This window comes from Alligator mississippiensis, chromosome 2, assembly GCF_030867095.1.
Source record: "Alligator mississippiensis isolate rAllMis1 chromosome 2, rAllMis1, whole genome shotgun sequence".
Taxonomy (NCBI): Eukaryota; Metazoa; Chordata; order Crocodylia; family Alligatoridae; genus Alligator; species Alligator mississippiensis.
The window spans coordinates 142,087,257-142,219,524 of NC_081825.1; the positions used below are offsets into that span (position 1 = coordinate 142,087,257).

At 45.9% G+C, this 132,268-nt stretch overlaps 2 protein-coding genes across 5 annotated transcripts; one reads left to right on the plus strand and one right to left on the minus strand.

Annotated features, from left to right (window-relative positions):
* Nucleotides 1-20,672: 20,672 nt before the first annotated feature.
* MFHAS1 (multifunctional ROCO family signaling regulator 1) lies at nt 20,673-95,637 on the minus strand. Of its 4 annotated transcripts, XM_059722216.1 has the most exons (5): nt 92,234-95,626; nt 34,818-34,944; nt 33,134-33,574; nt 24,687-24,739; nt 20,673-23,678 (listed from the first exon to the last, which is right to left on the minus strand). In XM_059722216.1, the coding sequence occupies exons 1-3, from the start codon at nt 95,412-95,414 to the stop codon at nt 33,571-33,573; spliced, it is 3,312 nt and encodes a 1,103-aa protein (XP_059578199.1). In that variant the 5' UTR covers nt 95,415-95,626; the 3' UTR covers nt 20,673-23,678; nt 24,687-24,739; nt 33,134-33,570. The 4 variants fall into 4 exon arrangements, with proteins under 4 accessions (XP_059578199.1, XP_019353728.2, XP_019353729.2 ...); XM_019498183.2 differs by lacking the exon at nt 24,687-24,739; XM_019498184.2 differs by lacking the exons at nt 24,687-24,739; nt 33,134-33,574; nt 34,818-34,944 and having other exon boundaries at nt 92,234-95,633.
* Nucleotides 95,638-126,963: 31,326 nt separating this feature from the next.
* On the plus strand, nt 126,964-127,703 carry LOC132248365 (interferon epsilon-like). Its single transcript, XM_059721368.1, has one exon. It carries the CDS (start codon nt 127,047-127,049, stop codon nt 127,614-127,616), a length of 570 nt encoding a protein of 189 aa, XP_059577351.1. The 5' UTR covers nt 126,964-127,046; the 3' UTR covers nt 127,617-127,703.
* Nucleotides 127,704-132,268: the final 4,565 nt, after the last annotated feature.

Consider the following 132,268-nt stretch of genomic DNA (forward strand, 5'->3'; position numbering starts at 1 on the left):
TCAGCAGCTGTCAAAAAGGCTATCATGCTAGGAATTATTAAGAAGGGAATTGAAAATGAAACAGAAAATGCTGTTATGCCACTGTATAAATCCATGGTATGCTCACACCTTGAATACTAGCCCTCACACTTCCAGAAGGCTATAATAGAACTAGAAAAGGTACAGAGAAGGGCAGCAAGGATGATCGAGGCATGAAGGGGCTTCAGTATGAGAGGTCACTAAACAGGTTAGGATTTTTCAGCTGAGAGGAAAGACTGCAAGGAAATATAATTAAGTTCTATCAAATAATGAATAGCATGGAGAAAGTAAATAAGGATTTACTATTTACCATCTCTCATGATACCAGAACTAATGGACATAGAAAGAAATTATTATGAAGCAGATTTAAAACATAGTGCTTTTTCATGCACTGCATATTTAACTTGTGAAACTCATTACCACAAAATGATGCAGAGGCCAACAATGTGACCAGATTCAAAAGAGGAGTAAGCAAACTCATGCAGGTTAGGTCCATCTGTGGGTATTAAACATTATAGTTATGGGTGCAAGAGCAACCAGGAACAGATCAGTCTGATCAGGCCCTGCCTAAATACTCTTCCCCTTAGCAAGCACTCTTTGCCACTGTAAGCTAAATGGCTCTGTGGTCTGCCTCAGTACAGCATCTCTTACATTTGTAATCAACTCTCAATCCACTTCAGCATTGAGCAGAGTAGCAGGGTGCCTCCCATATAACTATGTGAGGACCAGTCCAGCATAGTACACAACCAGTCCCAGACCTAGGCCACACATTCATGTTCCTTACCTTAATGACAGTGGCCCTGCAGGAGACCCAAAGGAAGTCCCAGTGACCCTCCAGTACTTGAAGTACTTGACAGCAAATTTACAATAGGTACGACAGAAATGGGCCACCTGTGCTGTTCCATGGTCCCATCCAGGGACTGGCACAGTCCACACACACGGGATTCCCAGTTCAGTGAGCGTGGTTATTGCCTCAGCCCCGAGTCATCTGGATTCTCTGCTCCACTGAATAACATTGCTGGAGATTTATCTAGTACCAATGGAACCCAGTCAGGGGGTAAGCCAGTAATAAGCTTCAGATCCAATCAGCATCCTCAGATTTGGGAACCTACAGCTAGATTTCTAGATCCCTACTGCACAGTAAATAAGGCTAATGCATGGTTTCCTACTAGCTATAAATGCAGGTAGTAGATTAACTGCACATTAGCTACTGCACAGTACTGCTCATGTAGATATCTGACCAGGAGCCAATTGCTCCTGGTCAGCCCAAGCAGCAAGAGGAGGGGGAACTGTCCCCTCCTCAACAACTCTTTCCCAGTCCCATGCCTCAATCTGATGATCCATTACACAAGGCTGAGAAAAAGCTTTGGGGAGGGGACACTTTCCCAGCCCCATGCCCTGATCTGCTGATTAGGGCATAGGGCTGGGAAACAGCTGCCCTGGAGGTGAAACAACTCTCCCTGCCCAGGCCTCAGTGCCCCCTGTCAGCTCAGGGCTGGCACACAAGGGAGCCTGGAGCTGAATTGCTCCCATCGGAAGCAAATTTTCTCCTGACGGGCAAATGTATAGATGCACTCCCAGGGAAAGCTTACTGTGCAGTATTTTACTGCACAGTAAGCTTACAGTGGATTAATAGCATGTGTAGATGCAACCACTGTGAGGGTCTTTTGCAGTCCTACTTTCCTATGATCCTATTTGCAACATCACTCCCACTGGTACCTGCCACTCTACCCATTGAAAGCAATTGAAAACAACCTGCCTTTGTCTGAACACACACAAATAACACCTCAGAACTAAAATCTTCTAAACTAATGGCTTTTAGGACCATTCTGATGATAGGGCTGCCCTGTGCAATGTCAACTCCATTGCAAAGCTCCAATGTAAGGAATAAGCGGAGCGGAGGAAAAGTGCACCACTATTAGGAATTCAAACTGCCTATATTCCATGCAGGAAGGTGCTCATTCTAGTGGCAGAGCTGAGATTAATGTGGGAAGATGTTTATCCATGGCAAGTTTGGCAAATTCCCCCTCATGTTACTGGTCTGACCAGGACAAAATGACAAGGATCAGCTACCTAATAGATACTTCTTTCTTTTTTTTTGTAACTACATGCGGCTGAAGTTAATGGGATTGGTCTGCCCTGCACTGAAGCCATTCCAGTACAGTTCATTCTGTATAGCCATTCTGGTGAATGAGGGGTGTGTTTATTTACATTTAAGCAGACAAGGTGAAACACTGATAGTAAAGCTGAGCTCCCGCTAAATGGATCACATATATGCAGTTGTGCTTGTTCACTGCAAGAACAAGGGCTGTTGTATTAGCAACTCAGGAATAGCTGAGCTCACAAACACTTTGGAGAACAGCAATACATGCTTGCTGGAACTATGCCAAGAGAAAAAGATAATTCACACGTGAGCATGCACGCATGCGCACACGCACACACACACACACACTTCCCTAGACCAGGAGACAGAATCACTATTCCAACCCAAAAGGGGAATTGTGCTTCCTATTTCACTCAGACAGATCTCATCCCTGTGACAGGCAGACTCCAAACTATTTGGTTCAGTGTTGCCAACTCTCAAGACTTTATGCTCAATCATTTTCCTTAGAGCCCGAGCTCCTGGAGCCAGAGGATCATGTGAGAGTTTGGGGCTTCTTTTTTAAAGCCAGTAAGTAGCTAGTCCATGTGATTGTGGAGAAAAGCTGGAAGATGAGACCCCCTAAAAGCTCCCACACTCTAAAACACATCAGCAGACCCAAAATTTGGTATTTTCAAAAGCTTCATGATAGGAAACTGCATGAAGGCTTGGGGTTGGAGAGCCACAGCAATGACCAGGAAGGCTGGGCACAGCCTGAGGCACATAAATCAACATGACTGGTAGTCATGTGGAGGGTTGGTGAGAAACACAGCACAGAGCAAGCAGCTGTCAGCAGAACACATGGGCCTTCATACTCAGAGCACTACATTGATTGGGTTTTTATCACTGGGTAAATAAATGGAAAGGAGGGGAGGCTTTCTCAACAGGCTTCTCTTCCCCTTCCAAGTTTGTGGTGCATAAAAGCCTTTGATCTTCCTCCCCCTACCTCCTCATGAAAGATGTGCTCTAATTCTAAGGGAAGTCACATCAGGGATGTCTTGCAGCATGCGCCGTCCAGGAATTAAGATGAAAGGATCACCCTGGTCCCTCTGGGGCCTTGAATTCTGCATCTCTAAGTGGGGCCAAGACCTGGCTGGGAGTTTTACAATCCTCCCAGCAGCCAAGGAGTGGCAGTGGTGCCTGATGGGAGGAAAATGATTCCCTCAGGAGTTTCTCCTTCCTCTGTCCTTCTACAAGGAGATCTACCTTTCTGCTGATCCCTCTTCACCCAGAAAGCAGAGACGGAAAGGAGGGGCTGTTGTTACTTCCAGAATCCAGGTGGACAGTGTGGCCTTATCTTGTGGTGTCCTTAAAGGAAGGTGGGTGGGAGCGTGAGAGCTGTGCCTTTACACAGCCGCACAACCACACACACACATACACAGCCTCCACGGTCCCCTAAAACACTCATTTATTTTCTTCTCCATGTTCCCTGTCCCATGCCATGTTCCATCACCCAAGGTGACACAATGTCACCTCACAATATAACAATATATTCATTCATGGTGACATTCAACCACTGGAAAGCAGATCATGGTCCTCAGTCAATCATGTTCAGGTCCTTCATTATTTAATGTTTCTGGGCTAAGTGCTCAGCCTAGCATGAGTAACCAACACACCCGCAGAGCCATTTAATATTGTTTACCAGTACATTCAGAACGGGCTGGCTTGTCATCCCCACAGGCCTGGGGACCTTCTGCAGAGCTGGACTCACCCTTCCTATGCACAGGGGTCTAGGCCACTTGGAGGTGTGATGTGCTCAATGGGCAGGGAACATTTTGCTCTGTGTACACTTCTGAGCTGGCTGGGGATGCTTATGGGGACACACAGGCTTGGGTCTGTCCAGCTCAGGAGCAAGTGATGCTGGCAGAGAAAATAGTGTCCTGAGAAGCTTGTGAGGGGGAGAAGCATACTCTCTATTTGGGTCTGGCCATCCTGCACCATGGGGGTAGAGTGATTGCTGGCAGCTGGTCACCCCCACTGACCAAACCTCTTCAGAGCTAGCTGTGCCCAGGTGGCTTCCAGTCTGGGTTACTGTGATGGGCTGGGTGGGAAATTCAGCTGGGATCATTTCCTCAACTATAAAAAAGAAGCAAGCAGTTTGCACATGGAGTTCTTCCAGCCTGGAATCCATTATTGAAAATAATTGCAGGCTAACCCTAGAGTAAGCTCTTTAAGGGTCTGTATGTGGTATTAGTGCAACACAGCCTTGGAATTGACTTCACTGACTCTTGGGGAGGGTTCAGAACATAAAGCCATTATGAACTGCCCTTCAAGTGTCTAAGCTGTGGAGACCAGCCATTTGCCAGTGGCTGTAAACTCAGTAGGTGTCACTGGAGGCATTCAGAATAAACAGCTTGCAAAGGGAAAAGCATGAGGGAGGCGTGGATTGGAAAGGCAGGCAGTTTAGAGGACACAGCAGTGCATACATGACTCCAAGGATGGAAAAGCACATAAGGGAGATGCAGCTACAAACTGAAGTCTGAACCAGGCATTGCACCTTCCATAAACACAACATGTGAAGGAGGATATTAGAATAGTAAGAAATATCATGTGCACCAACTTTAGCAATAATGTCCACACTGACAACTTGTTGATGGATCTACTGATCTACTCTGGCCTGATCTCCTTCTGTCCACAGTAAAATATTACTAACTCTGACATCTTGTTATATTAAGCCATCCACTTAAAGTTCAACTTGCCAATGAGAGCTCCCAAGCTTTCACCACAAATACTCCCTTTTTCCTCCTCTCTCAGCTACTGTAGACAGCACCACCTCCAACCCACTATATGGTTGTCACCTTTGACTTGGCTACCATTTCAGGTCTTTGCATCCAAGCTGTGTCAAAATCCCACTAATTCTTTCTGGAGAATATCTCCAAAATGCAACCCCTTGTATACTCCCACAAAATATCATAACATCCTCTTATCTGGCCTGAACAAATGAAGCTTTGCCCTGCTTACATCCATCTAAATGTTGCTGTGAAGATTGTTTTCTTAGCTTGTTGCTTCAGCCACCAGCTTTCTCTTTCCCCCTTTCCATTTCCTTCCTGTTTTACATTTCAAGCAACTTGCTTTCAATTTCAAGGCCCTTCCTGGCAGGTCCTCATATTACCCATCCTTTTCAATAGGCAATCATGACTTCAGTCTTGCCAGCAACACCGTCATCAACGTTTCTTTTTCAAACATGCACATCCATGTTTTCTTCCCCCCACACCTGCTAGACAATATCTGGAAGATGAATATCTGCAGAGTTACCTCACTGTCCTCAATATTCTCTGCTTTTGTGATGCCTACAAAGAAAACGTAACAATTGCAAGAGGTATCTGGAGTGCTATGATCACTGTATTTCATGCTGTTTGTAATCATCCCTGCTACCTTGCACTCCCTGTCTGCCTGTTGTACCCCCTTGTTATCCCTCAAAGTCTTTGAGTTAAGGACAATCCTCCCACTGCATGGGCAGCACACACTACAATGAGCTAGACATCCTCTCAGCTACCACAGTGCAAGCAAGAGTTTCATAGTTTCACAGATGTTAGGGTTGAAAGGGACCTATTAGATAATTGAGTCCAACCCCCTGCCCTGGGCAGGAATGAGTGCTGGGGTCAGATGACCTCAGCCAGGTGTCTGTCCAATCTCCTTTTAAATACCTCCAAGGAAGGGGATAGCATCACCTCCCTTGGAAGCGTATTCCATATTTTGGCAACCCTCACTGTAAATAATTTTTTCCTGATGTCCAATCTGAATTTTCTCTCTTCCAGTTTGTGGCCATTATTTCTAGTTACCCTGACAGGCGCCCTGGTAAACATCATATCCCCTATTTCTTGCTGTCCCCGCCCTCACCCCAATGAGTTTGTAGGCGGCCACGAGATCACCTCTCAGCCTCCTCTTGCAGAGGCTGAAGAGGTTCAGGTCTCCTTGTCAGTTCACATAGGGTTTTTTCTGTAGGCCTTTAACCAGATGTGTGATCCTCCTCTGAACCCTCTCCAGGCCATCCACATTCCTCCTGAAGTGCGGTGCCCAAAACTGGATGCAGTACTCCAGCTGCAGCCTGACCAATGCTGCATAGAGGGGAAGTATCACCTCCCTAGACCTGTTTGTGATACACCTACTTATGCAAGAAAGTGTGCAGTTAGCTTTACTTATTACCTCATCACATTGGTGACTCATGTTAATTCTGGAGTCGACTATGACTTCAAGATCCTTTTCCACAGTCGTGCCACTTAGAGTGGTATCTCCCAGGCTATAGGAGTGTTGATGATTCTTCCTCCCCAGGTGCAACACATGACACTTAACCTTGTTAAACTGCATCCTATTCTGTTCTGTCCACCTCCCCAGCCTGTCCAAATCAGCCTGGATTTGCTCCCTGCTGTCTAGTTTGTGTACCTCCCCCCATAGTTTGGTGTCATCAGCAAACTTGGACAGGGTGCTTCCTACTCCCTTGTCCAAGTCACTAACGAAGATATTGAATAGTACCAGTCCCAGGACCCAGGACAGAGCCTTGATGGACTCTGCTGCCTATATTTCTCCAGGTAGAAAACGACCTGTCCACTACCACTCTCTGGGTGCATCCCATAAGCCAATTTTCTACCCACCGGACTGTGTAATAATCTACATTGCAACTGTTTAGTTTATTTATAAGAATTGGGTGTGACACTGTGTCAAAGGCCTTTTTAAAATCTAAGTAAATAACACCTACCTCTGTTCTTTCATCCAAGCATTTTGTGACCCGGTCATAAAATGAAACCAGGTTAGTCAGGCAGGATCTGCCTGCTATGAACCCATGCTGATTTCCCCTTAGCATTATTTTACCTGCTGGTCCCCCATAAATGTGATCCTTAACAATTTTCTCAAAGGTCTTGCCAAGGATAGAGATGAGACTAACCAGCCTATAGTTACCTGGTTCCTCCTTCCTCCCCTCCTTGAAAATAGGGACCACATTGGCCCTTTTCCAATCTTCCAGGACCTGTCCTGAGCATCCCAAGCGCTCAAACAGTAGTGCCAGCAGCTCCACTGTGACTCCAGCTAATTCCCTAAGTACCCTAGGATGAAGATCATCAGGGTCTGTTGACTTAAATACAGTTTCATTAGGGTTATGAGCACGAGCACTGAAAAATGCCAGATTGAAGGTTAAGAGCCTAGGACTGGGCCATTGAATCTAGACCCCTATGTTTGCAGGTATTCATTAATTAACCAAAGGCATCCCCAAGAGTGTCATCACAAACTCTCTCTCACAACCATCAGCAATAAAATTTGAAATGCCAACATCACCCTATAACACCCTAGAGGTACAAGGAGGGGGCACTGCCAATGCCTTGTCACTATAGTGACAAGGGAGTGATTGATTAATAGAGATCCTAGGAGAAAAGGGCCATGCCCCACACTACAGAGGAAGACAACTCCTCCATGGTCTGTGCCAATCTGACCTAAGGGAAAAATTCCTTCCAGCCTTCAAATTTGGTGACTGGTACAACCCTGAGTAGAGGAACAAAAATCTCTTGCCAGGAACATGTGGGATTTCTAAGCAGCAGCAGGAGCATCAGTGCTCCTCAATAAAAGCAAAGCCAAAACAAAAACAGCCTTAGCACTGGTCAACATCCCAATGCCCTTGTGCCTCACAGGAAGGTGGAAAAAAACCAGCAACTAGTAGCATCCATTAGGGGAAAATAATTCCTTTTTGGCTCCAACAGGCAACCAGCAAAGCCCTGAGATATATGATTGCTGGTCACTTTCTATCCTACCTTTATATGCCAAACTGGGGACCTTAGCACATGACAGTACACCATACCCATTAACCAGTAAGCCAGAGCTCCCACATTCTCCGTGTTTGCAGGTATTGGATAACTTGGTAGCATGCAAAGAAACAGCATGTGTTTCAATATAGCCAAATGTCAAGTCATCCATCTAGGAATAAAGAATATAGGCTATACCTAGATGGGGGAAGTTTGCACTAAGAAGCAATGACTGAAAAACATTTAAGTGTCCTGGGGACAGTCAGATGAATATGAGCTCCTAGTGTGGTGCTGTGCCCAAAAGGGCTGACACATTCTTTGGCTGTTTAAACCAGTGGAGGTCGAGTGAGAACTGGGAGGTTCTCTTACCTCTGTGTTGGGGAGTGAGGGGACCACTGCTGAAATACCAGTCCAGTTCTGTTGCCCATATTTCAAGAAGAGTGTTGATAAATCAGAGAGTGTTTAAAGATAATTGTGAGAAAGACTGTAAGACTGAAGTATCTGCCTTAGATTGAAAGGCTCCAGAGGCTCAGTCTGTTCAGTTTATCAAGGAGAAGTTTGAGGGATGATTTGTTAGCACAGGCCATAAGTACTTCCATGTGGAACAAAAATTTGATAATAGAAGGCCTTCAAACTAAAGCAGTCAAAGGTATAACAAGATCCAGCAACTAGAAATTGAAGCCAGACAAACTGAAACTAAAAGGAGGGAGCACATTTTCATAGAGCAGGCAATTAGCTGTTGAAACAACTTGCCAAGAGCTGTGGTAGATTCTTCATCACTAAACATTTTTAAAGTTGGATGTTTTATCCTAAAAGCTGTGCTCTAGTGCAAGCAGAAATGAATTCAGGACAGTCTATTAGCCTGAGTCATCCAGGAGGCCAGACCAGATAATTACAGAAATCCCTTCTAATCTTGTAATCTGTGAATTCTGTCCCTTGTATGTCTGTGAGAATTCACAGATAGCAAAGAAATCTAATGGTTGCATGTTGGAAAAGACTGGTGTGACAAGAGACCTTAACACCATTCAGAGAAGGCAGTTACAATTCTTTGGGCATGTGGTTAGAGAAGTAGGGATTATCCTTAAAAGATAATAATTTAAGGATGTGCAAAAGGAAGGAGGAGGAGAGGATAACCAGGAGAGAGTGGATAAAAGTTATAGAGTGGATGGAACTGGGGATCACTCAGGCAAGACAGTTAGCAAGGAACAGACAACTGTGGAGAGATCTGGTTTATGTTGCCCACAGCCACCAAATCAAGGATGGTTGAATAATAATAATACTAATATGCATGTCCATTCTCATTCAGTTGATAAGAGGAGTCTTGGTTACTTTCCCATGGGCCCTTGCCCCAGTTAGTACACAGGATGGATCCATCTGGGGATGGATTTGTGTTGTGTGATGAACTAAGCTGTGGACCACCAAACTATGTGGCACCCACAAGGACAGCCCAGCCTAAAGAAGGAGAACATTGGGAACCTGCAAGCCATGGGGCGGCCAGCAGTACACCACAGGTAAGCAATAAGCAGGTAAGAAATAAGGGGCCCCTTGAGATTCAGAGCTGGGGGGCAGCAAAGGCACCAGTCACAGGGCTCAAGTGCCTATATACTAACGCTAGGAGCATGGGGAACAAGCAGGATGAACTAGCGCTCCTGCTTGCAGAAAACACCTATGACTTAGTAGGGCTAACAGAAACCTGGTGGGATTCGTCCCACGACTGGGCGGTACATATTGAGGGTTATAGGCTGTACAGAAAGGACAGGGTGGGGAAGAAAGGGGGAGGGGTGGCGCTCTATGTCAATGAGCAATATACATCAACCCTCATCAAGACGGAATCAAAGGACGAGGAAGTAGAAGGATTATGGGTTAGGTTACATGGGGGGCAAGGAGAAAGGGATTTGGTGGTAGAGGTCTGCTACAGACCCCCACACCAAGGGGAAGAACTAGATTCAGGGCTCCTGAGGCAGCTCTCGGAGATCATAAAAGCTAAGGACGCGGTAGTCATGGGGGACCTAAACTACCCAGACTTCTGCTGGGAGACGCAGACAGCAAAGTCCCGCCGTTCACGCAGGTTCTTATCCTGTGTACAGGACCTCCACCTGACGCAGGAGGTACATGGTCCCACTAGGGGGAATGCCTTACTGGATCTGGTATTGGCAACGGGGGATGATATGGTAGGGGACCTACAGATCGGTGGCCATCTGGGGGACAGTGATCACCTAATAGAATTCTTCATAAGACGTCGAGTGGGTAAGGTAACTAGTAGGGTGAAAGTGCTAGACTTTAGGAAAGCTGATTTCAATGAACTCAGGCAATTAGTCAAGGACACACTGCAGAGTAGGAGTTTTGAAGTGATGGGAGCCCAAGACGGGTGGCTGTGACTTAAGGAAATGATCCTTCGGGCACAAAGGGAGATGATCCCGATGCGAGGAAAAAGAGAGAAAGGGGCCAGGAGGCTTCCTTGGCTGACCAGAGAAATCCAGGGCAGCCTAAGGGCCAAAAGGGGAGCACATAAAAAGTGGAAACAAGGTGAGATCACTAAAGACGAATATACCTCCTCTGCTCGTGCTTGTAGGGAGGCAGTTAGACGGGCCAAAGCTACCATGGAGTTGAGGATGGCATGCCAAGTAAAGGACAACAAGAAATTGTTTTTTAGATATATAGGGAGTAAAAGGAAGGCCCAGGGAGGAATAGGACCTCTACTAAATGGGCATAAGCAATTGGTGATGGACAGGGGGGACAAGGCTGAACTCCTCAACGAGTTCTTTGCCTCAGTGTTCCTAAGTGAGGGGCAAGACAAGTCTCTCACTGGGATTGTAGAGAGGCAGCAGCAGGGTGCCAGACTACCATGTGTAGACCCTGAGATGGTGCAGAGTCACTTGAGGACTGGAAAAGGGCCAATGTGGTCCCCATTTTCAAGAAGGGGAGGAAGGAGGACCCGGGCAACTATAGGCCAGTCAGTCTCACCTCCATCCTTGGCAAAGTCTTTGAAAAAATTATCAAGGCTCACATTTGCGAGAGCCCGGCAGGACAAATCATGCTGAGGGGAAACCAGCACGGGTTCGTAGCAGGCAGATCATGCCTGACTAATCTAGTCTCTTTTTATGACCAGGTTACGAAATGCCTGGACATAGGAGGAGGGGTGGATATCATATACTTAGACTTCAGGAAGGCCTTCGATACAGTATCCCACCCCATACTGGTGAACAAGTTAAGAGGCTGTGATTTGGATGACTACACAGTCCGATGGGTGGCGAATTGGCTAGAGGGTCACACCCAGAGAATCGTGGTGGATGGGTCAGTTTTGACCTGGAAGGGTGTGGGCAGTGGGGTCCTGCAGGGCTTGGTCCTTGGACTGATACTCTTTAATGTCTTCATCAGCGACTTGGACGAGGGAGTGAAGTGTACTCTGTCCAAGTTTGCGGATGACACAAAACTGTGGGGAGAAGTGGACAAGCCGGAGGGCAGGGAACGGCTGCAAGCAGACCTGGATAGGTTGGACAAGTGGGCAGAAAACAACAGGATGCAGTTCAACAAAGAGAAATGCAAAGTGCTGCACCTAGGGAGGAAAAATGTCCAGCATACCTACTGCCTCGGAAATGACCAGCTGGGTGGCACGGAAGTGGAAAGGGATCTTGGAGTCCTAGTGGACTCCAAGATGAACATGAGTCGGCAGTGTGACGAAGCCATCAGAAAAGCTAATGGCACTTTATCATGCATCAGCAGATGCATGACAAATACATCCAAAGAGGTGATACTTCCCCTCTATAGGGCGCTGGTCAGACCGCAGTTGGAGTACTGCGTGCAATTCTGGGCACCGCACTTCAAGAGGGATGCGGATAACCTGAAGAGGGTCCAGAGAAGGGCCACTCATATGGTTAAGGGCTTGCAGGCCAAGTCCTTTGAGGAGAGACTAGAGAACCTGGACCTTTTCAGCCTCCGCAAGAGAAGGTTGAGAGGCAACCTTGTGGCTGCCTATAAGTTCATCACGGTGGCACAGAAGGGAATTGGTGAGGTTTTATTCACCAAGGCGCCCCCGGGGGTTACAAGAAATAATGGCCACAAGCTAGCAGAGAGCAGATTTAGATTGGACATTAGGAAGAACTTCTTCACAGTTAGAGTGGCCAAGGTCTGGAACAGACTCCCAAGGTGCTCTCCCCTACCCTGGAGGTCTTCAAGAGGAGGTTGGATATGCATCTAGCTGGGATCATCTAGACCCAGCACTCTTTCCTGCCTATGCAGGGGGTCGGACACGATGATCTATTGAGGTCCCTTCTGACCCTAACATCTATGAATAAGCTGTGGATCTTGTCCCCACAGAAATGCCCACCATGGACTCCCACTGTCTTAAGGGCTTTTAGGTCATATGTAGCCACCTTCAAAGAGCTCCATTAGGGAGCTCACCATGGTGCTAGAGCAGAAGGGCCAAACCTTTCCAGACTGGGTCTGGATATGGTCTTTCAAGAGGGTCAAGGGGCCACAAGCAGTGCTTTGGTGCTGACCCTCTGCTCTGTCCCATCTTGTTATAGCAGCTAAATAGTGTGAATGGAGGAAAAATCCCTGCTCCAGATCACCTGCAGGGAATTCCCTCATTGAGAGCAAGGGCATAGAAACAAAATATTCTGCTGCCTTCCCTTTCTCCATCCCCCACCCCTATGCTTTGTGCAATGGACACATTAAGGCTGGTAAGTTAAAGCAGATCCCAGGCTATACAGCTTGGATTGAGGTATGGAGTCAAGAAGCCATAACTAACTATTAATTCTCATATTCTTTCTCCAGTTTCCTAGGGGACTGCCTGGTGTATGTGAGACATCTTTCACTAGGCCTTCTCCAAAACTCAGAGAAAGTTGAGTTATGACCTCACTCTCCCTGAGGCTCCCATCACTGGGCCAGTCCAGCCATTAAGCCCCATCCTCTTGAAGCCCCTCCCTCTGCTACCCTGTCCACCACAGAAAGCTGCCTTTGCAGTCCTTGCCCTTGTACCAGAGCAACAGATACTGCAGGGGTAGCATGGTCATGGGATATTACTTGGAGTTTCTGTGCTCAAGACCTCTCCTAATTGCCACAAGTTTTCTGAGATAATGGCCAGCAGCTCTGCAATCATGTTGGCCAACTCCCTCAGCACTCTCCAGTCCATCACATCCAGCTCCATGGACTTGTACACGTTCAGCTTTTCTAAATAAACCCTAACCTGTTCTTTCACCACTGCTGGCTGCTCACCTTCTCCCCAAACTGTGCAGTAAACTGGGAGCTGCCTTGTCTGTAAAGAATGAGGTAAAAAAGGCACTGAGTACTTCAGCCTTTTCCACATCATCTCTCACTAGGTTGCCTCCCCCATTCAGTAAGAGACCTACACTTTCCCTGATCTTCCTCTTGTTCCTGACAAACTTGTAGAAATCCTTGTTACTGTTCATGCCCCTTGCTAGCTGCAACTCCAATTGCACTTTGGCCTTCCTGATTTCATCCCTGAATACCCAAGCAATGGTCTTATACTCCACCCTTGTTGTTTGTCCAAGTTTCCATTTCCTGTAAGCTTCCTTTTTGTATTTTAGCACACTGAATAGTTTTCTGCTAAGCCAAGCTGATCTTCTGTCATACCTGCTATTCTTCCTGAACACTGGGATGGTTCATTCCTGCCCAACAGTTCACTAAGCATGTTGAAGTCTGCTTTGCTGAAGTCCAGGGTCCTTACTCTCCTGCTTTCCTTCTTTCCTTTCCTCAGGGGACTTGAATCAACTCAATCATCTTATAGTTGCTGCTGCCCAAGTTGCCATCCAGTTCTATGCTCCCCACCAATTCTTCCTTTTTTGTGAGCATCAGGTCAAGAAGAGCACAGCCGCTTCTTGGTCTCTCCAACACTGGCACCAGGTATTTTCTCCAACACTCTCCAAAAACTTCCTGGATTGCCTGTGAACTGCTGTATTGCCCTCCAAGCAGATGTCAGGTTGATTGAAGTCGCCCATGAGAACCAGAACCTGTGATCAGGAAACTTTCACTAGCTGTTTGAAGAAAACCTCATCCACCTCATCCTCTTGGTCTAGTGATCTGTAGCACACCCACACCATGAAATCACCCTCATTACTCTCCCCTCTAACCCTAACCCAGAGACTTTTAACAGATGTCTTCAGTTTCATACTGGAGCTCTGAGCAATCACAGCTCTTTTACATAAAGTACGACTCCTCCTCCTGCCTGTCCTTCCTGAACAGTTTGTACCCATCCATGATAGTGCTCCAGTCATGTGAGCTATCCCACCAAGTCTGTTATTCCAGTCACATCATAGTTCCAGGACTGTGCAAGGACTTCCAATTCTTCCTGCTTGTTTCCCAGGCTCCGCACATTCATGTACAGGCACTTGTGGTAAATAGCCAATTGCCCTCCTTTCTCAGAAAGAATGAGAAGGCCTCCCCTGTTGCCCCATCCTGCTTATGCCTCCTCCAGGTCACCTACTTACCTTGAGGGCTTTGGTCTCCATCCCCCAGCAAACCTAGTTTAAAGTCCTCCTCACTAGGTTAGTGATCCTGTCTACAAAGACACTGTTCCCTCTCTTCATTAGGTGGATCCCATCTCTTCCTAGCAATCCTTCTTCTTGAAACAACATCCTACAGTTCAAGAAGCCAAAGCCCTGCTGGCAACACCATCTGTACAGCCATGCATCGATTTGCAAGATCCACTCGCTTCTATCTGAGCCCTTCTTGACCAGAAGGATTGAGAACACCACCTGAACCCCTATCTTGTTCACACTTGCACCCAGAGCCCTGTAGTCACTTTTGATCTGCTCAGGGTTGCCCCCGGCAATATCACTGGTGCCCACATAAACAGCATGGGTTAGTAGTCAGAGGGCTGGAGGAGTCTCTGTAATCCTTCTGTAACATCTTGGATCTGGTTTCCAGGCAAGCAGCAGACCTCCTGAGACAACAGGTCAGCCTGGCAGATGGATGCCTCTGTCCCCGACCGAAAGGAGTCTCCAACCACTACCACCCATCACTTCCTCTTGGTGGCAGTGGTCTTGAACCTCCCAACCTTAGGGAGGCCTGGCCTGGCCTCTTCTACCAATGGAACATGCTCCTCCTCTGTTCCTAGGGCACCATCTGTTCTCTAGGCAAAATGCTGCAGGTGGAGATGAAGACTTCTGCTTGATGCCAGAGGTCACAAGCTTCCAGCTCCCACCTTCCTGGGAGTTCATGTCCTCTTCCTTTTCTAGTGCTGCCTCTGGCAGTCCTTCTTCCATAGTCCTAGACATCTCCTCCATCACTGAATTGATGATGTCCTCATGGTGGAGGATACTTCAGAGCCTTGCCACCTCCCCATGTAGCTCTCTTGCTGCTCCCTGAGGGACACCACCAGGGAGCAGTCATTCACATTGCAGGCATTCCCCCACCTGGCTGTCATGAGAAGGAACCTGCAAGCTGCAGTCTCCACAACACCAAACCAGGACAAGCAGAGGACAAGCTGACAGTGGCAGTGGCTCTGGCATTGCAACATCCTCCAGCCATTTCTGTGGCTCTTTTAAATCCGCTGCCTCTCTCTTCCTGCCCCTCTCTCCAAACAGACTTTCCCTAGCAAACTCCCATGTAAGCTGGCCTGTTCACTGCTCCTTGGTCCCAAAAGGTTCCCTTCTCCCTGCTAACCTGCTTCCTCTCACCACACTTACAGCGAAGGAAGGTGAGAGAGTTTCTGGGCAAACTCCCTAAAGAACTCCCCACTCGCTCTGGACTCAAGTTAAACAAGGTGCTTAAGTATTGGTCTAACTGATGCCAATTTAAGGACAGAGATTGCCTTAAAAGCTCTCCTTCAAAAAGGGTAGCATCAAACTTACTGCAAACTGCCTGTTTGCTGCCCCTGGTTGCTTAAGGAGTCTCCTTTTATACCCTCCTGAGCCTGGACTTGTTCCACCCCCTGGTTAGGGCTTTTGTCAGACACAGGCATCACACAGCTAGCAGCACACCCAGCTGCTCAGAGCACACACCCAAACACAACCCACCAAACAAACACTCAGAAAGGCAAACACACAGCCCTGACTCACCTTCCCAGAGCAGGATCTGGTTCCTGGTGTCTGGCTCCTCTTCCTCTTCCTCCCAGTGAACTGCTTGTACAATATTTATTACTGCATAAAGGTCATGTTCTGCATGCATGACAACACTTCGCAGAAATGCTGTTGCAAAGAGTTCTCCACGCATTTTCTTTTTGTCCCTGTAAAAGAGGGGTGTGAGGTACCAGTGGGAACACCAGAGTCCTGACTCATTTCCTAAAGCCAAATCAGTGCCAGCCAACTGGATGGCACCTTAGTACTGATTAGCTGAGGTCTGGCAATTGCAGAAGAAAGATTCAACCTTCTGGCCACAAAATTTCTAGCCAACAGGGTCTTTTGTGGCATGCTCCTTCATAGGAGCATTTATTGGGTATCATTGATAAGCCAAGCTTTCCATTTGTCTTTACAGAGATGCTCAAAAGCTTCCTGATAGACTGAGTAAAGGGTTGCAATGGCACAAGGTTCAGGGACAGATCAAGTGTCTTTCAACATATGCCAGAAGTGACCAAAAGTTTTTATATCTGACTTCTGCTTTATGGCTGGTGCAATGACCTGGTGCCTCTTCCACTCCAGCTTGACTGGCATCCCCATAAAAAAGCCTCCCCAGAGAAAGCACCCATACAGGCAACTCAGCAAGGAAGTGTAGATATAAATAAGCTGGGGCACTGATGTGGTCATTGAGCCTTGACAAAGCAGCACTGGGCTGGAAGATGTCTGTTGCCCTTGTTATAATGATGAGGGTTTTAGGCTGGTGTGGGGAAGTAGCTGGTACCATGGGGATAACCCTCTGGGGGCTAGTCTGCTGCCACTCCTGGTTCCCAAAGCAGTACTTTCCCTTTTCATCAAGGCAGGTGGACAGCAAGATGATCAGCTATAACCACTAGTTCTGAGCTGTCAGGATGCTCCAGGAATAGGCTCCAGGAAGGGCCCCCTCCATCCTGTAGCTTACAGGGAAGTGGGTCAGACAAAGATGCAGGGGGCGTATGTGCCTGGGATCTCAAGGGGAATTTACTTTTTTCTGCAGAAACACCCAGAAATCATTACTAACTGCAACTAGAGATGTAGACTAAGCCCATAGTTGATTATGTAGTTTTAGGAATAGGTTTGACAAGGACTTGAATGGGGCAGTCTTGGTAGGGATGAGCAGGGGGCTGGACTAGCTGACCTCTGGAGGGCCCTTCCAGTCCTGCTTTCCTATGATTCTGTGAATAGCTGCAAGGGGGACTGGGGAAAGGAAGAGACCCTGGGCACATACACTTCACCATGCTTGAACAATCTTACCATGAGACAGAGGTCACCAGGCCTGGAACCTGAGGAAATCATTGATGGTCCCAGGGCTCAGCTTCAATGTGGGCAGAGGGGCAAATCTAAGAACCCCAGACAGGGTTCCCAGGACTTTGCCTGGGCCTGACTAACAGGGAGCTTAAGGGGCATTTATACACATACTTCTTTTCCAGCGATGTGCCAGAGATCTGCCACATGTGAGCTGAGGCAAACTGCACTGTGCCGCATGCAGTTGTATAAGCAGTGAAATGCACATCAGCGCATAGAAAATGTCAGCTATGCACTTTTAAACTAAAACGCCTCCAAGGTGTTTTAATTCAAAAGTGCGTCACCACCATTTTCTCAGCACTGACATGCATTTCATTGCTTATACAACTGCATGCATTGCAGCACCAGGCACTTTTCAAAGCACCCAACACTGCGATGCATGTATGTGTAAAAATGCCCAAGGTTCCTATATGGCCCACAAGCACATAAAATAAAGTAAGTTTACTTTGCCTCTGCTCAGGCTGGAGCTCACTAATCTAAGCAAGGCCATGGCCTATTTTCAAGCCTGACAGCTGGGCATTTAAAGGTCAGACCCAAAGCCCAGAGGAGAAGCAGGAAAAGCTTTCTTATGGACATGTTGTGGGTACTCTTTGAGAACTCTGCCTCTTCCTGTCTGGATTTTTTTCAGCTGATACAATTCCATTTCTGGCCAGCTAGCCACCAGGACTCACTTTGAAGTGCATAGGGGGAGCCAGAAAAAGGAAAAATTTGCATTGTTCTGGCAGTTCCAAGTACGGAAGAAGAGAGGAAGAGTTTAGCCTGGATCTCAGAGGGACCGAAGTCACCATTCCAGGGTGGGAATATGGTTAGATTAGTCATGCACATGCAGGGCAACAGAAGGGCATTGCTGTCCTATGGGACAGAAGCATAGGCTTTTAGGGCCTGAAGGACTTGTCTTATTCCCTGCTCATTGCTTCCCATGTCTGTAGACCGGGCACACATGCCTCCATCCCTGGTTCAGTGCCACAGGTAACCATTTATCCTACGTAATCTCTGTTTACATATTAATCCTCATGAAGTCTGGTAGTGAACTCATTTAGGAAAAGCAGGACCAACTGGGGTATGGTTTATGTGATGGGCCTGTCTATCTTGCTGCCTAGTAAAGAGCACTGCTTGCTCTTGGGTTGAATCCAAATAGGCGGTGTGCTTTCAGCTCTGGAAGGTGGGCTACCACTGTAAGGGTGAAACCCCAAGACCTAGAGTTCTGCATTTGACTTCAGGAAATCCCAGGTGATCCCAAGCTGTTCTCTCTCAATATCTATAGGATCAGAGATGTGGAGACACTTGAAAATTAGTTTATCTGAATTAATTTTTAAACTACAGTAACACCTCACCATGGAGAATGCTTATTCAGAAGTAAATTGGCCATACTTGGATTTACCTTGCTTTGTTTCCGTGGTGAAGTTAAGTTGAATGAAGGCCACTTGAGTTCTGAATGAAATTGTTTGCATGGGAGTTCAGTGCAGTTTTAAATGTTTCATTCTGAAGTCACACATTTAATTCATTCAGATTTATTTCCCCCAAATACCCCTATGTAAATAAGCTATAAGACAGTGTCTCCCTTCAGTTACTGAACATGAGATGCTCTAATATTTCAGTATCACAAAAAGAAAGAAGGTGCTGTTAATCCATTTAGAGAGAGCAACCAGAGATCATTAACTCACCCAAGGCTGCACTGGGCATGTAGAGCAGGGATGGGAATTAAACTCTGATCCCAGAAGTCCTTGGGTAGCACACTAGCTCCTTGGCAGCGTACCTCACTCAGACTGTCAGCTGCCTCGGGCCTTTGTGGAGCACCTGGATACATGATGCTCTTTCTCCTTATAGCTGTCTGCCATCCCTCATTTGAAGCAGCACATAGTATGCAGTTTAACACCTTGTAGCCCAGCAGGTGACCTGGACAGCTCCTAATGAGAGGGGAGGTACCCAAAGGCACCCAGAACCCTGAACGAAACACACACAGCCCATTCCTCATGGGTACAGCAACATTATCTGGAGCATTCTCCTAATATCTTGGCACACAAGATAACCTCCAGAGGGAGGCTGACTGTCAGGTAAATGCTCCCCCAAGTCCTGGTGAGAAGATGGCATTGCCACAGCCAGTGTTACAGGGCCCCTCAGCATCCCCTCTCCAAGCTGCAGATATTGCATGACCTCTACAGCAAACAAAGTTCATCAGTGAATCTGCAGCACTCTGCTTTCCAGAGTTTCCCACTGCTGCTGTGCACTCCAGCTGGCTGCAGCCTCCCACCTAGCATTTTGTAATCCAGATTAATCAGGAGCTTCCTTAGCTGGATTTATCCTTTAGAGTTGCATTACCTCAGGCTGATGACCGGGGGGGGGGGGGGGGGGGTGTTGGATGGGATGATCTCCTCCATGCCTCCTCTCCCATTATCCCCAAGGGAGGTCTTAGCACCTTCCCTTCAGCCCTACCTCTGATGTCTTGGCACAGAGGTCTTTCCTTCAGCCTTACTGCCTGCCCATGAGAGCGTGGGAATGGCCCAAGTTCTCAAATGGGTGGGAAATGCTCTGCTATAAGATCCAGCTGCAAACAGGCCTGCAGGCCATTGTTAGGCAAGCTGCACCAAAGCTGTGCTCAGAGCTCACAGTGAAGGATCACCCTGGCCTTGCCAAAGCTCCAGGGGAGGTCTGTGTATCCTACCTATGACAAGGGTGTCAGGACCTAGGGAGGAGGCCAAAGTCAATTCTCCCTTTCTTATTCTTCATAATAGTGCCTCCTGCTGCTGGGAGACAACTACAAGCTTTTCCATTGGCTTCCACAGCTGACTTGGAGGATGCATTTAGTGCCACCAACATCAACAGCTCCTTTGGCTTTGAATTACACCTGCATTAAGGAGCCAGGGGAAGGGGATGTATCAGTATAGAAGGGAGCACAAGGGAGCTGACTCACTGCATAGAGGCACTAACACTGAAGCCTTGGGTGTGGTGCTTGAGCAAACACCCATCTGGCTTCCCCTTTAGTGGGTCAGCTGCCTCCTTCTTTGGCACTGAAGTCTCAGACACTGTCTACTACATCTTCTCCTGCTTTTCTCCCTGTCCTTGCTATTTACTGCAAGTGCCATCTGGAAATAGAATTAAAAGATAGGGTCTATATGCTCTCCTGTATTTAGAGATGGGAAGAAGCACTATAACAACCCCAAAGTGTCACTTATGGTGCTGAAGAAAAGGTGTTTACAGCTAGTGGGTTAGTGATCTCTGATTTTTTTTTTAATTGGCCTAAAAGAGCAGCAAAATAGAAATAGAAGAGCATTTGGTAACAAATCTATAGCCCCCATCATCATACTCTTTCCATAGTCATAAATCAAGAATATAATATTCTCTGGCTCCTCAGAGTCAAAAATAGTTCTGGGGAAAAAAGAAAAAAGGCAGCTGCTGAAGTGACCTCAATGAATCAGCAGACACTGCTTGTTTCAAGTTTAAGATCACTTTTATTTTCAGTCTTTTTTTGGCAAGAGAATTTTTAGGTTTCTGCCCAGTAACATAGATTGAATAACTGTAGTTATAGTTCACATACTGCAGCATAAGAAGTGTGATCAGGAGTACAAAATCTGTGGAAAGGTCTATACTGGGCAAGGGAACCTTTTTAGGAGGGAATGTTTATTTTGGCAGGGGTTTTTTGTTTTGTTTTTTTTACACAGAACCTGGAAATGGATTTTATACCACAGGCAACATAAATGTACAATGTGAGAGCTTCCCAGGGCAGTATCTGGCCTTGTGCAGGGGAGGTGGGGATTACTTGCTTGGAGTATCCTTGTGCTTATTGAAGTAAGACATCTTCCTTTTCCTGAAGAGCCTAACCCAGTTCTTCCAACACTGCCCCAGCAGGATCAAGCCTGGTGTCTGAGCTGAACTGTGTGTGTCTGCCAGTCAAGCTCCCCGACATGATGAGACAAAAAGGAGCTTGCTACATGGAAGGGGGAGGACACTGCTGCACAAGCAAAGGACCGTTTTCAACAATGCCCACTTAGAACATGTTCAAACATTTCCTGCGACCCATTCAGCATAGCATCATCTATCTCAATGAGGTAAGAGGCTACTGCTCTGACAATTTTAAACAGCACAAAAGGGGGAAGGGGAGGGAAGGGAAGGGAAGGGAAGAAGAGGGACAAATTTATCCTAGTGGAAGTGCCTTTGGATCCCAAGGGTCACAGCAGGAGCCACCTCAGCTCAAGTTGTCACAAAAAAATGCATTTTAATGTTTACCATTGCCAAGAAACCTGATAATGAAAACAATCTGGGAAACTATCTCCTTCAATTCGGACCCCTGCTGCCTAAGCTCTGGGATGCCTTCAGATATGGCAATATAGACAGACTTGCTTAATCCCAATTCATTTTGAGCCTATACTTAGATTTAAAACCGAATTCCGAAACTTGATAGGGAGGGTGGGGCGCAAGGGACAGAAGAGAGAAGTCATGTTGAAAAATCAACCAGTAAACCCAACTCTAGCCTTATATTAAGCAGCCATCAGATGCATGGAGCTATAAAGCCAAATTCACCTCTGGTGAAACTCTACTGACATTAATGCAGTGACACCAGGGCTCTCCAAGATCAATACTGCCATAGTGCTTCAGGAATGCTCCATATCAGCTGCCAGAGTGGAATGTCTTCTAGGAACGAGTGCACACTAAAGCTTTCTGTGCACCAAAGCAGCCTTGGGATTCAGTGAGTTTGCTCACCATGCGAGACATTTAATGGAATATGTGCTGACACAGCTCTTACCTTTCCACCCTCTCACAGATGAGGTATGTGAAGCTCTGCACATTTTCCATCAATAGACACAAGCAAAGTAGGAAGTGGTAGGGCTACTGTCATTTGACTGGACTAGTTTCTCTTCAGTCATAGGCCCCTGCTTTTACATGCAATTCAAAGTGTAGCAACCTTTTGCCACTAAGGGCTACTGCTTGCAACCCAGTCCCTGCCATGAGCTGCACTGCTGCAGCCTCCTGGTGATCAACAGATGCCACAAAGGGAATAGATAGAAAAAGGCAGGAACTAATGCCCTGGGGACACCACCTCTGCTGCTTCGTCTGGAGTGTGCTGCTGATTCCCTGAGCTGCTGTGGGCCAGATCCAGTCTCTTCACAGGCCAGGCCCAGCCCAAGGGCCATAGGTTTCTGACCCCTGCCTTACACTTTTGAGCCTTTCTGACCTGTTTTGATAGGATACAGATCAGCCAATGATCAGAGAAACCAGAACTTGATTAGTGAACACAATGGTGTGCTCTCTGGTTGACAGCATGTCTACTGTTGGGAGCTGAATTCACCATTAATGTTAATTCTTGGAGCAGGTCATTCTTAGGGACAGCCAGCAGTCTCCATCCTCCTAATAACACACTCCCAACAAACTGCTGGAGCTCCTGAACACCTGGTGGTTCTCAAGCTATAGGGCAAGTTACTGCTGGATGGTGGCAGTTCATTATCTCTCCTGGAAGGTAGACAGAAAGCAAAATGCCTCTCCAACTCCTCAACCAGCGACTCTGAGCCATCGCTGTTCCTTGGCCTGCCATAGATTGTTCTGGCTGAGCCATCTAGCTCATCATGCTCCCTGTCGCTCTGCTCAATGCCTCAGCACCATACAGAAGTGAGATCATCCCCACAAAAGCATCCTGGCTCCAGTTAGCTCTGGGTGGCAGGAGCTTCTTCATACTAGGTTTTTATTTTGGTTTTCTTGGGAGTTAGAAGAAAGCAATGGATTCTGACAGGTGCCCAACTCCTTGCTTCCCGTACAACTCCCCAGAGATGAGGGACTCTCCAGAAGCAACTACTCTTGCAGGCTGGTGAACAAGGTCTGCCCAGAGCATAGCAGACTGGAGCCTGCTTTGTGAGCCAACACCATGGGTGAGGGATACCAAAATACAGTGATGTATGCTCAAATATACCAACCACAAAACAAGAGCCCATGTTTCTCATGCAGAATATTGCACTGAGTGTTCACTAATGCTAGGAGCTTGAAAACTGCATAGAAAATTAAATGGCTTTGCATATTACAAAAATAAAGATAAAATGCATCTTTAATGCTAGTTACTGAACAGGAGAGAAGGTCAGATGAGTGATCCCTCTTTTGCATTACAGAGAACTGAAACTGGAGTGCTCTAAATACTGCCATCATTATGGTAATTATGGCTTTTATGTGCACAGCAAACAGAATCCCTGAGAAGCCATTCACACCATTTTTCTTTTTTGTAGAGCAGCTCTTTCCTGGAGGATGATCATGGTTCTAAGTCCAGGTGGTAAAACATTTGCTCTGTTCCTCAGTAGGCCAAGGCTTTTATCTCTTGAAAACAACTCAATGCATTCTCCTCTGTGCATCCATAGAGCCCCCCTAGTTACTTGGTCCTCCCAGTGGGAAAGATTCCAGTTGTGTGTTTTCTTTGTTCCATATGACATCACAGCAACAAGTCACTGGTTCTCCCTATGGGGAAAACAGAAACATATAAAAGGTAGTTCAGAGATCAGGGGGTTGTTTCCAAATATGAGAAGTGATAGAAGATCCTGGAGAGAAATCCTTCCTGCTTATACAGCCCCAACCTTGGACAGAAGCAAAACTGGTGGCGACATGGGTGTTCTAGAGCCCTCCAAAACCCTCTAGAACTCACTGGAAAGTACCAAGAGCTGAAGAACCTGCAGATTATAGAAGAGGCCTTGCCATCATGCCCCTTTGGACAACTGTGATCATCTTCTCTAGTCTCCCCACTCTCAGCCCTTCACCATTTGCAAGCAATTGCTTATGGGTTTTGAGATAGTAACAAGATCACAAGCGTAAACTTACATTAGTGCGCCAAAGGGGATTTAAACCCATATACCCCAAGATGACAAGTTAGTGAATTAAACCACCTTGTCAGACCTTTACCTCCCACCCTGCCCCCAATATTCTATTTTCAGAGCAGCCAATTTTTAACTGACCCAGAACTTTATTGGAAGTTTTCCTCTGAAACCAAGAGAGACTTCCCATAAAAAAGGCCTTCCAAACAATCTTACACTCGGATGAGATTTGTCAAATTAAACCAACTTCTGTCATCCAGGTTGCTCAAATGATGAAGTAGGAAATTCTGTATCTTTATCCATTTTAAAATGTATTTTCAGTTAAAAACATAACTCGTCTTTCTTAAACAAAATGCATCTATACATGGGTGTCATCGCTTCATGCTCCCCACAGATTCTGGCTATTATACATGCAGTTACTTAGGACAAGAAGTTAGCTTGAAGCAGATCTCCACACAGGAAGGACCTAGGACTTGGGGAGTTTCTACAGCAGCGATTCTTAACCAGGATGGTATGGCATCATTAGGTGCCTTGAGATCCTTTCAAGGGTGCCCTGGGGTGCTATGCAAATGTTAATACTATTAGGGGTACAAACAAAATTCATAAAATAAACCCAGAGATTTCAGAGAGGAATGCAGAGTGTCCAAAACATTCTGACCTGCTGTGGTCTTCCTGAGTTCTTTGCAACAGAAAAACTGCGCTATTATTTTTCTGTAGATAAAAAAAAAAAAAGTGTGAAGACTAAGAATTAACATTTTCCAAGGGGTACCTTGAGTCTAAAAAGGTTGAGAACCACTGCTGTACAGCAGAGATGCACCACAACTGATGATTCAGTATTCATCTGATGTGGCCCTGTGATGCTTGGTAGGCCTGTGCAAAGTGGTGAGTATTTGCTTCAGATTTGGCTGATTTGGAGGGACAGTGATCTGATATGGAGATTCAAATCACTGTCCCAATTTGATTCAGCTGACTCAGATCTGAAGATTCAGCACCGCTCTGAAGATTCAGCCATAGACTAAACAGGCAGCAGTCCTCACCACTCGCCTGCCTGCCGCACCTGCATCGGCACTGGGAATGGGGGCTCTGTCCTGCTGCCGCTTGCCAGCTGGCACGAGAAGTGCAGGGGCCAGGTGCTGCCGCCACTTGCCCAGCCAGCGCAGGGGAAAATGGGATGCAGGCACAGCACCGCTGGGAGCAGGGGCTATACCCTGCAGCTACTTGCCCCCTTCTGCCCAGAGCAAGCCGAGCCCACATCCCGCCCCTCCACCCCGGCTGGGCAAGCAGCAGCAGGGCAAAGCCCCTGCTCCAAGTACTGCTGCGCCTACATCCCCCTGTCCCCTGCCCCACTCCCCAAGTCCCGCGCCCCCTGCCCTGGCTAGCCAGCTTGTCCCAGGCCCTGCCCCAATCCCTCCCTCCCCCACGCCCCTTCCCTCCCCCCTCCACCCACCACAACAGACTTAACAGCTGGAGGCAGCTGTGTCCTGTCCAGCCTGGTAAGGACTGCTGCCTGTTTAGTCTATGGCCAAATCTCCAAATTGGCCGTAAATCAATTCAGAGGCTTCCGATTCAATTCAGAGCTTTTAATTGGTCTGCCAATTTGATTTGGATTCAGAGATTCGGTTGTTGAATCGGGCTGAATCTTCTCCATATCGAATCGGCTACCGAAACTTCGCACAGCCCTAATGCTCTGGGTACAGGAAGTGCAGATAAACACTATGTTCATCTGGAAAGGGGGGTCTGACTCCCTGTTTTAACGTGTGCCATTGGGTCATGCAACATTTATATCACTTTTAGCCAGAAGGCACTCTCGTAGCTCAGTGCACAGAGACTTCCATCAGACCAGGGTCCTGTCACAGCACTTCTGCCCCCTCTCTGTCAGCCAAGGGCTCTGGACCTTCCAACGTATTTGAGACCATTCACTGCAAAGACCTGGTTAAGCAGCCAACCTATGGCCTACGGATCACTAATGGCAAAGATGGTATAAAAATGACTGAGCAGAGGTTTTTCACAGAAGCTTTTGGCAAACAGCTGTATGGTAGGCCCAGCACTTTTAATGTACATACCAGACACAGTATCCTTACTAGACACATACACATTATTCTTGTCATCATGGCACCTGTGACACCTGAAAATGTTGGCACTTCCCTTCAAGCAAGATAAACAGCATCTGAGAAAACAGAGCCTGTTTCAAATAAAGACAGCTTAAAATAATATGAAGCCACATATCTAGCTAATAGTCACATATTTCAGATTTGTAAATCATGTCCTACAGGCAGTGACAGGGACAGAAGTCAGTGTTTGATGTTTGTAGAGTGCCTACTACTACTACTACTACCACCACCACCACCACAGCCTCTGTGGCTACCTTACACAGTACAGAAAGGACCAAAGGCATTTGGTGGCAGGACTGTGCAGGGAATCAACCCTTAGGGACATTTACAGAACCAGGAATTAGGGACTTTAGGATACCAAGACTTCAAGTATGCAACCAGAGAGGGACAATGAGCATCCAACACAAGCTCAGATTCTTACTTTTCTAGTTACACACAAACTCAATTATTTTCCCCTCTTAAAGCTGCCAAGTGGACCAGTCCTCTCCTCATCCCTGGGCACCAGCAGTGCTGAGAAGTGAGGTCTCCCACCCACAAACCATGTGCCCATGGGGCATACCAACTCCCTAACCAAGGTTGAAAAGTTGGGCCAGTCTCTTCTTCCCTAAGGAGCACCACAAGCATCACTCCTTTCCTGATCCCCAAACACAGCTCAGTCTCAACAGGTCCCTGCTGTTTTCCTTGGTACCCACTCTTCTCACAGTTCACCTCTCACAAGCAATTCTTTGCTGTTTTATGGACCCTAAAACAGTCCAGAACGAGATAAAACAATGCAGCAGTGTTAGCGCAAGGGAAAAGAAGTATCGTCTTTTAAGATAACACATCCAGATCCTTATCAGGAGCAGGAAACTGAGAGGAACACCACTCTGCCTCAGTTCAAAAAGCCACGGGGAGCATCTACAATAACCAACAGGATAACTTTAAGGAGGAGTTTCATAGGTCTCTATCAGGGAAAGAACAAGGCCCTGGTCCCAGACATGCTGAAGCCAGGAGGGAGGTTGTGGGGGGCTGACAGCGGGGGCACAGAATGATGCTAAGCTCTACTGAAGTGTTCCTTGGACCCAAGCCTTGCTCACGATGATGTGGGATTTACAACCCACAGCAGAGCTCTGTGGGGATGCTGTTGTCTGTGCACACCCAGCCAGGCAGTTACTCTCCCTGGGGCAGGCAGGAAGAAGGACATTTTCTCTAAGGAGCGCACAGTACAAGCTGCCCTGTCACTGGAGAGAGACTGCTTGAGGATCTGAACCCTCGTCAGGCACTAAACAAGCTAGTGAAATCTATCCAAGTGCCTCTTAGTGGAGGGGTCCATGCTCCAGTGCAGAAGGGCACAGAGCTCTAGTATGCGCACAATTCATGCTACCAACTCCACCTCCACAACTCCCCTTCCCCTATCCACCCATCTTCCTCCAGAGGCCACCTCCAGGTGGTAAAGTCAACACCTATTCCCCCTCCCCCTAAAGCTGTGGGAAAAGGAGTCTTAGTCCTAGTCCACCTTCAGCCCAAGGAGCGTCCCTGGACTCTGTGCTGTGTGGGTTCTGGGAGGCACTGGATAAATGTGGAGATCCCACTCAACACTTCTGAATGCTGGAAAGGAAAAAGTGCACTCTCACCCTATGTCACTCTCAGGGTCCTAGCTGCTAACTGCATAGGTAAGAGGGTCCATGTCACTGCCTCTACTGCACCAGGGGCCTTACTGCTATCACAGCTTTGCAGAGTGACAGCATCACAGTCATATCACTATTCTTAGTGATATGACTGCCACCTGCAGTTTGCAGAGGCTACAGCTGTACCAGACCCACATGCATGCAGCCTCAGGCAGGCAGGTCTTCAATCTTCCACACTGCATTAAGACTTAAGTCCAGGGGATCCATGCAGGTCACATCTGCTCTGTGAGCAGGGACAAGACTGAACATTCAGATCCCAATTTTCTCTTACTTCCATGAGAGGCAGCCTTTCACATGGCTCAAGCAACTGCACAGGAGAAAATGCAGTGCAGGGAGCCTGCAGCCAGTCCCTTTCACAGCAGCAACATGGCTGCACAGTTCACCAATCCAAAATGAGCCCTAGGACAGCACCCTCATCTTCCAACAAGCCTGATGCTTGTCTTCTGCACCCTGGCACCAAGAAAGCTACCTCCTTGATGTTACTGGTAACTAAGGGGCTACTTTCAGCAAGCATGAGAGGAGGTGCTGCAGCTGTATGGTGAAAGCAGGTCTGCCTCCTGCCATGGGAAGCAGAGGTACCTTGTTTGGCAGGATCCCCTCCCAGAAAAACAGGCATAAGGGCTTTTTAAGAGCATGTATTTTAATTCTACAACAACAGTGTTTCTTCTCCTCCCAAAAGGCTCCCAGTGAAGTCTAAGTGCTCATTAAGAGTCCGGCTGACCCCTGAGCCTGCCAGACTCAAGCATGGAAACCCGCCCAGCCCTCTGCACTGCTAAAGGAGGTGACAGCAGCTGTTAAGTCTCCTAGCAGCACAGGGAAAAACCATATTCACAGACCAATGGATGACATGGGATTAAACAGGCAAACATGAGGGAGCCTGCATAGACAGATATAGTATTTTGAAAAGGGGATGGGTGCAACAAATGGGAACAGCAGTAGAGTGCTCTGGGCAAACGCTCCAGCTCCCAATGCCATCCCCACCTTGACCCACCCATGGCCACATCCAATGCGAGCTGCTCCACCAAGCACTGCAAGGTGCTCGGGCTGGAGATGGAAGATATATGCCAGTGGCTCCAGTTCCGCACACCCCCAGACATCAGGGACCCCTGAGGAGTGTAGGTAGGAGGAACTGAGCTCAAACTATGGAGGAGATTGGGGCAAAGCATGGCCGGAACTCTTGGGCCAGTGAGGGACGTTTTGTTTTTTTTTGGTGGGGGGATACAGGGAGCAGGGGCAGGAAGTGGCAGGGCAACCCCTGCCCTAGAACCAAGGGGTGTTTCACCCTGCCAGCCCAGTGCCCAGCACCACGTCCTCTCGGACTTGCAAACCGTCCCCAGCAGCAGGGACCCTGCAAACTGGATGGTGTTGATGTGGGCTGGCAATGCACAAGCCAGAAGAAAACCCAGCTCACCCTCCCAGAGCTCTGCATACTCTCCAAAGGTCAAATAGAACTCAAGTGCTTGTGTCTGCCACTGAGATCAGGAGACAAGCACCTCGCTGCCCATGGGGAGCTGGTCGACCGGAGTCAGTGCGTGCTGCGCTTGCAGCTGCCTCTCTTAGCACACCTACATTCTAAGAGGTAGTAAGGGATTGGTTTCCCTGAAGGGTGACAGAGGGCATCCTCCACAATGGAGAACCTAACCTAAGACCTAAATGAATCTGTCTGCTATGACTGTACTGCAGCTGTCCCAGCAACAGTCTTACAAAGTAACTCCTACTCAGAACCTGCTGGTTCCATTTCCACTGTAACTCTGTGCTTCCTCCCCTCCCAGGAGGAAGGAGAAGCTTGGGGTGAAAGAATGGAAGCTACCCAGGAGGTTACAGGCCTGCTCATAGAGGATGGGAACCTGCCAGGCCAGCATGTCCATCCCTGATGTCTTTGCCAAAGAGTCCCATCAGCTGCTTTTGGACAATGCCAGCCCTTCTCTCCCAGTGGCATTTGGGGAAACACCTCTTCCCTAAGGACAGGACAGCGAGCACCTCTGAAGAGGGAGGGGCAGCTAGCAGCTTTCATGTTTAGGAGAGGTTTTGAGGGCAGTGCCCTGCACTGAGGCTAGAGCAGAGCACTGGCAGCAATGCTACATGTATGTGCACACATGTGGAGAGGCAGGTGGCTGGGGAAAGGAGGAGGATGGGTTCTATTCTCAAACACTACTGCCAATATTACTCAAGGGCAGGCGATGAGGTAACTGAGGCTGGTTTCAAAGCATGCAAATGCTGTGCTCCTCGTGCACAGCCTTTGTAGGACTGGCTAGGAAATGGAATAGCCATCCTGAGAAAATATGAGTTTTTTTCAATAAATTAATATGCTGAATCAGAATAAAAACATCAAACAAATATTCAGATTTTCAGGCAACTGACATTCCAATGCATTTCACCCTGGAAACACAGAAACACCCACTCAGGAGGGCTCTCTCAATACCTCCAAACTGAAATGTCTCCCAAACTGACTTCTCCCAGCGGAGCTAGGTCATCCGCTTATTTGCCAGGCATTTATCTTGTGTAGTCCCCTTGTAGACAGCCAGGAGACTGGGAAGGTTAGCAGGAAACCGGGTTTCCCTCTTTATCAGGGGTGTCCAGCCTTTTTGAATGTGGGGCCAGATCACAAACTTTTTATCACCAGTGGGCTGGCGAGCCATATTCAAAGACCTCACAGGAAGTGGTATCACATCAGGAAGTGATGTCACATGACCTTTGACGCCAATGAAGTTGCAGGAAGTGACAATGAAATGGGTCTGGAAATGTGGTTTAAAATCCAAAATAAAAACAATATAAAAGCAACAGTGAAATAATACCAAACACTTGACTAAAATAAACACTTTCACTTTTACTCACTTCTCTATGAATGAAAGAAGCATAATGCAGGCTTGCCCTGGGACACCTGGGTGGACAGCACCAGATAGAGGAAGCCATGGAGGAGCAGTCAGCTGTTGGCCTCCAGCAGCAGCAAGGAGCAGGAGGAGAAGCTTCCCCCTCACGAGTGCATGCACGCGTGTGGCACCCCTGCGCGGGCTCCTCAGCATCCCACCCAGGGACATGGCAGCCATGTTTCATGCTCGCATGCTCATCCCCACACCGCACCGTACCACACCACCCCGCCCCTTCCCCGCCGATGCAGTGCAGACTGCCCATGGCACGGGGCTTAAAGGACCCAGCCCGGAGCCAGCAAAAAAAAAAAGGGGCTTCCTCTGCTGGGGAGGGAGGGAGGCGGAGGAGGCGGAGGAAGCGAAGGCAGCACAGTGAGCCTGTGCTGGCGCCATGCACTCACACGAGGACATGCGAGCCAGGCATGGGGCAGCACCCAGGCAGCTCCTGGCTGCAACTTCTCTGCCTGCCACCGGGAATATGAACCACGCAGGTGAGCGTGGAGAGGAGCAGGTGCAGGGGCCCCAGGATGATGCCTTCTTCTCCCCAGCCACAGCAACGAGGGGCAGAGCCAGGTGCAAGCAGCGATTTAGCACGAGGGAAGTTGACCGGAGAGGGTCTGGGCGGGTTTCATCCCCGCTCCCCTCACCCCGCGTGTGCCCGGCCAGGCTCCGCTCACCACCCGCAGTGCTGGCCAGCGCAAGCTCTGCCTGGGACCGCCCCACGCCACACCGATGACCCATGCTTTCGCTGCCGGCTACTCCCCTTCCCACACGCACGTCCGCAACGTCAAGTTGACGCAGTGCAGGTGGGAACCTTGTCCTTTCCCTAGCCCTTCAGCAGCCATTAGGAAGCTGCTGAGGGGCTGGGGGAGGGACAAGGGGTGGGAACGAAAGTAAACAGCGTTTACTTTCGTTTCCCGTCGCAGCACCGAGGGCCACAGAAAATGGCTTGGCGGGCCACGTGGCGGCCCATGGGCTGTATGTTGGTCAAGCCTGCTCTAAAGTTTCAATAGATTTGGTACAGTCCTACAAGACATTTTGATTCTATACAATCTGCCTTTTCCAATGGAAAATCTTCCAACAAAAGTTTTCAGCTGCTCAAGGAGTCTGCCAGTACCAGTAACTGGTTAGATCTTTTATCAGTAGAACAAGTAGTAAGGAGAGGAGTAGTGACAAATTCCCAACCACATTCACCATGAAATCCCTGCTAAATAGGAAGGATTGGAATGACGTCACATCCGTAGCACAACAGTAAATTCAGAACAGGAATGAACAACACTGATTGGGATTTAAAAAAATAAATAAATCAAGGTTTGATGACCATCTAAACTCATAATTATAAGTGCCACAGAAGATAGAGCATGCATTTGTGAGAGAGCAGGTGTGCACATCGCCGAGTTAAGGCACTTCCAGGTTACCAGACGGTTACTGTTTATTTGCTCCTGGGGTGAAAACAGATATCACCCATCACATTTGTGACACCATAAAATTTTTTATGGCACACAGATGTTGAGCAAATAGATGTCACTATCTTTTGTCATGCCACATCAAAGGAAAATCAGTGACATGAAAAAAGGCAGTAACAGACTTTATTGCTTTATTGCAACGGACATCAGCCTGAGCTGCTTGCACTCTACAGCCACATCAGGCAGGTGCCCTGGAGGGAGGTGAAGGGGGACCTCAAGATCCTGGAGCACTTGCCTGGCATTCCCTGCTTACGGGAGGCGGCATCCTGGAGATCTCCATTCAGCCAGAGTTTCCCTGCATGATTGCATGAGTGAGTCTGGCTGAGTGGAGAATCCCGACTTCCCTATCCCCACTCAGCCAGACTAGCTTTCCTCACTCAGCCAAAACCACCTGCACAGATTATATTGCTTTTTGTCCCACATCAAGGGTGGGAAAAGGGGCAACATGTGTTTCACACAATGAAGCACATCAGCTGTACCCTTCAGACAAAACACACATTCCAAGACACATCGTGGCACAGCTAATCCACTTCAAATCGGCGACATCTCCTTCTAGCCCTAGTGTCAGATGGCTACAAGTGACAAAGATTTTTTGTGCATTCAATATAATCTAGCATGTGCCTGCCAAGATCCTGCCAGTTCTTTTATGCCATCTTAACCTCTGATATACAAAATCCAGTATAAAAGTGGGTTCAGTTCATGTATACTTATAACCTCGTGGTCCAAAAGGCTTCTCTCTACCTCCAGGCCCAGTAACTTGAGGCCCTACCATTAGATAGGTGAATTCAGACCACATAAAATGCTTTCCTCTATTAACAAGCTTCGTCACTTATCCTTCCACCAAATTGCTCAAGAAGCCTTTGCACAATGTACTGATGAAAGAGTCATTACTAGCTATTTTGCTTCACTGCTCTGATTTTAAAGCAATATGACTATTTATAGTCACATAAGAAAATCTCACAGAGCAACTTGCCTGGCAACCTCAAACACTCACATGTGCAGGAACAATTCCAGGGAACCCCAACAGCAGCTCATCTCAAAAGACTTTCCTTCAGGCATGCCTGAAAGAAACAGTACTGAATATTTTTACATTCACCAAGAGGTCCAAATGGGTGCACAACAGGCAATCAGTGGGTCCATGAGTTTCAATCTCAGTGTTTTGTCTCCAGCCATGAATGCTGCCACCTGATAGCCACTTCCCATCCGGTCATCCATGACTTTCAGATTGCAGCGTACACTTCAGTTCGAGGATACCTCAGGGGAGAAGCATTCAGCTGTGTGCCCACTTGAAACAGTTCAGAGTTCCAAAGTCTGGTGTTCCTGTCAATGCATGACTCCAAACCCAAGCAGACAGCAGTGTTACAGATTGTCCAGCCACACCATGGTTTCACATTCTGCCCGATATAAAACCTTCAGCACTGGTGCTTCCATTCATCTGGAGAAGAGAAGGACAAAGAAGCAATAATGCAGTAAGAGTCTGTTGTGGTATATAGTGCTCATGATAAATAGCTTAATACACATTCCATTTTCTTCCAATAGTCAAAACATGGTGCATATTCAGTCATTTAAATAAAGCAGTCCTTTTTTGGAATAAAGCTATGCGCAAAGTCTTCATTTGCTATGGATTTCCTGACAGCTAAGTCATAAGTACAGCCACTATGGAACTGGGGCACTATTGCTAGATGCTACAGAAGGCAGACTGGAGATGAACTGAACTCATACTTGCAGCAGAACTCAGAAGACATGTGTGTTGCACCTCAAATCAGTTTAATATGTTAGTACCTCAGGTTAAAAAATTACCCTAACAATTTACTAATCTCACACATGCAGAAGAACAAAGCAGGAATGTGTAGCTGCGATTCAGAGCTGAGCTTCAGAAAAACTAAGCACTGGCTCTCACTACAGGTAGAGCAGTGTTTGAAAGTCCCATTCACATAGTTGGAATGCAGGTCATCCTATAAAGCCATTTAAAACAGGACCTGCTATGGGGGCTGATGGTGGAAATATATAGTGTTTGGAAGTAGTTTCAGATTATCTTAAAGCAAGAGTGACAGTAAGGATGGTGACCCAGGAGAGCAGAGTTGGCTAGCTGACATTCTCCTGCCAGCTGCAGAGACAGCATGTTATAATTGGGACAAGCCCTTCAGTTACACCTTCTTTGCAAGCTGACCTAAGCCCAGCCTCTCCATTGTTGCTAGCATGGTTTTACTCCTGATCATCCCCAAGCTGAGCTGCCAGCATCCACTAAAGTATCTGTACTTCTCAGATATAAGCAGCGCAAGGCCTAGACAACCTGCAGTTCAAACTGCACAAACTGGGGCACAAACTGCAGGTGCAATGACTGTAAGGGAAAGCTGCTATTTCCAAAATCCCACCCTTCCCATCAAAGAATATTCACTGCTTTGCATAACAAGAAACAGAACTGTCCCTCAGACATATTTCTTATTCAGCAAAACAAGATTAAGGAGGACACATGGGGTTTTGCCTTACTGTACCTTTGTTCTTGGAATGGGGTGTCCATGTCCCACAAATAATTAGAACTGTCCCTGGGCTGTGCGGCTGCTACTTCTCAAAAAGGCTTAGCGAGGGCTTGCTGTATTTAGGGTTTTGGTGTGAACTGATATGGGGGGGGGGGGGGGGGGGGGGGGGGAGGTGTCAGGGCTTCTCTCAGGGCTCACTTGGAACAAGGGCTGATCACGGTTGGGGTAGGTGGGTAAACCAGGGCGACGTTCACTCGCTCATTGCCATTCTTCGGGCAGATGATCTCTGTCACTCCCTCTGGTCGCGGCTGACTCAGCAACTCTCCTGCAGGAGGGAAAAGAACACATGCTAAGCATCACAAGACACATAGTTTCGCTGAGACCCAGAGGGGAGCATCTCAGACCAACATCACCAAGCGTCCTAGAAGGAAGTTTGTTTTTTAACCCATCCAAATTCTCCTCTGTGTCACCATGGCAAACATCCTAGTCAAGAGGCTGCTCCACACAAGGGCAGCATCTGCCACTGCTCCCTTCCCCTCCCTCACATTACCACAGACTGACCCAGGAGAACAATTGGGGACCCACTTCAATTGACAGGCTAATGAGGCACAGGCTATGGAGTAGGTGTTCCTAATTGGGATCTGGGGTCAGCTGGGACCTGAAATTTACTTTCCAGAGCTCTGCGTGAATGAACCACACTGCAGTCAACAAGGTAACTGGTAGATGGCTGGACAGAAATTATTATTCATGGGTACGCAGTACAGCAATGACACTCTGCACCCATCCCCCCTCCCCCCCCGAAATGCAATCCGAGGCTGGAAGAGATCAGTATCAGTAAGCAGGAGTGTTGTATATAGCCCACAATGGTCCTTTGCGCTGTGCTCATTTCCTGTACCAGCCCTTGTTTGGTTCATCATACAATGGCAAAGCATTCGGCAGCTGCTGTGAGATAACAGCAGTGCATTTCTAGAGGAGTGCTAGCCGGCACACCAAGTTTCACTTCAACCACTCCCCCCTGCACACCACTGAAATACATTTTTCATTTGTTTAACAATGATGGGAAATGGATTACGCCAGACATGTCTTGCATGCGTACTCATCCCTTTAAAGCCTCTATTACTTGCCACTATCAGAGACAAGGTGCTGGATTGGACTGGATTGGATCTGACCCCATTATGGCTCTTAAATGTGGCTCTGCATTTGTCCCATTACCGATGTCTAAGCTACAGGATTCAAGGAAGGGCCTCAAACCAGCTGCAGTCAAGTGAAGAGAAGACAACAAAAATAAACCAAATGAAACAATCTTCAACTGTTAAACCCAAGGATGAAGAATCCATTCTAGCAATGTTTTCCTCCTTTTACTTAGGGTGATGCAACCTTAATCACTGCTATTAGGGACCACTTTTTGCATTCAAACCTATACCACAGCAATTTCAGAACTGGCATGTGAAGGGATCTGCTCTTCTAGAGCTGCTAGCTGGTCACTGGGTGCCACTTCCTCTGCATTTTCGGCAGCCGAAATCAAGAGGCTGGAAATGCATTAAATGACTTTCCCAATTTTCTTTTCTTTACAAGACACTTCTACAGCTGCAGTGGGAATGTTACTGATACTACTACCAGTAGAGGTCTATGCCATCTTGAACGGGAAGGAAGTTGTGCGTGTGATGTGCTCTCTATTCAGAGACTGTGCAGGGCATGGAAACTCCAGATCTAAGCCACCTAGTTTCTGCTGCATCCTCTGGCCTGGAAATCTTGGTGGTGTTTGTTATTAGTCTGCTCAATGTCCAGTCTCTTCTATGTTGTTTAAGTAAAAAGAGACTAGAGAAGAAAAGCTGGTAAGCCCACAGTAGACATTCTCAAAATCTTCCCGGTGAGGCAGGAGACATTTTACTTTCCTAGGCAGTTTGATTTAACTAATTTTGTTAGGGAGGCTGGATCAGCTTTTAAATCTGAAATACACCCAAGTCAAATCTTGGGGTATGTTCAGCATCATTTCAGATTCTTACTGATTTTCCAAGACTAAACTAAGGCTAGTCTTTACTCTGAAAGAAAGCAGTTCTCTCATAACCATGTTTTTATTTTAACCACTCAGCTAGTTTCTCACAGTGTATGGGTGTACCCAAAACTGTTCAGTTCAAGGTTCATGTCAGGCTACACTTCAGCAATACATCCTGCCTAGACATTGCTCCTGATTTCCTACATATGTGTGTTTCACAGTGAAGAGAAAAAAACCTTACCATTTAACTATTTCAGAATAGCCAAGCTCCCCTGGCCCTTTGGTGCCTTATCACAATGGTTCAATCCTGTTTTTAAGATCACTATCAGAGGTAGCAGACCACAGAGGTGATATACCATGAACAGCATGAAGTTGTTATGCCCGTCCATAGGTGGGCTGACAGGGTGGCAGGGACACAGCATGGACTGCAGTCAGAACTCTAAGTGCCCATCTCACTTGACACCATGTCTCCACTTTGGCATAGAGGGAATCGCTTCTAGTAGCGATAAGAAAATCAACCACTGGGTCCAAAAAGCACTTGCCCTCTGCTTCATCTACCAGCATACAGTCGCAGCCACCAGTGGTTCATGTGAGGCAGACATCTGCCAACAACAGGCACCAACAGGATCCCCAACTCTTGTTACAAAGGCCACTGAGCAGGCTGCCACAAGATTAAGTTACTCCTGACCTGGATCAGGTCTGAATCAGCAACATACTTCACATCCCATTATAACTTACTAAGGAGCCCCCATGTGCTGCCCTTTTCACATTATTAATGCTCTAAGCTGTCCAGGTCCTAAATTAATCTATCATTAAATGCTCTGACAATAAAACATGTTGTTATTAAATGCTCACATAAAAGAGTTCCCAGTCCATGACAAGGGACTACAGAATACAAACTGCACCCACTGATATTTTCAAAAATACCGAAAAAACACCGGACTAAACAATAGCACTGTTGGTGGTACCACAGTGACACAACAAAGCTTGATTTAGCTATCCCAGGAGTGTCCAAATACTGCAACCTTTTTCTCCCTATCATTACAGATGCTTTAGTAAAGACACATGCATAATTCTTGCTCTTAAAAAAAATAAATCAGGTACACTAGTATAATTCCTGTGCAACTGTTACTTGTAACAGCAGAGGAGGTCAGTAGATCCCAGCAAAAACTGCAGATGCACATTTTCCATTACAGACTTTTTTTTTCTTGTTCCTATTGTCTTAATGAGCTGGTGGTAAATAAAGTGTTCCCCTAGTAGCTGGTGTACAGTCCATTTAACTTCAAGTTAGTTTTCATATTAGTGCTAGTGTCTCATACCTGTACTTCAGCTTCAGATACTACAGCTGCTTTTAAGCCACACAAACATTTTTCTGCAATATTAGAATATTAATTTCCTATTTTAAATACAAATACCTCTATGATGGCTTGGATAAAGGTGATCCTACTTCACACAGGGGGTTTTGGATAGATTTCTAAAGGTCCTTTCCAGCCCTACTTTTCTGTGATTCAACATTTCCACATTTCCCTCAGCACCTCTGACAAATTCCATTATCTTCAAAGCTGGAAAAATGACTGCTTAGCATCTCTTCATGATATAGCTGATACTGTGGTGAAGGACAACTGCAACAAACTTGAGTTAACAGCCCATGTACAAGGCCTTAAGAAAGAAGTCAAATAGAAAAAGGAACTATTTGCAAATCACATTGCTTTTAATAGGTCAAATATTCATAAAAAGTAGACTGTCGGTCTAGGAGGCTAAAAACCTTGCGCCACCCATCCTCACCCCACACCATTCCCTTATATTGGTTTTAATAATTCCATCTGTAAAGTTCACCCATGCAGTGCTCTGACCTGCAGCAGTTCCCACAATCACAGCCTCATTTTTGCAAGATTGCACACTTCTAGACCAATGATGCCTAAGATATTCAGCCCCACAGGTTAGATCCAGCACACAGGACTGGTCCCCAAGCCAAATCCAGACTGTAGAGTCACATCACCTGCCTTGTGTGGCTGGAATTTAGTAGCAGCAGCATTAATTGCCATATTACTACTTCTCTCATTGCCAGATTACTGGCCCCACAGGCAGCCCCCTGGGCCACATGATGCATGGGGTTTGGCCCACAAGGTCCTCAGAGGTCTAGAAATTCATCCCATGTCTCCCTCCCAGGTACATGCACAAAATGTCTTATGTTACTACAAAAGACAAGGATTGTTGTGGGTGATTTTATATGGGACCAACTGAGAGAAAGATAGTTAGCCATGTCAGTTGAAAGTCAGGCAGAAGGCAGTGTAGATCTGCACCTTACAGACTAACTAAATCGGAGATGAAGAGCACAGGCTTTCATAAAGCAGAGGGCTTACACATAATCAGATGCTGTGAAGAGACGTTTAGGGACAGACTCAGATGAGCTTTCAAGTGCAGGGTGTTCTTCTTGCCATATATTACTATAAAGCAGAGTCAGATCACGTTTGCTGTTGTTGTTTGTTTTTTAATACATCACCCCAGACAGTTGGAGCAACTCTGTTCCTGCCGGGATTGTTCCACTCCCATTTGTTTCTGTAATGGCTTGCCCCTCCTCTTCCCCTTGCACACTTCCCCATCCGTCCTCACAGTTGTGAGTCTGCCACTTGGTTGATTTTTGATGCCAGGAGTTACATAAATATAAACCCACCTAAGAAAGGAAAAATATTCCATATTCCCTCTCTCCTGGATAAAGTTCCAGCAGACTTGGCATGGCATTAGACATGCTTTGCAGATCAGTCAGGAGGGGGTCACTTTGAGTGAATGTGCCCCTCCTGTTTTCAAAGCACATGAAAACCTCAGGCCCTTGGCTGGCTGCAGCGTTTAGCCAATCACTCTGTATTTTGATAATGCATTCTTTCAGAAGCATGTCACACACTCTTTACTGGAAACCTCCCACTCAGAAGGGTCATACTGCAACCAATGCATAAAACATTAACTAAAGTGCTGTTCTATTCTAGCCTTCCTTTTCACATTATCAAATAACCTTCCTTTTCACATCATATGCAGAGAGACAATTAAGACTTTAAGTGAAACTCCGTTGTTAAGTGAAATTGCTTTGGCTTTGTGTATCTAAGTCTGCGCTGTGCCATGAAGGATCCAATCCATTGTCACTAAGTAGTGACAATTGACCTGCCCAACCCTGACTATGCTGTCCTGGTTGAGGCACCAGCAAGCATGATGCAGCACATCAAGTATGAGGGCACTCCTGTTGGTCACAGTAAATGTGTCATCTGGACATGACTAATATGGGAGTCTCACTGAAAGCAAAAGGACAGATACCAGGAGTATAAGCATCCAATTCCCTCAACAGCAGCAAGGTGCTTAATTGCCTTTAAACAGTTGGGTCAAAGTGATCAAGTCATTTCTGCAAATGGGATTAAGGAGCTTTTCAGAGTACTCCCCCTACTCATTTTGCTTGGGCATGCACAGCCCAAGAACAGACCACAATCACAGAACTCTATGTGAGCAACTAAATCTTTGACAGTCATCAACTCTGCTGTTATAGTCCCAGGACCCTCAGGCTCAGCTTCACAGCTGTATCCTCAGTGGTGGCAGATGACAGAACAAAGGGCAATGGTCTCAAGTTGCAGCAAGGGAAGTTTAGGTTAGATATCAGGAAAAACTCTCAATAGGAGGGTGGTAAAGCACTGGAACAGGTTACCCAGAAAGGTTGTGGAATCTCCATCCTTGGAGGTTTTGAAGACCCAGGTAGACAAATCTTTGGCTGGGATGATCTAATTGGGGATTTGAGCACAGGGTTGGATTAGATCAGTGTTTCTCAACCAGTGGGTCATGACTCAAAAGTGGGTCACAAGAATATTTAAAAGGGTTGTGAGCAAGTCCCATAAAAATGTGTGAAAGCACAGGTTTCCCCTTGCAAGCTGGCAACATTCCAGCCTGCAAGGGGCTGCTTGGGACGATTGGAGGCAGCAGGTGCACATGTAGCTGTGCACATAGACATATGTGGCCAGCACACAGCAAAGTTGGGTCATGGGAGCATCCCCAGCCGTTGGATGCAGGTAAGTGTATGGGGAGTGGGGGTTGGAGGTCCAGGGCACTGTCCGGACAGCTGGGGGATATGGGTGTGGGTATGTGTGGGGTGTATCTGCCTGCCAGTGCTGGGGAAGGTGGCCAGGTGTGGGCCAGAAAAGGAGGGGGAGGGGGCAAGCAGAGGGAAGGCACCTGGCCCTTCAGCAAGGGAAGGGGGTGGGGACAGTACTTCACAGCAGGGAGCTGCATGCCTGGGCTGGCAGCACAGGGCCAGCACCCATACACACAGGGGCCTACACTCACTGCTTGTGGGGTGGGACAGGACAGGGGCAACGCTTGCTTCTTGCACTCCAGCCCAAGCAGAATGGGGGCAGTTGGAGGCCTTCACTGACAGGGCTGGGGGGTGAGCAGGGGACCAGGGGTCAGTAATGAGGGACCCCAGCATGGCCCAGAGGAGCAGGGAACTGTGGATCAGGCCAGGGTGGTGTGGGTTGGGACAACCCATTGATCTTAGCAAATAGGTTCTGGTATGAAAAAGGTTGAGAACCACGGGACTAGACCTCCTCAGGTCCCTCCCAACCCTCCCTTTCTATGATTCCATGATCCGTGATATAAATGAAGGCTGGTTATGGAACCATTAGACTGTGACATCAGCCAGATCTGAATCTCTGCATTCAGTATTGCAGCTTACTCTTCTTCCTATATATGCAGTTGGAAAGAAAAAGGAAACAGGGTATTTTACTTTTGTTTATAGCTACCCTATTATCCTGCATTTCATAGTTTCATAGCAGGTAGGATCGGAAGGGACCTGAGCAGATCATCAAGTCTGACCCCCTGCCACGGGCAGGAAAGAATGTTGGGGTCAAACGACCCCGGCAAGGTGATTATCCAGCCTCCTTTTGAAGACCCCCAGGGTAGGAGCAAGCACCACTTACCTTGGAAGTTGGTTCCAGATCCCAGCTGCCCTGACTGTGAAGTAGTGCTTCCTGATGTCTAGCCTGAACCTACTCTCAGTCAACTTATGGCCGTTATTCCTAGTTACTCCTGGTAGTGCTCGGGGGAACAGGGTCTCTCCCATTCCCCGCTGGTCCCCCTTGGTAAGTTTATAGACAGCCACCAGATCCCCTCAGACTTCTCTTGTGGAGGCTGAACAAGTTCAAGTCCCATAGCCTCTCCTCGTACGGCCTGCCCTGCTGCCCCTGATCATGTGAGTCGCCCTCCTCTGGACCCTCTCAATGCTGTCCACATCCCTCCTGAAGTGTGGCACCCAGAACTGGACACAGTACTCCAACTGCGGTCTGACCAGTGTCGCATAGAGGGGGAGGATCACCTCCTTGGACCTGCTCGTGATGCATTTGTGGATGCATGACAAGGTGCGGTTAGCCTTACTGACCTCATCCTCACACTGTCAGCCCATGTTCATCTTGGAATCAATAATGACTCCAAGATCCTTTTCTGCCTCTGTGCTGATGAGAAGGGAGTTCCTCAGCCTGTAGGTATGCTGCTGGTTCTTCCTCCCCAGGTGCAGCACCTTGCACTTGTCAGTACTGAAACCTACCCTAACAGGGTTTTTGAAAGGAAATTGAAACCCATTTCCTTACTGCCCATCATGCTGCAGAAGCATGCTGTCAAGCTGGGTAAGTGCTGAGCAGGTTCTGTGGAACAGATGCCGTGTAAAGAGCTCCTCACTTTATGCTGACTGTAGCTCTTTGAGATGTTTTGCACATGTGGATGCCACTCACAGTATGCTTACGACCCTAGGGAAATAATGCAGAAGCATCTCAAGTAGGAGCTGAACTGATGACCAAAGAGCCATCTTCATTTTGCCCCAGCTCCTCTAAAACAAGGACATAGCACAGAAGGTAAAGAGATGGTTGAGGAAGCCATTTAGCTATCACGTGGAATACAAGCCAACCACACGACTGGGCAGCTGCTATTTACCTGACAGAGGGGAGCGTGGCACTTTGGAGTCCAGGCTGGGATGCTGCATGGCCTTGCATCCAAAATTCTAGTTTTAGACAAACCTCTTAAATCAGCTGCCTTCTTGCTTTATAGTTCATGGGTTGGACACTAAGGCACAGAGATGTTCAAGTCCAAAGGTCACATAGCCCTGGAGACAGAACCTGGAGTACCTGTGCTTCAGTCTCAACAGTCCCTTTCCCTGGCGCACACTGCTGTCAACTCCTTTTTACGTTGCTGTGCTGGAAACAGCCTCTCTAGCACCTCCTCCAGGTCCCTCCAACAGAAGCTCCTGAAAGGCCAAGCAGAAGCACAAAGGAGCACTGAAACCAGCAGCACACCCTGCCTTGTGATCTCTTGTCCAGTCTTTGCCTGTGATTTTACACTGCAAACCCTGCAGGTCAGGTCAGGGCACTCTTCCCTTTCCAACTGCATATACACAGAACTATGTGAACAATTATCCACAGCAACCACGCTTCCCCAGTTATCACCAAATTACTGAAAACCTCTCTGGAAGCAACACAGGGAACTTCGGAGCAGGGAAAGAGATTTTATGATGTGTGGCACTGATGACTACAAATATAGGAAAACAACTTTAAAAGCCTCTATCACAAGTAAAGGGTATTACTCCCTTTGTCACAAACAAGCCTCATGAAGCAGAAACCCTATGGTTACTACTGGAAATGCCTCCCCAAAACACAGCTCTGTTAGTACAACCGCTTTCTCTCTTCAAATGGAACATTATTCTATGGTGCAAATCAAGGTGGGAACAGATGGAGCCTTTGTGTGGCCAAAAAGATTTTTATGGTGGCACGAAGGGCAGGCAGATGACTATACCCCTCATCACATCAAAAATGCCCAAAATTTGTGGCCACAAAATAGGTGGTATCAATTTGTGCTGCCTTATTGCTACAGGCACCTGTTACATTAATGGTGGACAAGTCCAGCCACCTTAGGCAGGCACTTCCAGGGCTTCAGAGGCCATATCCAATGCACCATGGGAATTCCTACTCTTTGGGTACACAGGATCAGGTCCTTGAAGCTCCTACTTGGGTTCCCCTATTTGGGATTTCCTGGTGCAGTCCCAGGACTGAAACCGCCAATCAGGCCCAGTGTCAAATGTGCTCTAGGACCTCACCAGAGCACACTTGACACTCTGGTACAGACCCAGGGCTGGGACCAACAATCAGCTGATTGCCAATCTCAGCCCTAGGACAGCACCAAAGCAGGAAATCCCGGGGCATGCCACTTTAAGGAGGAACACCTTGCCCATTGTCTTGCCACGATTCTATGAGTGCTTGTGGGGCACTGGCCAGGTACCAGAGGATTGGAAAAGGGCCATTTACAAGAAGGGGAGAAAGGCGGACCCCAGCAATTATAGGCCACTCAGTCTTACCTCGGACCTTGGGAAGACCTTTGAGAAAATTATCAAGGAGCACATCTGCAAGGGCCCAGGAGGGGAGGTAATGCTCAGGGACAATCAACATGGGTTCACCGAGGGCAGGTCCTGACTGACTAACCTGGTTTCTTTTTATGATCAGGTCATAAAGTCCTTGGATGAGGGTTTTGGGGTGGATGTCACCTTCCTGGACTTTAAGAAGGCCTTTGACATGGTTTCCTACCACATTTTCTTAAAAAAACTAAGTGACTGCAGCATTGATGCCTACACAGTCAGATGGGTGGCAAATTGGCTAGATGGTTGCACCCAGAGAGTGGTGGTGGACAGGTCATTTTCATCCTGGAGGGATGTGGGCAGTGGAGTCCCTCAAGGCTTGGTCCTGTGGCCTGTACTGTTCAACATATCAGCGATCTGGATGTGGGTGTGGAATGCACACTGTCCAAATTCGCTGATGACACCAAGTTGTGAGGCAAGGTGGGCATGCTGGAGGGGAGGGACAGAATCCAGCTAGATCTAGACAGGTTACAGAGGTGGGCAGATGAGAATAGGATGGAATTCAATGCAGACAAATGCAAGGTGTTGCATCTAGGGAGAAGGAACCAGCAACACACTTATAGGCTGGGGAACACCCCTCTTGTAAACACGGTGGCAGAACAGGATCTTGGAGTCATTGCTGACTCCAGGATAGACACGAGCCGCCAATGCGAGGAAGCGGTCAGTAAGGCTAACTGCACCTTGTTGTGTATCTACAGATGCGTCACAAGCAGGTCCAGGGAGGTGATCCTTCCCCTCTCTGCGGCATTGGTCAGGCCACAGTTGGAGTACTGCATCCAGTTCTGGGCGCCGCACTTCAAGAGGGATGTGGCTAGCATTGAGAGGGTCCAGACAAGGGCCACTCGCATGGTCAAGGGCCAGCGGGGCAGGCCCTACAAAGAGAGGCTGAAGGGCCTGAACCTATTCAGCCTCCACAAGAGAAGGCTGAGAGGGGATCTGGTGGCCATTTAGAAACACACCGGGGGAGCGGGGGGGAACAGCAGGAACTGAGGGAAGCTCTGTTCCCCTGAGCATCACCCGGGGTTACTAGGAATAATGGCCACAAATTGTTAGAGGGAAAGTTCAGACTGGACATCAGGAGACATTACTTTATAGTTAGGGCTGTCAGGCTCTGGAATGGACTTGCAAGGGAGGTGGTGCTCTCTCCTACCTTGGGGGTCTTCAAGAGGAGGCTGGACAGATATTTGGCTGGGGTGATATGATCCCAGCACCCATTCCTGCCTGCGGCAGGGGGTCAGACCTGATGATCTGTTTAAGTCTCTTCCGACCCTAAGCACTACAATACTATGAACCACACACACACACACACAGAACCAGAGCAGACACATGCACACACACACATCCGGAACCAGACAAATATGTGCACACACAGACACACAGAACAAGAGGCAAACAAACACACAGAACCAGATTCATGGGTGCACAGACCCAGAGCTGCTGGACCACCAGAAAAAGTCCGACCCATCAATGCCCTGGGCCTGCAGAAGCCCCTGCGCTTCCCTGGTGAGCCAACCCCTGGGCTGTAGAGTGGCCAGCCGAGGCCCTGACCCAGAGCCTGCCCATCAGCCCAACCACCCACCCACTCCACACAGCTAAGCCTGCCAAGGTGCAATGCTCCTGGCAAGGGGCAGTGCCAGCCCCATCCCAATAGAGGGGCTGGGCCGGTGCTGGGCTTGGAATGGGTGGGAATCAAGAGGGTTCAGCTGTAAGCCCTGCTGCAAGCAGACCGGGCTCTGTAGTTGGGAGCAACTACCCAGAGCCGGGGCTGGCTGCAACCAGGAGTCTGCAAACAGCTGCACGCGTGCCTTGGAGCAGACGGTGTGGGGGGCCTGAGGCAGGACAACCTCGGCCTCTCCCCTGCTGCTGGCACAGAGCTAATGACTGGGCTCTGGAACCTAGAGCAGCTGCTTGTAGCCAGCCTGGACTCTGGGCCGCTGCAGCAAGCAGCAGGCAGGCTGAAAACAGCTGCGCCAGGCTCCACAGCTCTGGCATCAGCTCCATTCTGGCGGTGACTACATGCACACTTTGGAGCGGGCAGCAGGGATAGGGGCTGGCCCTGAGGCAGCACAACTCTCCTGCTGTCCGCTCCGAGGTGTGTGCGCAGTCACCGCCAGCATGGAGCTGTTGTCGGAGCTGTGGAGCCCGGCACAGCTGTTTGCAGCCTTCCTGCTGCTTGCTGCAGCTGCCCAGAGGCCAGGCTGGCTACAAACAGCTGCACCAGGCTCCAGAGCCCCACCATCAGCTCTATGCTGGCAGCGGGCGAGAGATCAGGGTTGCGCTGCCCCAGGCCCCTGCCCCACCGCCTGCTCCAAGGCGCATATGCACGCACCAGTACAGAGCTGATGCTGGAGCCCGGCGCTGCTGTTTGCAGCCTGCCTGCTGCACCCAGCCCCAGCTCTGGGTAGCTGCTGCCAACCAGAGAGCCCAGGGTGCTTGCAGCAGGGCTTGCAGCTTCCCAGCCACCTGCTGGGAGCAGCCCGAGCTCCGTGGTTGGCAGCAGCTACGCAGAGCCAGGGCTGGTGGTGGTGTGCTGCGCAAAATGGCTTTGTGTGCCATGCTCAGCACGTGTGCCAGGGGTTGCCGAGCCCTGCTGTAAGTTGAGGAACACAAGGTGGAAAGTCCTGAGTGTCACAACCAAATTAAGTAGTGCCCATGTCACAAGCAAGTAAAACCATTCAAAACAGTTTTTTTTCTGCACTAGGTTAGCTAAGGGTTAACAAATGATAATAACAGCTTTTTTTTTGCTGCACATGTCAAAAAGAAATGTATAACTGCGACACCAACATGAAATAGAACTTAGCCTTCTGTGCTGTACATAAATCATTATAATTGGTCAAAGAAAACAAGGAGTAACCCTGTAATAACACCCTAGCAAAGACCGCTAGATAATTGGCGATTCTAATTAAATTTATGATGTGGCGAAAAGCAATTGGCTATTATACAAATAAAACCCCAATACACTTCCGCAAAGAAGAAGAAGAAGGGGAGACCTCCGCACACGTAACCTGAAGACCTCTGAATGTATGCGTCAGAGTAACTGACAATTTGATCACTTGTCAGTTCCCCACGTCTCGACCCAATCTCAGACGTAAATCAACGACCTGCCAGCCCGACCATTTTTCTGCCTGACCATTTCTATCCGACAACTTATGCAGACCGACCTACGAACTCTAAGCTGTAACTAACCAAGTATTTCTAACCTCCGTCTTTCACCACCTTGACGGCATGAGTAAATAATCTTGCTTTGCAACCGATAAGCATCCGCCTAATTAATTCCACTCCAAGCGTCACAAGTACCTGCCTGACGGACCCTTAACTGCCCGGGTGGGAGTCAGGGAGAGCTGCTGGCCGGCTGCTCTGGGTCCCGACACTGAGAAAAGAGCGTACCTTAAAATCCTGTCCACAGTGGGTTAAACAATAAACAGGAAAATTTCTTAGTATTGTAAAAGCAACACACAGTTACATTTGTGATTATTATTGTGAAACCTCTGGTGCCAGAATTGAGGTCAGTAAAACAGATGATTTGCACACAGCTCATGTCCAAGATCAGATGAACTGTATCCTATTCTGGGTAAGGATCACATAACCACTACACAACTGCAAGAGCTAACACTTAACAGTACGGGGATATGCTAATTTTGTAGTAGCAGATAAACCAAGACAAGGTTGCTGCCAGATATATGAGTCTTCCACCACCATTCAGTGGCTTAAAGACAGCCACTTTAAAATCAACCTTCACCCTTTTCTCACACGCATCTGGAACACCTCCCTAACCAACAGCTTCTGATGGATTTGACAGCAAGTGCATGCTGTACAGGGAACTTAACTCCCCTGCCACAGCATGAGAAGAGGGCAGAGAGGCAGGCAGCCATCAAGGCAGACTGAGCAAAGCAGGGGTTGCAATACAATTCTGCTGGGTTGGGATGCCCTCTTCTGTCTCAACTCAATGAAATACTCTGCAGCTGATGCAACGTGCATTAACTACATTGCATACACAAACCAATGTCACCCTCTGAAATGGCCTGAAAAATCCACCTCCTCACTCCCACTGGTTGCTCTGTCTAGCTCTGACCTTGCCTACAGACTGCCCCTTGCTCTGCCGAAATCTCCAGCAGTTTCCGGAGTGTCAAACGTGCTCTGGTGAGGTCCTAGAGCACATTTGACACTGGGCCTGATTGGTGGTCTCAGTCCTGGAACTGCACATATGCTCACACCTATAAGAATAGTAAGGCGCCCACAAGAATCTGAACCATACAGCTTGGGCTTGGAGGCTTGCACATAGGATGCTTGCCTGGATTTATGGAGTATCCAAAGCCCCAAACCAATGCGTCTGGGAGGGTAGATACTTCCCTGGTGGTAAAGCCAAACAGACTTGATGACTGAATTCTTGTCAGTCGAATTTTGGAACTTGACTGTCGGGCTTTGCCCAATTGAATTCAGAACTGTTTTGGCCTTGATAAATATTTTTAAAAACCACAAAACCATGCTGTCTGCACAGCCTCCTCCCATTCCTGAAAAAAGCTCTTATTTGTATACCTCAGTATCTCTTCCCCTTCCACGAGCCTCCTTCTTCTGGCTTGCTTTGCACTGCTGCTACCCATACCACCATCTCCAATCCATTCAACTCTTCACCACCATAAGCATTGCCTACAACACAATGCAGCCCATTACATTCCCCTGTTCCAGTCCTGGTCCTTCCCTGTTGCCATCTCTGTTTGGAATCTCCATTTCCTGTATCTGAAGCAGACAGTGATCTGCAGAGAAGGCATCAATTCTCATTTCATTTATCTCTGCGTAGCTCTGTGCAGAACCAGGGCTCTAAGGAAATGCTAAACATACTCTAGCTCCTTAAGCCTCCTGCTGGCTATTGTTAACTCTCCATTCATAAATCACAGCCTCGCAAGCTTGGCTCCCAAGAGCCATAGCAACAAGAGAGAGATGCACAGGACAGCTCCAGTTCCAAGACTGCCCCTACAGCAAATGCTTGGCAGTGTCAATCCTTAGCACAGCTGTTCCTGGCCAAGGCAACAGACACTACTATGCTGGAGAGAGGTGCTGACATCACCACACCAGTGGGCAACCAAAAGTGCAAAGATCAGTCCAGCATATGGGAGTCTCTTGCAAGACTGCCACCAAATCCTGAGAAGCAATAAACAATTTATAAACCCCAGCTTTTTATATTATCACTATGCATTTTCAAAGATGTTAACAGTTCCAAGAAGAGGTAGTCATCTAAAGCAGAAAGTCCTAATGAAACTGCCATCAAAAACACTCTTTTGTTTGTTTGTTTTTTTCCATCTGTACAACTGGAAGAGATGGGAAGACGAGAATGAGCAAAGTTTCTAGGTTTCCTCCTGCAAGTAAAAATGCTCAAGTTTTAGCATTCTGATATGAAAAGGCTAGTTTTTCAACCTCACGCTCACCAAATATTGATTGTAATCATTAAAAGTGGACAACAGTCTTCAACTTGGTAAAACCTATCAAAGTGTGAGAAGTAACTGAAAGCAATTTCCTGGCCATACATACTATTTCACTGTCATTACCACCCATGACCTCAAATTTCCCTCCTCCAGCATCTTGCACAGGAGCTACCTTCACCACTTAGCTGTAAGCCCAGGTTACAGTGTTGTGCATCATGGCTTTGGACCTAATGCCACATAGCATCAGAAAAATCTATCAGCATCTGACGGGCTGATCTCTGAATAAATCATCTGCATGTATGCAAGCAGCTGCCAGATGTAATTGGAACACATTCTGTAGCAGGATTAAAGGGCTTCTATGTAAGGCTTACTCGGTGCTTTTAAAGACCTTCGTGGGAAGGGGCCAAAGTATTTTCAGAAGGAGGGACAGTAAAGGCGAGGTGGTGGTATCTCTCACCATGTCTATTTCTACTCTGCGTTGCTCCAATCTTAGGTTTCATTACAGCAAGGATCACGGTAGACTGACATGCAAATTACTGCTCTAGAGATTTCCTTCCCAGACACTTTCCTACATGGTAAGTAGACTTATTCTTAGAAGTGCTACGCAGCAAAATTCCTTCTGTCCTGGTGGGTGCCCATGGATTTTTAATACGAACTTTACAGGGTTGTCAGGGTCTCATGCACAAAAAAGTCCAATCTACCTAAGAAAGCCAAAGATTTTTGCTCTTTCTCCAATTTTTTTATTACTCCCTTGGGACCCCACACTTGGCTGTGAACAGTACTTAACAATACTGAACTAGGATTTCCTCTTCAATGAGAAGAAATCAGTTTAGTAAAATCTCAGATGTTACTGTATAGGTGAAATGTGACTTGTATTTGAAGCCAGCTTTATGGGCAAGAGAAGAAAAAGGACTGGGAGAGTTGGGGGGGGGAGAAGAAAAAGAAAGCCATGTCAACATTTACAATCAGCAGGCAAGTCCTTCCTCCTCAAGTCTTAAGACTCTCATCAAACTGGGCCCTATATGAATCTTTTCAGTCAAAACACCTGATAAATGAGGTAGCAATACACTTAGCTTATTAGAACCAAACTGTTCCTGTATGCCTATGGCACACCATGGTGTGCCCCATGGCGATTAGGCCACATCAGCCACCAAATTTGGTTAACAAGTGAAGGCTGCTGATAAACTACTATACTTTGGAATTCCCTTTTGTGCTCAATCCACAGCTTTCCAAGCACAGCATTATTTTATGGGCTATAAAACAGTGATTCTCAACCTTTTGGGACTTGAGGCACCCTTCCCTAACTTTTGTGAATTGAAGTGGCACCCAATTCCAAAAACTAATTTACAGCTAATAAACCTATTTATATATTACAGTGCTTAACTCCTTACACATGGGGTGGGTGGTAGGGGATCATTCAGGCTGGGACCAGCCTGATCCTAGCTTATCTGCTTATTTCCTCGCACCTCACTTATGTCCTCACACCTTGTGGCACCATTTAAAGGAACTGGTGGTACCCCTGGGTACCCTGGTTGAGAATCACTGATATCAAGTATTTGCAAAAACTGCATGGCTGTGCCCACGATCTCCCTGCAACCCAGGCTCCTTCCTCCACCGTCTCCCTGCAACCCAGGCTCCTTCTTCCACAACCTGGCATCTGCTGTGCACCACAGCAAAAGGCATGCTGGACTATGAATGAGAGCAGGAGCCAAGTCTCCAGGGTTGGGCAGCATGCTATGGGAATTCACAGAGTTGTTTTAAACTACCAGTATGGGGACTGCCACTCTCAGCTCCGAGGAATACTTCTAAACTACCTTCAACAACACTTCCAGCAAGCCTCTGAAGGAAGTCAAACTTGAACTAGTTCTCAGTTCACAATACGCATGGAAAGCTGAACAAAGTGCTTTGGAGAATATGAGAAAAGGAGAGCTAGCTGGCAAAAATAATAGCTGTATGTATTCTTTTGTTTCTAGAAAAGGTGACTTTCAAACATTCTTTATCCCCACATGCATTAATAGAAATCAGTGAGGACCAGGAGCAGGACACAGCCTCATGGCAGAACACCTATAACCTTGTGAAAATGCACACTGCCTGAGATAAAAACCAAAAAGATTCATCTGTAAGTAGGGCAAATCTCCCCCTGGCCAAAAAGCCCCGCCTTGCGCTTTGACACAAAGTAGTTCAAGCAGCCTATCACCAAGAAAAGCCAGCAGCTGCTGAAATTAAACAGAAATGATTGCTATATTCAGTCCCAGAGTTAGCGATGTGCACAGCATGATGAAAACAAACCAGCAGAGTCAAGTAAAGCCTTCCACTTCAGAGACCTGCTTCCCTCCTCCAGCTCCTATGCAGCTAGCAGGATCATGCATAATGTATGAGCTGAAACCTCACATAATGAGCTGGTCACCCTGTTCTACTTTAAGGTGAATGTGTGACAAAAAGAAAAAAATTTGTAGAAATAATCTCAACATTTGAGGGGGGGAAGAAATAGCATCTGAAAAGATTATATGGTTTGGAAAGGTACAGGAGAGCAACTTAGATATGTGCTTTTCAGACATATTCACAAATATACTTACTGCCTACATGCGCCCTGCCCAAGTAGAGTATCTGCATCTATTAGACATGCACAAAAGCTATACGAAATAGGTCTGCTATTTCTGCCTCTACCTTCAGAACAGAAATCCATAAACAGTACTGTAATCAAAGGATGCACATTTAGCAGACTTACTGCTACTTTAAAATAAAACAGAAATTAAGTTCATTTCATGCACGTTTTAAGCATATTCTGCTGTCATGTGTGTGACAAGTCCTATAGGTTTTCTGTACACCAACACCACACTTGCACACAAGGTACTTACTGCACAGTTGGTAATGAGAGCACAGTGTCATTAGACAAGCTAATTTAGTAATGGCATTTTAATACACTATAGTTACTATAGCACAAATACAATTCAATTTGGGCTAACTGCTTAACAATTATACTTGACACATTTTTCCTCTTTCCAATTTGGAAAGTCAAAGATGGTAGCCGTTCCACAAATTTGTGAAAAAAATCAGGTTTTCACAAGCTCTTTAAAATGAGTGCATTGCTTATTCGTTCTCCTCCACTGTCTAATCCCCTCCCCACCCCCCATCTCTCTCTCTTTCTCCCATTTCCCATATCCATAACAGCCAATTTCATTCATATTACCTAGAATTCCCTCTGGTGTTTATTAAACTGTATCAAAGGTACTTGAATAGAAAGTGCTCTGCCAGAGCTTTCTGTGCCTCATTCACCCTGCCTACAAGAGTGGAGAGAATAATAACCCTTTCTTTGTCCTACTTACTGGTTTGTCTTGTTCATTTAGTCCCCTATCCTGCAAACACGTGCACACAGAAAAATCACACCAATCAAAACAAAGGGGCTGCTGGTTGCTCAGAAATGCAGGTCAGAGTTATTTGAGCCTACCCATGCAGTCTTGGAGCCCTCTTATTTTTAAAGGATAAATTGTCTGAAATTCTAGACACTTGCTGAAGGAACAACAAATAACTACATCTCACTATATTATTTAAGGAGAGAATTTTTGAATACTGCTGTGTTTGTGTCGGATGCATCGTTCATCTATTTAGCAGTTACAGGTTCAATTCTACACCACCTGCTGAAAGCCTAACCAGATTTAGGAATCTAACATGTGATACTATTTTATCCTGATCAGGTCCCTGAGGAAAAAATGAATGCACCTACTTTTGTAAAGCAATATGATCTAAGTTAAATCACAAAAAATGTAGCAAGGAGGTTGAAGACCCATCCATCTTTTGCTTCAACTAATTTTCACAGCCTGGAGCGTAATAGAGTAGGATCACACTTATGCTAAATCCACTTAAATGCCTAGTAGGTGGAAAAGGATCTCGCCCTATGTATCTGAGCACAAACCCAATTTTTCCACCAACTTCAAGATAAGATGTAGAGTTAATTCTCCCTTCAAAACAGACACCTGGCTACTGTCCCACAGAAAGTCCCTTTGGATTATACATCCCTTTCCCCCCACACATACACACCCTTTTTGTTATTAAAATTATATGCTTAAAGCTGTATACTTAGTAAAATTGCAAGATTAACCAATAAAGGGTTATTAACCAATAAAAGAAGTGCCAGCACCGCATGAAATCAGTACTATAGAATATTTTGTACTTCCAAATACAATGATTTTGGTTCAAGGCTCTGAACAGAGAGATTACAATACAAAAAACAGCAAAAAAGGAAAGCCCCAACACTAATGCATTTGATTCTTGTGTTTCAGAGCACTGTTTCTTCTTGTAGCATAGGTCAATCCAAGGCTGAGACCTCCTAGAACAATTCTCACCCCCAGAGGAAACCTATGAATGAAGCAGGCCAATGAACCAACCTTCCTGTTGTTTGAAGGATGCACAACTGTTAGCTCACATGAACAAACTGAAAAAAAAATGTTTAAAACGCAGCATGACGCTTAGAACAATGGAAAAATCCTGTCCTGAGAATCCACAGCATAAGGCGAGCTCAATCCACATGCATAAGAGCCTCAGCTAGCTGTTTGAACATTACACACTTTGTAGCAAAGGACCAAATTGCAAAGCCTTTATAGGTAGGGTGACCACAAGGAAATAATCCAGGACATCCAGGACACTGTCCCTGTCCTCAAGTCAGTGGTGCTGATGTATGTACTGGCAGAGGCCGGTAGGCAGGGGCACAAATGCAGTCCAGTGGGGAGGCAGAGCTGCCTGCCGCTCTGCCTCTCCACTGGACTGTGCCCCATGCCCCTGTGATTCTGGGACTTCTGTTTAAATTTTCACCAATTGGCAGGGACTGGCCTATGAAATCCAGGAATGTCCCAGCCAAATGAGGATGTGTGGTCACTCTACTTATAAACAAACCCCTGACCACCTACAGGAGGTTTAAGTCTTAAACACAAACAAAAGAAGACTTAAAAAAATACTTCCTTTGACTAGCAAAATCTTGAATGCAGGTAACCAAGATCTGAAAGACTGCACATATCCTAGTTCTCATCTCCCAGATGCACTTCACCTACCCAAGCACAATGTCCATATTAACAAAAGCCATGGCTTGCCTGAAATGACATAAGATAGGGGTGTCAAATTCATCCTGTGCTCCAAGCCCCATGCCAGATAGACAGGGCAAGCAGCAGAGGGGCAACAAATGCAGAAACAATGTGAATAATTGCAAGTCAAGCACCTGCGGGGCGAGTGGGGCTCTGTTGCCACAGGTTTATCCCCTTGCTACCAACAATCATGTCTAACAGGGGGACAGGGCCCTAGAGTCTGCAGCAGGCTCTGCCCCCACTAGCTCCACCCGCAAATATCCTGCCCTGCCAGGAACCCTGCAAGCCAGATGGAGCAGCACTGCAGATCAAAGCTGGCCCATGGACTGTACATTTGACACCTCTGATATAAGGGCTTTGCCGTCACTCCAATGCTACAAACTGCCTTAAGAAGAGAGGTCCACAGGCAAGGAGCCCTTCCTGGTGTCTGTTTCCAAAGCTACAGCTCCTTCTCCACGAGGGTCCAGAATGTATCGTTAGGTAGGAAATAAAGCAAGACAAGATCCCTGGTTTGATTTCTTATTCCCTTTTCAATCCATTACAGCAGGACCTCGCAGTGCCAGAGCAGCTGTGACCACTAGCAGTGAGTCCCTGCAGTGCAACGATTACTCCCGTACTTTCCCCACCTCAGTTATGCTGCTTCACATTCAAGCCATGAGGCAGCCTATTACAGCCCTGCCCAAGGGGAGGGTTAACTACAGGACCAAGGCCAACCAGCAACTGTTCCAGCCCTAATGGTGGCAAACTGCAAGCTTCACTATTTTACTGGAAACCATCAGGATGTGATCTTTCCTTTTTTTTGTGGAGGCAGGAGAGAGTGCAGCAAGACAGCCAACCACATTGACTTTCTTTCTCCTCCTCCAGGCCAGTCCAGGAAAGCAGAAATGGTGTTCACTCTCAGCAGCCAGCACAGCCAGTAGCAGCCTAAAAGCTGGAATAGGGACAGAGCAGGAGCCAGCAGCAGGACACATAAGCATTAAGGGGCCCATGAGCAAGCAGCATCTACTGTGCCCACAAGCAGGAAGGCAGGGCTAAACTCTGCTCCACCAGAATTACAAACCAATATTAAGAGTTACTTAAGACAGAGAAGGACTAGAAGGAGCCTCCGACTCTCCACTGGAGTGCATCTGAGGGCAAGGTTTAAAAACTAGCGCCCTGATTTTTTGCCAGCAGATATGCCATTGAATCACAGGCATCTGCACTCCTGCTCTCACCATGTCAACAGCCTGACTTTTTAGCCAGATCTGAGCACTATTTTGGAACCTGGGGGAGAGAAGTTGGCAGGACCAAGCAGTCAAGTGCTGCAGCCCTCACTAGAAGGATCAAAGTACAAGTAACAAGCTACCAAGTAACTGAAAAGCAGCAACACGTGGTGACCTCAGCCAACAGGGTCAGTTGTTCTATTTGCCATTTTTCTTCTTGATTAAAATTTAAACCTCAATAGCAAAAAAAAAAGACATGGAATTAACCAAAACTGATCTATAGACTGGGAAATCTCTCTCACAAAACTGAAGTTCTGAAGTTATGTCCATTTCATAAGTGCCTGTACAGATACATCTTTTTTGTTTTTTTCCTGACATTTTCCAAACTGCATCTTTTACAGGAATTTATATTGGAGAGAATTTCGGCTCAAGAAATTCAGTCCTTTGTACAGGCATGCTTCTCAGAAACAAAAATGAGGACAAATTCATAACAAATAGATAATTATAGCAATCATGTCAACAGTTTTTCATAAAAAGGTCATTTTTAAACAAAGATTTCAGTGGAAAAAAATATTCAACCTTTTCTATTATCAACCGCTATTACATTTACTTTCAGACATCTCCATGTTCTTTGTCCCTACATTCAAGCACTACACATAGTTACCAGTACTTGCACAACAATGTTCAACCTGCTGCCTTTCCAGTGAACATGACGTGGACAAGCAGACACAGCATGTCTCATACAGGTGCTCAAGGCTTATGGCCCTAGTGTGCACATGCATGCACGCACACACACACGCACACATACTTGCTCTTCGGGCACTGAATGATGGCTTCACAGTGCCTACCACAGAAATGCATGCAACCTATATATAAATATTTCCCTTTGCAGTCTGCATAGCAAAGGTGCAGCTATTAAATTATGACTGTGGCTTACTCAAGAGCACAGGAACTCAAAACTGGCCATCTCTGAAAACAAGTAAAAATCCTCCCCAGACAAGAGCAGACAAGTCAAATCCCAGCCTGAAAGAACAGACTTCTCTATTTAATACCTCCACATTTTAATAATGGCATCACTCATTTATTTCAACCATTTGTGATTATATCTTGTTCTCCTGGCCCTACCCTACCACCCGTACCCTGCAGGCCTGATTGCTAATGGAGTTAGATTTCTAAATCACATCTGACGTTCAAACTTCTGACAGGTTTACTTCATAGCTCTCTAATTCCAACCTGGCCAGGACTTCAGATACTTTGTTTGATACAAGACTGCCAGCATAATGCCAAGAGAGGCACTGCAACCTGAGCGCTCCCCAGCTGTGATGCCAGGTACACTCCTGAACAGTACTTTTCCAGACCTTCTGGAAAACTGTTGGAGACTTGGGGAACACCACTAAGGATTCTTTTGTATTGCCATAAAATGAGGTTGTCATAAGATGCAAGCCTGCAAATCCATTTCTTTCATACCATAAGAAGCTACACACACTTGAAAGAGCACTGCTCTATCCAGGCCTAAGAAGGTAACATTCTTCCTGACACATCTCATCACTATTATTTAGCTGCATCCCATGCTAGAAGATTAAATCTAACTCTAAAAGGAAAAAAAAAAAAAAAAGAAAAAAAGAAAAGATAGATCGATAAAAGAAAATAAGAAAATTATTAGTAACCACATCCAAATTTTCATAGTAGTTTTTAATCAAGTGCTGACAAGCTATGGGTCCCTTTCTAGTGAGCTGTATTACTGACTTCATACATATTGCTGACACGTCAATCCTCTGTTGGTTTCCCACTATTTATATACAGGAGAGGCTGCCATGATGCATAAAGTGCCTCCCATCCCAAACAATTCTGGAACTTTTTCACCATGCTGTGCCGGGTTCCTGTTCCTATGATCAAAGACCTGATAACGAATGTCTTGCATTCATAAGCTAGTCTAACTTTATCCCAACTACATAGTTGGTCCAATAAAAGATATCACCCTAAGAATAGGGTTGCCAACTGTGTTTGAATCTATTCGGGGAGGTTTCATCACATGATGTAATGACATTAATGACTTTACATCAGGAAGGCAAATGCACATTACTATTATATTTTAAAAAGCCACTGGAAAAATGTATAAATCAGATTCAACATTTAATATTTATTTTAATGAATGACCTCATTTATATCCGGGGGACAGGGGGCGCAGTCTCCTGGAGATTTATCCCCAATTCCTGGAGACTCCAGGGCAATCCTGAAGGGTTGGCAACCCTAACGAAGAACTCCTTGCCACTGTCATAGTTTCTGGACTACCATGGCTATAACATCACTCTTAGGCTATCTGGAACTTTACACGTTTATTCAGATACCAAAAGGATCACCTTCTCTGTAGCACTGAAATGCAGGCCCCATTAGCAAGAGCAAGGGAATGCTATACAGCAGTCTAGGGCTGCTCAGCCTCTGGCTTGTGGGCTAAATGTAGACTGTCATCCAGCCTGCAGGACTCCCCATGGGTCTGGAAATTTGGCAACGGGAAAGTGGTGGCACCACTCCCCCACCGCCAAATTTCTAGACCCACGGGGAGCCCTAGGCCCTGCATGCTGGATCCAATACCCAATCCCAACGTGCAGGGCCAGGTGGGAGTGGTGCCAGGCCACCAGGACTCAACCTTGGCATGCAAGAGCGGGTGATGCCAGGCCCCCAGGGCCCAAGCCCAGCATGTAGAGGCTAGGAGGAGGTGGTGCTGCCCTCCCCGCCACCGACCAAACTGAGCACCACTGGTCTAGGGCAGGAGCAGAATAGCACCAGACCAAATAGGCAAAACTGCAATTATCTAAATTCTTGCAACACAGAGGACATCTAATGTCTTGCAACAGCCAACTGGCAGGTTATTGTTTTCTGAGAACTAGAATAATGATATTAATGCTATATCACACTGAAAACACCCCTGAGTTATGGTGAGATTGCAGCACCTTTAATGACACACCAGCACACACGTGAAGCTATCGCTTGTCTGCAGCGCACTGTGAGAGAGAGCAGAGCTAGACACTTTCCTCCTGCACACACCCTGAATAAGAGTACTGCAGAATGGGGCTGGGGCACTGCCCAGGCTACTGCTACCACCAGCCTTGGCCTCCCAGCAAAAGGAAGAGGAAAGCTTGTTCCCTCTTACACAGCAGAGCTGGGAAGCAGCAAGGACCTGCATGTTGGTGCTCAGAAGCACATGGGCCCAGTGGGCCAGGACTCCCCCAGGTGCCTCTGGCCATTCCAGGCCATGCTGTTGCATCTTCACATGCAGCCTGACCTCAGCTATTACCACATTCAAGCAAAGCAGAAGCTAAGCTGTGTTCAGTGGGGCATTTCCCACATGCAGACTTCCAGGGAAGCCTAAATGCCAGCATTTAACACATTAGTTCAAACATTCTACAACAACCTTGCTGGGGTCATTTCCTGCCCAAGGGCGGGGGGGAGGAGATGACACACGGACCTGATGATCTGTAAGGCCCCTTCCAGCCCCTGACATCTATTAAATTATGAAACTTTCTTTTTAAAGCTGAGATCCCCTTCTCCATGCACATTACTGATCCTTCCCAGACTCCCTTCTACCAACACTTATTCCTCTTGTGGAGGCTGGTGTGTGTAGCACAAGCTGCTGGCTATTTGAATTTAAGGCCTTTCCATTCTTGCTAAGAGTTACACATCTTCCCCATTTTCCATGGACTGCAAAGATAATAGCTCTGGCCTTGGAATAATTCTCTCTCTCTGCACACCCCCCACCCCCCATTATACTTCACTCATCAATACTTAACCTTAACCCTTTCCTCAGCACTATAAACAGTTTTTCCAAGTCTCCTGAACTACAAGAGAATACAAACTTTATAAGAAAACCCCCAAAAGAAATTGTATCTGCATAGTTGAGCATCTTCGTTACAGTACATAGGGACATTCCAATCATACAGTTCTATGGAAATTTAAAATACATATTAGAGTCAACTTCTGGGAAGTGGTATAAAATTATGAGCTGTTATAGCCACTAATTTTCATGAACAAATTTCAATAAGTGACCTTTCAGTGAAAGTTATTGGGTGAATTGTTTCTAAAGCACATACAGAAAATTTTATTATTGCAAGCATTTACTCGTAATATATAATTTTCTAAAACATACTACAAAAATGCTGCTTTCTTTTATTAAGTATTACAAAAGCCTTCCACTGTTCATTAGCATTCAAGTTATAATGAACCATACTTTTACACTGGTACCAGTTCACTTTTCTTCAGGGACTGGTAGGACAAGAACAGAAATTCCTCTTTATCTTCCAACAGTGAAAACAAGACAAGACAAAAAAAGGCCTTTTGCTTCTCACCATATGTAAATTTAGATGCACAACTCTCAATGACAGGCAATTCGGCAGGAACACACACAAGAAATATAATCTGTCTTTACGACAACATTAAATTTCAAATATAATTTGAGGCTTGCACTGAGCTATGTTTTTAGACAGTGGCAAAAGTAACTTAAAAATAAATAAATAATTCCTGGTGGTCTCCAAATCCTAATTAAAACTCTTTCAGCCAGTGGTGCTGCTCCCGAGGCCTCCCCTACCCAATAATCTTAATTTCAACTCAGTTTGGTCTGAAAACACAAAAGGAATCAGATATTCTGGAGTGTAACCCAAACAATATCTGCCTTCCTCCATCAAGATAGCTATAAAGGGAGAGATACAGAAAACACACTGAAGGTTTCACTTTCCCTCTGCATCATGGTATCAACTGAAATCATACCAGTCCGAGCTGCATCTCTCAAAGTGTACTGATGCATTCTTAATTCTTTTTATATTTTTAATAATCCAAATGCAGCTAGCAGAGCGGCCAGTAAGTTAACTTTGCTATAAAAAGCAGCAAAAAACCCTTTTACAGCTTTCATGAAATATTAACCATTAAGAGCATTTATGCACTGTTTCTAGGTAACACTACAGTTTCAACAATGCACTCTCCATCAGTGTATGGCATGCAAGGGTTTGTGATGGTCCCTAATCAGGTTGGGGAGAAGAATAAAAACTACACACCCTTCCCTCTGGCCCCAGCCAAAAGGAGCATTAAAACCTACAAAACCCGACAAAGGAACATATGAAGGGAAACAGGTAAGAGATACATAGTTTGTTTTGTAAAGCTCTTTCTTTCACTTAAAAAAAACCCCAACAACCCCCCCCACAAACAACCCAAAAGGGGGCGGGACATAGGAGGGCAAATGGATTATTATAATGAAAACCTTATGATTCTTAACATAGCACATAATAAATAATGTCTAACTCTTGTCAGTCGAGCCTCACCATTTGCAAGCACAATTCTGTCTACTGCACACTACTGTATATTACTCAAATCTAAGATGACCCTGAATTTAAGACAACCCCCCAATAATTAGATTCTATACAGGGAAATTTTATAAATTCGTTATAATTTTCCAGGAATAGAATCCAATTAATCAGAGGGCTGTCTTAAATTTACCCTCCCACTGCTATAGCAGAGAAAGCAGTGACTTTCAGGTCCCCTTGCCCTCTGCCCCCCCACGTCTTTGCCCTGCAGCCTTCCTACCCTGTACCCCCTACCCCCAACTCCCCACAGTCTGTCACCCCAGCCCACTTCCCACAATCTCTGCAAATGCAGAAGAGGGACGAAGACTGCTGTGGGTCTGACCTGGCCCTGACCCAGGCTCAGAGCCAGAGCCAGAGCCACAGCAGCTGCCTCTCCCCACACCTTCCCCGCCTCCCCCCATCCCTTTTTCCACACTTTGTTTGAGAACCTAAGATGAGGGGCTTTTTTCTCCATGCTGACTAGGAAAAAAACCTCATCTTAGACTCGAGTAAACACAATACTTGCCCATTTAAATAACCTACTAGCCACAGAAATCAGAATAGGCCACCTGCCCAAAAAGGCAAGTGGCAGAAATTACACATAAATTGGTGCAAGTAATCGAAAACAGGTTCAAATCTGTAACACAACAGAAGTTCAGTGCACATAAACTGCTTTCAAAATGGCTGAAACTGGTTTAAGATAAACCTGGATGGATGAAGCATTAGACCTGACTGATTTAGGTTAAATCAGTTTATTGAACTTCTTGTCCCAGATCCCCTCCAGATTCAAGTTACCTCACAATCCCCCAACATCCCAGGATGCTTTGCACCTCCCCTGTAACCACTCCCCCCACCCCCCAAATGAGTGGGTGGGTAGTCTTGGCCCAAGCTGTCTGCTCCAGCTGAGCAGGGAGGGCTCGCTCTAGCCCCACCCTGGGCTTCTGGCCTGGGCCACTGCAGGCACATGGCTGCATTTCCAGACTCAAAAAGTGAATGTTTGTTCACTTGCTTTATCAGCTCAATCTACCTGTGAAGATTGAATCAATTCAGCCTCAGGCTTTTTGACTGTCTGTACTTAGAGGAAGGAGTGGAAGGCATTAGTAACTCCCCCCCCCCCCCAGCTAATGCTAGCGATGGGCAGGTGAGAGGAGGAAGATTAATTGGTACCTTTTAACAATGGTTCGCTGCCTCTCACCGCGTTCCCTCTTCACCAAACAAGCCCCTGTGGGAGCAGGCTCAGAGGCACACAATTCCCAAGGAGCCACTCAGTGCTTTACTCAAAATACAGGTCTGCACCTAGACTGGGGACAGGGTGTGTGCATCCAGAGACTTCTCCTGCTTCCTCCCCTTGGCTGACCAGTTTCTCTCATGCTGAAAATTCTTGACTCAGTGTCTTAAGTTGAGAAACCATGGGTTAAAGTTTCAAAGGCAAAATGTCATTCCCCAACAAGTATCAGCTGCAGCTCCTTTAGAAACCCAGAGTGTTTGGATAAAGATAGCCGATTGTTTGATTTTGAAATCTTTGTGACACATGACACACATCTCTTCCCTGGCCTGCAACTCTCCCTCCAGAGCCAGTCCTTCACAGGCCACACAGGAAACTGCCTCTCCCTTCTGCAGAAATGCAGGAGTTCCATCTCCTTCATACAGCAGCTGGGAAGCACTTAACTGCTGTTTAGCATCCAGGCAGCCCAGGGAACAGAGCTAATATTTTGGGTCCAACAGGGCCAGCTTGGCCATTATTTTAAAGTTACTCACATGTGTTTCTACAGAAGTCAGAGAACTGAAAAGCTGTGCTGTTTAAACAAGGCACTTTCCCCCTGGCAGGGTGGCAGATGTAATTCCTTCCAGAATCATGTAATTCAGATGCTGTATGGCTAGCCTGTAAGCTACAAGGGTACTAGGCTCCCTTCCTCCCATGGCCTGGATAAGCTCACTGCACTTCTCCTGATTTGGGGCACTGCTTAATGCCCTAATTGGCTGCCTTCACACTTTTCTAGGCTAGCAAGACTGCATGCACTTTTTTGTATTCCTCTCAGCCCATAGGCAACACAGTGGGTCCAAAGGCTTATCCCTTCCTCTACCACAGGGGCGGGCAATTATTTTGGGCAGAGGGCCACTTACTGAGTTTTGGCAAGCCATTGAGGGCCGCATGACAGGCAGCCCAGGGCAGATGACTATTAATTTTCTAAATTTTTTAGGGGCCCTGCGGGCCGGATAGAATGGCCTGGAAGGCCGCATTTTGCCCACCCCTGTTTTACCATCATGCAAAATATCCTTCCCCCTCCCAATGAGACTGGTTTCTGTAAAGCCTCTATCTGAATTTAGCCAAGAAGCAAGCCAGTGAGTGTTGGGTGAAGAGATGGGAGGGAGCAGGGAGGGCTACTGAATGGAGAACATGGGAAGGACATGCTCAGCTTCAGACTTGAGAGAAGTGGCAGGGAGTTGGATGAGCAAAAAATCAGCAAAGCTGAAAGTCATGCAAATGTCCAGGGAGAAGGGACAGGCAGAAACACAAGGAAACATAGGAAAGAGAGGCAGAAGCACCAACAAGGGCAGCACAGAAAGCTGAACTTAGCTGTACCATTGTACCGATTGTGCAACATTGATACATTACAGTAAAATCCACACATGCTTTATATCTCAAAGTATATAAGTGCACCAAGCCCATTTGGGAGACCTGGCCAGAATGAAACAGAGGCACAGCAGGGTTGGGAAGGTTTGTCAAAGACTGTATTACAGGTTTTAATTTTCCAGGTACAGAAATTTTCCCTCCCTAAATCGTGGAATACTCTGTAGGCTGCTCAGATGCTATGCAGGCTTCTGGTACCTGCCAGTACAACCCCAAATGGGTCCCTGCCCCTGACATACTGTACTGTGTCACTGCACTGCAAAGCAATGAAAAATTGATTGAGTTCATTAACATTTCAGAGCCAGATTCATCTCAAGTATAATGGACTGCCAAGGCAGTTTTTAGCAAAGTCATAATCTACCAGGCTTGGTGAAAACCATCATCTTCAAAACAGAAATATACAGTAATAAAGAAATCTTGCCTAGGATATGTTCTTTGGCGATTACTTATTTTTTTCCCCCATAACACCATATACCATGAACTGGCTTTCTCACTCTGCCAAGAGCAAAGCACCAGAACAGTGCAGTCTAAAAGGGAGGAGGGGGAAAGGAGGGGGGGTGCTACTGCATTCAAAGTACACTGTCACACACCCACTCAAAAGCAAAGCATGAGCTAACACAGCCTCCACCCAAATGCTGGATGATCCCACAAGCTACTAATTCACATACATACGCATTCTTACTACCCGTAAATCCAGATGTCCCACTCAATAATCCCTGAGAAATGTAACTGTGCAGGTCTTAGTACAGTAGTTAAAATACAGGAGTATTTAGTCTTTCTGTCTGAGCACATGCTTGTGCGAAACACTGTCCCCTACAAAATGGTAGCATGTTCAAATCACATCCTTAAGAATCAAGCTAGTTTAAATGGTTTGCCCAGATTTATGCCAGAATGTCCGTATCCTTCCAGACAACCTACCTTCTCACTTTTGGGTTTGAATAACATTTTGTGGCACAGAGGAACCCTTCAGGCAGCAAAGGAGCACTCCTGCAGTCTCACACAATCAAAGCTTAGTTGCACAAGCGCAAGTTAAAGAGCTGTTTTAAAGCTTTCAGAAAATTACTCAGAATTCTGCCGAATTCTAGCGTTGAACAATGCCAAAGCATGGCCAAGGCCACATGCTAACCTCTCCTGAATTTAGAACAGCCATACAAATTACAAAGGCATTTGTTCACTCAAATGTATTGAGTGCTGAACTCAATATTCCAAGTTACATGCAACACACAAGACTGATAACTGGAGAGCTGCACTCACAAAGCAACACATGAGGTGCACATGTGCAAGTCATATGGGCTATGATACAGATGTAACTAAACACTTGATCTGAGCCAAAAGTCTGAGAAGACTAATAATTCCTCTATTGAATTTTTTCCCACTTTCTTTGGAAGAAAAAGAAAAATGGAGACTTTAAAAAAAAAAATTATTACCCAGCTTTTGTCAGAGAGAAAGCATTAAGTTATGCACACACATGCATTACGAAACAATTTTTCTTCCAATTAAATTAACTCCTCCCTGGGTAAAATGAACTCGGCTCCATATTAATTGCCTTTGCCTAAAGCTGTTCTAAAGCTTAAATGTGTTTTGTAAACTCTTAATTAGGCAAGCTGTTTTTTCTCTATATTAGGTGCTGGCTTCATACAAGAACATCTATTCACTTCTTGTCAATGGTTATAGGGATATTACACATGCCACTATAAAAACTGTTTTGGCGCACCTTAAAGCAGTATTCAGGCCTTTTATCCTACTGACATAATCTCCAGTAAATTAGCTGATCTCCTTCATCATGGCAAGAAATTAAATTATTTTCCATCATTATATTTATCAATTGATCTTTCACAGGTTTAAGAAACAACACAAAATCAATGGAAATGTCACATGTTCAAAAATCTGGACACATGCACACAAATCAGCATTTATCCATCTGAAAGACCAGAAGGGCAAAGCCTTTGTGTCGGGTCAGTGCCACAATTCATTTTCAAACTGTACCTGTACTAAGAGAAATTATTCTAAACTCATTTAAGTAAGACAAAGCAAGTCCTATCAACCCTACCAACCTTGCACCCTCAGCAACACAGCACATCACAATAGTTAGTGCTCACTAATGATTTCTAAGTAGCATAGTGTTTATGCATGAAGGCTAAAGACTTTATAAGAACAAAGACTTTGGTCCTTCAGCTCAGCTGGAATCATAAGAACTACTAACCCAAGTAGGGGTGGGCAGGATCACACCATTAAGTACAAAGGGAACAAAATCAGTTTCTGATTTTCCCTTGGAGGCATTTCTTTAAATTTAATACACTTGGTCCCAGCTCCAACATCATGAATTGAGAGCCATTCCCATAAAGGAAGACAGTGGGAGCTGGGAAATTTAAAGAGAAGGACTTTGCCAACTGTTATAATGGCCCCACTGGAACAGTCTGTAAGAGTTTTCACTTTCTGTATCAGCAGACACAAAGAATGAGGTATCACTTCAGAACTTTTCTAGACATCTGCATGGATTTGACTGGGCTCAGGCAGTGCAAAGGGGCAGAACGTGCCTCCGGTGGACAGATAAGAATTACCGGGGGGGCACAACAGACTCTTATGCCAGCTGCCCTTATCCAGTTCAGCAGGGGCTAATAATCCTTTTGGGTTCTCATCAGTGAGACTCCCCTGTCTGCAAAACTGCTCCTGATGGATTGATGAATGGGCCCAATTCTCCTTAGAGAAAGGCTAAAAATCAGATTTTCATTAGCACCAGGCAGTTCCCAGTTCCTAGGAGCAGGGTTAGAGGCCACCTTTTCAAATCTGCACTTGTATTCTTGGGCTTGGTCCCATTCCAAATCTGTTACCCTTTCCTTTAAAAAATAAACTCCTGGCCCCATGCTGTAGGGAAGGGCAAGTGGCATACTACCTGTCCTCTAATACTGGTTTTTATTTTAAAACGCTTCACCAAATATCTTTCTCTTGGGAAGGGGATGTCAAGGGGAACAGCCCTAATCTTTCTAATCCCTTTTTGTCTTGAACACCTAAACCCCCAAATTTTCAATTGTTTCATTGCCCTCCTCTGGATTTTTCCATCGCTAATGTCTTTTTTTTTTCTCTTCCAGATGAGGGGGCCTAAAATGAAGTCCCCTACTGAAGCCGATAACTTACCATCCACCTAGATTAGTATTTTGACCTTTACTGTATTATTCTTTATTGCCTTAATGTGACAGTTTAACATTTCAGTCACTCAACTTGAAAGAATGTTGAGTACTTTTTCAGTCTCCTGATTGGAAAGCTGGTTTTCAACAGATAAATCATGTATTTAGAATAGCAGGTTTGCTACTGTGTTCTCAAGATCCTTCAGAATTAATCCTTGCATGCATGTTACCTGGTCTTGGTCTCTTAGAACAACCAAAAAATGGCAGTCTCATTTTTTGCTTTTGAAAATCCACATCTCCTACAAAATCTCCTCACCCCATAAAGAGAGTTACAGCCCTAGGGGACATAAAGAATTCATTAGCTGAGAAGGGAAAGAAGGCCTGGTGCCAAAGAGTCACCAAATTCCTCTATTGTCTTATTCTCTAGGATTACCACCCAGATGGAAAGGCAGTTTGGAGAATCCAGCCCACTTGGTGAGTTCATGCTCATCTGTATCACTTTGGAGATTTGTTCTTCAAACTTCCTCTTAACCTCCATTTCACATTTTGCCTGCAAAATGTATTCTGTTGTTTTATTGGCATCATTCAGACAGAGCCTCCATTTTGACATTTTTATATTCTGAAAAAACACACGTCCCTTCATTCAGGTAGTTTTGGTCTGGCTCCAACAGGGTATTTATTCTCAACCTACAGATTTTTATTTTCTAGCTTTTCCCTGCAAGCTGCATCCTCCTTCCTCATTCTAGATTTCCCCTTACAACATTCAAGGTCAGGGTCCCTATCCTTGTAAGTCAAGGGTGACTCAAGAATTACTGACCAGTCAGTCTTGCTCCCAAGACTGGTAAACTAGTAGAAACAATCATTATAAAACAGAGTAAATTATAAAATACCTGGATAAATGGGATGTGATCACATTTGAGCAGCATGCTTTTTCTAAAGGAAAGTAATGTCACTACTAGAATTTGTGTGTTGCATCAACCAAACAGTGGAGACAAGAGAACATGTTGATGTAATCTGAATTTATAAAATAGCTTTTGACAGAGTTCGCAAGAGGATATTAAGGAAGCTACACAGTCATGAGATGAGAGGCAAAGTAAATGTTACAGATCAAAAACAAGCCAAGAGACAGAAAACAGGAAGTATGAATAAGTGAACAATTTTTCAATAAAGCAAGTGACTGTACAGAAGTAATTTATTATACTAAATCTTTAAGAGGAGAAAGGGGATGTTGCAAAAATCTAAGTCATATAGTTACACAGGTTAGTAAAACCATAGAAGAAAGAACTTGAGCAGGGACTTCACCAGATAGAAGGCAATTCAAGGTTGACAAAAGTCATGGTAATGAACCTTGGAAAAAATAATCTCAGTGACTTGTACATCTTACTAGGGACTATGTTACTGAATTACTAAATGTGTTATATTTTCACAGATTAATCCAGTTTGTATAACATTGCATTGGGAAAAAGCCTACCCCACAATCAGACTATACTGTAAAAGAGGCAGAGTTGCAAAGGCACAGACTCTCAGACAAACACCTAAACTCCTATTGGCATCTGCAGAGGGGTTTTTTGGAAGGTGCATGTTTCTTTACAGATTTGGTGCTAGATTCTTAACTGGACCTCAAGTGTTTCTAATCCATGTCAAGATCACAACAGTGCTTGGTCAGGCACTAAACACAGTCCTTTTCCCAGTGATCTTACTCAGCCACATCTGCCTACAGCTGCCTCCCAAGTTTTCCTAAAATCCAAAAGCATGCAAAGCAAGGCTAAGCTTTAATTTTATTTCCTTTTTTAAACTAAAAGAACTTCTTATTAAAAGCAGGGTTGCACCAATAAAGATTTTTTGGGCCGATACCAATGACCGATTGCTAATGAGCCATACCAGCCAATACTGATCCGATTGCCAATATGCAGCCCAGCAGCTTGCAGAGCAGGGTCCAGCTGGTAAGTTTGTTGGGTGGAAAGGGCATAGGGAGGGAAGGGGCAGGAGACAGAAGGGGCAGATCAAGGCCCCCACAGTAGGGGAGGGAGTGGGGCAGGGGCAGGCTGTGCCCAGCCAGGGCAGGACAGGAGATGGAGCCGTGACTGTCATCTGGGGGGCATGGGATGGAGCCATGACCAGCTCATCCAGGTGTGGGGAGGGAGGGAGGGCTCCTGCCACTGCGTGCACCCCTGGGGGAGGTATGGGTGACATGTGCCTCCCAGATCTGTGCATGGGGCAAAGGCGGACTGGGGCCAGGGGCAGTGCCAGATTCTTCTTGGCAGGGGAGTTGGGCTGGGGCTGTGCTTGGGGTGGGTGGGTGGGCAGGCAGTGGTGGCGCTGGGAAAGGGGCTACAGCCACCCCAGAATTCACTGTAGCCCCCACTCCCAATGATGCCACCATCCGCCACAAGCACAGCCCAACCCCTGCCATGTGGAGACACGAAGTGCAGTGGCACACAACTGGACAGCTGGTGAGTGGAGAGGAGAGCTGCTGCCTGCAGGGGTGGAGGGGTTTGTGGGTGAGTGTGGGGTGCTTTTGTTTTTTTTTTGGGGGGGGGGAGCCCCCCAGCCACATGTCCCAGCCCCCTTTCCCCGGCCCTGCCCCATCCCTCCCCCATATGGTGCACAGCTCCCACTGCTGACAGCAGCAGCAGACGACAGGCCCTTAGGGCACTAATGGCTACAGCAGGCAGAGCTCCCCAGCAACACATGGGTCCAGCTGAGTCCCAGGGGCTACAGGGGGCAGTATGGAGCCGGCCCGGCCTGCTGTCATGCACCCTCAGGCCAGACAGGGCTAGCTCCATGCCAACATGTAGGGGTCAGGGTGCTGCAGATAAGCCAAGTGAAGTTGGGCTTTCAGTGCTCCAGTGAAGTCAGGAAACCTCACGTGGAGGCACGGAACCTGCCTAGCCTGATGGCACATGACTCCCCACAGCTCCCAGGGGGCTGAGTGCAGGGGGAGCGTGTGGCAGGGGGGCCCACACCAACCCACAGACCCCACACAAGCTCCACACACTTCCATACCCCCAACCACCCACGCCCACCCACAAACCCCTTACATACACACCCACACCCCCAACATCCCTTCACAACCCCTCCACAAATCCTACACCTCCCATACCTTCACAAACTCCCCCCACAAATCACCCACACATACCATATACAAGAGTAAGACTTTATTTTGAGCTCTTAGGCAATCACCTCTACGCAAATACACATAAATCAGGACAAAACATTTTTTTTTGGAATAAAATTAAAATATATATAGTAGATATTTGATTTTAGCATACGATTTGGTTTTTTTGTGGTTCACATATGGTAACCCGCCCCCAGGCAAAAGGAGTACTTCCAGGGGCAAGGGGAGGGACTTCTGGTCCCAAGATGGCAATCAGGAGGTGGGGCACCTGTCACAGCCCTTGACAGCTCACCCAGAGTCATTAACTGGACCTCCAGCCAAAATAATTGCCCACCCCTGAGTTAAGCAGCACACAGAACAACAAGAAAACAAGTTTGCATTGTCTCAAAAATCTAATAGCCTCCATTCTGCAGGTAATTCTCAAGCCAAATATTTACATGAAAGCTCAGAAACTGGTCGTACACTCTCTGTCCCAAAAACAGAATCAGTTAAGTACAATACAATGCTTTTACAGTGCAGCTAAACTATTTACAGCCCTGAGAGAGAGAGAAATATATGGGAGAAATATGGTCCTTTCTTCCCCCAGAGTCTGAAGATTGTATCAACGAACTTGAGCTAGCCAGTGCACCAGAATACTGGTAATATATTACAGAACCCCATCTGCTTTTTAATAGCTTGGGTGAGGACAGTTAGCCGTCTCAGCAGGTTTCCACAAAATGAAACCCATAACTGATGCATGCACACTGTCAGGAAGGTGCTGAGGTTCAGCAGGTCAGGATACTCATTTGTACTCTCCACAGCAAAGTGACCTGTTTGTATGTTCATATGTAGAGGGCCCCCTAACATGGGGCCCTAATCCCAGCAGAGCCCATTCAAGTTCAGCCAACAGTTAGTGGGTCAATGTCAAATCAAAGGATGGGATTCCCAGGGCTGGAGATATGCAGGAGGTCAGAACAGATGGTCACTGGCACACTCTTTGCTTTAGACTATACATGTGACAGGGCTGGGAGGGGGATTTCTCCTCTGGTCTGTGGACAGAGGCCTGACATCTCCCTGTTACCAGCACCACATTATTTAAAAAATAAATATGAATGCATTAAAGTGAGACAAGCTGCAACACGTGGCAGATCCGACTTAAATTTTACCAATTTAAGCTCCTAGAAGCCAATGCTCCAGCCTTCAAAATGCTAAACAGTGATATACTGACCACCTGAGTTATGTAAAAAACCATGTTTTGTTCCTAAGCTGATTTATTCTGGTAAAAGAACTGGTGGATGACATTAAACCAAGGATCCCAGAACCACAGAAAGCAGCAAAGGTCTGATCTCACCACTGACCGTTTATTCAGCTCTACTTTAGCTTAAAGAACATCATCATGGGTCCATTGGAATTTCTAATGCTCATATGATCTTGCCCCGTCTGGCAAAATTGTGTGTGCATGTTGTGCACACGCACGCTCGCACAGAGTGTCTGCAAAGAAACTAAACAGAATACACCAGACTCCCCAAAAGGCAGTCTTTTGCTGCAGGAGAAACCAGTAGTTTATTTTACAAAAGCCAAGGGAAAGTTGAGAATAACAAGCATCTTCAGAAGAAAAGCCTCTTTGTAGGTTTCCCCATGGGGAAAAAAAAAAAAATGGATTTTGTATTTTTTCTAACCCCATAGACCTCCACATCTCTAATTTGTCAAAAAGTCTGTACTGTTTTAACTTAATATTTTATGTTGTTTTGCAAAACACTATAAAACTTTAACTTATCTACAGCTAAATCCTCCAATGCTTGTACAGGCATTGTGCCCTTTCAAGTCATTAAGCCAGAGGCAATGGGCCACGTTCTGCAAGAGAATTTTGCCTACATAAGGAAAAAAATCCTGCAACAGTTTGGAAAGAGAACAAGCACTAGTATAAATGAGCTCCACAAAACAACAGTTTTTAAAAGTCTATTTTAGACATTGGTCTGAAATTTATTCCAGAAATAAATTTGGACTGTAATGGTAACAGCTTATATTTATTTCTGTTTCGCCTTGACATGATTTGGGGAAAAAATAAGCAGTACCTAAAATTCAAGCAACCTAAAAGAGCACAGACACTTCATTATGAGCAACCATGTTTCTGTATTTGCCTTTATGTTGTCTACATAACCAAGTATCATTTTCTCATTCTTGAATTTCCTCCCTTTCTTTCATTTCTCCCCCCACAAAAGACTGCTTAGCCTCAAAGCAACAGCTGAGCAATACAAGACAGGCAAGAGTACTCATAAAAAATCTCTCTCTTCCCACATAATAAAGCTGATAAACTCCTCCCAGTGATACCTTCACTGATTTTGAGTCTTAACAATGAGAAGCATTCAGTTCTTGATAGAATATTTTAAGTCTTAAAATGTTGAAACCCTGGAGCCAGTGAAACTAGTTCTCAAAGTCCTGACCTATGACCTGAGTGAACCTCCCTGACCAGAATCTAAACAACATTACATACAACATAGGGACCCTGCATATAGAGCCTATCCATGAGGCTTTAGTAGGAACGAACCACCTCTGCAGTGAAAATGCAATGCTGTACAACTGGCAGACAAGGTTCTTTGGGTAAATTCTGTATCTTTTATTAGACCAACTCAAATAGTCAGAAACGGTTTTCTTAGTAAGCTTTCGGGTTTAAAAACCCTTCGTCAGGCTGAGGAAGCATCTGCAGTTGGTGTGTGCTCTTCATGGAAGGAATGAATAGTAAAGAAGCCAGAGGCTGGTATACAATGCAGGCAAGAAAGCCAGTCAGTGAAAATGGAAATTGAGTCAGTGGGTGAGAGACAGGTTGGGGGGCGAGGGGGGATGAATGTAGCAGGTAAATCACGGAGAAGTACCTGGGGCGTCAGATGTCAGGCAGGTTATAATACATCATAAATCCAATGTCTAAATTTATTCCATGATTTTTTGTATCCAGGACATTGATGAAGGGAAGGAAGTTCATAGGCTCATCTGTGAAAAGTGTTTTGTAACTTCCCTTTGAAGATTAGAACTGATAGACTGGAGAGAGAGTGGGTTTTTTTTTTTGTGAGAAATGTGCCCCCACCAGTAATTGGGTATTTTTGTCTTTAACAGATTTCTGGTGTGTGTTCATTCTGGTGCGCAGTTGTTGTTTGGTCTCTCCTACATATTTTCCATTGGGGCATTTGGTACACTGGATGAGATATATAACGTTTCCGGAGGTGCAGCTATAAGATCCAGGGATGCTGGGTTCTCTTGTGGGATGTAGTAAGTGTGGGGGGGCCGGGAAAGATGTGTTGGCTGGTTTTGCACATCTTGTCATGGCATGGTTTGGATCCATTCAGTGTGTTTTGGGCCATAGGAAGTTTGCTTCTGGTGATGAGGTTAGCAAGGTTCGGTGCTTGTTTGAAGGATAGGATGAGTAGTTCTAGGAAGATCTCTTTAAGAACTGCATCTCCTTCTAGTACAGATTGCAACTGTTTGAGGATTTTCCATATAGGTTCAAGGGAGGGGCGATACATCATAACCAGTGATTTGCAATTTATGGGGGTTTTCCTTCTGTAGTGCAGCAATTCTTCACATGGTATCCAGGTGGCTCTTTCAAATGTGCGATTTCCCTCTCTGGAGGAGTGTCCTTGTTGAGAGAAAGCCTTTTTAAGATTTACGAGGTGGCAATCCCAGGTGTTCTCCTCAGTGCAAATTCGGTGGTATGAGGGCTTGGCTGTATATCACAGCTTTCTTTGTGTGTTTAGGATAATTGCTGGTTCTGTGCAGATACGTATGTTGGTCTGTGGGTTTCTTGTATAACGTGGTCTGTATTTTACCATTCTGGATACTGATCATCATGTCTAAAAAGGAGGTGTTGGTGCTGGAGTATTCAAGAGATAGCTGGATAGAGGGATGATGATTGTTGAATTTCTGATGGAACTCAATCAGCAATTGCAAGTTTTCAGTCCAAATGATGACGATGTCATCAATATATCTTAAGTATAGCAAGGGTTTGATGGCACAGCCCTTGAGGAATTCTTCTTCCAGGTGGCTCATAAAAAGGCTGGCATACTGTGGGGCCATTTTGGTACCTATACCTGTGCCCATGATCTGGAGAAAGTATTGGTTATTACAAATCAAATTGTTGTGTGTGAGGATGAAGTGTATAAGGTCAGTAGTATCTTTGGGTCTGTATTTTGAGTTGTCATCTTGCTCGCCATCCTGGTGTGGGATTTTGGTATATAAACTGGTCGCATCCATGGTGGCTAAGAGGGTGTTGCTGGGAAGGTGGTCTATGTTTTTAAGTTTTTGTAAAAAGTCTGTAGCATCTTGGACAAAACTTGCTCTTTGGGTGACAATAGTTTTTAGGATTGATTCAACAAAACCTGATATATCCTCAGTTCAGGTTCCATGGTTGGATATGATAGGTCTGCCAGGGTTCCCTTATTTGTGGATTTTAGGGAGCATGTAAAAAAATCCCTGGGATAGGTAGTGGGGGGGGGAAAAAAAAAAAATCAACATCTGTAGTTTTTCTTGTAGTTCTGATGGAAATGATTTGATGGTATTTTTGAGTTTCAAGGTGAAAAGGGGAGTAGGATCTTCCTGTAGTTCTTTGTAGTAAGTGGTGTCAGAGAATGCTATACAATTAGAAGTTGAGCAAAAACTTTATATAAGCTAGGAAGCTAAAAATCCCCAAATGATTACAACTTGGTACTCAGCACAGACTTTTAATATGTTACTCAGTCCTGACTATTTCTGCATAGTGCTCTCAAGTTTCATTGTGAAGGTAAAACTATCAGCCTGAAAGTGGGTGAACTTTGCACCCAGGATCAGAACTCTTAGTTAATGACCCTTTTGTGGCATGAGCCACACAAGAAGTTTTGTGGGTTTGAGGGATGTGCATGTGTGTGTACTTACAAGTAGGGAAACATGGACTAAAGCTAATGAATAGGCCAGAAATAGGAATTTGGACTGGCCTCACTGATAACCCTCAAAACAGCCATAATCTCCTTCCCCACAAAATCACCTCATAGTTCATTTCCTCCAAACCAGGCTTGCACTCCAGATTCTACTCAGAGGAGCCTCCAAAACCATCTGGAGGCTGTGGGCCAGGAGATATCGTTACTGAACTATTCCAATTCCTGCTCCCACCTATCTTTAACTTACTTTTAAACTCACTCACTTTAACTCACTTTTCTGGTTTTCCCTTTCTTTGTCTAACTCCCTCACTCTTCTAAAGTCCTTTGCCTGCTCCTCCCAATTGAGAGAAGTCCAGGTATGTAATGAAGGACCCACCTGGCCCCAAAGAGCTCCTCCAAGTCCCCACACCCCTACAGCACCACACACAGACCCAATACAGACACTCCAAGCATTTTCTCCATTTTCACTGGCACCAGGATCAAGAATGTGATCAGCACCCAAAACAAGTTCTTCAGAAACAGAAATAGAATGGGTCACTAGAGAAATCCCAATACTCATGAACTTGAGTGTAGCTCTAAGCCTGAAGTTTCCAGAAGACTGTTTTAATCAAGCACCGAGAGTCCAGACCTGCTCCCAGGGGAACAGTGTGTCTAAGCAGAGTTATTCCCCAGTTTGGACACAGTTTGGACCCAGCCTACCCTACACATCAGTATAATTCTGATTGTACCTCAGTGCTATAAAAGGGATGAACTGTGGATTAAGGACACTAACCAAACCAAAGCCTTGACTACCTCTTGGGGGCATTCCTATCATACAAGGGCAAAACTACTGGACTGTACACAGCACTTTCAGCCCAACAGCTCTCCCCTACAGTACTAATTGGGAGTTTGATTCTGGCAGTGAGAGAGTATGTGAACACAAATGCAGTAGAGGTGCATCCCTCATTATGCAGGAGCTTTTAACTAGCTTCATATGTAAGAACCTGAGGCACTAAAAGATGAAGTGTTGGCAGAAGCACGAGCTTGTTCCTACGCTCTAGAAAAATGTAATCCCTTGATAGAGATAGGGTAAGCTCTGATTGAAGGGTACCACTCTTAGAAGTAGTTTTATAGTTGGTAGGGTCGGAAGGGACATAAGCAGATCAAGTCCGACCCCCTGCCACGGGCAGGAAAGAATGCTGGGGTCAAACGACCCCGGCTAGGTGATTATCTATCCTCCTTTGAAGACCCCCAGGGTAGGAGCAAGCACCACTTCCCTTGGCGTACAGCAGAGCTAAAGCACAACTCAGCATCACAACAATGTGAGGACTGGTGTAAGCAAAAACCCTTATATTTCCACAAGCCACACACACATGGCATTTTGTAGAAATTAATTACTGCTTCCTAGTAAAGGCTGGAACCATCTTTTAGCATTTGCTGAAACAGGTTAAAGTTGCCAAGTGTAAAAATATATATCCATATACATGATCTCAGAGTACAGGAAGCAGAAATACAGTGCGGTTCTGCTTAGATAATTTTCCTAATTTAGCTACTGGCATCCAAATGGCCAGGGTTTATCTGAGTTTTTTTTATGTCCAATATGCATACCATTCATGAAATGAGCATCTTAACTATTCAATGAGACAAAGAAATAGTTTGTCCAAAAGGAAGGAGGCAGAACTGTACAGCAGAAACATGAAAATCTATCCACTTATGTAACATATTAGTTAATTAGTCCTGGAGCTTTTCGTGGCCTATCTTGTTTGGAGTTTTGCCGAGAATGCTTTGCTTCAGTAACTTTGACTACAATTACAGCTTTACTTAAAAAAAAATAAATAAATAATCCACCACTAAATTGGGGAAAAACAGCAATGTGGCTTATGAGAGGCAGTTCAAAGAGAACATTCCCTTCTTCTTCTTCCTGCTAACACACAATCTTCTATCAGGATGCACTTATTTCACCTAGAAAGCCAGTTCAGGGGCAGCCCTTGGACAAGGTTTCTTTACCATTCCCTATTAGAAGTTCTTGGAACAAAATTGTTAACGCTGGATGCATCTACATGTGCAATTAACTTGAAGCAATAAACTCTGGAGCAGTTTGAGCCAGAGTAAACTAGTCCTGGGAGCAGCATCACACATGCGCCTGGGGCCACAACAATTTGAGCCACAGTGAAGCAGCTTATGCCAGAGCCGCTTCTGCCTGTTTGGTCTAGGCTGGCAGGGGGCATGAGGAATCAGTCCCGGGCTCCAGGTGGCGGCATCGAGCAGTGGACAAGCCAGCTGGCGCATAAAAGTATTGAAAGAGCAGAGCTGCATGGCTAGGCAGCAGGCAGGAGTCTGGCCTCCTGCTGCCTGGGTGTAATTTACACCTGAGGTCAGCATCTCTATATGCATTTAATCACAGTTAATTACCCAACCAAAAGACAGTGCTGTCCCACACAGCATTATCTTACGGAAGCATTAATTAGTTTACTGCAACCTAATACCGCCACATGTATAGACAGTGACGCTTTACTCCACAGTGAATTTAGTCTAGTCCACAGTTAAGCACATGTGTAGATGTAGCCACTGAAGCAAGATAAAACTCACCAGGCTGAACAAGTAAAATTATCACTAATGACAAATATCCCTGAAATGTCCCTATAAAAAGTGACGTTGCTTAGACTTATTTTTTACAATACCAGTCACCCAAGGCCTACAATTAACTAATCATTTGATGCATGAGTAACCAATACAAAGATGAAAATAGGATCATTCTCAAGAGACAAATGGCACACAGTGGGAACAGAGGATGAGAACATATTTAACCAGATTTACAAACTTATACCAGTCAACTTCCATGTTGCTTCAACATGGAGCAATGAGGAAGATCTCCTATTTATTGTTTGTATTACTGTTGCATTCATGCTCTACACTCATGGCACATGGTCTCATCGCAGCAGACACTGTACAAACAAACAAAAAAAAGACAATTCCTGCCATGAAAAAGCATAACCCAAGACAATGCATAGGCACAGACAAGGAGATACACAAGGTAACAAGGGAACTGCTGGCTACTAACGCAGTCATTCCAAATCCCCTTCACTCCTCATGGTTTCCCAGCAATTTAGGCCTTCATTTAAGAAGACCATATTACTCAAGTGCTCTAAAACATTTCCCATGGTACACTGTGATAAAACCCACTTAGCCTACAACGTAACCACTATGTACATTCATCAAGAGTAAATGTTAGCATTTAAGTGACAATTCAGCATTTCTGCTTTGCAACTGTTTTGCACCATTTTTGTTTTTCCCTGGATGCTGTGGTAGGAGGGGATGGGGCTGGGCAGGAAAGGGACTGGGGGGGCTGGAGGGTAGGCAGGGGGCGGGGCAGGATTGGAGGACTCAGGGGGCTGGGGGAGTGGATGTGGCCAGCAGGGGTGTCCCCCCCTATGGTCCCCTCCCCCCTCCTCCAGCTCCCCCCAACCCGTTACTTACCTGCAGTGGAGCCTGGGTCCAGCTCCCTGAAAGAGGGCAGGCAGCATGCTTCAGCACCAGAGCGAGGGCTAACCGTAGAGACGCTCTGGCAGCCAGAGCATCTCTATGGAGGACCCAGCCTCTGGTTGGATGCTGCTTTTTTTCCTGTGTGGGGTTTTTTTTGGCTCCTGAATATCCAGGGGTCTAATTTTGCCCCTGCATTGCAAATGTGCAGCGTGAGGAACATTTTCTTATTCCTGCACATGTCTCTTGCAACATCCAAAGGGATTTGAGATGCTGCAAGAGGCACGTGCGGGCTTATCTGGACGCGCCGCCTCAAGTGCCATTCTGATCCCCTACCCAATCTGTTGCTCTGCTTTCTGCTCACAGCCTGATTTGATGCTCCATTTTCTGCTCCATATCCTCCCTGCCCTATGCACTCCACTTTCTGCTCCCTGCCCAATTTGACACATCATGCACAGAGACTCCCAAGCTACTTACGGCAAATGCGCCACAAGTTGGCCACCCCTGGCCTACCTGGTTCAACAGCACCATACCTCACCTCCTCCCCCCCAAGCTACTCCCAGAACATAGGAGCAACACCTTACCCTGGCTTGATGCTCACAGCAGAGCCACAGCCAAACTCCTCGCTAGAAGCTTGCTGCACCATAATTTATATAGACTTAGACCACAAGGCATTTCAGGGCTCTCTCTAAGGAGAGTGACCTTAGACAAAGTACGTCTCTGCGTTGTTCTCAGTGGGGGCCAAACTTTTTGGCAGGTGTACCACAAATTAAGCCCCACAGTCTCTTAGAGTACCACTCCAATCCCCTTCCCCTCCCCAATCTGCTGCCTGTAACTCAGTGTTCCCTGAACACGGTGCCAAATTCACTTTGTTGCCTTTGGCTTTCAGCAAAGCCCACATGGGAGAAAGGCTACAGATCTGGGCCCATCTCACTTTCCTCTTGTTTTTTTTACATTTCTGGTCTGTAGCCCTTATGGAAGTATTTTGAACTTTTGGTCTGCAAAAACTTCCACGAATCCAGGTGTGGTCGAACTGTCACCTACACCGGTGCTTCCTCAGCATGACCCCTCAACTCCCAACCCACAGCCCCCACCCCTGTGATCCCACCCACTCATGTTGCAACCCCATTTGGGGTCATGATCCACAGTTTGGGAACTGCTGGCCTACCTCATGGCCATATATAGGGTCTAAAAAAGGAATGGTTTCCTCTCTTGCCATTAGCCAGCAAAATGTTGTCTGCAAGCACTCTTAACACCCAGACTATATAGGGTGGGAGGACAGCACAATGAGAGGGCCCAGACATTGTCACAGCCATGAGGAAAATGCATAGATAAGAGGATGGGGATCTTTCAAGCACCATCTTATGCTTCTTCCATGCTCCAAGCCTCCTTTTCCCATTAGGGAAGGTTTTGTTAAGCATTCTGATTGCTGGTAGTTCTTCCCTGTTCCCAACCTTCATTCTTCACTCTTACTTGTCACCTCCCAAGAAGAACAAATAGCTCCTGTCTCCTGTACAGGACACCATATGGTGTATTAATAGCAAGAACACTGTGTGCTTACTCTGCAGGAGTAAGATGAATGCACAAAACTAGGTTATGTTTCAAATTTGCACACATCTTTCAAAGTCCACTAAGCACAACAAACTGTTTGTTCTTGCTAAAGCCAGACAATTATTTGATTACATGTATGTTTTTCTCCTTACAGGCAAAGGAGAAAAAAAAAGTTGCCCCCTTTCCCAGATTTTATTTAGGATAATGGGTTCTAGAGTCCTGAAAGGACCAAGGAATAAGACAGTGCTCTGAAAAAGAAACTGGATGACTGTCTAAAATGGAAAGTGATATAGGGTGTTTTTAACAGAATTTCTGAAGTTCAGGGAGTCAACGCTCCCTCTTTGCTTCCACACTTTTTCCTGGTATCTTTTATCTGTGTATGTCATGTTGGGGAAGGAGAGAGAGCAATAAAATGATTATGCAAGTGAGGACACTCCGTCCCATCCATAGCTAGTTCTCAAGCTAGATACTGTTGTAGAAACCAGAACTTGTACATTTTTAATGAAGTACATTAACATTAAGAGATGCCTGTTGGCAGCATGATCCATGATTTCTCTCAGTCTAATGCTCACTAAGTAGTAGGAACACCAGCACATTTTTCACACCAAGATATCAGGAGCCAAATCCAGACACTGTAGAGACAATAATGAAAGAATCTGCCTTAGTATTAATTCAAATGCTCGCTGAAAAGTTACATGATGAAAGTACTAGACACATTATATAATACAGGCAGTCCTCTACTTACAACATTTTGAGTTACAATGTTTATAAAACTGACACCACTTCAAGTTTATGACATCAGTTTCGACTCTACAACACTGGATCCAATGCCACGCCACACCAGAAAACAAAGTTTGCTGTCGCCTATCTCCCTGGAGAACATCTGTCCAAACTTCCCTGGACACTTTCTTTAAGAAAGCAGGCAAGACTCCAAAAAAACCTGCAGCCAAGACTCCTAACAAGACTAGCCAAGAACCCTTCAAAAAGTCCAGCAAAGTCACCTCAAAGAAGTCCTTCCAAATCAATGACTGCTATTTACGATATAAATACATTAATGGAGCTATATTACTCATCTATAATTGATTGAGTACAAAATTCTGGGTTATTTTTGGTGATAGGGTATTGGGCCTTGGTTTGGAAACCAATCCCTCATTTATAACATTGTTTCTTATGAGAAAATCGGTTCCAAGTTACGTTTCAACTTAAGACATGATTTTCAGGAACCAATTGTGTCATGAGTCCAAGGACTACCTGTAATGTCCTGGTTCCATTAGTTACAGTGGCTTTTTGCATGAATTTTATAATTGCAAAGCAAATTATATCCTCATTGAATTTCTTCTCCACTCTTTCCCACCACTTTGGTCCTTGGTTATTTCCTTCCTACTGCATTATTTAAACAACCAGCAGGAATGCAAAAAATATTGGTAAGATAATGACACAAATACTCAGCCAGGAGAGTTCTGGGTTTTTTCTTCAACAGTGCAAACTAGTTTCATAGTTATACATTTCCAAGTCGCTATCCAGCATTGTCTTGTGAACGGCAGCCAAAAACTTGCATGAAAAGAAATAGAAAAGCACAGAGGTGTACTGAGTTAATAGCAAAACCACATTAAAGAAGGCTGTGGCAAAAGCACTGATTGCCCAATAACAACAGTGCAAACTAAATCAATATGACCAAACGGTTCTCTGAATTGAGCCAAATTGTGAGGCGAACACTGCAGTCATCTGGATGCAAGCTAGACCAATTCCAACTAAAATTAAAGCACAACTATGTTGTAGCTCCAAACGTAATTAACTATTCAACCAAGAGAGCTGGTGGATTCTTCAGCACTTCAGACACCTAAAATCAAGGCTGAGCTCCTATCTTTGTAAGATGACCTCCAGCTCATCCAGAACCCATTGGCCTTGATGCAGAAATCACCCAGTCTTCAATTACATAGCCTGTTGTGCAAGTGGTAAGCCCATCTGTTACAGGAATGAGAAGACAAGCCCAAAGAATGAATGATGTTTACTTAATGTAATTTAAAAAAATAAATTCCAAAGAAGCTTTGTCTGCTTATAGTTGCAAAGTTGGTTTGATTCCAGATCACCCCCATGCCCTCCAACTTTGTCTTAACTCCTACTTAATGCACTTAAGAAAAACCATCCTCGTAAGTTTGGAGCTCTCAAAAGATGAATTTAGAAATCTGAAAGTCCAAAGTTGTATTACATTTTAAATAACTTTCTTGCATTTAACCAAAAAAGTCTCTCTCATTAATCAATTGGAGTTATTTTTTGTGTATTCAAAGCAACAACTGACAATCTTATTCATACACACACAAAAAATCACTAATATTTAAGGTTCAGAACAGACATTGTTAAATATTCCATGTTCTTACTTTCTCCCAACTCATTTCCAGAAAGAACGAAGTGACAACCAGTTGGTCTATGCTATAAATATCTACATCCTCTGACCAGAAAATAACTGAAGCCATTGCAAATGGTTACCTAGTCAATACTGTAAAAGAAACAAGGCTGCAAAGCATAAGGTCCTACAAGAAGGACCTTTAATACCCCTAACTTACTTTAAGAAGGTATTGCTTTATTCAAATCCTGGTGCAAACATGCTTATTTATTCTCAGCTCCCCCATCAGGCAATTAAGAATTATCATGCCCATGTTGCAGATGGTAAGAACTGTGATTTTCAACCAGGGTTCCACAGAACCCTAGCATGCTGCCAGATCCTTTGAAAGGTACCAAGAGTTGCGAGGGGATAAGCAGATAAGTACAGGATCAGGCATGTCCCAGGCTGGCCAATCCACCACCCCCAGCCCCTCTTCAAGGAAGTGAACACCATAATATATGCATTTGTTTTTGACACTGGGTGCCACTCAATTAACAATAGTTATAGAAGGGTGCCTTGGGGCCAGTGACATTGAGAACCACTGGGTAATTCAGGGATGAACAAAGGTCAGACTCACCTATGGCCAAACACCTATGAGAATCTCAAGCTCCTGGCTCCCAACCTGGTTCTCAGACAATGCTTCTGAAGAGGCGCTATCAGCATCCTGAAGAGACTCGAGACATGGCACAGGAAGACAGCACTAATGTCTGTGATGCTCCCATTCAATTTAGTTTGGTGCAGGCAGCAAATGGAAGTTTAGTTAAGCAGCGGGAACAGAATTCCAATGGAAACAGATCACAGCCTTATTAGACTTCTCGTCCAATTGTTCATTCTTCACAATTTCATTTCAACTGCTTCTCTTCTCTTGTAGCCCAACAGCTTCGCTTCCCTTATTCCTTCTTTACAATCTCTGCTCCCTGACCACATACCTAATAATAAGCTTGCATTGCACCAGCACTCTTCCTGAAAAAGACACACAAACTACACCTTCTTTGACACGCTCTCTCTTCAGGGACTTTATTTCTCTCTAGATTACTTTACAGGTTGATCTGATTCCGCATAAGCACATTACAGCAAACTCAGGCTAATTTGTCACTTCAAGGAGAATGCAAATAATGACAAATTATCCAGTAACGAGGGTGGCCTGCAGGCTGGGAACTGAAACAATGGCAAATTAAAATCAGTGGCAAATTATCCCATGGACAAATTAATCTGAGTATACTGTATTTTATGCATGTCAGAAAGAGTTGCAACCATATGGATGACATAAATTGCTGGTCTCATTATCATGATGCAGTGTAGCTCACATTTCTAGTGAAAATTAGATAAAGTTGCGAAGTGTAAGATGCCGTGTAAGACTTGGTACTTAGTCACTTAGATCAGAGCATCCAGCCAGTTTAAGACTTCTGCCTTAACAGCAGTGACAAAACAAGTGTAGAAATCTGTTTCAGAACACGTGCATTCGACTCCTTCCATAAAGGGAAAAATCCACGTCAATTTTCCGTAAGCAAAGCACATGCACGTAAAAAGGTGGCTGCTAATTAGATTTTGTGTAACAGAAAACAAAGAGTCAAGTAATTCTTTTATAGGTCATTCCTGTGTAAACACATTTCAGCCACTCAAATATGTAATACAAATAAAGGCACCAAATTCTGTTTTGCTTCATTAGCCAAACTAAAGGCTCCATTCAACTGAACCGAATGTTACACTATCAACATTGAAGTAGGGAAACATCACGAGGGCCTAAAGCAAAAAAGATGACTGTCTATAAGGAATGCAGGCATGACAAGACATGCTGTAAAGAAACAGGCACTTCTCTGATAAGATAAGGGAAATTTTGCTAATATAATAAGCTCTTTTTCAACTGCCTACCCAGAATCTCTAAAAAAAAAAAAAAAAAAAACCCAAGAGAGTTTCCATAAACATACATTTTAAGTAAAATAATGCTTTTATCTATGATGTAAAAATATCACAAGTTTGCTTCCTTCACGTATTGGTTTCCTGACTGCTTGAGTGTTTAGGGCTGCCAGAGATCTTTAAGAAAAAGTGGCAGGGTGGGTAATAAAAGTTTTATGGCATTTACTTTTAAAGCAAGATCAAAAGTTAGTTGTAATAAAAAGGCACAAATTTAACAAAACTTAAAAAAGAAGGGATGCCATTGTTCCAGCCTACTACGCTTATTTCCTTCAAAATACAGAAAAAATTTTTTTTCCAGTAATTGCCTTTCTGCATAGTCAAAAAAGAAAAGAAAAAAAAAAACCCAATCAAAAGATTTGTTTCTACCAGCATGTGCAGGAAGTGTACATCTCTCCCATCTCCTGAAGGAGCAGTTGGAGGCAGTTCTGTGCAAAAGGAGGGATGGCTGCAGATAGTACTCAGGGCAGCAAGGAAACCACACTCTGAAACTGAAGCTGCAGTCCTTACCCAGAGAAAGCCCACACTGACAGGAGTTCCTCCTGCCTACAGGCTTCAAGGTACACCAAGAGCAAAAATAATGGAAAGAGATTTTTCAAAAGCATGTAGGCAACAGAAAGTATTCATCGTTGACCATGTAGGCTGTAGCCGAGTGGGTCTATGGACATAGGCAGACAAGGTTCTTTGGGTAAATCTGATATCTTTTATTAGACCAACTCAGATAGTTGGAAAAATTCTTCTTAGCATGCTTTTGGGCACAAACACCCTTTGTCAGGCTGAGGGTGCTTCCTCTAAGTTGGTCTAACAAAAGATAATCAGATTTACCCAAAGAACCTTGTCTGTTCATCTTTGAGACGCTTTCATGGGCACATCCCTTTTCTCTGCATGTCTGAGAACCTCCTCCTTAAGTTATGTAGGCTTTCTCGGCTTTCTCTTTAAATTTATAAGGCCCCCAACCACCAAAAATGTACCAGCCGTTGCAGACGACTTGTGTTCCTGGAAAAAACCCTCAAAATTCACAGACTACTTCAGGCCTTTTTCAGTAAATCTGATTGAAATACAGCATAAGAAGCCCTTAGGGAAAACAGAGTCATTTGTACACCATTATTTACAGCATACCACATTATTCAACCCCAACACTTCAACAAGAAGGGAAAAATCGGGTCACATTTAAACAATCAAAACAAACAGCATTGGAGATTCAGAATCACGCTGGACAGTTTGAGTTTACAGCTACTCTTTTATCCTCTTATTCCAACTCAACAGAACCAAGTCAGCTTTATCTAGGACTTTCTGCTGCACCGACCCACAAGACTTGGTGGCTCTATTAAACATAAACCATGACCCAATGAGTTAGATAACACTGACCTCTTGCTCCACTAAGACAAGTAACAGCCAATAAAAAAGCAAGTACAGAATACAGCAGCTACAGCACCTCTATTTAAAATAATGGAAGAAAGAAAAGGAGATCCAAAGGCAGGCTGTGTAAATGTTGGCATCAATCTCTATTACAAGCAGGTGTTGCTGAACAGTAGCTGTATCCATGACAAACAGCAGTCTGTGAGTTAATTACAAGCCAAGGAAAGCAAATTAGACACCAGACATTGGCGGTCTAAGCAGAGTCAGCTTGCAATTCTGAAGCAAGCTTAAACCTTTGTCACCTGGGACCAACTTTTCAGGAAACACACAGTTAGCAGCAGCTCCTATTCAGAAGGAGAATGAGGAGTTTCTCTTCCTTTCTTACTTGGGAGCAATGGGCCCTGTGGTCTGCTGAGCACTTTCGGAAAAACAAGAGTTGGCAGATTGGATCAGACCACAGGTCACTCTAATCCAACACCCTGCTTGTGAGAGAGGCTCCTGCATTGAGCCCCGAGCATAGGGATGTATGTACCTGGCATACTTTACAGACTCCCATGACACCTGCCCCTTCTGTGGACAGAGGGAAACCTTGGCGCACATCTACCTTGAGTGCAACAAGCTGCAGTCCCTCTTCTGCCTCCTGAGGAACCTCCTACTGAGGTTCTGGCTGCATTTCTCACACCTTATATTTCATTCACTCAGCACCAAGTCCCAGGACCTCCTGGTTAACCTCCTCCTGGATCTTGGTCTGCAAAAGTTACTGTATCCAATTCTGAGCTCCACACTTTATAAAGGACATGGAGAAGCTCAAGAGACTCCAAGAGGAGAGCCACATGCATGATCAGAGGTCAAGAGAGCAGGCCACATGAGGAGAGGCTGAGAGGCACGGGACTCTTTGGCCTGGCTAAGCGTAGGCTCAGGGGGGACTTGGTAGCAGCCTATAAGTATATCAGGATCTGGGAGAACGTCTGTTCACTAGGGCTCCCCTAGGGAAAACAAGGTCCAAAGGTCACAAACTGCTGGAAAACCATTTTAGACTAGACATAAGGAAGAACGCCTTTACCGTCCAAGTCTCCAGAGTCTGGAATAGACTCCCCCCAGAGTGGTGCAAGCACCTACTCTGGACACATTCAAGATTCACTTGGACAATTATCTTGCTGGGGTCCTCTGACCCCAGCTGACTTCCTGCCCTTGGGCAGGGGGCTGGACCAGATGATCTCACGAGGTCCCTTCCAGCCCAAGTGTCCATGAAATGTATGAAAGTAGCCTCCTTCCATCCATCAAGGGGGCCTTGTAGTTTCTGGTGGAGCTATGCCTACAGTCCATGGAAATACGGTGTTTCTTAACCTGGGTGCCATGAGATACTTTCAGGGATGCAGATGTAATGGCCACCACCATGCACCACATTGTACAGTGAGAGTGGGAAGGGCTGCAGCACAAGCTTGCACTCCTGCCTGCATGAGGGTTATCTGACAATCCTAAAGCACGCAGGAGTGCCCACTCTTGCTGCAGGACTTCCCACTCCAATTCCACATGGCATTTCCCAATAACAAAGGCACATGGGGCAGGTACAATTATCCTGCACACCACTGTTTCTGGGAGGAACATGGGGGCCAGACTAGGAAGGACTGTAGCAAGAACAGGCACTTCTCCCTGCTTTAGGCTTATTTCTAATTCAGGAGGAGCATGCACCTGTGCTGCAGCTCTTCCCAGTCTAGTTATACTGGAGACGTGTGGGATACTTTTACCTGGCACTGGCAGCAGTGAAAGCACCATTGCGGAGAACCACTGAGGTAACCTGAGGCAGCACAACTATGGTTATAAACCAGGGTGCTGCCAAATTCAGAGTTACGGAGGCGTGCCCCAAGCCAAAAAAGGTTGAGAACTACTCATATAACTAGCCTAGCTGAAGTAACAACCTCACTCTCACAAAAAAACTTTTCTGAGCCCTTGGTGATTTGTGTTGCTGTTAGAGGTGCACTGATAGAGATGTTTTGGGCCAATACTAATGCCCGATTTTTAACAAGCTATATCGGCCAATACCGATTCAATTCTGATATGCAGCTGGACAGCTTGGAGAGCAGCATCTGGCTACAGCCACCCCAAAATTCACCATAGCCCCCTTCCCAGAGCTGCCACTGCCCACCCAGAATACAGCCTGGCCTAGCGTCCCCACCAGGAGGAGCCCAGCACCACCCCAGCCCCAGCCTGCAGTGACAGCTGCCTTCATCCCATGTGCAGATCCAAGGGCACATGCCCCCCATGCCCTCCCGAGGGTGCTTGCAGAGGCAGAAGCCACCCCCTCCCCCAGATGAGCCTCTTATGGCTCTGTCCCCTGCTCTGCCCTGGCTGGGAAAGCACCTACCCCTGCCCCAGCCCCACTCCCTCCCTCACTGCTGGAGTCTCGATCTGCCCCCACCCCCATGCCCCTTCCCCCACAACAGACTTACCAGCCAGATGTGGCTGCTCTCCACACTGTCGGACTGCACTCCCAGTCGCCTGCGTGCTGCACTTCGGCTGCATGCACGCACAAGGCATTTATCAGTGGCACTATTGGCCATATCAGCCCAAAAAAGCCAATTGCCAATACAGCCCTTTTCCCCTATATCAGTGTCAATCCCATATGGGACCGATGCATTGGTGCACCTTTAGTTGCTCTTCTCTGAACCTGTGCTGGTTCTGCAACATCCAGAAGACACTGCTACTTACACATAGCGACAAAGAAGCTTGACTCTATGATCCCATTCTACATGCCAGTTAAATTGCACATTAACTCTAGCCAGTTTTTGACTCAGGAAGACTTGACACACTCCTGCCACAACATGACAGCACTTGACCATCTCTCTGCAGCTGATATAATTGTCATTTTGAAACTATCTTAAGTTGTATTAGTGCAAACTTCACTGCAAACTTGAGTGATTCATTTTAACATTCATACACTGTTTTCCAGTAGTAAAACTAAGAAATCTCACACAGGTCCCCCCATAACATTCAAATCCATATTAAGAGTTAAGAATCTCATCCCAAAACACCAAGAGGGTAATATAAGAGTATCTTGCACAGACTGCTGCTTGAGTGAGTGCTGGCTGGCAGAGATTCAATCCAGACCAATATCCAGCTTCCCCCGTTTGACCTAATGTCTCAGTTTTGATTTAGTTTTGTTCCATTGTTCCCCTGACATTCTGGGAAGAACAATCCAAAACACAAAGAGGACACTGGCATTCTTTGAGGTCTGAAAGAGAGGAACTGAAGTACTCCCAAAGATGAACTAACCCACAAGAACTAGTTACCATATTTTCCCCTTAAAATGGCACAGGATTATCTGTGGCCCAGTTCTACAGTTCATAAGTAACCAATATGGTCTTGGAAGGGAATTTCAGAGGAAGCTTTGGATATGCAAAACTGAAAAAGATTAGGCCCTTGGTTTCAGGAATAATGACACAGACTGTAAAAGTGGTCACAAAACCAAGCTGTACTTCCATTTCTGAGCACAAATTTTGCAACATCACTATGGAAAGTATTTAGCTTAAGGGCAGAAGGCTGCAAGCAACTGCTTGATTCAGTCCTAAAACATAATTAGGTTTTAAGAAATAGTGATCTTGTAAACACCTAGAATTTCAGTAGCAAAAATTAGGGAAAAAGGTTTATAAGCATCTAAAAATGCATACTATTAGAAATAACAGCCCAGTCTCCTTGCCTCACCCCTCTTTGAGAAAGGCCCTGAACATTGTTCACTTGGAATGAAGCCACTCAGAAAATACAACTTACAATGCCTATCTTCTTAATCAATAAAATGAGAAGTGAAGTTTACAAGAAAAATTAAAAGGTAATTAATAATTCCAATGTACAGCTATAAAATTATTTTGCTACTTCCCCACAAGATAAAGACCAAGAAGGGGATTTTTGGGTTTGTTTTTTTTAATTAATACCTCTCCCTTCAACTCTTATTTTGTAGGAAGGAAGGAAGGAATGCAGGCAGGCAGTAGGTAGGTAGAAAAGGCAGGTAGGTAACTGGATAGACAGATATCCCACCAAGCCTGTGAAGCTCATTAACTGCTCCCACTGCTCACAATCCAGATAGTAGATCATTCTGCCTGTACAAGCCTATTTAGAGATGCAGACACAACATTTAAATAATCAATCTCTGAAAGCTAATATGGATTCTGAATCAGTTTTCTCTCTCTTAACTGTTCTTCAATCATTAAATAGAATTAGTTCTGAAGTTGGCTTACAAAAAAGTGTTAGGAAAACTAGCAGTGCTCTTCAGGCTAAAATTATTATTAGCTATCTACATCTTACAGTTGTGCATTGTTTCCAATCAGGGACTAGGATATCAGTATGCTAGGGACTGTAGCGGCTCATAGCAAATGGTGGTTTCCAGTTCAGAGAGATTGAACAAGCAAATGATTAAGAAGTGTTAAAAGCTTTCAGGTATGCTTTCCTTTATGAGTGGACTAGTTACTGAAGACAAATGACACAGCCCCATATGCATGAAGTTTGGTTTACGGTAAATCTTTGCAGGACTGGGATTGAAGTGGATAGTGCAGGAATTAAACCTTGATGGGACATTTCCTGCAAGCAACCCAAGAAAAATGAACAAGTTACACAACCACCAAAGAATCCTTTATTTTGGAAGGGCAGCCCAGCATCCTGAACTTCCTTAATCCTTCGCTGTATACATACGCACTAGAATTTCAGGGTTTTCCCCTGGTTATGTTTATATCAAAAATCCCTACTACATAGATTCCTACTACACAGATCCCATGGGTGTATGCTTTTTCAATGCTTCATATTAACATTTAGTTTCAAGAGTTAACTTCTCCAAAATGAGTACCCAAAGGAGGGATCAAAACCATCTTCACCACACTTCAGCAGGGTAGCATCATTCACATGTGTGCCATGACACATGGCAGATCTGCATGCCAGTCTGGCATCTATTTTCAGCAGTCATCCCTGAACTAACTGTGCCTAGAGCTGCAGTGTTTGGCAACCAACTCCACTCTAATCACTGACCACAATTCCAATCTTGAGTAAAAGTTAATGAATTTCCTCCACTGGACTCTTACAATAAAATGATGTAGTCAGGAGATTCAGGGGTAAACATCCTTCAACTGCAATTTCAGGAGACCAACTGCAAAAGGGGAAGAGTTTGCCATTAGAAGGGGAGGCATAACAGAGGGGGTTGTTATGCCTTTTTCAGCTTTCCAGCTCCTAGCAGTATTCACTTGAGTTTTTGTTTCTCCACCTTTTGAATGCATTTAAATTCACCTGAAGTAAAAAAACACTAAAAATCTGGTTCTCTGTTTATCCATATCACAGTTACAGCACAGACCTCAGCACCGCATATCCCATCTATCCACAAACAGGCAAATGCGATATAGTGGACCTTTGGACTTCTTACTCATTTTCTTTACCCTTATTTTGTGCGTTTGGTTTGGTTTTTAATTGATTCCATTCAGCGTGAACATAAAATATGTATCATCCATCAGGAAAAGTTCACTGTGTATTAACAAAACAGCTACATCTGTAATATCTCACTAGCTGCTACTAAAACACAAGTACAGACTCACACCCCCCCTTCTATCTGGCAAAGCACTTAGTACACCTAGAGGGAAATATAATCAACTGACATAGAACACAGATTAGGAAGCAAAAAGACAGTCTCTCTTTAAAAGAGACACATTATATGTATGAGCTGGAGCAGTAGCTGTCCTATGTTCAATTTAAGTACTATTTCAAATCCTTTCTAATTAAATACCCTCTATACACTGAAATCTCTCCCAAGTACTTTCATTAATGACAAAGACAACAGTCCATAACCTCAAAAGTGCACAGCTGAAAGTTTCTGTTGACTTTATGCCAACACATGCACTGATAAACTAAAACTTCCTTTTCTGGTGCTCTTTGAGACTATGAAACATGCAACAAGAATGGTGGCAATAGCTTTATAAAGAAAGGAACCAGCACTCACATATATACAAAACAGAACCCAGAATCCCAAACTAAAGTCATTTGAAAATGTCTGCAATATATAATAATCACATTGATGCATTTTTCAAACACTGATTTCACCTACACTTAAAATCTTCTTAGGCTTGCAGCCCAAGAATTTTTAGGTGAACTGCAGAGCTGCTTCAAACAGAAACAGCATCTTTTAGTCTTCAAAAGGGCTTCCTGCTAGATGTAAACAGGCATCTTGAGCTTTCTGAAAGATTTTTCTCCTTAAATTCATTAAATAAAAAAAAAAAACATATCATGATTTTATCTATATTCAGAGTAGCTGCTTTAAGCTTTCCCTTTGTGGTAGTTCTTTTGGACACACACATTCACGTTTATAAATAGCCCCCAAAGTGGAGGGGCAGCGGCAGGATCAAAAATAAGAACTGCAGAGTGGCCTTAAGAAATCAGAAAAGTGCAGACCAGTGGACTCACAATAAACGCGAACAGCAGACAGAAAGACCTACTCTCAGAGACAAACACAAAGAGCGTGAGAGGGCCAGACAAAGGCCGACCTAAGCAAATAATCTGAGGTGGGTGCTGCTAGGCTTACTTTAACCTAGTCTCCTTCAAACCATTGTCACATCACCACATGTGACCCACTACTGTAGATGCAGGGAAGGAAGTTGGGGGGGGGAAACAGACAAAAAAAATTATTCTGAGAATCTGATCTGGAAAAAAGGAGTGTGAAACAGAGTTCAACCAAACCTACTAATTAAAACAAGCTAATTTACACCTTACCTGGAAAAGTGTGTGGGTTGGGTGACCCTCTCTTAAGGCACTTAGAACAGAGGACGTGCACAGTATAGTACAGACCTGGCCATTCTTGAAGTAGTACATTCAGTTCTTCCATTAAGGGGGTTATGGCTTGCCAGGCTGTCCATATATTTGGTAGTGATGCATGACTAGCAATAGACAGAGTATCTGGTTGCAGCGTGCCCCTGCCAGGCCTATAACTCACCACCACAGGCACCTTCCCCCGGTAGGCATAAATCTGGTATTTGCCGTCCGACCTCTGAACCACATGATTGTTAATTTGGACACTGTAGCGTGCAAATAACCCAGGTGGAAAGATGAATGGGAAGCTGTATTCAATTTGCAACTGTTCAGCTACAAAAGACTGCCCGCTCAGGTTGGTACCATTGATCCACGCCTCTGCATGGGGCACCTCATTCTTCACATAGCAGGGAAACTTGTACCAGGCAGTAGCCCCATTCAGGGGTTTGCACTTAGGTTTATTGACACAGTAGCAGAGCCCCATCTTCTCCAGCAGCTCTAGGATGAGCCGCAAGTCCTCTTGGCTCTGGATATGGGGCTTGAGAAGCAAACGGATAATGTGGGCAGGAAGGAGGCCATGCAGCAGAAACCCTTCCACGTAGTGGTGGAGCTGAGCAGCTCTCAGTTCATCGATGTGAGTGTCACTGAGCATTTTCTGGAGCAGCACCGTGGCATCCCGTTGGCAGAAGACATTGAGGATGTCAATGAGTCTTGGCAGGTTGTGGAACACATACTCACGCAGGGTCTGGTGCTCCTCAAAATACAGCAGCTTGCCACTTTCGTGCAGATAGGACAGGGCACTCTGCAGACGGTCTTCCGTTAGTCCAGCTTGCAAGCCTAGCCGGGCTGAGTCCCACCAGCTAAGCCACAGCTGCTGAGCCTGTGGCTGGAAATGCAGCTCCTCCAGTACCTGCCAGGACTTTGGCAGTACCCGGTGGAGGTTTGGGAAGATGTCCCGGTGCTCAGCCACAGAGAGGAGCTTGTCCCGCAGGCGCCGCACCTGGCAGCGGTCTTGGCAGCTAAAGGGCAGCACTGGGGAGAGGATCTGTGGCCGGTGGTTGAGTAGATACTGGAACTGGGCTTTCTTGCGCCGCAGGTTCTTGTCCGACACCCCATAGAAGGCTGCGTGAGGGCTGGAGCAGCGGAGGTCGAAGTCCTGCCCCAGGGCCTCATCCACCTGGTGGGCTAAGCTCTGGAGGTCCCGAGCATCCCTCTTCTCCTGCAGGGCAATTTGATGGTGAATGTCCAGGCACTTCTCCTCCAGCTCCCGCTCGGCACAGAGGTCAGCATGGGTGCCCACCATGCACACTACTGCATGGGGCACCTTGGCACCTAACCAGTGCAGGAAGTACCCCACTGAGGGGTAGAAGCGCTGTGGGGCGTAGGCACTCAAATTCACTGCCAGTATATAGAGGGCTCCAGGAGAGAGGAAGAAGGACTGGATGACATCATAGGTGGGGTCACCTGCCAGCTCATACACGATGAAGGTCAGGCCTCTCTCCGCATCTGCCGTCCAGTCTGTCACCTCAATGCCTTTGCTGCTGCCTGGCAGGCTTGCCACTACTGGGGCCAGGAGCATGTCTGGCTGCAGCAGCATGGGACAAGGGTCTACCTGGGCTTCCCCATTAACTTTGGGGTTTGGAGACAGGGGAACATCCTGCTGCTTGGCCTGCCTGAGCAGGGACACTCTGGGGGACAACCCATCTTGCTGTCCAGTGATGAGGCAATGGTCTAGCTGTGCTTTCCCTGCAGTTTTAGAAGCCGGGGCCAAGGGGGTGTCTTTTTGCTGCTGCTGCTCCTGCTGCATGGAACACTCTCTGGGCTGGGATCTCCCAGCATCTGGAGATCCCAGGGAGGAATCTCTCTGTCTGTCCTCCTCCATCAGGCATCTCCTCAGCAGGGTTTTGCCAGCATCTTTGAGGCCCATAAGGACCAACTTGAGCCGGGGCTTGAGAGCAGGCTGGGAGTGTGCCAGTTCCTGCTGGTAGGCCGCGATGTAAGGGATGCCCTTCATGCAGACCTCGTAGGGGGGCTGGATGAGGGGGTTGTCCTTGATCTTCCAGAGGGTGACCCGGGAAAGCCGCCCAAAGCCCTCGGGCAGGATGGCGATCTGGTTGCCCTGCAGCACCAGCTCCTCCAGGTTGTGCAGCTGCACGATGGAGTCGGGCAGGTAGCGGAGACGGTTGTTGTCCAGCCAGAGGGTGCGAAGCTGCCGCAGCTGGCAAAGGGAGCTGGGAAGCAGGGCAAGCTGGTTGCGGCTCAGGTAGAGCTCCTCCAGGCCAGGCAGGGCAAGCACGGCCGCCGGGAACTCCCCCAGTGCATTGGAGGACAGGTTGAGCATCTTGAGCCGCTGCAGGCTGCCAAAGCCAGCGGGCAGGGCGCGCAGCTGGTTCCCATCCAGCATGAGGCTCTCGAGGGCGCCCAGCTGGCATAGCCCCTCAGGTAGAACCGCCAGCCCGGTGCCGCTCAGCCACAGGATCTTGAGGCGGCGCAGGGCCGCAATGCCCTCGGGCAGGCACCGCAGCTGCCGGTTGCCAGAGCAGTCCAGCTCCTCCAGCGCAGCCAGCTCCAGTAGCGACGGCGGGAAGCCGGGCAGCTGATTATGGTCCACATCCAAGGCGCGCAGCTGGCACAGGTGGCCCAGCCCCTCGGGCAGACGCCGCAGGTGGTTGAAGCTGAGGTCCAGCTCCTCCAGCTGGTGCAGCTCGCCCAGGCGCCCTGGCCCATCCATGCCCAGCTGGTTGTGGCTCAGGCCCAGCTTGCGCAGCTCCCGCATGGGCGCTAGGGCCTGGCCGTCACCCAGCCCGCGCAGCCGGTTGTGGCTCAGGTCCAGCTCGGCCAGGCGGCCCAGGTGGCGCAGGGCAGCGGCGGGCAGGCGCGCCAGGCGGTTGCGCCGCAGGCTCAGCACCCGCAGGTGCCCCGGGGCGGCGCCCAGCGCCTCGGGCAGCTCCTCCAGCCCCCGGCCGCCCAGGTTCAGCGCTTCCAGCTCCTCCAGCGGCGGCTCCTCCGGCTCCTCGGGCGCGGGCGGCGGCGCCGGGGCCGGGGCGGCCAGGCTGAGCTGCAGCAGGCTGCTCCGCAGCTTCCTGGCGCGCAGGGCGGCGTCTTGCCACAGCCGCGCCGCCTTCAGGGGCTCCGTCTCGGCCATGGCCCGCAGGGACGGAGCGGGGGCGGCGGGCCCGGCCCTGCCCTGCCCTGCCCTGCCCTACCTGCCGGGCTGGGGCCGGGGCCGGGGCCGGGGCGCGGCGCCCGGCATCCAGCTGCGCCGGATCCAGCTGCGACTCCGCTGCATCCCGGCGGCTCCGGGCTCGGAGCGCGGCGCCGCCCCTCGCACGCAGCCGCCGCCGCCGCAGCCGCACCGCCCTGCCGGGGGCGGGACGCGCCGCCGCCGCCTCCTCCCCTCGCCTGCCCGCTCCCTTGGGCTCTGCCGCCTCAGGAGGGGCCCCACCGGTGTGGCCTGCTTCTTACGCCGCTCCTTATCCCCGTCTGGCCCACGCTCCTGTCCCCGTTCTGGTTTTTAACCAGTTAAAATCACAGCAGGGGACTGCCCGCGCTCCCCACGTGCCTCAGAAAAGCCTGCCCCTGCCCAGCTTGGGGTGCCAACCCTCCGGGATTGCCCTGGGGGCTCCAGGAATCAGATATAAATCTCCAGGAGACTACTGAGAGTCGCCGGGGGGGGGGATAAATAATAGGGCATTCATTAAAATAAAATATGAAATGTTGAATCCAATTGATCTGCAGGAGTCCAGTGGATTTTTAAAACGTAATAGTCATGTGCATTTGCTTGCCCGACATAAAGTCTACACGCACTGTAATCTGTAACATATGCACAAGCACGTGGGCACATTCAGGCTGTGTCACGGGTGTGGTGTTGTTCTGGAAACCTCCTGGAATAGGTTCAAACAAGGTTGGCAACCCTATGCCCAGCACCCCCTAAGCTCCCAGCTGTCCCTCTCTCCATCTTCTTCATGCCCCCCCACACATTGCCCTTCCTCATCTCCAACCAGCACCAGCCTCATCCCCTAAGCCAGGGGTTCCCAATCCCCGGGGCCACAGCCCAGTACCCAGCCATGAAGGGTTGGCTGCCGGACTGGAAGTCCAGAAGTGACTGGCATACTGCAAACCAGCAGCCAACCCTTTTTTTATACTGAGTATAATAAGGGGTTGGCTGCCTGCCCACAGTATGCTGGTCCATAGTTTGCCAGTCCATGGTCACTTCCGGTCTGCAGTTTACCAGTCCACAGCATAAAAAGGTTGGGAACCCCTACCCTAAGCGGAGCCTTCCTTGAAAGCTTGCAAAGAACAGTTTTTCCAACTATTTAGTTGATCTAATAAAAGGTATCACATCTACTCAAACAGCCTTCCTTGAAGCTTTCCTGGGGCAGAACTTGGGGGGGGCGGTGAATTTTGAGGGTACAAAAATAAAGCTCCAGCAATAAAACTCACCACTAAAGCACCAGCTTTCACTACCCAAACCAGTTGCATGGGTCCTTCACACACGGTTTTGCATCTAACGGTGGGGTGGGATAGTTGCTGACTTCAGGCTCACTCCCTGGAGAATTGTCCTCATGTAGCTCTTCTGGCTACAGCACCGTTTGCCCCTCTGAGCAGCAGAGGTGCACATTTGGGGAATGAGGCTCTCATCTCAGGGGCCAGGAAGCAGTCTCAATTGGAAAACCATGGTCCTGGACCTGCCAAGGGACTGTTGTCTAAACAGCCACTGCCTTTGAGAAGCTGGTGGAGTGCATAGGTAGATGCTCATGTATCTGCAGCATAAATACGATTCCCCTTCACCTGCTGTGCCAGCAGAGAAATGCAGACCCCCAGGAAGGCGCCTGGGGCTGTCGCAGCTGGCAGACTATGCAGGCCTGCCTACACGTGCCTTCTGCCAGTTGCCAGACAGTAACACAGGCCTCCCTTTGGTCAGGGAAGTCATGTTACTCTACCAGCAGAATGAAGCTGTTCTGCCCCTGCAGGGAGCTCAGGATGAGAACTGAACACAAGGTTGCCAGCAAAACTACATTATGTAGATCAGACCCTGAGCCTTAAGCCCTGCTTTCTATCTGGAATCAACTCTTCTCCCTCTGCTGGGGGGAATCTCACCCTGTCTGAAAAGGGGGTGAGCTCTCAGCTCCCCCTCCTCAGAGAGTGAGGGTGGAAACCTTTCTCCCACACCTTGGTGGATGTGTGAGGCAGAGTTTGGTTCTTCTGACCATCTCACAGAGGGACCCACTCTTGCAGATGACAGACACTATCTTTGCTAACAAACCACATTTGCTGCCATGCACAATGAAGCTGTCAGCAGCAACATCTGTGCTGCTGGATTTTGTCTGCAGCTGGTGATGGTGTTGCTAAGACTTAAAATAACCTGGGGAGTTGCATTTCCTGTGTGTTACTTTAGATGTTAATAAAATCACTCACCACTAACAGTTACAGGGGAAATACACAATCTTGAACTGCATCCTTGCCAGCAGCCTTAGGATTAGGTTCTTACAACAAATAATGTTGGTGGGGGAGAACTTTGCATTTTCTATACAACTGATTCGGTGCAGTATATGCTGCATTTCTGCATCCTGCAAAGTTAATTGCCTGCCTAGCTAGCTCTGCTGTTTTCTGGTCTCCTAATGCCCGCATTTCCCCTAAAGCTTAAACATTAATCTAATTCGTAAATGAAACATTTAAAACATTTAATACAGAAAACCTTAATTCTGGCATTTCCTAACCTTCTAATAAGGGCTTGCAAACTTAATCATATTCTTTTAATGTAGTTGTATGTGTTCTTAAAGAAGAAAATCATGGCCTGTCCAGCTTATGAGCCTGAAGTGGCCTGTCCAGCTTATGAGCACCTGGCATGGGGTATGTCTGCATGCTTTTTCTGGTCAATTTATATTTTTAACACGAAGCCAGGAACTGTCACTCCTGAATGAAACCAAATACAGAAACTTCTCAGAAATGTGTATTGTAGCGGAAAAGCGTGCTTTGGAACCACACATGTCTACTAGATGTACAGCATTTCACAGGGCGTACCTTCAGTCTTTCACTGGCACTGCCATGTGGAGAAACCCCACAGCCACTGAGGCTGCACATCTGTTGTCCTGGGCCATTTCCAATCTGCCATCACACTGTTGTGTCACCAGCTCAGCAGGCAGCAGCCGTTCCTTTCCTCCTCCTACCCTCAGTGGTGGCTCCTAGGTCGTAAGAAAAGTAGGGGCATTTAGGATGAAGGAGGCCTGCAGCTCTCCAGAGAAGATAAGTGGGGAAACAGTAACATATCCAGATGAAATGTAGAACACCAGGCTGGGAAGCAGGCAGATACAGTGCACCAGGTGGTACAGGGAGGGGAAAGGACAGGAAAGCAGAGAAGAGAAACACATTGTATCAAAGCTACTAGGCAACTGCTGGTGCCTGTCCATTGCCAGTTATAACTCAAGTCAATGAGGAGATACACTCAGCCATCAGGGGTCAAGACATAGCTCAAGTCTTTGCTGTTTCTGATTCAAACCAGAGCCTTGAGCTTGTGTTGTCCGCACACCAGAGGAGATCTCATATTTTCCACACAATATTTCAGAAGGTTTTGATTTTATCTCACATCAGAATGGAAATGGATTCTGAAACCTCAATATCTTTCACAAAATAGAGATGCTTTCCAGTCCGCCCTAGTCACCAAAGTGCAGATTGCAATGGAGACATGGCTCAGGCATTTTTACCCCTGCATCATCTACAGACATCCAAGCCACAGCTTCCACCTTTGCTCTGATGAAGCACAGCCCCTGAGTCTAGCCTGCTACAGTACTGTGCATGTGGTATAGAAGGGGGTGAGGTGGTAGATACTACAGGAGAAATGGCAGGAACAGGAAAAGAAAGAAGGAATGAAGAGGCACAGTAGAGAGGAGAGAATTACTGGGTTGCTACAGGGACCAGGATGGAGGACAAATAGAGAGCACTACCAGAAGAAGTGTGCCCCAGCAGCTATAGCACGGAGATCAAGGAGATCTACATTCACTGCTCTGCTCTGTCATAGACTCCCTCTATGACAACCCTGTAACCCAGATCCTGAAAGGTACTGAAGTGCCCAACTCTCTCTGGCTCCATAGGAAATAGCTGCCTAAATATCTTTAAGAAATCTTGCCTCCCACCCACCCACCCACCCACCCCAAGTGCCTTAGGGGGATATCGCCCTGCCTGCTTCAGGGGGGGATAAGTACAGTTACGACTGACACATGCAGATACTTGGGCTGTAGAAGCCAAGGGAAGCAAAGTGGTAGATGGGAGAGAAATACCAGCATGTTCAAGGGAAAGAGGAGAGAAACATTGAGAGGCAGAAGAAACAGGAGGGCAGGAGGACAATGAGTCAGGGAAGAAACCCAGACCTAAAAGGAGGAAGAGAAGCTCCATCGTGGTACAGCAATACAGCAGAGGGCAGGCAGGGAAGTGGCAGTTGGTCACAGGAAGTAATTGTTCATGACATAAGGAGGGCTCCTGTCTCAAACCATTAATGTTTGATGCAGCATGTATTGGGCTGGTGTCACGCACACAATCTGAAACTTTCTTGACACCCCATCCTGGACCCCTGCCCCATCAGACCCTGGTATACTCCTCTGACTTTCTGCCCTTTGGATGCTGTACACCACTCTCATTTGCAGGCACCTACTAGCACTGCAACTGATGCAAAATTAAATACAGGATGGAAGAAAGATGCCAAAGGGAAACTCCTAATTGACTGGCACTTTAGAACTGTGACTGTTGTGCAGTGGGTTTAAGTGGTCTTGAGGAGAAAGGCTAGGGGTGTGGGGTGGGTGTTCATGTTCAGCATTAGTTACTTATCCTGATTGTCATACAGGTTGTGTTTTAGTTAGGGAAAGGCAGTTCATTCCACTAAGCAGCGTTTTATGGAAATTAGATCTTGTCCAACAAACTTGATATTAGTTTAGATGAAAATCAAGTACAGTCAATAAAGGTAACAGTGCTATCACAGTATATTCAGCATTCTGTAAGACATTTGACATAAGACATTTTCTCATTAAAAGTTAGCACTACACAAGAAAAAAATAGTCCATATTGAACAGACTAAAAACTGACTACCTTAAGTAAGAGATTCCAAAAATTCATTGTAGACAGGGTATTGTCATCCAATCGGTGTTTCTAGTAGGGGCCCCAAATACCCTGTTCTTGGCCAAATGCTATTCAGTATCTTTATCAATCATCTGGAAGACAATTTCCCTTACCTTACCAATTGCCCAAGTGAGTGTGAATGTATGAGAAATATAGATGATAAAGTTAGATGCCCCACAAATTGACAGAATTCTAATATTATAAAAACATTAATTTGTCTATCTATCCGTAATGCTTTATTTGCACTCTGATTGGCTGACAAACAGCCAATCGGAGTGCAAAGAAGCATTCAGATAGGTTGCAATGTGCCGCCATGATGGCGGGGACACAGGGGACAAGGCTAGCACAGCTGGCCTCACCCCACACCTTGCTCCCTGGAGGTGACAGCAACAGAGTGGATGGAATGGGGGGGCAAGGCCAGGCCTCGTCCCCCCTGCCCTGCTCCCTGCAGGTGGTGACAATGGAGAAGGGGGGGAGCGAGGCCAGGTGGTCTTGCCCCTCTCCCGTTGCTCCTTGGAGGTGACGGTGGCAGCACTGGGAGGGGGAGTGGGGTCAGGATGCCACAAGGGGGCAAGGCCCCCAGCGCTGGCCTCGGCCTGCCCCTCCCCCCTTCCTTTGTTGCTGCCATAAGTAGGCCTGCTGCAACGGTGGGGAGGGAGCAGTGGGCCTGACTCAATGCGGCCTGACACAGCAGTGACTGGGGGAGGGGAGGACGAGGCCTCCTCCCCACTCGGGCCCAAGCCCACTCCTCTCCCACCCCCCTCCCCCATGTTGGTCCCAAGCCCCTTTTCCCAACCCCTCACCACTGCCAAGTCAGCCTGGGCCCCCTGCTTTGCACCCCTGTGGTGGTCCAGCTTCTCCCCAGCATCAGGCCCGGTCCTCCACCACATCGGGCCTTGGCCCAGGCCCACTCCCCTCCCCTCCCACTGCTGTGGCAGTGGGAGGGGGGGAATGGGCCCAGACTCCAAGCAGCAGGAGGGAAGGGGAGAAGGGGCTCCATCCTTGCCCACTCCCCTGCCATCATTCTTGATGGGAAATTGGCTAGTGATAAATAATAAAGACAAATCAGTTCTATAAAGAAATATGGATGGCTTGGTAAAGCATGTTGTTGGACAATATGAATTTTATGCCAGAATGCCAGGTCATATCTAGAAACCAGAATGATGATGATGTTTACATAGAGACTCTGTTTTTAAAAAATAGTAGCTCAGAAGGGGATTTAGGAGTAGAGCAGCTTAGAATTTCCCAAAAAAAACTTCTCTCTCCTTCCATTAGCAAATGGCAATTAATCAAACTAAAGCTGTTTGTGAGAAATGACTCAGTTCTCTGAATGTCACAATTTTTTTAAAGTTTTTTGAAGAAAAAATTTTTTTAATTGTTGAAAGATCCAGATCCCGATTTACAAAATAAAATGTTTTGTCTTCCTCTTCAAATTCAGTTTGTTTCAGTTAATTTATACTATAAAGGTAATAAAAATAAAAGATCATAACAGAAATGATTACATCAGAATTATCAGGCTTGTTTCATTTGACCAAATTGAATTCAGGACAGAAACACTTTTTTTAAGCCTGACAGTTCTCACAGGATAGGCAAACCATTTGGGCTAAGTACAGACAGTCAAAAAGCCTGAGGCTGAATTGATTCAGTCTTTGCAGGTTAGTCTAAAATGCAGAAATTAAATTGAAACAAAAGTGAACAGACATTTACCTTTGATTCAGGAAATGCAGCCATATGCCTGCAGTGGCTTAAGCTAGAAGGGGAGGGAGGGTGCTAGAGCACAGCGCTCTGGCATGTAACCAGCATGGGCTGTGTGTTCTCTTCCTCTTCCTACTGCCCCCAAAGTCTCTGGGATTTGCAGTCTAGAATCATAGCAGCAAGGACTCTGCAAGGTTGTTCCTCTTCCAGTTTCCAGGTGCCCCTGGAATTTGTAGTCCATAGTTGCAGCCAGCAGTAAGTGTGAGTAGGGGAAGGAGTGTTAAACCCCCCTCCCTGGCCCCAACCCCCAGGTGGAATTTTCGGGGCGGGGGGGCAGTCCCCCCACAGACTGGGATGAAGCCCCAGCCAGGGTTTGCCCCCTACGTTGTCAGCCAGCCCTCACTGCTCCAGCTAGGTAACAGAGGAGTAGAGCCAGCCCTGCTCTCTGGAGCAGACAGAACAGCCCAGGCCAGCCCAGGCCAAGGCTGTAAAGCATGCTCAGGGAGTGTGATTTAACTTGAACCAGGAAGGGGTCTGGGATGGAAGTTTCATAAACTGGTTTGACCAAAATCAGTTAGATACTACATTTAATCAGGTTTATCTTAAACCAGTTTCAGCCATTTTGAAATTGGTTTATGTGCACTGAGCTTCTGTTCTGTTACAGGTTTAAACCAGTTTCTGATCACTTAAACTGGTTTATGTGTAACTTCTGTGCCTAGCCTTGCTGTCCAGCTCTGCTTTGTATTCCCAGTGGAAATGAGATGCATACAGACTCCTAATATGCTTCACTAGCAAAGAAAATAGATTTGATCCTTGGATTGATAAACAGGGGGATAGTAAGTGGGAGAAGGGAATTGCTGTTACCTCTGCATGCAGGATTTGTGCAACCTAAAGTAGATACTGTGGTCAGTTCTGGTGTCACCACTTTAATAAACAAAGGATGAACAGGGTTGTCACTTTCAGGTTATTCTCTCCATTTTATCCATCGTTTAGTTTCTATCTTTAAAATTGCAACAGAGATCTGGCTTGAATCTGAAAAGCCAGGGAAAAGGGAGGTCTTCTGGCAAAGATGGAACGTATTATAGTAGTTGGTATATCCTCTAACTTGAATAAAAAATGTCAGGAAATAGGCCCGTCATTTGGCAAGAGAGAGCATATTGTAATAATTGATATATCCTCTATTGAAGGGCTGTATCCTGCCCACACAAAGGGAGAGCTCAGTGATCTAATGGACCTTTTCCTTTTCTGACTGCCATCAGCCCAGGTTTCCTTTTTGTATTCACTGATTGTTGCTAGATATTTAAGGTCCTATTCAGTGACCGATGGGAGATCATCCTGTATTCTAACTGTTCTTTTGAAAGACATGGGCTAGCTTCAAGACCTAGCTACAGGGGGATGAACTAAAAGAGAAGTCCAAGCTATATAATTAAGCTTCCTTTCTTTGAGGGCCATTAAAGTCTGGCTAGTACATCTCTGCTTAGGAGTATTTTGTGGGTGAGTGGATTTTCAAGATATTTCAAGATAACTGTTCCCATTGACTTCACTGGGACTTTTGTTATCACCAGAAATAGGGTGTTCCATGTATGCAATGGGGTGACACAAATTTAAGTTAATGGGAAAGGACTTAAGCCAGTGCTGGGAGATTTTGAAAACCTCTTCCCTGAAAGTGTTCATTATCCAATGAACAAAAAATCCTGTGCCTTTCAATATATGGACATCACTGATACCTTTATAGTTACTGTCATTGAAACACTTTTACCACCAGTAACAGCTCATTATTTGGGTTAACAACAGATTCCACTTCAGTTTAATCTGAAAACAGCTGGTAAAACATCATAGAATCATAGAAAATTAAGGTTGGAGGGGACCTCAGGAGGTCATCAAGTCCAACCCCCTGCTTAAACCAGGACCATCCCCAACTAGATCATTCCAGCCAGGGCTCTGTTGAACCAGGCCTTAAAAACCTCCAAGGATGGAGATTCCACCACCTCTCTAGGTCAATGTTTCCCAACCAGTGTGCCACGGCACAAAAGTGAGCTGTCAGAAATTAACATGCGTGCCGTGGAATTTTGCCATGGTAATGAGCTACAATAGGTATGAGGATAGGGAATGCCTTAACAGGTGTGCCGTAGGAAATTTTTATTAATGTAAGTGTGTCTTGGGCTGGAAAAATTTGGGAAACACTGCTCTAGGTAACACGGTCCAGTGCTTCACCACTCTTCTAGTGAGAAAGTTTTTCATAATATCCAACCTAAACTTCCCTTGCTGCAACTTGAGACAATTGCTCCTTGTTCTGTCATCTGTCACCTCTAAGAACAGTCTAGCTCCATCTTCTTTAGAACCACCCTTCAGGTAGTTAAAGGTTGTTATCAAATCCCACTTCAGTCTTCTTTTCTGCAGACTAAATAAGCCCAATTCCCTCAGCCTTTCCTCATAAGTCATGTGCCCCAGCCCCTCTAGCCATTTTTGTTGCCTTCTGCTGGACTCTCCAACTTGTCCACATCCTTTCTGTCGTCATCATAATAGAAGTTTAAGAGTTGGTTCTTAAAGTAAAACTGGGAAAATGAACATTTCTCCACAGGAGCTTTCATTTGGAATTAAGGCCTAGTTCCCATGATCTGATGCATTTTTCAGCTTGTGCCTTGTGTCTTGTCCTTACCACTGTGACACATAGTGATCTTGTCTACACATGCATTTATGCCAGCTTAAATTTACAGCACAGTAAATTACGGCACAGTAAATTACTGCACAGTAGGTGCAGTAATTACTGCACAGTAAGTGCAGTAATAAGCCATCTTTTACATGTGCAAGCGTTAAAGCACATTAATGCTGTGTGTGAACTGATTTGAGACTAAAGTTGACCCCCACACACTGTTACTGTGCAATAAGGTGTCTACACGTGCATTCCTATGCAGTAGCTAATCGGGCATAAATCTGATACCTGCATAATGCGGGTATCAAATTTATGCTCAAGTCAGCATAGGTCACCATATTTATTGCACAGTACAGGTATGCACATGTAAACACACGCCTGTACTGCACAGTAACTTTGCTTACTGCATAGTAAATGCACACGTGTAGACGCGCCCAGTTAGTAGGTAGTACATCCTGTTAATGCTTATATGGTTTATTTTTGTTACTCAGATTAATTTGTCATTATGTGAAGTATGTGAAAATACAATGTGTCCAGTAAATACGATTGTTATAAAGCCTTTAAATATATTTTCAGCAATAAAATGAACATTAAACCTTATCAGTCAAGTATTTTCACACAGGTTTGTAATCATCATTTGAATAGAACAATACAAAGCTGTTATTTTCCTGTATGTTAGGCCCCAGTCTTTACTGGGGAGTGATAAAAGGAGCTAAAACTCTTTAAAATGTTATCCCTAAAAATTTTAAAGGGTCAAGACAGTTCTGTATATGCAAAAATGTCTGTATGCTTGTATTTTCTCTTGCCTATCCCAGTCTATGCCAACATTTTCGGCTTCTGCCATTTATTTTGCATCTTTCACTGATCTACAACTATTTCCAGCAGTCTCTACCACTAAATAATATTACCACTGAGTAATTACTTTTTCCTACATTCATTTTAAATTATGCATTATCACTATCTTTTAATTACATATTTAGCTTTATGTCTTGAATGCTTGTTTATTCCTATGTTTTATAGTAATATCTTGAGGTCCCAGCTGACCCAGACTACAGTGATTCCCTTCTTTCTTACTAAGAGGCCAAAGGTATATTCTCAATCTCGCCTTAGATTAGTGTTCATGGAGTGCATAAAGTTTTCTCTCATGTCTTCTGCTAAAAAATCAGTTGCCCATTCATATAGGATTTCAAGAGGAAACTGGATAAGCACTGGTCAGGGATGATTTAGGAATAGCATTTCTGATGGGGGTTGGACCAGCTGACCTTTTGAGGCCCCTTTGAACCCTATGGTGACCTATACATGTTCCCAGGGGTAGGGGCGGGGTGTTTTAATTAGAGTGGCTCCCAGAGAGCTGCTCTAATTAAAATGCGCATCAAGCACCTACAGGTTTAAAAATGGCTGCAGGATGCTTTTTCTAAACCTCATTAGTCAAGGTTTAGATAAAGGGCCCCGACGGCCATTTTTAAATGTGTGGGGGTTTATACACATGACAGTGAGGCCACATTGGAGCAGTCTTATTAGAACGCAGAGCAGACTCGATTAATCAAGTCTGTTCTGATGCATTTGAATTAGAACGGAAACCAGCACATGTATAGGCAGCCTGTGATTCCATGATTCAGGTACAGTGTTGGGTCTCATTCTGTTCTTAGTGAGAACAAATCAAAACTAATTTCATAGTCTTTTTTTCTGCAGGACTCTTTTTTCCAGCCTCCATTAGAAATGACTCTTGACAAGAGTGGCTCACAGGGCCCAGCATCCCATGGTTTGGGCTGTGTGAGGTATTGTAGCCATGGACTCTTGAGCCACCTGAAATTCATCAGGACACTTAGTGGGAGTTGGCTCAAGATAGGCATGTCAGTCCTGAAAGAGGGAAGAGAAGACACTGACTTTTAAAGGCACAGGAAGAGACAGACATCTCTGCCCCCACATGGTTGCCACCCTTTATGTCCTTTGACCACAAGCAGAATGCTCTAGTCTAAACCTGATTTGCAGCTCTCTTGCCTTTCAGGACTGAGAGGCTCTGAGGAATTTTAATAGTATTGACTCCAGTCCGAAGTAGATTCTAGTAACACTACCATTTACCTGCTTTGGTAAGGTAACAGATTTAGACCAGCTGTCTTAGTCTTACTGCAAATGAGTCCTAGTATTAAGTGTTACCTTTGGAAAGCAACAATGTTTCCACGTTTCTAGTAAGCAGGGATCTCTCTGTCCCAGAACTGTGACACCCTTTACCTGTCTGTCTGCTTGGGAGTGCCAAAACATCCCTGCAGCTCTATTTGCCATTCATGCACCTCAAACACAGGAGAGCAATGCTCTTGCTCATAAAGGGTAGGCAAGGTTCTTTGGGTAGATGTGATATCTTTTATTAAAGCAACTAAAAAGTTGGGGAAAAGTTCTTTGCAAGCTTTCGGGCACAAACACCCTTCCTCAGGCACAGGGAGACTCTGCTGACGTTGTGTGTTCTCCAAGGTAGAAAAGAAACAAATTTACAACAAGCATGTCTGCAAATGAATAGAAGTTGGGAAGACAATGGGTAGAGATAGAAGGGGAGGAAGGGAAGGGAGGAAAATGTGTGAAGGAATGCAAGTGGTCAGCTGGAAGTGGGTTACCTGGGGTGTCAGATAACAATCTTGCTCATAAAGTGTCTTTATTTTCTCCCTATGAGGACTTTTTACCAGCTTTAATTTTCCCTGAGCCCAAGGAAGGGTGTGTGCACCCAAAAGCTTGCAGGAAAAAGAATATTTTTTTTTTTGTGATTTCTTAGTTGGTCTCATAAAAGGTATCATCTCTGAACCAAGAGTTCAAGAGCAGTGTTTCTCAACCTTTTAAGTAACAAGTACCCCCTAACTTCCAAAAATTGTAATAAGTACTCCAACACTCAATTTTCCAGGGGATTTTATATTTACAGACTAATGTGCACAACTCAAATATGTACCTGGGCTAGAGGTGATGTTGGCCAAAGCTAGAAGGGCTGAATTATTACTAGGGAATTTAAAGCGCCACACAATGTGTGGTGCACCAATTTTTTTGCCATAGTTTTGAGAGGAGGAAGGGGCGAGAGAGAGAGGAAAAGAGGGTGAGAGAGTGTTGGGGTACCCACATACCCCCTGGCTGTGTCTCGCATACCCCCAGGGGTATGCGTACCACAGGTTGAGAAACTATGGTCTACAGTTTTGCATTTCTTGCTTATAAAGCACATCTGAAACAACGCTGCATAGGTGGAACCACTCCATGCTATTGGCTCCACCTAGGGGCAAGATTTTTGTAAGTCTTCACAGCAGTTTATTGTCCTGCAATGAAATCTGCAATGCTACAGTGCCTGCAGCAGTGCAAGCCTGAAAATGTTGGTGATACTAAGTGCAGTTCCTTTCTGTTGGATTTCCTATGTTGTGTAGTCTTTTCCCCAATCTTCTTCTTTCTGTATTTCCACTGAAGTCAGCTTGAAATTGGCCATCCCTATAGTACCTGAGTTTGGAGAACATGCTTGCAGTGATGAAGTATACTAGGTAACATCTCATGGACAGTCTAAAGACAATCTGAGATTATATCACTTGTGCTACAGGTATGCAGATAAGTATTAGTATTGAGAAATAAGATTCTAATTTACACAAAGCTCACCTGGAGAAATGATGTAGCTGGGAATTAGTGTCTGTGTGAAGAGCTCTCCAGGGTTTGAATTACACTTTGACTCTTAGGGGGGTCTGCAAAAAAAATTAGGCTGTCCATCAGGATGCCCTAATAAAATTGGAGACCCCCCAGGTTATGATTTTCAAATCTTACAGGGGGTTCTCATCTCTTATGGGGGAGCTCAGCCTCCCCCGCCCCCGAGCTCCACCATAATTCAAACCCTGGAGCTCTCCTTGAACTATTCCCACCAAATCCTGCACTCCATGATACATCCAAATGTTTTTGGTGGGGACAGCATTTTTACTCAGACAATCTAAACTTGTGCATTTTGTTTTTATTAACACCTTTTTAGCTCAAACACCTGACAAAAAATTAGGAGAAATGTTCTGTTGTGAAAAATTTTGTGCTGTACTCTTTCCATGTGAGGTCTAGTGGTCTCATTGAGTTGTGGTAGCCTCCCTATGGCTGCAGGACTGTTGAAGACACCCACAAGACTTCTTGGTCTTTCCTTGCCATAACATATGCCCATTCAACTTCTAGCTTCACAAGCAGGATGCCCCCTACATCAAGTTTGAAAGGACATCCTCAGAAGCCAGCTGCACATCTGTATTCCTCAGTGCTCACACTCAAAAATCTTTCTTTGGCTGGATGAGGGCTTTGAGGGTCATAGAATCATAGAGAACTAGGGCTGGAAGGGACCTCCAGATGTCACCAATCCACCCCCTGCTTCCAAACCATCCAAACCATCCTATACAAATCCATAATCTAATCTTTTAGTAAAACTACAGTCAACCCTGACACAGAACAAGACATAACACCTGAACCTGCCACAGGCTAAGCAGCAGGACCAAGGCATCTAATGTCCTGCTTGTGTAAAAGGTTGATAAAATATACTCAAAGGATTCCAGGTTGAGGGCCATGCCCCTTCCTCCCTTGCAACTACAGAGGAAGGAAAAGCCCCCCCAGTCCATACCAATCTGACCACAGAGGAGTGTACTCCATGCAGCAGTGCAGTGCTGTCTAGCTGTTGGCCCACAGGTGCATTCAGACCCCAAGGGCTTAAACTGTGGCTCTGGAGCTCCCAGTCCAGAGGCTACTCCCCCAACTCTTCCTGATACTACTGCTGGAGTCTCTGGGCTCTCCCTCCTTGCTTCAGCTTCCACTGTCTGCCCCAACCCTGGAGGTGGGGCAGCATAGCCTGTGGGGCCAAGGGGTACCACAGCTGAGAAGGATAGGGAGATGTAGGACACCAGGACTGCACAGTGGAGGGGGGGGGGCACCCATGCATGGCACAGGAACGTCAACATGATGCAGTAGGGAAGGCCCATGAGGGAGCTGGGTGGGGAGAGGGAAATAGGCATGCAGCACAGCACAAGCCCGGATGGCATGCGGTCCAGAGGGTGCACATCCCATGTGATGTGTAGTGGGTGTGGTATATGGAACATTCCTTTAAGAGGCCAGAAGTAGGATGACCCAGTCTCTCCCCCTGATGCCCTGTGGGCAGGTTTGTGGTGGTGGGTAGTTGTAGTTCTCCCTGCAAGCTGTGAGCATGTGAGTTGCTGAATCCTGTTCCTAATAAGGATAAAAGCTGTTTACCACCCCACTAGTCTCTACGGAATGCTGACTCACAGACAGAACCCCAAAGGTATGGAGGTCTGAGTGAGTAGTCCATCCCGGGAACCCAATGGCATAGAGGAAACATTATAGTGGGAGAACTGTGATTCCCAGCCACTCAGAAGTTGGACAGCCCTGCAGTAGTGAATGGGATGGGAAATGACAGGCACTCTGAACTAAGAACTACACTAATCATTTTTGTCCATTTTTGCATTTGGGCTCAGAACTGCACACTCATGATGTGCATGATGTGCATTCATGACTGCACACACATTTTGCCCACTCATAATGTGTGGGCAAAATATTAATGTGAGCATTCTGGTGATTGGATGAAAACAGACCATTAGTGCTCTGATAAACATAGATTGCTGTCTAGTTACACATTGTTTATTTTTCCTGAGGAGAAATACTTTCAGATTTCAAGGAATAAGCTGCATCTCTCTAAGGCATGCTATCATCCCACCAAATTCCTTTTACATCCACAAAAAACTCTACAGTGATTTCTAGTGTCCCATCCAATATGGATATTTACATTATAAATTTAATCGGAGAATTTTAAACACTTCTACTTTTTTAACAGAGATTGTAGTGAAACATCTGTTACTATTGATGATAGTATATAGCAGTGCTTCTCAAAGTGGTGGTCTGCGGATCGGTGCTGGTCCGCAAGCCACCGGTCGCCGGTCCGCAGCGAGTTGCCAGGAAAGAAAGAAATATATTTGCAGAAGCATAACATTGATATGTCATAGCGCCACAGTTCATATGTTCCAACACTCCAGGTGATGTCACGTCGTGCAAGGTGAGGAAAGAGAAAGAAACAGCCGGTCGCGCATTTGTGTAGTGCTGTTACACACAGTTGCTGCCACCGGCAGAACTGGCACCAGTCCCTGGCCCACTGGAAAAAAATTGCCGGTCTGCCACATCAGATAGTTTGAGAAGCACTGGTATATAGCATATCCTCATATGTGTTTCTTAAAGGAAAATTGAACATATCACTAAATGTTCAAGTACTTTAAAAATGGGATAGTTCTGGATTTACTGAAACAGTGAAAGCACCTCCATATATTCATCCATGTGGCATTTTCCAGAATGCTATTTTGTTTTCACTTCTAACATCTTCCCATCCTGTATCATGGTAGTGCATAGGAGTCCCAGTAATAGACCAGGACCTGGTGGACTAAGCTAGTGATTCTTAACTAGGATGCTGCAACACTCTGGGGTGTCTTGAGATCATTTCAGGGGTACCATGGAGTCTCATGCAATGTTAGCACTGGGCCAGAGGGCATGTCTAGATAAGCGTGAAGGTGCAGGGATACATATTTCCCATGATACAAAAAGCAGTGGCACTTATTTGTGCTGCTACTTTTTGTCCCAGGGCATAGCCCTGCACGTGTGCTCCAGGTCACAGCAAATTGACCTGGGTGGGGTAGGGGAGGCTGGGGCAAGCACCTGTCCTGGAGGCTTCCTGGGGCAGCAGTGGTGTCAATATGGCCAGTTGGAGCCTGGTCAGTAGCCAGAGTGTAACTCTGGCTGGCCAGGCTTTGTTTCTGGTTGTGCATGCTGCTGCCACATGCACCACACCACTTTTTTAAGCATTGGGTTTTTTTTACACCAGGAGCTCCCAGTGTCAAATTTTGGTGCCATGCTGCAAATTGGCAGCACAGCAAATGGGTGCTTGTGCACTGTGTGAGGTTTGTGGTGCCTCAAAAAGCTTTGAGGCACCGCAAACCACACGTGCAGGCTCATCTGGATGTGACCAGAGAGTTCAAATAGAAACCCAGGCTAATAGAAGCATTCTGACCTGCTTTGATCTTTCTGAGTTCTTTGCAACCGAATAATTGCTCTATGAGTCCTCTGTAGTCAAAAATCAAGTGAAAACTAAGAGCTGACATTTTCTAAGGGGTGTCTCGAGCCCCAAAAGTTTGGGAACCCTTGGGCTAGGCAGTGCACAAACACTGCCCCACACTGACTTTGCAGTTGGAGAATAATGTTAATAACTTTGTGGTAAAAAACTTTGTGTACCATGCAAAAGCAACTGGAATGTGTCCAAAATTATGGTCAAGACAAACAGTGAAAGTAAGCTCTAAAACTCAGGACTGGGTCAATGATTGCTTTCTTATAAATGTTTGCAAGTTCATGCTTGGCCATGATACATCTACTCACTGCTACTTTGGTTCCAATAGAAATGCTGCAGATGGAGTATGCTCCTGTCACTGAGAAGAATCCCCTCAGTTCTGTTACTCAGTTCAACATGCAGAAGATGCTTGTTAATGTTGGTGGGTCAAGACAAATTTTCAGTTTGAGTCAACATCAGTGACACTAAGACACCATGCACCATCTGAGGACTGGAATCCAATGTTCAGTTTGGCCTGGATTAAGTCTGAAGAACTAAGATGTTTTAAAAATATTTATTCTTTTTATAAACTTTATTTATTAATGAATCCAAAGTTATCAAGTAACAGCTTTAACATCTAAAGAGACATGAGTGGCACAGGGCCTGTCTGCAGGGAGAGTCAGACCCACAGACCAACTCTGCATGCTGGATCCAGCATGTGTCCTGGAGTGGTTGGAGTGAGCACTGCATCTGGTACAGCTTTGATCTGGCTGCTCCAGGGTTGTGCTGTACATGGCGGCTGCTCTGGAGCTGCGTTGCATGCAGCAGTCACTCCAGGATGCGAGTTAGAGCAGGTGCCATGTGTGACAGGCGGGTCCATCTGGCACGCCTCTTATGCTGCCTGTCAGTCAACTCCAAGACCCATGGGTAACGCCAGGGTCTGGGTGATAGGGTTCCACCAGCCAGATCTGGTCAATGGCCCATATCTTTGATATTCCAGCCCTAAGGTATAAATAAGAGCAGCTATTTACCCTCTTCCATCCACAATGTTCCCTTAACCTCTGACCACGTCCCCAGAAGAAGGTCTCGTGCTCTTTTCTTCTCTTTCTTTCAGTCTTCAACAGCTTCTATACATTTCAGTCAATATTAATCTTTTGTGTTTCTTCATCTCCATATCTCCAACCTGCTTAATATTTCATCCTCTCCCTTCCCCAGAACTCTGCATAATACAAGGCTCACTACCTTCTACCCATCTCTGCTTCTAGATTTTGAATGCATTCCAAATTTATTCTTAACTCTTAGTTTACAGAACTAACACTCTCCTTCAGGCAGGGCTGGATGAATGCAGAGGCAAACTAGGCACATGCCTAGAGCCTGTCTCTAGTGGGTTATGGAATAGAGAAAATCCCACACAACTTACTGATTCATTTGATGCACTGGCTGGGGGAGTATTTAGTTGATTGCACGATTTCACAATGATTGCACACTTAATTCATACAACACAATTTTATTTTCAAATTCTTTGCTACGCATATAACACTGCTTAGCTTTAAGAAATACCACAAACATTAAGAACACAATAACTACATATATCAGAAACAATGCTCCAAATGCACTTTCTTCCCAAACAATGCTATAAGAATTAGTATTACAAAAACAACTACAATTACAACTCAAAGTTGAATTTGAATCAATACTATTTTTTTTTATAATATACTTACAATCCTAGAATTCTGAGAAGCTGAACACCTAGATATGCTTTCATTCCTCAGTAGTACAATTTAATGGGTTGGCCTCAGTAATACAGTTCAATGGGTTGGCCTCAATACTGATAGGACTAAGTCCCCTTCCTTCAGTCCCTTTCGGGCGCTCCGCAGCTTCAGCGTAAACTAAGAGATTCGTGTTCACGGAGAGAGTGGTTCAGGTGATCAGTCTGATCCAGCCTACACTTCGATTCTTCCTTCGTTGTTCTGCAAATGAGGTTACCTCCAAATTGGGACAGTAGGTTACAGTTTTTATTGAGTGAGTTGCCATCTTGGGCCCCTCCTACCCAAACCTGTCACTACTCCCAAATTTGGGCTCGGATCTTACTCAACAGATTTCTGCTGGGTTCAGTTTCTTTTGTTGATCATTTAATTACTTTGGGGAATTTCCTTTCTTTCCAATCTTTTCAAAGGCTCCTAGGGTTTGATTTCTCGGAATGTGGGATGCTTGCTTAAGGGTCGTTTTTAGGTTAACTTTGTTAAAGGCCTCTAAAGATAAAATTCAAGAGTTAAGACTTTGAGCAAAGTCAGGACCTTCTGCACATAGGCCAAAACAATGGCCTAGATAAGAAGATGAAACTTGTCTTTTTCCTAAACTGGCTAATGGGCAACTATTACAAACATTCAAATATTACATTCAATATGACGGAGCCCTAAGTGAAGAAGGGGTCCAGTTGTGCTTATTTTACATATTATAATTATTCAGTGAAAAAAGTAACATAAATATACAGTATTAAGTACGAGCCCACAAGTTTGTTTGCCTAGGGCTCACTGAAGGGTTAATCCGGCCCTGCCTTCAGTATTCAGAAAAATTTCTTAAACTTTCTGGAGCACCTGTACACACCACGGGTTTTAATCCTCATTAAATTAAATAGGTTTACAACATTTAAACTTATTATTTTGGAGTGTCGTATCAGTGTTTGTATGCACTAGGTTTTCAAATTAATTAAGCTTTGGAACGTCGTACCTGCACTTGCACGCACTAGGTTTTCGAACAAATTAAGCCCAGTCCCTGGCCAGCACCACAGGAGAGCAGGATGGTCCAGTACTGCTCCCCTGGCCCAGGGCCCCCACCCCATGCCCATGCCTGGCCAAACAGCTGTGGAAGCAGGGAGCCGGCAAACCGCACAAAAAAAAAAAAGCAGAAGCAATTCGAAGGGGTGAACTACAAAAAAGTCGCAGCACCATGTGATGGACAAAGAGGCTCATTACACGTCTTTGAGTACCTTTGTGTTTGAACTCAATGAATCCATGGATGCAACACTTTAATTCCCAACAGGCCAAACTAAACTATGTCTGAGGAGTTTTCGTTTAATGTACCAGAAAGGCTTTTAAAGCATCCAGAAATCCCACTTATGCAAACAGTCACGCAGTTGCAGCACAAGAAAAGGCAAAAAATGTGGCATGTACAAAGGCTCCTGGTTGGGAGAAGTTTCTTTTTCAGCAAATCAAAGAACTACCAGCAGTTTTTTAATTAAGTTTCTTTTGTCTTTCTCCCCTATAGAACACTGGCTTGATAAGACAACTTCTCAGTTACTAAAGCTTCTCACACTTTTTGAAACCCATCAATGATTCTAGGAGTGTCCTGCCTCTTCCAGACATTCGCAATTGTAATTCTTGCGGCCACTAGGAGAGGAGTAAAGCGGGGATACATGCACCCAACCAGGGCCTCAAACCCACAACCCTAAAACTGAACCTTATGCACTACCTAGTGAGCTAGCCAAGCACCCTGGAGCTATTGTGAAATATAACTTTGTGTGTCTTTTCTGTTATCAGCCTAAAAAACAAATTGAATCCACATTTACACTGGAACCCACTTACACGGTCACAGCAACATGAAGGGATGTGTAGCTGCTACCCCCAGGTGGAGGAGCCATGCTGTTAATGAGATGTAGTGTCACACATCTGTATACATTTAAACTTGCACACGTGTCAAACACACAGACTACTAAAGTGGAACTGTCAAGTGCTGCCAAATTGGGAAGAGGCTGGATGAGGCCTGAGTGCTACAGAGCAAAGTATGTGTTGGCTCTGGCTTCAACCAGACACACTTGCCCCTGGCTGGTAGGTACTATTGCATTCTAAGGCTCCTCTCTCATGATTAGGTTGTCCTTGACTTAGTCTCATTCATGTACATCAATTGGTTTTCCTACCAGTGCAATTACCTGCCCCTTCACTTGCCTTCAATGAACACTCATGCTGAGACCCAGCACTATTTTAAACTGGGTCCTTCATTTATTAACCAACACAGTGTCCAGTGACCAAGGAGGGGAGCACTCCATTCTGATGGGGCCCCTGGACATTCACGGGCACATTCTCAGGAATGGTCTGTCAGGACCCCTGCCACCTGCCCTTTCTGTGGTTACATGTGTAGCTCAGCTGAAGCTTGCTCCTCTCCGTGCTGGGCACAGTGGGAGGCCAGTAGAGAGACCACAGGGAGCGTCATTAGCTAGCACTGGAATCTTTGCTTTGTTATCTAAGTCTGTAACTATTCATTTTGCTTCCATCCAGGCCTAGGGTGGCCATCGAGGTACCTCAAGAATAGAGGACAGTTGCATTTAGTGCAACTGTCCCGACCACCATGAACATTGCATGCCTCCGAGGCTCGGGGGGCATGGTGAGCTCCCACAGGTGGTGGCAGTGGTGACAGCGGTGGCGAGCCCCCACAGGCAGCCGCAGCGATGTCAGCAATGGAGGCAGGCTGAGCAGGGAGCTCCCACCGGTGGCCGTGGCGGTGTTGGCAGCGGAGGCGGGGGTGCCAAGTGGTGAAAAATAGAGGACATAAAGGCATCTGGTTTCATAGCAATAGAGGACAGAGGACCAGAAAACTGGGCTGTCCTCTATAAAACCAGATGAATGGCCATCCTGGCTAGAGCTCCAGACTATTCCTCCTGCAGCTGGCACAGACTCCTGGATTCACTCCCACTTATGTCATCATAAGATACTGCTGTTTACACTATTCTTGTTCTCTCCTGTTTCATCTCACTGCACTGGGTGTTGCTATTGAAACATCTTCCTTTTGTCACTGTAATTTTTGTCACTGGGCCATTGTTTGACTACTCAAACTGCCTCCAGTTTTAAAGAGCAAGTCAGTTGAAGGTTCAGCTCATTGGCTCTTTGCTGTTTGGTTTGAAACTCTAGAGAGAAAGCAGGAAGAAAAACATAGTGAAAACTAGTGGGCCAAGTTAACAATGCAAGGCCACAGAAACCAGCATCATGGCACCAGATGTAGCTTCCCCTACAAGATCATGTCTGTGTGTGCTATTAATGTGCTGTAAGTTTACTGTGCAGTAAAATAATTCACAGTAAGCTTTCCTCAGGAGCACATCAACATGCGCTCATCAGGAGCAAATTTGCTCCCAACAGGAGCAGTTTAGGGCAGGGCTACTCCTGCCCTGCTCTGTCCCCCTATAGCAGCCATGGGGAGCTCTAGGCTCCCCCAGGTGCCAGGCCCAGCTGGCAGGGGCACCAGGGTCAAGCCTGGGCTCAGGGATTGGAGAGCTCCCAGCACCAGGGCAGCTGCCTCCCAGCCCCACAACCCAAACAGCAGATTGGGGCATGGGGCTGAGAAACTGGCACCCCCCAGCAGCTGTTTCCCAGCCCTGGATCCCAGTCACCATCTACATGTGTGCAGCATTTACTACGCAATAGATTAGTCTACTGTGCAGTTGGCTACTACCTGTAGATACAGGTAGTAGGTTAACCGTGCAGTAGCTACTGTACAGTAGCACACATGTAGACAGCTGCTTGGGGAGCGGACAGTTTCCTAGCCCTGCATCATGTAGACAGTATTGCCTTACTGCACAGTAGATTAGCCTGCTGCACAGTAAAGCAGCTTGTAGACACACCCACAGGGGAGGAAAGCTGTATGCCAGCATTAGGGAAATAACTCCTCTCGAGGTCCAGTGGTGAGAGGGGAGCTTCATTCCTTTGTATTTAGGGGTCTCTCTGCAAAAGAGATGATAATTGTTCTCTTCAATTTTAAAGCCTACCAAGAACTCCTCAGCCCACACAGAAGAAAGGACAGCGCAGCTCCAGAATTGGCTCAGGACACAGACCTCCTCTTCAAACTAGTGAATCCTGGGAGAGGGAGCTGGATGGGAGCTTTCTGTCCAAGGGCATCCACAAGGGGAAGCAGCAATTCCTCAGCATCCTCTCTGAGCCTTTGCCCATCTGCTTAGGGCTCTGCAACTGTGGGGCTGGCTGCTCTGTGAAGCCCTGCCCATTGTGCTCTACAGCATTAGCTCTCACTGCTCATTGCTTTCTTCTCAACACTGAAGAGGCAACAGCCAGTGGGAGGCTAATGGAAGCCAGATCCTGATGTAGCAGTGCTGTTAATAGGGTCTTCAGACACATGAAACTCTGCAACGCTCCCAGCCTACTACAGATGGCTAGAGAAACTGGGGCTCTCCTGCAGATCTCAGGAACAGAGCCTCCTGTTGGTCCTGCAAATTGCTCCTTCCCGCCAGCCCAGATGATTATGGATAAAGCTCCCACCCCTTCTGCAGATTCTTCCTGCAGAGTGTTGTATCTGCCTGTCTATGGATGGTGTCTGCTCATTTCTGACTCCAGCGTACAAAATCACAGCATACACAGAACAACCACATGCTTGTTTGGTGGTAATCACTCAGAGAGTTTTATTGTATGCTCTTCTTTCTATCTGCCCACACACATCTGCAACAAGGTACCAACACAAACTACAGGAATGCTTTACCTTTTTCAGAAGCTTCGGGTGTTGGCTGCAGCCAAAGCTGAGGATTTTGACTGTGGGAGGGCTAATGCTGCTTCTGCTGGGACTTAAACACCACCCCACTCCTCCACCCTGTGGTTCCTGGCTAAACTGCCTGCCTCCTCCTCTTGGGGATAAACCACTTGCCACATTTGGAATTGCATCCCACAGTTAGGTTGGTGTAATCTGTCAAAGGTTTTTCCTTCCTCTGTAATAGGAGGGCTTAGCCTTCTACCTTGATGCTCTTGAGCATATTTAACAACTACTTCCTGTCCTTCCAGTGGCAAGCCATTGGCAGCACCCTCATTCCCACCTGCTAAAGCTGTGGCTACTTAGGGTAATTTTGATGTTTTTGGCATTGTGCCTGGTAGTTGTAGGAGAGGGCTATTCACAAAGTTTTTAAGCAACCGTTAGGCAAACACTTGTCCAGGGTAAGGATAAGGATGATCCTGCCTTGATCAGGAGGCTGGACTAAATGACCTCGTCAGGTCCTTTCCATTCCTGCTTCTCTATGATTCTATGAAAACCTTGTCGTGGCACCTGGGAACCATCCATCTTCCCTGGAAGGCTGCTAGCTCAAAAAGAGGCAGAGCAAGAACAAAGCCAATGGGGACCTTGGCAATAGCTGTGGTAGTCTTGCTAGCCATCCAAACTCAAGTTCCTGGGTTGCAACATGTCAAGGGGCTGTCCCCCTCCCTCATGAGTATGAGGGTTTTTTTGTTTGTTTCCCTGCTCTCTTGGTCAATACCAACTCAGGCCTCACACGGAGAGTGGGCTTTTTAGTCTTAACCCTCCGTAGCTTAGGGCCTGGGCTTTGCGCCTGTTTTACCTGTCTTTGCTGTATAGCACCAAACTGGGGTTAAGAGATCTTGGATTTTTTTCCAGCCCTTTAACTCACCTGTTGAGTTACCTGACATTAGATACTTCACCTGTGATTCATTTTGCCCACCATAAAATGGAGAAATTGATACTTTCTTTGCAAAGCACTTTTATTTCTGTGCATACAAATAAATATACAAACTGGCTAATAGTAGTAGTAGTAGTAGTAGCAGGAGGTGGCAGAGTCACTTCTTAATATATAAATGCTTTAGTACAGGGGTGTCCAACCTTTTTGAATGTGGGGCCAAATCTTAAACTTTTTATCACCCAGTAGGCCGGCACTCGCAGGCACTCGCATGGCCTATCCAGTCTGGCCACGCCTGGGGGCGCAGGGGTCAAGGGGCACCACCTGACCCTGCCGTGTCCTCCCTGCCACCTGGGTGGCCTCGAGGATGCTCCCATACCTGTGTGCCTGGGCTCAGCAGCCAGGGGGACATACGGGGTCCCTACAGGGACACCCCCTTGCTCCCTCTCCCCCAGGGCAGCCTGAGCCTAGCCAGCAGGGCTCCCTCCCTCTCTGGGGCCTGCGACTCACCACCCCCAGTGCAATATCTGCAGGTGTGTGGGGATGTGGGGAGGTGGGAGCAGCGCCAGCTTCCTGCCCTGACAGCCACAGCCACAGCAGCAGCTGCATCTCCTGCGGGCCTGGCTGCAGCATCCCTCCGAGCTGGCAACCATGCCTGCCCTCCCGCTGCACCGCAACCTGCTCCAGCCTGCATGGCTGGTGGGGACTGGTGCAGGGCGGGGCTGGCATGCAAATGAGGAAGGGACGGGGCTAGGAAGGGACACCTTGAAATGAGGGGGGAGGGGAGGAGCCGCACCGTGTCAGCAACATCAAGCTGACACGGTGCGTGTGGGAACCTTGTCCCTTCTCCAGCCCTTCAGCAGCCATTAGGAAGCTGCTATGGGGCTGGGGGAGGGACAAGGGGTGGGAACAAAAGTAAACAGCGTTTACTTTCATTTCCCGTTGCAGCACCATGGGCCATAGAAAATGGCTTGGTGGGCTGCATGGTGGCCCGCGGGCCATATGTTGGACAAGCCTACTTTAGTATTTAAAGGAAACAGTGTCTGAGGGCTGTATGTAGTTAGTAGACCAGAAGCCTTGCAACTGATTCCTGTCTTTGATCACAGCTGACTGACAACTTAACTACAGGAAAACTTCAATAACTCAAAGTGCAGAGGACCAAAAAATAATAAATGTACCATAGTAATTTGCATGTATGCAATTACTATGGGTACATACAGATTTAGTTGTGCAAGAGGTCATGCAGGTGTTAAATGGACTAGGAAAACTCAATTGTAAAACTGCTGCTTTAGTTTTAAAAAAGAAGAATTTTTTTAATTGATGTGTTATATGTTTTTGTAAACTGCTATAAATTTAACTACAGATACTCCATGAGCACATTTTTAGGAATACATCTGTGCATGTTTATGCACAGTACAAGCTATGTGAGATATTAGTTCAAAACCAAAAGGCTCATGATTTATAACATGGTTCATGATGCTGGTCCTAAGCAGTCAAAAGAATTTCAAGCCATGGTGACCCCACAGGCCAGCACTGTTAAGTAAGTGTGTGTATTCCAGATACCCACCACAAAGAAGCCACATTAGCATCAGGAGCTAATTACCCCCCACTTGTGACTGGAACCAGGTGTTCTTGTCACAACTGCTATATAGCAAAGACAAGAATGTCCTGGGACACACCAAAAAATTATATTCAGATGAAGCATGGAGCCACCTTGTCCAGCTGTACCCCATGGAAGGTGGGGCCAAACCAGTCATGTATAACCAGCCAAGAGAGGGGGCAATAGGGCTTCTCACCTATATAGATATTGGATGATGTTTACTGGACATTTAAGGCTGATGCAGAAATACGAATCATTGGAACTGGAAAAGAAAGGTGCTACTCAGTACTCAGCTGCGGGAGTGAAGAGGAAGTTGAAATGTAGTAGATGTATTGGTTCACTGTGACTTGAAAAAGAGTCAGCGCTGTGGGGGACTAAGCACTATGTATACTATATCTTATTCAGACGGGCTATGCTAACCTAGCTTTGTAGTAGGTTCCCACTGGTGTGTTTGACATATTTGACATGTTGGGTCTTGGCCTGGTACCAGGTATATATGGGCATGCTCAGTGTAGGCTGCAGGCAATCAACTCTGTAGTTAATTCCCATGATTATGTGCTAGTTCTGGCAGCAGTTTAATGGTAGACAAAATATTTAATGAGGTTTTCGTGGTCTAAGGGACTAGAAAAAGACCTTGAATTTCAAAGTAAGAAGTTTTTCTGGTCCAAGGGAATTTGGAATTTGAATTTCAAAGTATCTGCATTTTAAATTATCTTCATTGTAAAGCATACATTTCAGTTGCGGAGTGACAGTAGTTTCAAAGTATCCAATACTGATAGTTAACTAACAAGGTTTTCCTTTACCAAGCCTAAATGAAGGTAAGCAGGGCTGATCTAGGCAAAAGATTTATAAATCCACACAGCCAGGAAAGCTGGTGAAAGAAGAGTATTATGCTGGGAAGTTTTTGTGGGATTTGTCATTGGAGGATTCATACTCCTGACAAGCAGGGAACCATTGAGCCTAATTGATGGAAGCAGGACTGATTTGGGCAAAAGGCTTAAAGAAAGTAAGTGGCCAGTGACCTAGGAAATCCATATATCAGACAACAATAAAACTGGGAGTTTAGAGGGATTTTTTTCCTTTTCTCTTCAGAAGCAGAGGTAAGGAAGTGAAGATAAGGATGTCTACTGAAGCAGCAATTGAGGTGAGGGAAGGAATGGAAGGAACAGGAATGGAGGAAAACCTGTTGATATCTGGGACAAAAAAATGACCTGAAAAAGAGGTATGGAAAGATGTGGTCATGAAGACAACAAAGAGCAAACTTAGAGCAAAATTTCTTGTTATTAGTTCTACAGTGAACAACCTTGCCCCCTTTGTACTATTTCTATGACTCCATCCCACCAGGGCAGCTACTTTTTCCTGTATAATATTTTGGCCCTCCTCAGTGCTAGCAATAGTAAATGTCATCTCCAAATTTCATGTGCTTCTGGTTGTTTTACCAAGGTCACTAATGAAAATATTAAAAAGGATTGCCCGTAAGACAATCTCCAAGGAACACACTAGAAATTTATTTCCATCTGGATAAATGTCCTTTCAGCACAGCACACTGGAGTCTTCCCTTAGCCTACCCCTTACCTACCTTAAAGTTCCAATATTAATCCTCCTCTTTTCTGCCCAAAATAACAAAGGGAAAGTAATTATTTAAAAAAAAGAGTTCCCAAAGACTTCTAGTTACCCTTCTGTCTCTATTATGCAAGACATTATGCAAATATATAAGTAGGTATGATTATCATGGAGTATGCAGCCAAAATAAAGATAAGGAGGAAATATTATGTAACAAATAATCGTATAAAAGAGAAACAAGAACTACAAGATGGCATACAATTGACCAATTGCCATGGTGTCAAGAACCTATATTATACTTGGTCATTTCAAATAGACCAGGAGACAGACCATAACAGCTTCCCCTAATTATTATTATTATTATACAAAATCTACTCTTCTGATAATATATGAATGGAGAGGTTAGATTTTTCTGCAGAAGATAATCAATGGTATAATGTCACTACATATATGGCAGAGAAATTACATTTCCCATATAATGTGACCCCTTTTCAATTTGCTCCTAATCAGATCTGACCAGTAGCCCAGTTCACATATCACGAATTAAGTATTGTTCACTATTAACTTTCCCCTCAGTTTCTCCATTTTATGCTGCTGGTACATAATCAAGTATGTAACAGTATTACCACAAGATGGCATTTTTGAGCACATTTAAAATTTTTTCTTCTAACTCACTATATCATTGAAGACCTTTGGGAGGGTAGATTTTGTTTGTTTGATTTATTGATTAAATGGTTCCTTCAACTCTTAAATAATAGAAATTTAATTATTTTAGGAACACTATTTGTATGAAAAATTGCTCATTCAGATTCATAAGTTTTTACTTTTTAATTAGAATTCCTTAGAGCATTATTAAATATGTTTCATGGTCACAGATCCCCTTTAAACCTTGTAATCAGCCTATGGATGTAAATATATGTAATTTAATTGGACTAGATTTTAAAATAATTAATATGTTAAATCTTATTTTTTTAAATTCCCAAAATATTAACATTTATAGCTAGATAGCTATGGATTCATTGTTAGTAGTTTTTGCTATAGACATAGACATGGACATAGATTCAAGATAGGCTATGGCTAAGACATGGATGAAGGTGCAAGAGTGATAAATCCTGGGATTGCAGATTTGTTGTTTCAAGTTTCTTTATTTTTTGAGCTTCTACCACTTCTATTCAGAACCTCAGCAGCAGCATATTCTGGCTAAAACAACACCCCCATTTATTAAGAATTTGGATGCTTGACATTGCTGATAAACATGATGGAGTAGCTGGGTGTCCAAGATATTCCATCAGAATCTAAGGACAAAAACAAAGTTCCAGGCCCTGATTTTTGGGCTCTGGCCAAGATTGTTATGGAAGCCAGGCATTGGCTGCCATGGTTCCCCCTGCTTTACCTGTGGCAAGATAGTGTTATGAAGATAACTTCATAACTTGCAGTAACTTTTACTTCATGGCCCTTGTCACAAGGGCCATGAAGGGATCTGAAGACTGCTGGATGGACCAATGACTTGTGTGCTCAGCGATGAACATCTGCCTGACACCAAGACACCGGAAGACCCAGAAGGCCGCCTGGAGACAGCTGAATGTCGCAGCTTTGAAGGACCCTGGACAGCGGGAGGAGTTCCAGGCCTAGTTGTATAGTGCACTGGAGTAAGTCCCTACTGCTAATGACATCTCCATCCAGGCATACTGGGAGCAACTCAAGTCTGCTGTCCAAAACACCTGCACCCAGACTATTGGGTTCGTATTACATACAACTCCTGGGCTGGATCTGGCCTGGAAAGAGGTTAGATCTTGGCCTAGGATGGTACAGAGGATCAGGCAGCATGCAACTGTGCCTAGCCATTGGCCTCTCTGTAGCACCCTCTTCAGACTTATTAGCAGACTTCCCTGCTGCTCTCTGTGTGAGTGCTTACTGTTGCTGCAGAGGAACTGATGTCTACAGTGAAGGAAGCATAGGCTACTTGAGCTCTCTAGGAGCCAGAGAGCTAGGTTGCAAACTAGGGCAGGAAAATGTTGCCAATTCCTGCTACAGAGTACAAGGTATTTCCATGCAAGGGGCTCTGTCTCTGCCAGGAAGCTCTGAGACAGGATTACAGATTTTCTTCTCTCCTCAATAAATAACAGGACTGCTGAACCTAAATGCTATTGTTTGTCTCTTCCCATGGCATGTGCTGCACAACCTTGCTCTTTTTTGATAGTATTCATATTTCTGAAATCCTTTCACTTCCTGTAGAACAGCTAACCTTGCAAGGCGTATGCCAAGTGTCCATTGGTGGTAATGGAAGAACAGAGTGTATGGGCCATGACAGGACTGCAGCTCTGCTATGTCTGATCCACAGTGAACTGCTTACTCTTCTTCAGTAAGACCCTGACATCCACTTGAAGCAAAATTGTGGAGTTTTTTAAGAACAAAGTGCAAGGAGAGCCCCAGGAAAAATTAACATGAACAGAAACATTTTCATTTCTCTTTCATGCAATCTTCCTTTCTAAATGTCAGTGAAACATTTCTTTGTGGTTTCAAATACACTTTTCTGCCTGCACAGAAATTCCAGCACACAAGTCTGTGGTAGTGCATAGCAACCCAAAAGTGGATAGTGGCTACAGGAGCCAAAGGAAAGGGAAAAATAGAAGAACAGGGAAACTGCAGACATAGTGAAAACTGAACTTAAGAAGCAATTTTAGTTTTTAAATCTATGTTCTTTATTACAACCCCAAAAAATCTCCAAAAGTATCTTTCAGACACTTAACATTATACAGCCAGATGGTAGAGCGGATGGCACCTTAGAGACTAAGGGTCATCTACATATTCAGTTAGCATGGCTGAATAAATTCCTATACAGCTTGCACCAGTTTTTTGCTTCCAGGCACAGCATTTTCACATGTGCCTGGGACCGCAGCACATTGAGCTGGGGCAGAGCAGCCTCAGCTGTCGGGGAGCTTGGGGGATCAGCCTTTCAGTCTAGGGCTTCTCTGCCCCAGTTCAGCATGAAGTGGAGAGGGTGGCTGGAGCACAAGTGTGCTCTAGTAACCAGCAGGCAGCCACCACACTGTAGCACCCTTGTGCCTCGGCCACCCCAGTCACCATCTACACATGCGTTACAGCAGCATAAATTACTCTGCCATGGGATAGGATAGTACTGCCAGACACAAGCACTAAGGCAGAGTTAATTAGTTTACTGCATCCTAATAGTGTTGCACATGTAGACAGTGATGTTTTACATTGAAGCTAGTTAGGTAACTGCAATAAAGCGCATGTGTAGACCTGGATTCGTTTTCTCAGAGACCTTTCTCAAATGCTTATGGTTTCCTAGAAGGGGGATCCTAGCATTGTTTGGCTTCAAGATTTAAAGTGCTTTCAAAACTTCAGGAATTTTTAAATTTTGATACATACTAATAGTCTTATCATAAAGAATATTTTAAGCCCGTGTTCAAATTCTCACCACCTAGAAAGCTCTTAAGAAACCTGAAATAGTTTTCTCTCCCTCCAGTGAAGGAAGGTAGGAATGGGAAGTCCAAAGAACAGGTGACTTTTACGATTTTCAGGGCCATGGAAGAAAAAGGAAAAAAACAGATAAAAAGACTTTTGGGTAAAAAGACTCCTAACTAATCGATTCATTGTGGCACCTTGTTGGATGTCTCAGGATGTTGAAAAAGCCCCTTAGGGATGATTTGATGGTCAGACCCATGTTAGGAATGTAACAAGAATGTATAAGAGACGTCAAAATTGTTTTCCTGAATTAAGGTGTAGCTTCTTAAGAAGCTTGGAACTTGGCAGTCAAAGAATGTGGAAAGTGAACTGAAATGGTAATGCACTGATAATGCAAGAGAAAGAAATAATATCTAGTTGATTGCATTCATGTCTGCGCCTGTGACTGGATGGTTCAAAGAATAACATATGTTTAAAGATGTATGTTTTCAAGATATTATACATAGGTTTGTGTGTCCCAGCACTTATCCCCACTATCAGTCGGGTTGACATAATTACACAATGGATGGACCACCTAACTGACAGTGAATAAAGGCTATTTGGTTTGTATTTGTTTTTTTACTCGCTGGTAAACCTGCAGCAAGTGGAACTGGAAGAAGGGTCCCTGGAAGTTGCAACATACCAAAGAGACAAGCTAGTTTCTCTGGCATCCAGAATATCACTGATTGTGTAACCATGTGCTATTCAAAATATATAGGAGTAACATATAGTGGGGAAATGTGGAAGTTGGAGAAGACAAACTGTAATGGGAATGCAGCCCTCAGTGACATCCTCCTAAACTGTGATGAGGAAGAGTGGATACACAAGTGTCATTTTTACAGAAGCAGCACGTTTTGACATGGCTGCCTTGTTCTATGTGTCCATGCACTCTCATCAGCTCAAAGATATCATGTAACTGACATGATACAGTAAAGAGATGGTATCTAGAAAAGGTGTTTTCTTCTAATACTTTATTCATTTTCACTAAATCACCAAAAAACAGGAAATGTGCTACTGGAACCAAAAAGCAATGAAGTAAACAGAAAATGAAAGAAGGAAAATCTTGTGAACATGAAAATGATGAAAGAAATGCTTAAATACTTAAATTCAGAGACATGGATGGAAGACACAGCTATTCACTAAAGACCTGGAACAAATTTCAGCCTCACAAGTTCTGTGTCCAAAGACAAGGGAGCAGACAAGATCATCCTCATCACCATGTCTACAATGCGTTTGCTGCACATTTGCCTTGTACTACTCTTCTCCACTGAAATCTCATCACAGCACTGTGATTTGCTTAGCTTCCAGCAGAAGAAACTAAACAAAGATAGCTTAGAGCTCCTGGAGAAAATGGGGGGAAATTTTCCCTTCCAATGCTTCAGTGAAAGGACTGATTTCAAGTCCATGCAAGATGTTCTCAAGCTCCAATTGTCCCAGAAAGAAAATGCGAAGTTGGCAATTCAGAACATCCTCCAAGAGATCTTCACAGTCTTTAGCAAAAACCTCACACAAACTGCCTGGGATGAGATTTCCATCATTACCTTCCAAAACAAACTTCACCAGCAAATTGAGAGACTGGAAGCCTGTTTGGGTTTCCAGAAGGAGAAGGATGGAACCAAGATGGGAAGTGATGGTCTAGTGCTCACCAAGCTGAAAATCAAAAGATATTTCCAGGGAATATACAATTTCTTGGAAGAGAAGCAGTACAGCCTGTGCGCCTGGGAAATCATCCGCATGGAAATGACCAGAGGTTTTCTGCTTGTTGACCAACTCACAAAAAGTATTTAAGACTAAGGTATAGTACCAACATTTTTTGTACAGACTGCCTGAATTAGCATTATACAGGTGAGAAGAGAAAATCAATCATGTAGTGACTCCTTGTTTCTAAAGCCTAATACCTCCTCATGTAGTCTCTGGCTAAACCGATTGTATTGTAACTTAATTTAGATGCGGGGGCATCAAAACTTTCCTTTCCTCTGCTGGAACTGATTGATAATTAAATGAATTAAGTACTGTTATCATGATTTTTAATAACTGTCACGAGAAGTTCTTCTCACAATTTAAGCCTTAGATGCTTCATTCAGACACTTAAAATATGAGCAACCTTTCAGAAAACCAATAAAATTGTTATGCCTAGGAAAAGATATTTCCATATAATTTTGAAACACAAGTCATTGTATTCCTTTGTGCTTCAACCATTTCCCTTTTTTCATTCCAGCTCAAGGCTATTGCACCTACCAGTACTATGAAAACAGCCAAATTAAACTATCTTACACTTGAATCTGTTCTGACTGCCAACTCATCCACAGTAACTTTTTAGAGTCCTTCACAACACTTTTGGTTATGCGACTATGAAATGGAACCTGCACATCATCCATTGTATATCAAATACTGTATTGTAGTTTTTAAAATAGAAGAAAGAACTCATAGCTGAAGAGCCAGAAAACATGACATTTTGGAAGGATGGGATGCACCTTAATGGCTTTCGGCATTTTATGTATACTGTATATAGGGGCTCTTTTGCACTTTTCTGATAAAATAATTGCTTAACTGTAACATGCATTGTAATTTTCCTACAATATCAGATGAGAGAGAGACTTCTAGCAGTCCCAAGAGATTCTCATCCCTACAGAATACCAATAACTGAATGCTAATCTTGCAATGAAGGGGACTGTTCAGCATTTTCTACACCCTGTAAACCCTCTTTGAAATAGTAACTAAACTGAGTGAATCTTTACATGTGAAGTCAAATATGGCGAAATTTTATAGATCTATCGATCAATCTATCGTTACTCTTTGTCATCTTCCTGTATTGACGATATATACTTTCAACTCATTGTGCTGGAGTTTATGCCTATATGTTTATTGCATAACAACTGCTTAGTATTTATTTATTTATTTATTTATGCATTCATTTATTTATTTGTTATTATTTATAATAGCTATTTAATTTTATTAATAAAGCTATTACCTTTACATAATGGGAGCCTAAAGCAGCAATGATTTCTATTAAATACACATTTAGAAACAACCACCAATCTATTAGTAGATAAACCTGTTTTGTGCTCTATCTTAACAGCATGACTCAAAAACCTGTGACTGGGGTCTGGCTGGCCCTCCAGGCATCCCGCAGTGCATCACTCATCAGCCCTCCCCCCTCCTCTGACCCCAGCTTCTGAGTTCTCAGGTCTGGCTGAGCTTCAGCTTGAGTATTTTTCACCTTTCTGCTGGAGCTATGGCTGTTTTCATTTTCCCTTCTTTTCCAGATGGGAGTTCAATATGCTTCAATTGCCTGCAACTGATTGAACTCAAGAGTGGTGCTTGCCTCAGCTCCACTAACTTCCACTGTCTGCACTTGAGCACAGTCCACAGCATGCCAGACTGCTTTGGGGTGTGGGGGCAGGCTGGGGGAGGAAATAGACACTGGCTTCTGGATTCACAAACTAAGGAAGTACAGGTTGGATGAATGGACTGTAAGGTGGATAGAAAACTGGCTGGAGGGTAGTAATCAATGGCACAATGTCTAGTTGGCAGCTGCTATCAAGTGGAGTGCCCCAGGGTGTTGGTCCTGGGGCTGGCTTTGTTCAATATTTTTATCAATGACTTCGAAGTGGGATGGATCAGCAAGTTTGCAGATAACACCAAGCTGGGTGGGGAGAGTAGTAGATAGGTTGGAGGGTAGGGTTAGGATTCAGAGAGATCTTGATAAATTGGAGGATTGGAACAAAATAAATCTCATGAGGTTTAATAAGGACAAGTGTAAAGTCCTGCACTTATGATGGAACAATCCCATGCATCAGTACAGGCTGGAGGCTGACTGGCTAAGCAGCAGCTCTGTAGAAAAGGACCTGGGGGTTACAGTGAACAGTAAACTCAATAGGACCCAACAGCGTGCCCTTGCGAAGAACGCTAATGGCATACCAGGCGCGTTAGTAGGAGCATTGCCAGCAGGTCAAGGGAGGTGATTATTCCCTCTATTTGGCACTGGTGAGGCCACATCTGGAGAACTGTGTCCAGTTTTGGGGCCCCCACTACAGAAAGGAGGTGGACAAATTGGAAAGAGTCCAGCAGAAGGCAACAAAAATGACTAAAGCAGTGGTCTGCAACCAGTCGATTCTGATCAACTGGTCAATCTTGGAGCCTTTTTTAGTTGATCCTGGGCTGCACTTGGGGCAGGCAGTGGCAGTGCTGGGAGAGATTCAGGGGGGCTACAGCAACATTTTGGGTGGCTGCAGCCCCCCGTAGTCCCACTCCCAGCACCACCACTGACCGCCCAAGTGCAGCATGACCCAGCCTCCACCAGGAACAGCCCAGCCCAAGCCCACAACTGCAGCCTGCCCCACTCCACATGCAGATCTGGGGGCATGCACCCCCCCCCCGTGTCCTCCCAAGGTGCATGCCCCCTCCTCCCCGCTAGGGCTGGGGCCTCGATCTTCATCCCCCATGGCCCTTTCTCCTCCCCCTATCCCTTCCCCCACAGACTTACATGCTGGGGGGGGTGTGCACCCAAATATTTTTTTCTCCCTCTGCCTTGATCTTCCCCCTCCTTTTCTCCCCACAGACTTACCTGTGCATCACTCATCAGCACATCAGATACTCAGGTACAAAAGCATTAGATGCAGGTGTCGCCATGGATGTAGTCTTTCTGGACTTCAGCAAGGCCTTTGACACTGTTGACCACCCCATCCTCATTAAAAAACTAGGTGACTGTGGCATCGATGCCTACACGGTCAGATGGATTACGAATTGGCTGAAGGGTTGTACGTAGAGGGTGGTGGTGGATGGGTCATATTCGACCTGGGTGGAAGTGGGCAGCGGAGTCCACCAGGGCTCGGTCCTTGGGCCCGCACTGTTCAATTTCTTTATCAGCTATTTGGATGATGGGGTGAAAAGCAACCTGTTCAAATTTGCTGATGATACCAAATATGGGGAGAGGTGGGCACATTAGCAGGGAGGGAGAGACTGCAGAAAGATCTGGATAGGTTGCAGGGGTAGGCTAACAAAAACAGGATGCGTTTCAATACTGACAAGTGCAGGGTGCTGCACTTGGGCAGTAGTAACCAGCAGCACACTTATAAGATGGGAAACTCCCTTCTTGAGAGCACGGAGGCAGAAAGGGATCTTGGAGTCATTATTGACTCCAAGATGAACATGGGCCGACAATGCGAGGTCACGGTTGGCAGGGCTAACCAGACCTTATCGTGCATCCACAGGTGTATCTCAAGTAGGGCCAAGGAGGTGATCCTCCCCCTCTATGTGACACTGGTCAGGCCACAGCTGGAGTACTGTGTCCAGTTCTGGGCACCCCACTTCAAGAAGGATGTGGACGACATTGAGAGGGTCCAGAGGAGGGCCACCCGCATGATCCGGGGACTGCAGGGCAGACCCTACAATGAGAGGTTACAGGACCTGAACCTGTTCAGCCTTCACAAGAGAAGGCTGAGGGGGGGACCTGGTGACCGCCTATAAACTCACTAGGGGGGACCAGAAGTGTTTGGAGACCTTGTTTCCCCTAGCGCCCCCCGGGATAACAAGGAATAATGGCCACAAGTTGTTGGAGAGTAGGTTTAGATTAGACATCCGTAGGAACTACTTCCCAGTTAGGGCAGCTAGGATCTGGAACCAACTTCCAAGGGAAGTGGTGCTGGCTCCTACCCTGGGGGTCTTTAAGAAGTGGTTTGATACCTACCTGGCTGGGGTCATTTGAGCCCAGTTTTCTTCCTGCCCAGGCAGGGGGTCGGACTTGAAGATCTACAAGGTCCCTTCCAACCCTACTTCTATGATTCTATGACCTGCTGGGCAGGGGAGTGGGGGTGGCCGTGCAAGGTAGATCTTGGGTTGCTTTTAAATTCAAAAAGTGATCTGCTACTTAAAAAGTTGGAGACCACTGGGCTAGAGGGCTGGTAGGCCCTTATGAGGAGAGGCTGAGAGAACTGGGCTTATTTAGTCTGGAAAAGAGAAGAATAAAGTGAGATTTGATAGCAGCCTTTAACTACCTGAAGGGGGGTTCCCAAGCAGATGGAGCTGGACTGTTCTTAGTGGTGGCAGATGACAGAACAAGGAGCAATGGTCTCAAGTTGCAGCAAGGAAAGTTTAGGTTAGGTATTAGGAAAAACTCTCACTAGGAGGGTAGTAAAGCACTGGAACAGGTTACCCAGAGAGGTTGTGGAATCTCCATCCTTGGAGATTTTGAAGCCCCAGGGAGACTAAGCCTTGACTGGGATGAAATAGCTGGGGTTGGTCCTGCTTTGAGCAGGGGGTAGGACTCACTAGATGACCTCCTGAGGTCCTTTCCAACCCTAATTTTCCAATTCTATGATTCCCAAGAACTGGGTAATCTGCAGCTACCAATGCTTTTTGTAACTCACTTTGCAGCCTCTAAAAATTACCCTAGAAACCTGCTTAATTAACTTATATTTGGTGAACAAGGTTCCCTGCAT

Coding starts and splice junctions, on each gene's coding strand:
- MFHAS1 (XM_019498183.2), bottom strand. CDS start 95,414: ATGGCCGAGACGGAGCCCCTGAAGGCGGCGCGGCTGTGGCAAGACGCC. Junction 34,945..92,233: donor CAACCCACACACTTTTCCAG/GTAAGGTGTAAA, acceptor TCCCTCCTGCAG/GAGAGTTGCTGAGTCAGCCG.
- LOC132248365 (XM_059721368.1), top strand. CDS start 127,047: ATGTCTACAATGCGTTTGCTGCACATTTGCCTTGTACTACTCTTCTCC.